At 46.2% G+C, this 122,130-nt stretch overlaps 1 protein-coding gene across 1 annotated transcript; it reads right to left on the bottom strand.

Moving 5' to 3' along the window:
- Positions 1 to 31,218: 31,218 nt before the first annotated feature.
- TNC (tenascin C) lies at positions 31,219 to 83,007 on the bottom strand. The gene is made up of 23 exons (XM_009907084.2): positions 82,418 to 83,007; positions 79,652 to 80,965; positions 77,306 to 77,569; positions 75,633 to 75,748; positions 75,236 to 75,392; positions 74,416 to 74,685; positions 72,531 to 72,716; positions 71,713 to 71,802; positions 70,546 to 70,809; positions 62,041 to 62,313; positions 59,780 to 60,052; positions 51,668 to 51,940; positions 45,209 to 45,331; positions 43,861 to 44,004; positions 42,401 to 42,520; positions 41,827 to 41,970; positions 40,487 to 40,617; positions 39,156 to 39,288; positions 36,317 to 36,468; positions 35,133 to 35,229; positions 33,944 to 34,105; positions 31,962 to 32,125; positions 31,219 to 31,353 (listed from the first exon to the last, which is right to left on the bottom strand). The coding sequence occupies exons 1-23, from the start codon at positions 82,878 to 82,880 to the stop codon at positions 31,243 to 31,245; spliced, it is 5,424 nt and encodes a 1,807-aa protein (XP_009905386.2). The 5' UTR covers positions 82,881 to 83,007; the 3' UTR covers positions 31,219 to 31,242.
- Positions 83,008 to 122,130: the final 39,123 nt, after the last annotated feature.

Genomic DNA, 122,130 nt, shown 5'->3' with positions numbered 1-122,130 from the left:
GAATGAATTGATGAGCAGCCATCGTCAAGCAGGGACAGCTCAGGGGCCGAGTGCATCTAGGGAAGAGCGGCAACAGGAGGATAAGGAAATGAGAGCATCACTGTGCCACACAACAGCCATGACTGCATGGTTGGTATGCAGGATCACCTCTGGAAACACTGACCATCAGCATCCCTGGAGCTGGTCCAAAAACATATTGCCATGGCACTTTGGGACATGGTTTAGTGGCCATGGTGGTGTTAGGTCCACAGTTGGCCTTGACGACCTTGCAAGCCTTTTCCAACTGGCATGATCCTATGATGCTATGGTTTACATAAGCCAGAGAAAATGTATAAGCCACAGGAGAATAAAAAGGCAAAATGACAATATTCAGCCTTGAGTGACAGTCCTTCTTGGGCCCTACAAAGGTAGTTGTCAGGCAAACCCCTGCAGCTGCCAGCATGGTCACTAGAAGTTATCCTAACAATACCCAAAGCTTTTATCTAGAATCATAGAATCAGTCAGGGTTGGAAGGGACCACAAGGATCATGTAGGGCAGGGACACCATGGATCCTGCTTTGTTTGCCCTCTGTGGAATTAAATTTGCTCTTTCTGTCTTTGATTCCAGCCATGGTGTGCAAAAGCTCTGTGCATTCCCACTGATATTCATATCACTTCTACTTCAGCTTCTCGTGAACCTTAACGATGTCAGTCTCAGTTTAGGTAGGCTTATGCTGACAACCTCAGTCTTGTCCATTCTTGAATTCCCTCACCCCCTCAATTTCCTTTGTTTTTTGTTTGATGCCTTTATGTAAATGTCTCAGTTACTTCCTTGGACATGAAACACACAGCAGACTTTGCTGGGCAAGGTTTTCACCTTGCCCAGAAGAGTTAGACACTGACATGCCCAAAGAACCCCTCAATAACCACTGTACCAAATAGAAAATCAGGGGAAATCAAACTGGGAGAGACCTCAAGGATCATCTGGTCCAAACTTTCTTGGCCAAAGAAAGGCTCTGCAGCTCATTCAGCTGGACCTTAACACTACCTAATGGTGGAGATTCCACCATTTTCCTGGGGCTATTTATCCTTGTTATGAACAAGTTTACTCTTGTGAGTGGTTTGGTTTGGTTTGTCTTGGTTTGGGTTTGGGTTGGGTTTTTTTGGCAATACTGCTTCTCCATAAATTTTCCCAAGGCTTTTCCACTCTGGAAACCTTCCTTTGGATTTCTAGCTGAGCAAAGCAGGAGGAAAGCCACGAGGAGAGGCTCAGCCATGCTTTCAGAGGTATTAGCTTGACAACACCAGCACTTGGGTATCCATGTATTCCTACAGCAGCTTTTCACTGAAAGGGTTCTCAAACATGGGAAAAGATTCCCCAGGGAGATGGTTGAGTTTCTACCACTGGAGGTGTTTAGCCTAGAGAAGAAGAGGCTCAGGGGAGACCTTATTGCTGTCTACAACTACCTGAATGGTGGTTGTAGCCAGGAGGGGGTTGGTCTCTTCTCCCAGGCACTCAGCACCAGCACACAGTCTCAAGCTGCACCAGTTTAGGCTGGAGGTGAGGAGAAAGTTCACTGAGAGAGTCGTTAACCATTGGAATGTGCTGCCGAGGGAGGTGGTGGAGTCACCGTCCCTGGAGGTGTTCAAGAGGGTATTGGACATGGCACTTGGTGCCATGGTTTAGTCATGGGGTCTGTGGTGACAGGTTGGACTTGCTGATCTTTGAGGTCTCTTCCAACCTTGGTGATTCTGTGATTCTGTGTTGAAAAGAAGCAGAGATATGGTGCTGAGGGATATGGTTTAGCACTAAATGTGGTAGCGTTAGGAAATGGTTGGACTCAATGGCCTTAAAGGTCTTTTCCAACCAAAATGAGTCTATGAGTCTGTGATTCCAGGACAATTCACAGGTAGCCAAAGAGTGGTGAGGTCCACCAGCCAGCAGCTGTGGTTCAGTGAGTCAGCAGCAAACATCACTCAGAGCATCGTGAAGTGGCGCTAAGCTCAGTCACCGAACCTGACCTGCGGTTTCATGCAAACCTTTTCGACTCTATAGGTTCATGCCCCCTGAATTTCACTCTCAGTTTCAGGTATCAATGAATTCAAAATCTTCAGGTAAAATGCAGCTAGGAAAAAAACCCCAAAAACAAAAAAAACCAAACAAACTACCAAGTTTGGCCTAGTTTCAGTACAAACCTGAGCAAAACCACAGAATTGCTCATGGTTTCCAGCCCACACCATGCATTTCACTCAGTTTTCAGGGCTTTCATTATGAAAGCTTCATGGGGTCTGAAAAAAAAAGAGAAAGGGAAAAAAACCAAACAACAACCCAACAAACCCATGAACTTTAAGCATTTTGAATTGCTGTCTACAGGCTTCTGTCTCCTGAGAAGAGAATGGTTGACAATGCAATCTGCTCTCAGACACCTGGCTGCAAAGTGACAGCTCTCTGCACTCTGTGAAACCCCATTTCAAGTGAAACCATACTGTTTTGTAAGCCCCTCTCAGCTCCTGAGCTTTCAGCTTGGGTTTGGCCCTTGTGGTGGTCCTCTTAGTATAGTTTCAGCCTTGAGTATATATATATCTGGAGGACAAAAATCAAGGATTCTCTTTGTCATGGTAGGAAATCTATGGATGGGGCAGGCAGGGCATAGACAACTGCAGGTGTTTAGGAAGAGACTGGATGGGGTGCTTGGTGCCATGGTTTAGTTGATCAGATGGTGTTGGGTGATAAGTTGAACTCAATGATCTCAAAGGTCTTTTCCAGCCTGGTTCTGTTCTATTCTATTCTATTCTATTCTATTCTATTCTATTCTATTCTATTCTATTCTATTCTATTCTATTCTATTCTATTCTATTCTATTCCTTTCCACTCCTATTCTATTCTATTCCATTCCGTTCCGTTCCATTCCACTCCTATTCTATTCTATTCCATTCCACTCCTATTCTATTCCATTCCATTCCATTCCATTCCATTCCATTCCATTCCATTCCATTCCATTCCATTCCATTCCACATATTTTTTATCTCAGGGTTTAAAGACACTGGGAAAACACTGACTCCAGGGTTGTTTTCTCTTGATGATTACCAGCAGCTCCTTCTAGTAGATGATAGAACTTGGATCATTTTAAGCCAAGTAGCTCATCAAGAACTAAGTAGCTCAGGCTGCTTTCATGCATGTGAGTGTGGGAGCAATGTCCATAAGAGAAGGCTTCAGCCTTGAATTCCTGACAATGTAATAACAGATACATGAAAATAGGAGTGAGGTGAAGGATGAGCAGTATTAGAGAGATATTCTGCTGCAGAAAAATTGTCTTGAAATATGGCAGTTCTTAGTGATCTGTAAGCAAATGTGTGTATGTTTGCTGGGTACATTTCCAAAGGCCACGTCTCACCTACTGAGCCAATTCTGTCATCCCAGATCCATCAGTGCCAATTCTCTTGCTGAATTCCTTAGAAATCTCCTTATTGAGCACAAATGAGCCAGGAAACTCAACTCAGCTGGAAGATTTCATTTGAAAAGGCAGCCAGCTTTCGTGTCAAAGACTTCAAGTCACGCCGGACCTGCCATTTCTGTCAAGGAGTCATGCCAGTGTTGAACTAACTTCAGTCCCATGCATTGGCTTCTATTTTCTGTTGGATTTACAGTCAGGCAGAATCACAGAATGGTAGGGGTTGGAAGGAGCTTCTGGAGATCATCCAGTCCAACCCCCCTCTGCCAGAGTAGGGTCACCCAGAGCAAGTTGCACCGGATGGTGTCCAGGCAGGTTTGGAATGACTCCAGAGATGGAGACTCCACCACCTCTCCAAACAGCCTGTTCCAATGCTCTACCACCCTCAAAGTAAAGAAGTTCTTCCCCATGTTTAAGATCACAGAATCACAGAATCACCAAGGTTGGAAGAGACCTCAAAGATCATGGAGTCCAACCTGTCACCACAGACCTCATGACTAAACCTTGGCACCAAGTGCCACGTCCTCTTGAACACCTCCAGGGATGGTGACTCCACCACCTCCTATGTTCAGGCTTGTCCTGTCACTGGGTACCACTTCATAAAAAGCCTGGCCCCATTCTCCTGACTGCCACCCTTTCAGTATTGATAAGCATAGGTAATATGCCCCACTCAGTCTTCTCCAGACTCAGAAGCCCCAAGTCCTTCAGCCTTTCTTCATAAGACAAATATTCCAGTCCCCTAATCATCTTTGTAGCCTTTTGCTGCTCTCAAGAAGTTCCCTGTCCTTCCTGAACTGGGGAGCCCAGAACTGGACCCAGTGCTCCAGAAGTGGCCTCACCAGGGCAGGATAGAGGGGCAGAGCAGAATGATAGGAAGGAGGAAAAGCCACCTGGGCTGTTTGGGGTTTGGGTGGGTTTTTTTGGCCTCATCTGTCATTAACTTTCATTTCCACTGATCAAAACTTTCCTTTTCTTCACATAAATTCACATGGACAAGGCACAAATCTCTCTCTTTCCTCAGTTTTCACAAATAAATAAACCAAATTGCTCAGATTTCATAGAACAGAATCATAGACTCAATAAGGTTAGGAAAGACCTCAAAGATCAACAAGTCCAACCTGTCACCCAAGACCTCAGGACTACAAGGGAGATGTAGTCCTTCTCTCAGAGGAGGTTTTGTTTTCCAAGACCCCAAATCCTGTGCTCACTCCTGCCACTTCAGCTGTGCAGCTGCTCAGCAGGGAAAATCTCTCACAGAGAATGTTTCTCAAAACAAGCAGGATGGGAAAGTGCAAACAGCAGCTTCAGAGAGTGAGAAAAAAAAACCCCAAACACACCAAATAATCAAGAGTCAGAGGCACCCACTCAGACACAAAAATACCCCAGGTCTCTGTGGCCACAGTTAAATGTAAGGAGGCAGTTTCAGGACATGTCTCAACAAGCTGCTTTGTTTTGGTTTGGTTTGGTTTGAGCTGTTTTCTGGAGAGGGTTGGGCTGTGAGTAAAACCCAAACTGAAAGGAAATCTTTCACATCTGGGCTCTGCCACAGCCGTCCCACCTGACCGATGCTGTGTCACCTGCTGTGTCCTACTTTCCCCAGTGGCTCTGCTGGGAGGCTGGGCAGCCTGGACATCTCTCAGCATCCCCTGAAAGTGGAGGATGATTTTAGAGAAGGAAGTATTGACTTTGACTGGAGTTTGTGAGGCCAAAAGGAAGAGAATGGAAGGGAAGTGAATTACTACATTGCCGGGAAAAGCCATCAGTGGATGCTCTGCACTTTGCTGCTTCTGTGACTGCTTTGGGAAGAGAAATACTTGAAGCCAGCTCTGAACAGAAGAGCCTGCTAATGTCTTTGGGTCTATTGCAATATACCTGACTCCAGCCTTTTCCACCCCAGAGCTCAAATCCTGTACAAGAAAGATCTTCCTGATTTCTGCCATTTTACAGATAAAAAAATAACTGAGGCCAGTGCTGCAGAACTGGCTGACAGAACAGAGGCATCCTGTGTCTTTGCTGGATGCATTGAACAAGTGAGGTCACAGAATCAGAGCATCCCAGCATGGTGGGGATTGGAAGTGACCTCTGGAGATCATCCAGTCCAACTCACCTGCTAAAGCAGGGCACCCACAGCAGCTTGCCCAGGAGCACAATGGCCTGGGGGCTTTGGAATCTCTCCAGAGAAGGAGATTCCACAACCTCTCTGGGCAACCTGCACAAGTGCTCCTGGCCTGCATCAAGAATAGTGTGGCCAGCAGGAGCAGGGAAGTCATTGTGCCCTGTGCTCAGCACTGGTTAGGCCACACCTTGAGTCCTGTGTCCAGTTCTGGGCCCCTCAGTTAAAGAAGGACATTGAGACACTTGAAGGTGTCCAGAGAAGGGCAACAAAGCTGGGGAGAGGCCTTGAGCACAAGCCCTATGAGGAGAGGCTGAGGGAGCTGGGGTTGCTTAGCCTGCAGAAGAGGAGGCTCAGGGGAGACCTTCTTGCTCTCTACAACTATCTGAAGGGAGGTTGTAGCCAGGAGGGGGTTGGTCTCTTCTCCCAGGCAACCAGCAGCAGAACAAGAGGACACAGTCTCAAGCTGTGCCAGGGGAAGTTTAGGCTTGAGGTGAGGAGGAAGTTCTTCACTGAGAGAGTTGTCAGCAATTGGGATGTGCTGCCCAGGGAGGTAGTAGAGTCACCATCCCTAGAGGTGTTCAAGAGGGGCTTGGACATGGCACTTGGTGCCATGGTTTAGTCATGAGGTCTGTGGTAGGTTGGACTTGATGACCTTTGAGGTCTCTTCCAACCTTTGTGATTCTGTGATTCTATGAAAAGCTCCACAGTCAGTTGTGACAACAGATTGCCCCTGCTGTCCTGGCTGAGACAGTATCACAGTATCACAAAGGTTGGAAGAGACCTCGAGGATCATCAAGTCCAACCTGTCACCACAGACCTCACGACTAGACCATGGCACCAAGTGCCACATCCACTCTCCTCTTGAACACCTCCAGGGATGGGGACTCCACCACCTCCCTGGGCAAACCAAGCAGTCTCTTCCCTTGCAGCCAGGCAAAGCAAGGAATGAGGGAAAGAGTTAGGTGAAGATAATGAGAAAGAGGAGGAGGTGGTGGTGTAGGTTGTGAGAGGAGCTGAAGCAGCTTTGAGACAAGCAAAAGAAACTTCACCTTTGGAATTTCAAAAGCCCGACTCAACATTTCTGCTGTAGCAGATAACCATCTATCTGTTTTATTACTGGGAATCATCATTTCTTTTTTTTCCTGTCTCTAAATAGAAAAGGCAGGTTACCTCATGCTATTTCCTCTGGGGTTTTTTGGGAGTAGATGTCTGTGGGTGGTAAACAGCTCGCAAAGAAGTTGTTATTATTAGTCAATAGGAAGAAGAGGAGGGCAGGGGCTGAGGATGTGATCTACCAGGTATGGGCTAACCACCAGCCAAATATAGGTCATTCACTCATCCCTTGGTGAAGGAGGGGCAGCACAGCACAGCTGCTGTGGCTGTGGTGGTTGTGGAGTTGGGATACAATCTATATCCCTATAAGCATGAGTCTGGTGGAACACTGGACCAGGCTGCCCACGGGGTGGTGAAGGTCCCATCCTTGGAGACATTCAAGGTAAAGCTTGATGGAGCTGTGAGCAACCTGATCTAGTTGGAGATGTCCCTGCTTACTACAGGAGGGTTAGACTAGAGGACCTTTAAAGGTCTCTTCCAATCCAGGGCATCCTATGATTCTATGATTTGATCTTGAGAAGAGGAGGCTCAGAGGAGACCTTATTGCTCTCTACAGCTGCCTGAAGGGAGGTTGTAGCCAAGTGGGGGTTGGGCTCTTCTCCCAGGCAACCAGCACCAGAACAAGAGGACACAGTCTCAAGCTGTGCCAGGGGAGGTTTAGACTGGATGTTAGGAAGAAGTTCTTCCCAGAAAGAGAGATTGCCCATTGGGATGTGCTGCCCAGGGAGGTGGTGGAGTCACCATCACTGGGGGTGTTTAGGAAGAGGCTGGATCGGGTGCTTGGTGCCATGGTTTAATTAATTTGATGGTGTTGGGTGATAGGTTGGACTCAATGATCTCTGAGGTCTTTTCCAACCTGGTCTATTCTATTCTATTTTCTATTCTATTCTATTCTATTCTATTCTATTCTATTCTATTCTATTCTATTCTATTCTATTCTATTCTATTCTATTCTATTCTATGATTTTTCTCACCAAAGACCAACTAAGGCAGAGACACCAAGACCTTAAAGTCTTAAAATTAGCAAGGAGATATGAAATCATTGATAAGCATCCAGACAGGGTTATCAGTGCACTTGTTGAAAGAGATATCTCAGTCTTGGCAAAGCCCTGTCTCGTGGCAAAGGAGCCATGGTGGTTGCTGTGCAAAGATATCACAAGGCAGTCTGTGAATTCAGAGTTTGAATAGGTGATGCATAGCGTGACAGGAAGCAAAAGCACATAGCAATGCACTTTTATCTGGTCTTCAAAGCTCTGTCTTCAGGCAGACATGCAAAAGCTGTGCTTGCTTTACTTGGAGAAGAGGAGGCTCAGGGAGACCTAATAGCAGCCTTCTGGTACCTGAAGGGGGCTACAAGAAGGATGGAGAGAGACTGTTTACAAAGGCCTTCAGTGACAGGATGAGGCTTCAAACTAGAATGGCTTCAAACTAGAGAAGAGTAGATTTAGATTGGATGTCAGGAACAGGTTCTTTACTATGAGGCTGGTGGGACACTGGAACGGGTTACCCAGGGAGATGGTTGGGGCCCCATCCCTGGAGACATTAAAAGGGAGGCTTAACAGGGCTCTGAGCAACCTCATCTTGTTGAGGATGCCCCTGCTGACTGCAGAGGGAGTGAATGAAGGATGGTCCTGCAGGTAGCAGGAGCTTTGGAGAGAGGGAAAGGAAGGACTGGCAGAAGCAGGAACTCTGGAGACAGGACTCCTGGGTCACCAGCAGGCATTTCTACATGCTCAGATGGGCTGCAGGCAGGGGGGAGAGTCTTAGCAAAGACAGCTTGTAGAGCTGGAGAGATGGCTGGAGAGCACCCAAACAGGGAGGGACCTGGGGGTGCTGATTGACAGCTGCCTAAACATGAGGCAGCAGTGTGCCCAAGTGGCCAAGAAGGCCAATGGCATCCTGGCCTGCATCGGGAATAGTGTGGCCAGCAGGAGCAGGGAGGTCATTGTGCCCTGTGCTCTGCATTGGTTAGGCTGCACCTTGAGTCCTGTGTCCAGTTCTGGGCTCCTCAGTTTAAGAAGGAGATTGAGACACTTGAATGTGTCCAGAGAAGGGCAACAAAGCTGGGGAGAGGCCTTGAGCACAGCCCTGTGAGGAGAGGCTGAGGGAGCTGGGATTGTTTAGCCTGGAGAAGAGGAGGCTCAGGGGAGACCTTCTTGCTCTCTCCAACTCCCTGCAGGGAGGTTGTAGCCAGGTGGGGGTTGGTGTCTTCTCCCAGGCAAGCAGCACCAGAACAAGAGGACACAGTCTCAAGCTGTGCCAGGGGAAGTTTAGGCTGGAGGTGAGGAGAAAGAGAGTTGTTCTTCACAGAGAGAGTTGTTAGTTGTTGGAATGTGCTGCTCAGGGAGGTGGTGGAGCCACCGTCCCTGGAGGTGTTCAGGAGGGGATTGGATGTGGCACTTGGTGCCATGGTTTATTTAGTCATGATGTGTTGGGTGACAGGTTGGACTTGATGATCTCTGAGGTCTTTTCCCACCTTATTGATTCTATGATTCTATGATTCCCACAGTTTTGCTTCAGGCCTGTGACAGATCTGTGACAGATCCCCCATCAGGGCTTTGGGGGATGGCTCTGACTCCAAAATGATGTGCAGCCAGTTGGAAATATTTCAGTGGATCCCCCTCTGCTCAGAAAGCAGCTTCCCTGTTTCAGAAAGGCAACCACGCTGATAACACTTCTCAGACAAGGAAAAAAAAAATCCCTTACCCTTTGATAAGCTCAAAAGACACCAGCTCAGCATTTTGGGAATGCAATGATTGCATTGTGCTATAAAAATGGCATTTTGTTTTGGAACACTTTGCCTGATACTGCTTTATTTATGAGCTGTATTTATTCAGCTTCAAACTACAAGAAAAATGAAGCCCTTTGATCTCCATTTGCTACAATTTCATGATGGGGAAAGGGACTTTTTCTCTGTGATACTATCCACGGATTTCTTCTTCTTCTTCTTCTGAATATAAAGTGTTCTTAAGTTTAAGTGCTTTGAACAGAAAGTGAAATACACAAGCTAGCTCCTGATGCAGAATTTGCATGGCCAGTGGCTCTCCAGGGATACCAAACCCTCTCAGAACTCTTATGCAGTAATTCAGGAAGCCTTCTCTTATTCCCAAAGAACTTTGTTCTCTCCCTGTACTCAGCACTGGTTAGGCCACACATTGAGTACTGTGTCTAATTCTGGGCCCCTCAGCTTAGGAAAGATGTTCAGTTGCTGGAAGGTGTCCAGAGCTGGGCAGCAAAGCTGGGGAGGGGTTTAGAGCACAGCCCTGTGAGGAGAGACTGAGGGAGCTGGGGTTGCTTAGCCTGCAGAAGAGGAGGCTCAGGGGAGACCTTCTTGCTCTCTCCAACTCCCTGAAGGGAGGTTGTAGCCAGGTGGGGATTGGTCTCTTCTCCCAGGCAAGCAGCACCAAAACAAGAGGACACAGTCTCAGGCTGTGCCAGGGGAGGTTTAGGCTGAGTGTTAGGAAGAAGTTCTTCACAGAAAGAGTGATTGGCCATTGGGATGTGCTGCCCAGGGAGGTAGTGGAGTCACCATCACTGGAGGTGTTTAGGATGAGACTTGATGGGGTGCTTGGTGCCATGGTTTAGTTGATCAGATGGTGTTGGTTGATGGATTGGACATGATGATCTCTAAGGTCTCTTCCAACCTGGTCTATTCTATTCTATTCTATTCTATTCTATTCTATTCTATTCTATTCTATTCTATTCTATTCTATTCTATTCTATTCTATAGTGCTTTGCAAAATGATTGGTTTGCTTTGCTTCCTCAAAAGACATCTCTCTGTGATAAGGTTCAGCTGACAGTGCACAAAGACATGGGGAGAAGGCTCAGGGACTAGCAGACAGGCAAGGTAGGTGGGAGTATAGGAAGAACTGGAGAAGGAGCTGTAGGAATAGGAGAGGAACTAGGTGGCTCAGAGATTGTGGCTCCACAGGATTGTGAAGGGTGTTGTTCAGGAAACTAAGTGTGCCGTGCCATGGCTTCAAGCCAGGGCTCTCTACTTCTGCCACCACTGCATCTCGCTTGGGAACATTGTGAAATGAATGGGAAAGTCAGTAGGGCCACCCTAGGGTCATGGCTGTTGACAATGCAGCCACACATCACAAACAAACCACAGCACTATCAGTGACAGGAAGGGTTGTCAGGCCAGTGTCCAGGCCAGCGTCCAGGCCAGTGTCCAGGGCAGTGGTGGAGTCTCCATCTCTGGAAGGGTTTAAAAGCTGTGTAGATGTGGTGCTGAGGGACATGGTTTAGTGGTGACCTGACAGTGCTGGGTTAATGGTTGGACTTAATGGTCTTAGAAGTCTCTTCCAACCAAAATGACTCTGTGATTCCATGAAAGCAGCAAGAGACTGGGCTGTTTTGCTAACAATGGAGAAGCTTCTGTCCTCCTTGATGCAGCACTTCAGAGTGGCAGAGGGCTGGAAGAAGGATCATAGGATACCCAGGATGAGCATCAAGGTAGGTGTGAGGGCAAATCAAGGATGAAGAGACTATGAATATAGTCCAGAACTGGGCAGGACATTCATATGTATATGGTTGTGTAACTAAAGAGGAAGAGAGACTAAGAGGTGACTGGGGATGAAGGCAGAGCAGCAGTGGCAGCAGAGGCTGAGCTGGTGCCAGGATGATGCAGAGGTGCTGGACGCTACAGCTGCTGGTGAGTCACTGTGTAGGCACAGGATGTGGTGCATGGCTTGGAGGAGCAGGGAAGATCCAACACCCCCCCACATCTGCTCACCCCTCTACCTCAGAGAAGAGTGAGCAGCAGCAGGAGGCACAGTCATGGCCAGGGCTGGGCCAGGCTTCATGGGACCCATCCTTGGAGATAGCTGCCCCCAGGGATGGAGACAGGCAGCATTTGGGCAGCTCCCCTGGTGAGTACCCCTGAAGATCAGCAAACAGACACTGGTGACTGTGCTTTATTTCACAGACTCATAGATTGCACCAGGTTGGAATAGACCCTCAAAGATCATCCTCCCCAACACCCCTGCACTGAGCAGGGACACTTCCAACTGGATCAGGCTGCCCAGGGCCACAGCAAGTCTGATCTTGTATGTCTTCAGGGATGGGGCCTCGATCACAGTTCTGGGCAACCTGTTCCAGTGTTTTTCCACTCTCATTGTAAAGAACTTCCTCCTGATGCCCAACCTAGATCTCCCCTGCTCAAGTTTCACTGCAGTTCATTGGGAAGTTGTTGGTTCAGAGACCATTTTTCTGATCAAAACCAGCATTTGAGGCAGTGGTACTCCATGAGAAGGGGAATTTTCTACAAGAGACCTTCAAGACTTTTCAAGTCTCTCTCTCTATCTCTCTCTTTTAAAGAGATATATATATAATATTCAAATCTAACCACTTAGCTTGGCTTACAGCTGAGTGTGCAGCACAAAGGAAGGGAAGCCAGCCGGGTGCAAAACGAAACGACAGAGGTCACGACGGACCTGCAAATCAAAGCACATCCCAATTGTTAGGAGGCTGCAAAATCTGATAAGTTTAGCCCTGGTAAATAGCTTGCTGAATGGGGTGTTGAATGGCAATAAATCTCTCAGATGAAGTGAAACAAGCTCGAGGAGGAGGTACCACAAGGGTTGAAGTCACCACAGAAAATAGCCCTATGCGATTGCACAGCCCACAGCCTGCGCTTTCAACACTCCTACGGTGGAATCGGTTCTGATAGTCATCTCTGAGCAAAGAGCTGCCTTCCATGAAATGCTGTGGCTCTACAGCTGGGAGAAAATGGTTCAATGAATCATCAATTCGTTGGAAAAGGCACTTTCAGGTTGGCTAAGCCGGTTCACAGGTTTGACTCAAATTTTTGCTGAATGGTTGAGGCAAAACCACAAATGCTGAAAACTATTGGAGCTGCTGAAAGGCTGGAAGCAGGAAAGAACGAGTGGTGGTTTAGGCAGATCCAGGATTAGTTGCATTTGGAGTCCTAAGGGGTTTGTTTCTTGTGAAAACCTGAGCTAGATGATGTATTGGTCCTCATCCATTGACTGGCATCATCAAGGTACCAACGCAGTCCAGAGCTGGATACAATCCCTCGCCGTGAGGAAGTCAGAACACAGATTTGAGCAACGTCCTCCCATCCTCAAGATCTCACTGTTAGCACACAGCCTGCACAAACCAGGATGTCATAAGCTGAATGAAAGGGCAGGAAACCACTGGAAAATAGTTTCCTTAAAACTTCAACTTAAAATCACCTCCTTGAAACTCACACTTACAGGATGAGCACCTGTTAGATAAGTCACAGAATCACAGAATCAACCAGGTTGGAAAAGACCTCAGAGATCATCAAGCCCAACCTATTACCTATCACCCAACACCTCATGACAACTAAACCATGGCTCCAAGTGCCATATCCAATCCTTTTTTGAACACCTCTAGGGACAGTGACTCCACCACCTCCCTGGGCAGCACATCCCAATGGCCAATTACTCTTTCTGGGAAGAACTTTCTCCTCACCTCCATCCTAAACTTCCCCTGGCACAGCTTGACACCGTGTCCTCTTGTTCTGGTGATGGTTGGCTGGGAGAAGAGACCAACCCCCACGTGGCTACAACCTCCTTTCAGGAAGCTGTAGATAGCAAGAAGGTCTCCCCTGAGCCTCCTCTTCTGCAGGCTAAGCAACCCCAGCTCCCTCAGCCTCTCCTCACAGGGTTGTGCTCCAGACCCCTCTCCAGCCTCGTTGCCTTTCTCTGGACACATTCAAGTATCAGGAGCCCAAAGCCTGTGAATTCAACCACTTATGACCTGCACCCTGCAGGAGGTTGGCAGCCCTTTCAACATTAGTTACAATCACAGAGTCATAGAATTGTTTCAGTTGGAAAAGTTCTCTAGGATCATTGAGTCCAACCATCAACCCAACACCCCCATAGCTGTTAAGCCATGCCCCAAAGTGCTGTGTTTATCCAAGTGCCAAAGGTTTATCCAAGAGCAGGAGATCCTAAGCTTGTCAAAATTATGAGAGACACTAGCCAGGATCATTAGATACTATTAGGGGTAATAGAGAAAATAAAATGGAACAATACTTCATCATGAAAAGAGCTGAGGCAGGATTTTGAGGTTTGTCTTTGTTTCAGCTGATGCCAGCTCAGATGTTTATAGAATAGAATCATAGAATATGTTGGGTTGGAAGAGACCTTTGAATGCCACCTAGTCCAATCCCCTGCACTGAGCAGGGACATCCTAAATTAGATCAGGTTGCTCAGAGCCCCATCAAGCCTGACACTGAATGTTTCCAGGTCCTCCAGCATCTCCCTGGGCAACATGTTCAACTCTTTCACCACCCTCTTAGTAAAGAACTTCTTCCTAATGTCCAATCTAAATCTGTGTTACTCTAGTTTAAATCCATTGCCTCTCATCCCATCACTCCCAGCCCTTGCAGAATGTCCCTCTCCAGCTTTTTTGTATCCCACTTTGGGTACTGGAAGGCTGCTCTAAGGTTTCCCTGGAGCCTTCTCCATGCTGAACAGCCCCAACTCTCTCAGTATGTCATCACAGGGGAGATGCTCCAGCCCTCTGATCACCTTTGTGGCCTCCTCTGGACCCTCTCCATCAGGAGCATCATTCTCCATCAGGAGCTTCATTCTCCATCCCTACAGAGGCTGTCACAGTGTAAACACACTTGAGCAGAGCTGGCAGGTTTCTGGTGTGGTTTTGTGTGGCTTCCTGAGAGCCGGGGGACGTTGCTTGGTTTGCAGTTTTACACAAACCCACAAGCACACCAAAGTGCTTTCAAGTCCTAATAAACAGCTTGGGGTGGAAGGCCAGTGAGGAGCAAGAACCTGCAGCCCCACCATGGCTGGCTTCTCTGGTGGCCCCGTGCAGCTTGGAGGTGCCTTGGAGCTGCAGCAGCCCCGCTGTCCCCTGGAACTGTGGCAAGCTGTGGTTCTGAGGCTGCAAGAAAAATGTGGTTAGCTTTACTAGCAGCTGTGGCAAGTTCCTCTCAGAGGTCCTCCCACCAGGCAGTGTGTCTTGTTCAGGATGATGCAGAAAGAGCAGGAGGAGGGAGCTGATTGTGTCATATGTTCCCCTGGGGCTTGCTGTTTAATTTGTGAAGTCAGAAGAAAGAAGAAAAAAAAAAAAAAAAAGGAAAAAAAGAAAGGTTTGAAACTAATTTATTTTTTTTCTTCATCTTCTTTCACAAAGGACATTCAGTGGAAACTCTTACAGCAGCATCATAGGAAGGAGCCACACAACCTCCAGCTGCATGCTGAGCTCATCCCGGTCCTGTGCCTCAAGGAGGAGAGAGCAGAGGACCAGAGAAGTCCTCGCACAGTCAGAGCAAAGGGGATGGCAGTGGAGGGAGGAAGGTGATGATGCTTTGGGCAGTGGTTTGCTGTGTGCATTGAACTGGGCATGTCTTGCCCCTCTGCTTGGGATTTGACATAGATAAAATATAAATCCCCAGGTGTGTTGAGGGGCTGCTGCCTCCTGGGGGGTTGGAGACGCTCCAGCAGAAAGGTTCCTCCATGGGAAGCAAAAAGGAACATAAGCAGCAGAAATCTCAGGAAAACATTTAAAGTACAGAGTGGCAGTGAGTGCCTCTTATTTAGCACTCCTCCCCATGCCCACGTGTCCCTGGGGAGCAGCTGTATCTGCCTTCTTCCAGCTACACAAGCATGGATGTAAAGAAAGCCTTCTTCCTAAGCAAGAAAGCTGCAGTCAATAGCACTGCGCGGCTGAGGAGCTCAACCATCTCTCTTTCCCTAACCACAGCACCACACGAGGGGCTTTCACTTTCTCCCAATGGCCTTGAAAACTTCCTCATTCTGAGGAGCAGGCTGCTTCAGGCTGGTGTTTCTGTACCTGGGTACTGGGGCTCTCAGAGGGAAGGACACTCCTGCATGCTTCATGGTATATCTCTTTCTGGCTGGAGGGGTAAGAAGCACTGAAACACTGTGATGTTTCCTGCACTAGAGCAGAGGAAGCATCCCTTGAAAGAACAATGACATGAAAAATAGCCTTGTGACACTTATGAGGACCAAGTATGTAGCCTACAACTTGGTAAATCACTGGTGCCATTTATTGCTGCACACCCAGCTAGAACCAATGTAAGCAGTGAAGAAAAAGAGAGCTGCCAGATGTGAAAAGTGGCTAAAAAAGATCACATATGACAATAGTTCAGGGTACAAATCCACTGCAGATCCATGGGTCTGGAGTACTGGATCTGGATCCAGTCCTGGGTTTCACAGTTCAAGAGGGGCATGGAACTACTGGAGACAGTCCAGTGGAGGCTGCAAAGATGCTGAGGGGCCTGGAGCAACTCTGTGACCAGAAGAGGCTGAGAGCCCTGGGGCAGTTGAGCCTGGAGAATAGGAGCCCCAGAGGGGTTCTGATCAATGCTCAGCAAGAGCTAAAGGGTGGAGGGCAAGAGAACAGCCCCTGACTCTTTTCAGTGATGGACAATGATAGGGTAAGGGGCAATGGGGACAAACTGGAACCCGGGAGGCTCCAACTGAACAGGAGGAGAAACAACTTTGGTGTGAGGGTGCTGGAGGCCTGGAGCAGGCTGCCCAGAGAGGTTGTGGAGTCTCCTTCCCTGGAGAGATTCCAACCCTCCCTGGCCATTGGGATCCTGGGCAAGCTGCTGTGGGTGCCCTGCTTTAAGCAGTGGGTTGGACTAAATGATCTCCAGAGGTCCCTTCCAATCCCCACCATGCTGGGCTTCTGTGATTCCCTTTTCTGCTTCTTGAAGTCCAACTTGATAAGCTTTATACTAATTTGCTGAGTACCTTCAACACCATTGGAAGTCAAAGAGAAGGTCCTGCAGCCAAACTGAAGAAAAAAGCCTTAAGCATCTCACATGGGCCAAGTGGGAATGAAGGCTTCCAAAGTCACAAGTGATTTCCAGAGTGGGCATGCTGGCTGAAGTGAGAGGCCTTTCTGCCCAGCTTGGAAATACCTTTTCAGGCTCAAGACTTAAAGCTGTTAACAGACTTAAACCACACAAAAACAACCAAAAAACCCCCACCCCAAAACAACACAAAACCCCCAAACCAACCAACCAACCAAACCAAACCAAACCAACCAACCAACCCAACCAACCAAACAAACCCAACCAGCCAACCAACCAACCAAACCAAACCAACCCAAACCAAACCACCAAACAAACCAAACCAACCAACCAAACCAAATCAAACCAACCCAACCCAACCAACCCACCAACCAAACCAACCCACCTACCAAACCAACTAAACAAAAAAAACCAACCAACCAACCCAACCAACCAAACCAACCCAACCCAACCAACCAACCCAACCCAAACAACCAAACCAAACCAACCAACCAACCAAACCAAATCAAAACAAAGCAACCCAACCCAACCAACCAACCCAACCAAACCAAACCAACCAACCAACCCAACCAACCAAACCAAACCAAACCAAACCAAACCAAACAAAAAAACCAAAGGAAAGAGTTCTCAAGAGGAGTCTAAGAGGCTGTTGTCAAGACTGCACTAAAAGCTGCATCTATGCCCACGTGGTTCAAAGGGACATCTGTTTGCAGATCTCCAGCAGAGTCAGCTGTGGTATTTGAGGGGAGGAATTTTCCTTTCCAATGGAGTCCATCTGCAGCTTACACAGCAGCGTCTTTGGTTCCAACTCACAGCACTGCTAAGGTGCAAGGCTTTTGTTGGAAACAGATTGGTGGGGGGTGGGGGAGGAATCTCTTTTGAAGAGTGTTTGCTTTCTGTGCTCTGTTGGCTGTTTGGTTTTTTTTTTTTCCAGGAAGAGATAGCTGAGTCTCAGAACTGGTGCACTCCAAGCTCTTAAATGCTGGCACTGCTTATTAGCTGCTTGCTCAGTGGAGAATATTCTTCCTTATATAGGCCTTTCAGAAACTAGGTCAGGGGATTAACACAAGTACTGGTTGGTGAAAATCCTCTCTGACAGTCTGCCTTCCTTTGTTATTTTCTCACTTTGCCCATTGCAGTCACCAATGCCTGCCAGCTTCTTGCTTGATTTCTCCTGGGCTGTGCTATGATGACCACAAATGATAGATCCACTCTTTGCCACCATGGCAGATTATGCAGGCATCTTCTGCTGGTTGGCCTGTGCAGTGTGTTTGACCCCTGACATCAGCTGTGTTCCCAGGAAGGAGAAGTTGTTTTGCAAAGCAAGGTGGCAGTGCCTCACCAGCTGAGGTGTTCTTTTGATTTGTCAGTGGAAAAACATCCACACAGCGATGCCCTGGTGTGCTAAGGGACAATGTGCTCAGGAGGAGCTGTCTTTATTTGCTAAAGGTCCTGTTCTGAGAAGATAGTGCCTGGGCTAACTGCCAGGCAGGCTGATAGATGCTTACTCAATGGTCCTCCCAAAAAGCTACATCTTCTCCATTGTGGTTTCTAGGAAGTGCTGCGCTGCAAACAGCAATAATAACAACTGAAGCCTTCTGTGAAATGTTTGTACTGAAAATCCCTGGAATATTCCTGCTTCTAGGCACTGTTGTTAAGTCTGAAGGATCACACACAATAGACTGCTGCTGATGGTTCTTCCCTTGCCAGGCTGTTTACAGGAGACAGGTAACATCTTTCAGTGATATACATACACACACATATTAAAAGTGCATAAACCCAGAGAATCACATATCCAGATCATCAATGAAAGGCTTAAAACCTATCATTATACACCCACTTGCCTGAAACAGCAGTGATTTCCTAGCAGGAAGAGCACACACTCTTATCATAGACTCACTTTAGAGCAGGATAGCAGGATAGCAGGATATCACAAAGTTGTTTTGGTTGGAAAAGACATCTAAGATCATTGAGCCCAACAGTAGACCACCAAGTCCAACTCTTAATCTGATTCCTAATCTGTATCCGCATGCAGAACCCTACCCCAGGGCTAAACTAACACACAAGAAAGTTCCCAGGCAGTTTCAGACTCTCCAGGTAGCCACTTAGCAAGGTGCTCTTAGTTACACAACTGCTGTGAGGAACAGCTTCCCAAAATCTGCTGTGCCTTCAGCACTTTGCCATCCTGACCACGTGGGAGAGAGCAAAGCCCTCGCAGCAGGTTCTGGTTTTGCAGCCTCCAACTGACAACCAAAGCAGCTGATGTTTCTATGGCCAGTAACACATGCAAAGCTCTGAGGCTTTTTTGCTACACAAACTTTAAACTCTCATCACGTGCTTTTTTTCTTTTACAGTTGAAATAAAGTTCTCTTGCCAACCAGGAGCATCCTTTCTGCTAATTCTTCTGCAGGGCTATGGTCTAACTAACTGTGCACACATTATCTACTTTCCATCAGGGCACTAAGTGTTCAGACAGCTGAGCATGCCCATGGTTTGCTTTCTTGCTGTGTTTCTGACAGCCTATTGATTGCAGCTGCCTTTGGGTTTGTGGTCTTTGTGATAGAGCCAAGGGGACAGCCTCATTTGTATTGCCTCCCATTCAGCCAAAGCCTTTGCCTCTTGTCTCAGAGGTGTTGTGTGTCTCCATTCCTGCTGTACTGCAAGTTCCCTGGGTATCCCCACAGGTAACACCATCAGCTGGTGTTTAGTCAGTGTTCAACTAACTCAAAGAAAACAGACCTACCTCCAGAACCCAGTGTGTTGCAAAGCCTCCCAGATCAGTGCTTTGCTCAGATGGGAAGCTTGATGAGAATTGCCAAACCATAGCAAGGAGAGAAGCTCAAAGGCCCAGATTGCTAAAATCCTTCCCTGGGTGAAGCAAAACTTCCCAGCTAGGAGCATTAAACAAAGGTAGAAGGACACAATTACAGTTCCTTTACTCTGATTATGTTCCTCACCTGCTTGGGCTTTAGGCATATGAAGCAAACTCTGATCTGGGATTAATCCCCCCAGGACAGAGGCACCTGTTTGGTTCTTCCTTTCTGATACTGTAATGTACTTTGAAGCACACACATCAGTGAGGGACATGGTTGCTACAGAGATCAGAGAGCTCCTACTCATAAACACACCAAACAAGAAAGACAAAAATGTGCTTTCATCACATGGAGGATGTGGAAGGGGTTATCCAGCCAAATGTTCTGAAGTGGTGGTGATTTCTCCTTGCGTGTGCTGTGGGGCTGGTGGGGCTCAGCTCACCAGAGTTGATGCTGAGATCCTGGAACCTGCTGCCACCTGAAACCTCAATGGTTTCTGCTCCCTTCCTGAGCTGCAAGAAATAGTAACATTCATGCTGAGCTGGCAGCATCTCATCAACTAAACCATGGCACCAAGTGCCTCATCCAGGCTCTTCCTAAACACCTCCAGGGATGGTGACTCCACTACCTCCCTGGGCAGCACATTCCAATGGCCAATCACTCTTTCTGTGAAGAACTTCTTCCTAACACTCAGCCTAAACCTCCCCTGGCACAGCCCGAGACTGTGTCCTCTTGTTTTGGTGCTGCTTGCCTGGGAGAAGAGACCAACCCCCACCTGGCTATAACCTCCTTCAGGTAGCTGTAGAGAGCAATAAGGTCTCTGAGCCTCCTCTTCTCCAGGCTAAGCAACCCCAGCTCCCTCAGCCTCTCCCCATAGGGCTTGTGCTCTATCTATATACAAATATGTATATACACACAGCTCATGCACATGTCTGTGTGTATGTGTGCACACTCCCCATGGTGTACTCTCTCCCTAGTGTACAACGAACACACCCTAGTACAGATGGACACCTGTGAGGAGACACACACAGCCCTGGACAGCTCTTCAGGTTTATGGGTATACACCTCCATGCATGCATCCATCCATGCATCCATCCATGCACGCATGCATGCATCCATCCATGCATGTGCCCACCCATTCCTCCATCCACCCATCCATATACCTGTTACCTGTTGAACTGCAGCTGGCTTGCTGAAGGGTGGAATCATTTGGCAGCTCACAGCAGTGCTTCCCTGCACTTCAGGCATCATTGAAGCTGCTGGAAGGAGGAAGGCTGGCAGGGTGCAGGATGTAAACCCAGCTCCAAAAGCTGCAGGGGGAAGCCTTTGCTCTGGCACAGACATAGCCTCAGGGCCTCTGCAAACCCACAGCAGCCCACACTAGCCTGTGCAAGGCAAACAGGAAAGAAAACAAGCTAAAGGGACTGCACTCTGCAGTGTGGGGAGGCGCAGAAGTGACCAGGGATGCGTCACGTACAGCACATGGGATTTCACCAGGGGAGTTTCCTGCCTGGACTCATCCCATGGCTTGATGGCAGCTGTGAGGCAGCCCAGCTAAAGGGCACGTTCACACACACTGACACATGCAGGGCAATCCCATTTGCCCTGGCAGCAGACAGAGGCTCTCTTGCTGTGGTGTGGGAGCAGCAGCTCAACAAAGAGCTGGCTTTCAGCTCAACAGCCAGGTGAGAGGACAAGGGTTTGGCATGAGTCAGATGGTTTGGGGTGAAGCAGAGCTTAGAATTTAGGTATTGCTCAGGGCCACTGACATTTTAGTAGCTGAGACCTTCACCCATTTCAGTGGGAAGAGTTCAGAGCAGTGGCTGGAGCTGCGAGTTCTTGTAAAGCCTCTTGGAAAGCAAAGATCAGGCTGGGCAGATGCAATCACAAAGGATAAGTCAGGGTACTCTTCCCTTTAAGCACCCCCAGACTTCTCTGTATCCAAGTATGACCAAGTATGTTCACACAGAGGGCTTCAGAGGAGACTCCTTTGGGCTGAGAGGAAACTGCCAGAATACTGAGCTCTTGCCTACACCAGCAGTCTTAATGAACTTAAAAAGTTAAAATTCATAGACTCATAGTATGCTAGGGGTTGGAAGGGACCTCTAGAGAACATCTGGTCCAACCCCCTGCCAAAGCAGGAGCACTCAGGGCAGGTCACACAGGAGTGCATCCAGGAGGGCTTTGAAAGTCTCCAGAGAAGGACTCCACAGCCTCTCTGGGCAGCCTGCTCCAGGGCTCCAGCACCCTCACAGCAAAGTTTCTCTTCATACTGAGGTGCAGCCTCCTGTGCTCCAGCTTGTACCTGTTTTTCCTTGTCCTATCACTGGGCACCACTGAAAGGAGCCTGGCACCTTCATCTTGACACACACCCCTCAGATGTTTATGAGCACTGATAAGAGCTCCTCTCAGCCTCCTCCAGGCTGAACAGCCCCAGGTCTCACAACCTTTCCCCACAGGAGAAATGTTCAAGTCCTTTAACTAAGCCTCTATTGGACTCTCTCCATCAGGTCTCTGTCTCTCTTGAACTGGGGAGCCCAAAACTAGACACAGGATTCCAGATAGGGACCCACCAGGGCAGTTCAGAGGGGGATGAGAGCCTCCCCAGACCTGCTGGACACACTTTTCCTGATGCACCGCAGGAAACCATTTGCCCTCTTGCCACTAAGGCACACTGCTGTCCCATGGATAACTTACTGTCTACTGGGACTCCAAGGTCTTTCTCCTTGGAGCTGCTTTCCCACAAGAGGATCCTTAGTACTGGACTGGACTGGAGCCTGGTATTATCTCTCCCCAGATGCAGGACTCTGCACTTGGCCTTACTGAGGTTCCCCTTCACCCAGCTCTCATTGGGTGGCAGCACAGCCTGATGGAGTATCAGCTACTCCTCTCAGCTTTGTATCATCAGCAAAATTAACAAGGCATCAGCAATTAATTGGTCTGCTGTGCCAGCACTGCAGCAGGCTGTTATTTCCAGGTAGGCTGACTGCAGGAAGGTGGAGGATGCACAAGACTTGTACTTAAAACATGTAGAAATTGGCATCTCAGGGGTCTAAGCTCATTCTTAACTGTTTATTTCCTAGGGAAAAGTCAAATGGTCCAGGGTATGTGAACATGCTCAGAATATGATGGCTTTGGGCTTTTTTTGCCCAGTTTACCTCAGTCAGTTACATTTCTTGGGTCTGTCATAAATGTCTCTGTGGGGCTACTTCAAAATCTCCCTTCAATGGAGGGCTATGAGGATGCTGAAGGGCCTGGAGGAGAGGCTGAGAGCCCTGGGGCTTTTTAGTCTGGAGAAGAGAAGACTGAGAGGGGATTTAATAAATGATTGTAAATATTCAGTATTTGAAGGGGGCCTACAAGAAGGCTGGGGAGGGACTGCTCAGGATCTCAGGTAGTGATAGGACTGGGGGGAATGGAATGAAGCTGGAGGGGGAGATTCAGGCTGGAGGTGAGGAGGAAGTTCTTCACCATGAGAGTGGTGAAGCCCTGGAATGGGTTGTCCAGGGAGGTGTTTGGGGCCCCATCCCTGGAGGTGTTTAAGCCCAGGCTGGATGAGGCTCTGGCCAGGCTGATCTAGTGTGGGGTGTCCCTGCCCAGGGCAGGGGGCTTGGAACTAGATGATCCTTGTGGTCCCTTCCAACCCTGACTGATTCTATGATTCTATGATACTTTGATTTTATCTGAGGGCTGGGGGTCAGGAGGGAAGGGACAGGCTCTGCTCAGTTGCACCCTGGGATAGGACAAGGGGCAAGGGATATAAACTCCAGCACAGAAGGTTCCACCTCAACATGAGGAGGAACTTCTGCACTGTGAGGGTCACAGAGCACTTGAACAGGCTGCCCAGAGAGGTTGTGGAAAGTTTCCAGACCCATCTGGATCCCAGGGAGGTGGTGGAGTCACCATCCCTGTAGGTGTTCAAGAGGGGATTGGATGTGGCACTTGGTGCCATGGTTTAGTCATGAGGTCTGTGGTGACAGGTTGGACTTGATGATCTTTGAAGGCTCTTCCAACCCTGGTGATTCTGTGACTCTGTGGTGTGTTCCTGTGTGACCTGTGGTGTGTTCCTGTGTGACCTGTGCCGGATTCTGTGGTCCTGCTCTGGCAGGGGGGCTGGACTCGATGATCTCTGGAGGTCCTTTCCAACCCCTAACATCCTGGGGTTCAAACCCTTTTCCTGCAAAGGAGAGCTTTAGTAGCTGTTTGTAGCTAAGTGCCCTCTCTGCAGGCAGCATGCTTTTTTTGCATGGAAATCTACATCAGCTTGCTAATAAAACAACAGCCCCAATTCTTCCTAGAGCTGAGACTTTCACAACTGCTTTGATGAAAAGGTAGAAATCATCGTTGAGAATAGGTCTGAACTCTGCTCTCTGGTGACGTAGGCAGGGAGTTTTTTTCCTTCCACTTGGACAAGAAAAAAGCCTCTTTCTTTTTTTCCACATCATTTCTCCTCTCTCTTTGCCAGCTACAGAAATAGAAGGGCAAGACACTAAGTAAAGTAAAAGTAAATAAGCAAGGGGAAGGGCGGGGAGGAAATGAGCATTTTCAGTTCTGAAAGGAGTTTCATTTTAAGCACCGGGACCAGAGGACAGGTTAGCTTTTGCTTTTAACCCTTTCTGCACAGCGCTGAAGGAGGAAGATGCCTTATGCACAGGGAGGCACAGAAGTGGCAATGAAAAGGATTATCTGTTCTGAAACCTTCTCTGTGTTTTGTTCCCCTCCCCTCCCCCAATCAAATCTGTCTTGGTCTCTTTCTCGCTTTCCTCTTTGCAGCATACTGTTTACAGTAAAAACACAGGAAGCCGAATGATTTCCTCGGAGGAAAGTACCTCACAAAGAGGTAAAGGAGTAAAATCATCAAGTCCTTTGACTTCGTCACTGCCCGGTGGTTGCAGGCAGAGCTGCTGCCTCGCAACGAGACGCCTTTGAAGTGGTTTTGCCGGTGCGTGGCAGGCAGGAGGTACCCGCGGCTTGGATTTTTCCCTCTGGCAATCCAAGCACAGAGCGTCCTGTGGGTAACAGCAGCTGGAGTTACCTTGCGTGTTGCCCACCTAAAAGCCTCTTAATCATTGCCACACCGTGGCTAGAGGTCATTCTGCACACAGTGCAGGGACTCTGAGGGCCCTTCTCTGGATGGGGCTGGACACAGCCTCAAGCTGCACCAGGGGAGGTTTAGGCTGGATGTTAGGAAGAAATTCTTCCCAGCAAGAGAGCTTGGCCATTGGAATGTGCTGCCCAGGGAGGTGGTGGAGTCCCCATCCCTGGAGGTGTTTAAAAAGAGAGTGGATGAGGCACTTAGTGCCATGGTTCAGTTAGTCATGAGGTGTTGGGTGATATGTTGGACTTGCTGATCTCTGAGGTCTTTTCCAACCTGGTTAATTCTGTATTCTGTAACAGGGCTGGTGAGGAGCAGCTGAGGGAGCTGGAGTTGTTTGGTCTGGAGAAAAGGAGGCTGAAGGGAGACCTGGTTGCTCTCTACACCTCCCTGAAAGGAGGCTGGAGTGGGGTGGGGGTTGGCCTCTTTTCCCAAGTAACAATCAATACAAGGAGAAGAGATGTCCTCAAGGTGCCCCAGGGGAGGTTTGCATTTGATAGGAGGAAAAGTTTCTTTCTTGCAAGAGTTGTCAGGCACTGGAACAGGCTGTCCAGGAAGGAGGTGGAGTGTTCTTCTCTGGAGAGACTCAAGACCTGTCTGGATGTGGTCCTGTGTGATGTGTTCCTGTGTGACCTGCCCTAAGTGGCCCTGCTCTGGCAGAGGTGTTGGACTTGATGATCTCTGGAAGCCCCTCCCAACCCCTACCACTCTATGATTCTATGAGTTCCCCATGCTATACAAGTGACTAAAACTCAGCTGGGTTTTTCAGTGTGCATGTCTCCATGTGGGAGTAGAAGGGATGAAAGTCAGAGGTTGTATACATGGGTAGAACATCAGCTTCTTTGTTGATCTGTAATGCAACAACTTCCTCTGCTTTCCTTTTCCAACTCCTACTACCTCCAGATAACCTGTCTTAAAGTTAGAGAGGTGTTGCAATGGTTACATGTGGTTGGCTCTTCCTGCTCTGTCCCACACTTGGGATGTCCTTTTGATGGCAAAATGAAATAGGACTGATTCATTTGACAGCAGGAACATGACTGATGCAAGCCCAGATGGAGACTCATTCTCAGCCTTGTGGAAATTCCTCACCAAGGTTGCTCATCAAGTGGAATCCTCTTCACTGTACAATCATCAGTGCTGTGTTGCTACTCCAAAACTTCCTGGGCTGGAGCCAGGAACAGCTTGTGAGCAGCTGAGGATGGCCTGGGAAAGCAGAGCTGTCCTTACACTTCTTACTGAACTGCCTTTCCCTCTCCCTTAAAGCAGCTGCTTCTTCACCTCAGAGGGGTCTTGTTATTCTGTAGATTGAAGGTCTGATTAAGATGTGGCTTTTCTGCCACATTTTCCAAGATCAAAAAACTTCTGTGCAGCTTTGGCTGGTATTTGCTTGCAGTCTTCAGGTGACAAACCACACCCTGTTTATCAAGACCAACACATGTTGGTCTGGCACCACAGGCTGAGATGTCTTTACCTGGGGAGGCTGCCTCACTACAACCTCCTTCCAGGAAGCTGAGTCCAAAGAAGAGAAGAAAGATAGTGGGAGGGGAGAAGAAAAAGTACTTCTGCAGAGTTTGACATCCCTCAGAGGTAATGTGGCAGCTGTAAGAAGGTTTTTCAAGGCTACAGTTTTGAATTCAGGCAGAGAAGACTGAGACCAAATGGTTAGCAAGGGCAGAATTAGTTCTGGTCTAGCTCACACCAGGACACCCTTACGTCCTAACTCCATAAATCCCACTCACATCCCCAAATAGCTCCTTCAGTGCCTCTGAGACCTTGGGTCTCGCTGCTGAAAGATTTTTGAAGCCTTTCCTGGCCCATTGAGGCTCCTAAACTGCTTTGTCACGTTAAGTATTAACAGCAGCGCTGAGGTGGTTTATGGTCCTTTAGGTTGACAAACCAACCAGACAGCAATTTGGTGCACCCTTGGCAGGGTTATAAATAGATTGCCAAGCCGAGGGTGATTTAAGCTGTTCTCACCAGTCACAACCAGGAAAGGAGGGAAAAAGAACAACCAGAAAGCAAATCTCCCTTACAATAGGCCATGGTAGAGCAGCTTGGTACCGAATCAAGCTTGTGTCAGCCCTGAAGGGTGTTTTGGCGCCTGCTCCTTCAAGGGTCTGCCAGTTCCTCTCTCACAGTAGTAATCATGAAAAACACCAAGCAGGCATCTGTCAGTGAGTAATTACAGGAAACATCATCTCTCTTCTGTGCAGTGTGTTTGCACCATTTCTGCAGCCAGGTACAAATCCGAGCCTGTCTCTGCGGATCTGCCAAGCTAAATGACATCACAGCCAGCTCGAGTCAGCTTTGTGATGTTACTAGAAAGGGGGAAATCGTTTCACAAATGGCAAATCTTCCTCTGGATGTCTGCAAACAGGCTGCAGGAGCTTTCAGTTACACCAGTGTGGTGCCATTTCCCAGGTACTTGCAAAGCATCTTGAGAGCGGAGTTTGTTTCTTCATTACTGGATTTGCTTTCTCTCACGCTGCCAATAAGCTGCTCTGACAAAGGCCAAAGAAGGGCTGCTAATTACAGAGAATTCATTAAATTTGGTGCTGCAGCTCAGCCCCTTGCCAGTGCTCTAGAAGGTCAGAGGAGACTTGTGCTGCCTGTGCAAAACCAACAATATTCACTGGCATAACTACAGCTTAGGGGGAGAAGGGAGAAGGTATTCAAAGCTCAGCTAATACTGTTCAGGAAGGAAGTTACTCCTCAACATCTGCTCTTGCTGTGACCTAACTCCTGCTCCTGCAAGCCCAAACTACCTTTTTCTTACAGCTGTCCTTGCAAAGTCCCTGCTGTGTGCCCATAGGACAATGCTTTGCCACATGTAGCTCCTAACAAAGACCAGGGTTGCTGAGACATCACCACAGTGAGGATGCTCAGAGTGCTGGGTGTCACCAGAGAAGGCAACAGTGAAGAATGGCAGCGTCTGGATGGACTCTGGATAGCCGCAGGATTTCCAAGCGCTGAGCAGCACTCCAAACAGAGCAGGACAGATGGACTCCTCATGCCATCTGCTGGCAGACCGGCTTAAAACGGTTGAGCAGCCTAAGCAGGGTTGCTCAGAGGTACTGGAAAAGAAACTGCATGAAGATCTCCAATGGTTTACTAATTCTTTTAGGATCTTCTCCTACCACTCCAGCCAGGCATTGCCCACTGATAAATCCTCTGCACCATCCCCATGTGCTCTCGTTGTGGTCCTGGAGGATGCCCAGAGATGAACAGCTGCCAACATGGGTTAGTTCTTGGGTGACACAATAGAATACCTACAGAAATCAGACACTTCTCAAATGCAGCTCCTGAGACTGACTATGAATAAAGCAGAGCACACAGCTTTGATGCCCCTGCTGTCCCAGGGCTCTCTCACAGTACTGCTGGTCCCAGTGCACACTCCAGCATGCAGGGTCCCCACCAGGCTCTCCCATCTAGGGTGATGCCAAAGTTTCAGTCAACACCACAAACAAGTTGGCCCTGGGACATAACTATTCCTGAGGGCTGATGATCAGCAAAAGCTGAGAAATGAAGGAATCAAAGGGTTGCAATTAAAAATAATAACAATGGGAAAAGAAAATGAATATGTAAGTTAGGAAGAGGGCACCAAAGGGTGATTTCCTCCCTCCTTTCCTTCCTCCCTCCAGATTTTTAAGGGTTTTTTTTTGGCTCTTTTTTCCCCTGAGCACACACTGAGCCATAGAACTGTTGAGGTTGGAAGAGACCTTTGAGATCATCATAGAATCATAGAATCAATAAGGCTGGAAAAGACCTCAGAGATCATCAAGTCTAACCTGTCACCCAACACCTCATGACTACTAACCATGGCACCAAGTGCCACGTCCAGTCCCCTCTTGAACACCTCAAGGGATGGGGACTCCACCACCTCCCTGGGCAGCACATTCCAATGGCTAACAACACTCTCTGGGAAGAACTTTCTCCTCACCTCAAGCCTAAACTCCCCCTGGCACAGCTTGAGGCTGTGTCCTCTTGTTCATGCTCAGCTGCTCACGACCCCAACAAAAAAACCCAACCACTGTGGACACCCAGTGTCAAATCAACAATATCTGACCTTACCTAATAGCTAGCACTTCACAGCAAGCCTTGAGATCTTAGCTGATCTGCTCTGAATGATTTAGAGTAGATATTAGGAAGAGATTTTAGAGAGTGGTGAGACACTGGAACAGGTTGCCTGGGATGGTTGAGGATGTCCCATCCCTGGAGGTGTTCAAGGCCAGGCTGGATGAGGCCTTGAGCAATCTGAGGTAGTGGGAGCAATCCCTGCCCATGGCAAGGGGTTGGAACTGGATGATCTGTAAGGTCCCATCCAAACCAACCCATTCTATGGGTTGAATTCACCTTCCAGTGACTGGCAAGAAGGAGGCAGAAACATTTGCTGTGTTTGAAAAGTGCAACCTCAAAGGAGGGCAGAGAGGCTGAGTTAAAACAATCAATCTTTTATTGTCTTCAGCTGAAGAGTGTGATACAGAGGAGCTACACACAAGTTTCATTCATGGCAAAAAAAGAGAGCCCTTTATTTACACACGTATTCAAGGATGCCAGTGGTACCCAACAACAACTCTGTACTTCCTTTGCAGTCTTTTGTTAGCTATTCCCACCTAGATGGAGCAAGCATTGGTCAGTAACACTTAGGAAACAACACAGAAAAAGCTTTTGGGCAGGAAGGAAATAAAAAGAAAGAAAGAAATATGTACTACAAGAACCCAAATCCTTCTGGGCATTTCCCTGTACCAAAGCCAGCAGAATACTTACAACCAGTCCCTGACAAAAAGAAAGGGTATGGGATAGGCTCAGCATAGAATCATAGAATCAATAAGGTTGGAAAAGACCTCAGAGAGCATCAAGTCCAACCTGTCACCTGAGACCTCCTGACTACTAAACCATGGCTCTAAGTGCCAGCTGAAGAGATGTTCAGTACTCCTGGAACTGACTGCCCCAGGGGTGGAAACACAGCCCCATTTGACATGGACTGATCCAGGCTGTACTGGAACAGCACGGAGCCTTGGAATGCTTTCAGTACCTTGATGACATCATCATGTGGGGTGACACAGCAAGAGAAGTGCAGGAGAAAGAAAAGAAAATGTGTTGAATGCTAAACCTGACTAAAGCTTTTTGTCTACAGGAGTCTTCAGAGGACATTTGCAAACAGAACTGCATCCATGGCTTTCCTGGACAGTGAATTGACAACAGACATGAGAGGTTTATAGAAAAGAAGGCCACCAGGAATCAGTTATCTGTAGGTCATTTTACACTCCACAGCTAGGAAAGCAGGAGGAATGAGAGAAGAAGACACAGTCTCAAGCTGTGCCAGGGGAGGTTTAGGCTGGATGTTAGGAAGAAATTCTTCATAGAGAGAGTGATTGCCCATTGGAATGTGTTGCCCAGGGAGGTGGTGGAGTCACCATCACTTGGAGGTGTTTAGGAAGAGACTGGATGGGGTGCTTGGTGCCATGGTTTAATTGATTAGATGGTGTTGGGTGATAGGTTGGACTTGATGATCTCAAAGGTCTCTTCCAACCTGGTCTATTCTATTCTATTCTATTCTATTCTATTCTATTCTATTCTATTCTATTCTATTCTATTCTATTCTATTCTATTCTATTCTATTCTAATCCAGGTCATTCTGAAGGCTGGGTTTGCTATAAAGTGGAGTAAGGTCAAGGGGCATGCATGAGAGATCCAGTGCCTAGGGATAAAATGGCAAGACAGGGATTGCCAGATTCCAGTGGGTGTCATTCCCAAGATTGCATCTACGTCTCCAGCCAGCAGTAAGAAGGAAACACAAGCCTTTCTGGGTGTCATGGGAGGATGCATATCCCAGACTACTGCCTTATTGGGAACCCTCTCTACCAAGTGACTCAGAAAAAAGAACAATTTTCAGTGGGGCCCCGAGCAGCCACAGGCCTTTGAACAAACCAGTCAGGAGGTTGTGCATGCAGTAGCATTCTCAGCTTTCCTGTTTCTTCCTCCCCACCCTCCATCTAAGGACACAGACCCTGGACATGCACAAACTGCAGATGTATGACCAAAAAAAAGTAGAAATTTATTTAAAAGTATTTGTGCTTTTATTTATTTATATATATATATATATATAAAACAAAAAATTTACAATCAGACACTGTCCTGCTGTGTTTCCAAAAGCATGGTTCTCTTACAAAGGACACAACCTTAGCTTTATTATTATTATTATTATTATTATCATCATCATTATTATTATTACTTTCTCATTATATTAATAATATTAATCTTATGCTTCAGTTTCAAACACACTGCTTTCCCCTTCCCCTCCCCTCCTTCTCTGTGGTACTTGATATATATATATATATATATATAACACACACCCAAAAAAAAAGAGACTTTCCAGCAACCAATGAATTTCAATTATAACTAATCATCATCACCATAATAATAATAATAATGATAATTAACCCCACACATCCCTGTGTGTAAAATATGGCTGGTTCTAAAACAAACTACCCAATGTACAAAGCTGTTCTCCCCTCCCCCTCCCCTGGGCCACCCGAGAGATAGCCAGCCCGTGGAAGAACTTTATCCCAGGGGCTTTCTGAGAAAACCAAACTGAATGACACCACAAAGAACCCTTGAGCTGGTTGTCTTTGGTGTGGAGGATGCTCCCGCTGGGCAGCTGCAGCTGCTCTGCTGGAAACGCTGCGACGCTTAAGGCTCGTTGTTTGGAATGCTGCAGAAGCCTCCGCTGGGCCAAGGGTCACTGGCGCTTTGGTTCGACTACCAGCTCCTCACATCCCACCACCCCAGTGATGCCAGAGGATCTCCCCACACCCCCACTCTCTATCCCTCCCCCCACCGCCCTGCCCGTGGCCCCTTCGCCACCTCCGGGGCCCTACGCTCGCTTTCGCCTTCCTTCCAGGTTCCGGAAGCTGGAGGGTCTCAGCTTCATCTCTGCAAACTGGATGGAGTACTCGTGGCCCTTCCAGTGGAACCAGTTCACACCCTGCAAAGGTAAAGATGAAGTGTGAGGTCACACATTGACTTCTCGCCCTGCTCTCAGCCTCCACTGCTCTCGTTTCACCGAGGCTGGTTTCCTTGGGCACAGAGGCACAGCAACGGACAGGGGGCTTGGGGAGCACAGAGCTCTGGCCACCGGTCAGCACAGCCTACAAAACCCCACACGCCGTCCCCCAGAGCTCTCACTCACTGCCTGGCTTCCACAGCAGGAAGGACATTTTGTTGCACATGTTGAAAAGCACAATTGCTCCCTGCACACTTGGCAAAGCCACACAAACCCATCAACGTTCCAGCAGCTGACTTTGAAGTCTGCTTTTGTGAGCAGAAGCCCTCCTCTTTCCCTAATGATCTCCAGAGTGGCCTTGGCCCTTGCTCTGATGTGTGGCTACCTGAACCCCCAGACTGATCCAAAATTGCAATTCTCTTTCTTTTAAAGCATCACAGAAGGCTTCCAAACACCACACTGTCCTGGAAGAGGCATTAACAGACGCCTCCCAACACCACACTGTCTTGGAAGAGGCATTAGCAGAAGCCTCACAACACCACACTGTCCTGGAAGAGGCATTAGCAGAAGCCTCCAAACACCACACTCACCTGGCTGTGGCTGTTGTCCCCATATCTGCCCATCAGATTGACTCGGTGGCAGTTCTTGTACCAGAATGCACCCTTGTATGACAGAGCACAGTTGGTGATGGCAGAGTCATTGTCCTTGTCAAATGTAGAGAAGGCCCTTCCATTATGATATGTCATGGAGTCACCTGGAGGGATGGGGAGACAAAAGGAAGAGCAAGGTGAGTGCTTTGCTCAGTTTGGATCACACAGCAGTGACTGTGCTGCAGAAAGTGGAAACTGTTTGGCCTGTGCCATGAACCATCTGTAAAGCCTGTCTGTGTCTAAGTTTGTGAAGGGACTTGTTTTAACTCAGAAGGAGGTACAAGAGTTTTGTGGCTGGAAGCAGGTCAACATATTTTTTGAGGTGGTCTCCTATCACCAGTTTGTTAAGTGGGTTTTATGCAGCTCAGTTTCTGCACTTCTTGCTAAGAGTGTTGCTGAAGGTTGGCCTTGTACAGAAGCCCAAAGAGGCTTTCTCAAGGTCTGAATCAAGATCAAGGGAGTCTCCATGCTGGTCCATGCTGGAAAGACAGACAGTGAGACATCCACCTACCACTGACTTCTAGCTCCCAGGTCTGGGTGCCCACTTGCAGATTGGTGAATAGGAGCAGCTTTCACTATATAACTGGAGCAGAGCTCACAGTCCTATCTTAGTGTCTGTCTTGCTCCATCCATTACTCTTGGACCTAAATGCTTAGTATGAGGAAGCAGTAGGATTGAATCCTACTAGCTGTAGCAGCTGCCACTGCTCTGCACCAGTGTGTTTGCCTTTATAGGTTTTATAAGAAGGACACTGAGACTCTTGAACATGTCCAGAGAAGGGCAACGAGGCTGGGGAGGGGTCTGGAGCATAGCCCTGTGAGGAGAGGCTGAGGGAGCTGGGGTTGCTTAGCCTGGAGAAGAGGAGGCTCATAGGAGACCTTATTGCTCTCTCCAACTCCCTGAAGGGAGGTTGTAGCCAGGTGGGGGGTTGGTCTTTTCTCCCAGGCAACTAGCACCAGAACAAGAGGACACAGTCTCAAGCTGGAGGTGAGGAGAAAGTTCTTCACTGAGAGAGTTGTCAGCCATTGGAATGTGCTGCCCAGGGAGGTGGTGGAGTCCCCATCCCTGGAGGTGTTCAAGATTGGACGTGGCACTTGGTGCCATGGTTTAGTGGTCATGAGGTGTTGGGTGACAGGTTGGACTTGATGATCTTTGAGGTCTTTTCCAACCTTATGGATTCTATGACAGACACAAACAGATGTGGTACTCAAGGACGTGGTGTAGTAGTGGTCTTGGTAGAGATAGATAATGGTTGGACCTGATGATCTCAAAGGTCTTTTCCTAGCACAGCGATTCTGTGTGTGTGATTCTGTGATCCAAACTGCTACTGCTGCAAATCCTTTGTATCTCTACAGCTTGTGCACAAAGGTCATACGATGGTCACAGGCAGAGTCCCTACATGCACATACTTGTGGTCTGGTTTAATGCACCTAGCAGCATGAAATTATCTCCTTTTAAGCCATCTTGTGGAGCTGGATTTATCTCTTAATCCTTTGAAGCCCTGAAGAGAGCTCAGTAAGGGCTGTGGGGTTGGAGCTGCTGTGATTACAAAAGGCAGATTATTTGTTCAGCAGAATAATAAATCATGTCGGAGCAGGACTATTCCACTGACAAGAGATGAGGCTGTGACAAGCTCATATTAGCTGCAGAAATGACAGTCAAGCAGCGGCCAAATGAGATCCATGGCTGTTTAATGGACTTGTTTATAGTCTATCATAAACATGCCATAAAATGTGGCACCAAAACCACCGGAGGACTTGAAAAGGGGAACATAAAAGTCTAGCGCCGTGTTCATCTTTTCAGACTCCTAACACAAAGGAGGTACCTGCTGTGATGCTGATGCACAGCATTAGCACAGTTACCTTGAGCCAACTGGGAGCAAACATCAAATCAGAAGGAAACCCAGGGGTGTTTCAGCTCACCTGCTGTGCCACTGTAGCCATCCACCCGCAGCCGGTAGCGGCTCTTGGCGTCTCCAACGCTGAACCTGTCGTAGACAGCGTAAGCTGTCTCATCCTTGTCCCTCAGATCCACACGCAGCTCATACTGGCCCTGAGAGGTGATTTTGTGGAGGTTCTCCAGACCTGTGGACATAAATGAACAATTCATTTGGCTCCCCATGCTTATTTCTCTCCCGTCAGGTTATCCCATAAAGGGAGTCGTGCTGACCTGTACAGATACACAGGGGCAGAAACGCTGAGGAACAGAGTGAGCTGCTTCAGCCCTGGGGTAATGTCAGCACAAAACAAACAGACAAAACCAGGCTGACTGAGGGCCCTCTTCCATTCAAACCACAGTAGGAATTTTTAGGACAAAGCTGGAAAAACAACTTTGGGGAAAGCAAAGAACTTCATGCTGTTATTCATAGAAGGCTTTGGGTTGGAAGGGACCCTAAAGATCATCCAGTTCCAACCTCCCTGCCCTGGGCAGGGACACCTCCCACTAGACCAGGCTGCTCAAGGTCTCATCCAACCTAGCCTTGAAGACTTCCAGGGAGGGGACATCCACAGCCTCCCTGAACAACCTGTTCCAGTGTCTCACCACCCTCCCTGGAAAGAATTTCTTCCTAATCTCCAGTCTCAAACTCCCCTCTTCCAGCTTCGATCCATTTGCCCTCATCCTATCACTACAAGCCCTTGTAAAAAGTCCCTCCCCAGGTCTGTTGTGGGCCCCTTTCAGGTACTGGGAGGCTGCTCTATGGTCTCCCTGGAGCCTTCTTTTCCTCATTGTCTTTCATTCACAAACAAATAAAACACAGCAAGGTCTTTGAATTTTTGGTTTTCACTTTTCTTTTCCTCACTTTGCTTGAGTCACCTGCTGGGAGTGTCCTAGAAGAAGGTTTGCTGCTTCTCAGGGCTACTTTCTAACTTCTTAGTGCACCAGGGAGAACTGTTTGGCAGGTTTGTGACCATGACATCTATGAACTGCAACTGGAGGGACTGGCTTGGACCTGGCAATTTCAGTCTCCATGCTGCTCTCAGCCTCCTCTGCTAGACCATGCTCCCTTTTACAAATAATTTTACCAACTAAATGGAGACTTCCAAGTGGCTCCTGGTCTTTTAGGCTGTGTTTGTGTTTTCTTTAAAAAGAAGACAAGTCCTTGCCACTTACCTATCCAGAATTCATCCTTAGGATCTCCAAACCCAGCCACATAAGTCTTCCAGTTCTTGTAGAAATCTTCCTTTCCATTTTGCCGCCTCAGGAACACCTGCAACCACCACAGGCCAGAGGTGTTATGGACAGACAGCCTTTGACAGAGCATGGCAAGGTGGCTTTTGCAAATGCAGAGCTTGGCATTGCTGATCCCTGGCCTTTACCACCCAAAGCAGCAGTGCTTTTGCTGCAGACACTGATTTGTGCCATTTGGAAGCCTCCTTGCTTGTTTTGTGTCTCTAATTTCATTGTTGGGTTCCCAGGCTCCCCTGTGTGATGTAGCCTTTCTCAGTTCTTGCTCTCTGTTTTTCCAGCAGCCCCTCACAGTTGTGTGTTTCTCAGCCAAGACTTTCTCCACATCCCCTAGTCTCCTAGGCATGCTTTTCTCCAGCTCCTTTCTCCTTTCTGTGGCCAGGGTCCCTCATGTTCAGATTTGAGGAGGTGCAGACATGGCACTTTAGGACATGCTTTAGTGGTCATGGTAGTGTTGGATATGCTTTAGTGGTCATGGAAGTGTTGGACTGACAGTTTGGACTTGATCACCTTAGAGGTCTTTTCCAACCTTAATGATTCTGTGATGCTATGATTGTGTGTCGCTACAGAGAGCTGGTATTTTTATGGCCATTCATTTGCTGTTCTGGTGAGATGTGTCCATTGTATAACAGCCTGGGAAGCCTGGCTGACCACCATACCATGAGGCTGCTGAACGAACACTTCCTTTGCCCTGAGCTTTAACCTCCTTTGCTGCCTCTGTCTCTCTCAGATAGAGTCAGCCCACCCTCCTCTCACCTAATTAGCATGTAGAAGTTAAGTATCTGATCTAAGATGTTCATTTCAGCACCTTGGGAGTGCTGAACCAGTGGACAGAGATTAGGGTTTGTCCCAAGTGCAGAAAGCACCGATGTGACCCATCCTTTGGAGACACCTCTCCTCCAGCTACAGAAAGGGCTGGTAACCTTGTTCTAAGCACCTAAGTGTCCTACCTGAGATAAAATACCCCACATTTATAGATAGTCAGCCCAACTCTTACAGTGGAGCATTATGAGGAATGCCATAGGTGAGCAGGGATGGGATCTGTTTCCCCTACTCTTACCACAGACAGATGCACATGAGGGTGGTGGGGACCCTCTTGTCTTACTCACAATCCATCCGCCCCCATCCTCGCCCATGTCACAGAAGACTTGCAGAGGCTGAGCCTTGTCCCCATTCAGGTAAATGGTGTAGAGCCCAGAGGTGCTTTCTCCATTCAGGAGAGCCTGGGAGCAGTCTTTAGGGTAAGGATAGAGAAGACCAGCTGCAATCACACACAAAACAAACGAAAAAAGAAGAAGAAAGAAGTCCTTAGAAAACATCGATTGCACAGAGCTTGATGAACACTGATGGAAATCTGTCATGGGTCAATGGCACAGCCAGGTACAGAGCCCAGGAGTGGGTGTGTAATTGCCATCCTGCACACAAAGGATTCCCAGTGAACAGCAGATGATGCAAATTTTGCTCCTGAATATGTTTTTGCACATCTGTCTCCACTTCTGGAAGTGCTGTGACTGCCAGCCAACCGCTCCCTGCTACGATGTGGGAGTGCATCCTCCAGCTAAATGGTGCAATGGCATCAGCTGTGTTTACAGCAGCTTGTGGGTAAACCCAAATCCATCCATCTCTCATTATGTGGCAGGAAAGGGTGAGGGAAACACACAGAGAGGATATAAAAATGAAATCATTTGGAATATTTTGCTAGCAAGTACAATATCAAAGATGTTCTAAAATCAGGCTTTTAAAAGCACAATGACAACAATGAGAGTTGAAACGCCAGGGAAAAGCCATTGAGCATTTCTCTCTGACAAGCTAATAGCATCCTTGCAGCCAGAACAATTTCTAACCCCCAGAAATCCTTTTTTCCCTATTATTATTGTTTCTTATTTTGAAATTCACTTAGGCCATTGTGGCAGCTTTAGTCTGTGCCTAGGAAATTTTCCACAGATTGAGTAGAAAAGTGGTAAAATAAAATTACCACTGGATGCAAAAGGAATATAATGGTAAGGACTAAATCATCCCATTGGGCTGTAAACTAACCCACCACAGCCACCAATCTTTTTTTCAGCCAGTGCTCTAATTAAGTGATGCTCAAGGTGTGTCCATAGGGGAGTTTTTAATGTGGCTGCTCACAGGGTGGCTTTTGCTCTCTTTCTGGTGAGTTGCACATCCCTGCCTGTGCCTCAGCTACAGAGAATGTGCAGCAGCTTTGGGATTTGGAGGAAAGCAGCTCTCTGCAGGGAGCTACTTCAGTGTGTCCCTCTCACTAATTAGCACACAAATGTATGTTCAGAGTTAAGGCCAGGCTGCCACTGAGCTGATATGGGTGAAGGCAACCCTTTCAGTCCCTGCCTATGGTCACTTTGCCAAATGTCACTTAAATACAGCCAGATTTCACTCCTTCTGTTGCTGGTGGAGGATTGTAGCCTGTTGGTGGATTTCATCCTGCTCTTCAAGCTGTGCCAGGGGAGGTTTAGGCTGGATGTTTGGAAGAAGTTCTTCATAGAAAGAGTTATTGGATATTGGGATGTGCTGCCCAGGGAGGTGGTGGAGTCACCATCACTGGAGGTGTTTAGGAAGAGACTGGATGGGGTGGTTGGTGACATGGTTTAGTTGGTCAGATGGTGTTGGGTGATAGGTTGGAGTCAATGATCTCAAAGGTCTCTCCCAACCTGGTCAATTCTATTCTGTTCTGTTCTGTTCTGTTCTGTTCTGTTCTATTCTATTCTATTCTATTCTATTCTACACAAACAGCAACTGTGAGCAGACCTGGGGCTGTGTAACTTTTAGTAGCACTTCTCTGAGTCCTTGGGCTGAAACTGGTACAAGGGGGAGAACGGACATGGCTGAAGGTGCTGCTGGGCCTGAAAGGCTGGAAACCATGAAAAGGGAGACAAATGACAGGCACTGTATCACAGCTAGTACTGAAGAACTTCTTTTTTGATGTCAGCTGTGAAGTGGCCTTCAGAGAATCTGATCATTCAGCTCACTGGAGAGCATTCCTGTTTAGTGCTGGAACAGAGATGCTGCATGGCTTTGTGAAAACTCATCTCCAAAAGAGAAGAAAAGGAGAAAAAAACTGCCCAGAAATTCATCTCCTCAGACCACTGAACTGATCTCTATGTGTGTGGTTTGCTTCACTGCACCTTAGAAAGCTGATTTGCTTGAACAGCTTGCTATGCATCACACAGGGGTAAAGCAGGGTGTCAGCTTGGATTTTAAAGAGTAACGTTCCTTTCATTTGTCATGGGATGGGCAGGTTGTTTCATCAGAGAAAGGACCATAGAGGTGACCTAGATGGATATAAGGATAAGGATTTCATCCTGCCAGTCTGGGGAAAGCAGGTGACACTACAGCTCAGGGACAACAGGGACTTTTGGGACTGGACCTTCTGTCTGAGGAGGAAAGGCTGAGGGACCTGGGGCTGGTTAGTCTGGAGAAGACAGGACTGAGAGGGGATCTTACTGATGTTTATAAATATCTGAAGGGTGGGTGTCAAGAAGAAGGGGCCAGGCTCTTTTCAATGGTGTCCTGTGATAGGACAAGGGGAAATGGATACAAACTGGAGCACAGGAAGTTCCACCTCAACATGAGGAAAAACTTGACTGTGAGGTGATGGAGCATCGGAGCAGGCTGCCCAGAGAGGTTGTGGAGTCTCCTTCTCAGAAGACTTTCAAGATACATCTGGATGCATTCTGGTGTGACCTGCCCTGGGTGACCCTGCTTTGGCAAGAGAGTTGGACTCAATGATCTCTGGAGGTCCCTTCCAATCCTCACCAGCCTATGATTCCATGATTTTGCACCACCACCACAAGCCAATGTAGTGTATGCTGACTACCAGATTAAAAACCTTCTGTGAGGTCTGTGTTTGCATATTGCAGAGCTCAGTGGTGACCTGAGAGGAGTAGCTCATGTGTTATTTCAGCTGTGCTTGTATTCTGAACTCCTTACTTGTGGTGAAAACAGTCTGGATTGTTTTGCTCTTCAGGGATCTGCTCAGAGCCTGGAGTTTTGCTGTGTACTGTGTAGATGGGCTCAGCTCTGCCAGGCTGTAGGAAGTTGTCTCAGGGTTTAGGATGACTTCCTGTGGGGAGGAGGAATGATACAGGGAAATCTCAGTGAGAAAAGGACAATGACTGGAACTGTTACATATTTTAGCTTGTCACATTATTTTCTGTGGCAACTGTTTATGCTATTTTTGAACCATCTCTACTGTTTAATACAAAGCTTGCACTCCTCTAAGATGTTTCTCAAGCTACTTGCTTTAGAAGCTCAAGAGAAGTTGCCTGGAAATGAATGTTTACCATCATCACACAGAAGCTGTGTGGTTTCAAAGCAAGTCAGTATAAACAATTATATCCCTTGAACATACACATTCTATAGATGTCTCTGTGAAACTCACATAAAGGTGAAAAGAATCCCCCTTACAGACAAGAAAGTAGCAAACTCCAGGCTTCAAGAGGTAACTTTCTGTAGCTTTACAAGACTGATTGTCAGCATGCTTAGAGATTTGCCTTCAGAGCCCTCTCTGATGTACCAGGCTGGGCATCCCAAATCATCTGTCATTTTTGCTGGGATTCATGTCAGCCACATTTAAGCACCTAGTGTGCTTAAATTTACTTCTGTAGGAACACAATAAAATCACTGGAGAGCACAAGGCACTTTCTAGGGCAACTTACCCTGCCTTAGACAACTCATTTGCACAGGGCTGGATTCTCCTGAGTTTAGAAAGGGGCATCCCATTGTTTGGGGTGAATGAGTTTGGTATGAGCATGAGTTTAGTCTCAAACTGCGCCAGGGGAAGTTTGAGACTGGAGGTGAGGAGAAAGTTCTTCACAGAGAGAGTTGTTGGCCATTGGAATGGGTTGCCCAGGGAGGTGGTGGAGTCACCATCCCTGGAGGTGTTCAAATGGGGATTGGACATGGCACTTGGTGCCATGGTTTAGTGGTCATGAAGTCTTGGGTGACAGGTTGGACTTGATGATCTTTGAGGTATTTTCCAACCCTATGGATTCTATGATTCTATGATGCAGGTTTGGAATGAGGGAAACAGGTTGCTTATGCTTTTTTCTGTATTAGGGAGAGCTGACTGTCAAAAGGTAGGCTGCAGTCGAGCTTCTGTTTCAGGACAGCAGGCAGGAAAGTACTGAAGCAGGTTTTAAATGCACTTGTGTTCAGTCTAGCACTGAAACAGGTACTTAGTAGTTTACTGGACACTCCAGAGCATCTCTGCTGCCCCATCTTGAGGCACAGCCCTTCCGGTTTAGTTGCAGGTGCTTTACCTTGACGCTGCCATCAATGGACTCATAGATCAGGAGATAACCAGTGACAGGAGCACGGGGGGGCCTCCAGGTTAGCACAGCTGTTTCTGACTGAACTTCAGTGGCACTTAAATCCCTTGGAGCATCCAATCCTGAAGGAGACAAGAGATCAGTTACAATCATATCTATGTGGTGCATAGCACACAGGCTAGCTTATGGGCAGTGTATTCAAACAGGAAGTTTCTTCTCTGCAGAAATCTGAAATGCAAGAACATTTCAGCCTGAATGGTGTGACTAAGAAGGTAATTTTCCCATTGGAAGTTTTCAAATACAGATGTTTCTTTTCTCTTAGTTAAAACACTGACTTGTTTCAGGCACTTTGGTTTATAAGCAGGTGCGTGGAAACATCTTTTCAAACACAATTGTGCCTTTTGTTATTTCACACAAGGCAAGTTGGTATCTACATATTGCCAGGAAGAAGAACTTTGGTTCCAATGATGTCTTTTTTTGAATAGGAAAACCTTTCATTCTTGGTCTGGCTACACCTTCCCATCCCCACTCTAATTTTACACTAATAGCCTGGAGAAGAGGAGGCTCAGGGGAGACCTTATTGCTCTCTACAACTACCTGAAAGGAGGTTGTAGGCAGGTGGGGGTTGGGCTCTTCTCTCAGGCAACCAGCACCAGAACAATAGGACACAGTCTCAAGCTGTGCCAGGGGAAGTTTAGGCTCAACATGAAGAGAAAGTTCTTCCCAGAAAGAGAGATTGGCCATTGGGATGTGCTGCCCAGGGAGGTGGTGGAGTCCCCATCCCTGGAGGTGCTCAAAAAGGGATTGGATGTGGCACTTGAAGCCATGGTTTAGTTAGCCATGAGGTGTTGGGTGATAGGTTGGACTTGATGATCTCTGAGGTTTTTTCCAACCTTATTGATTCTATGAGTCTATGAACAGTGAACTTGAACAGTTCAGCTCTTGGTGCTGTAGTTAATATCCCAACACAAGCCAAGTAACAGCCTGGAAAATGAGAAATGTCCACTGATGCAAACCACAAGTATGAAACCAGCTTCAAAACTGGTATTCCAGCACCAGCCCCCAAAGAAGAGGTCCTGCTCCTGCTTTGTGTGAGCATCTGTAGAATTGGTGACATAAAGCCACCCTCTGGGTCCACCACACCAACTTTCCATCAGAGAAAGTTTGGTGCAAATACTACCAGAGTTCAGGTTTATAGTAAAACATCTGAATTCAGGCTTCCAGTGAAAAAAACACCATGTGCTGGATGACTTTATGGTACTGGAGAAATATAAACCAGGTGGGAGTAGAAGAGCTGGCAGCTCTCCTCACAGGGAGGTGGGACAGAGTACCTGTAGTAAACTGGGTGGAGAGGGTCTCGCTCCTCTGCGCATCCTTCAGTGCGTGGACACTCAGGGTGTACTCAGTTGCAGGCTGCAGGCCCTTCAGGTCATACTCCACAGTGTTTCCTGATACCATCTGAGTAACTTCTGGTTCTAAGAAAACACAGAAGAGAAGAGGTCCCAGCATCATTCAGACACATCATGACGTGCTCAGCTCCATGCTCCACTCAGTGATATTTTTTTAACTATCTGGAATCAATCACAAAGTAGTAAAAGCCCAGAGCTCATCTCTGCTCGCACCTGTGCTGATGCTGAGCCCTTTGTCTAGGCCTGAGCACTCTCTAGCGTTCATGTGAGTTATAGCAGCATCTCTTCAAGGATCTCATCTCTGCTCGTGTCACATTTCACAGAATCACATTTGGGAATGCTTAGCTAAAATGATCATTTTAAAAGGCCTCCAGTGAGGCATCTCCATCAGATAACAGCCCCCCCTCCCCGGAGCCACACTGCTGCACCCATTTCTGAGCATCTCTTGAGAGCTGTAACACTGTCAGCTCCCTGACCCATCACTAATTCTCCTTACCATCCTCAGAAGCATAGGAGACAACATAATTGTCCACAGCAGCAATTGCTGGCTGCCAGGTTGCCAGAGCCTCAGAATCTGTGATGTTCACCACTACCAGGCCTGACGGGCTGTCCAGAGCTGGAAGAAAAGAGGAGAAGAGGTTGAAGAGACCTGACAAACATCCTGGGCTCTCTGCAATGCTCTGGGGTAAATATGTGGTATACAATGTGCAAACACCACTGCCTGATGCAGATTTATGATCCCCTTTGGAAGAGTGGAACGCTGCGGGACAGACGTCAGTGCCTATAAAGAGACATCAGATGTTGCCACGGGAAGGGAGGTCAATGCCTGAGCAGACACAACTGTGTACTCACAGCAGTCTTGATACCATCAATCCCAACAGCTCTGTCAGAGCTGACATATTTCTCTCAACACCCTCAAATCTGGGCTGCTTTTGGGAACAAACTCAGGAGACAGAGCTGGGAAAAACAACAAATGTGACGGCACCTAATAGCCACCATGCCCTGCCACCAACCCACCCTGCATCTTCAAAAATAAACCAAACAGCCACCCAGCCACCCAGAATCCCCACACACCCTGCCTTGCATCCTCGTGGGACTCTCTTGTGTACAGAGTTTTGTGCTCTCCCTGAGCTGGGACAGATGAATGTCTCCAGTACATCTGGAATGGGCTATAAATTCCATACTGTTATCCAGTGTTCATAAATTTGGTTCTAGCCCAGTTCTCTGAGTATTTGTGAGCCCCTCCAAAAAAGGAGGCTACAAACTTGTACATAAGAAGTTCCACTTAAACATGAGGAGAAATTTATTTTGAGGGTGGTGAAGCACTGAAACAGGCTGCCCACAGAGGTGGTGGAGTCTCCATCACTGATGTAGTTCAAAACCTGCCTGGATGCCATCCTCTGCAACCTACTCCAGGTGACCCTGCTCTGGCAAGGGGGCCTGGACTAGATGCTCTCCAGAGGTTCCTTCTAACCCCTACCCTGCAGTGATTCTGTGAGGGCATGAATGTGACTGCAGGAACACAGTAGAACCTCATTTCCTGCATAGGTATTTAAGCCTGTACTGAAATAAAACCAGGAGGAAGAATGTTTTTCTGCTTAGAACAAAGTCTGGGAGATGTGGAGTTTGAATCCCCAACAGCAGCTGGTCTGAACTGCTCAGCTGAGCTGGCTCTGTACTCCCTTATGTGTAAAAAGATATTAATTAAACTTCTGGGTTTTGCTGATGTAAATAAGGCTGTAAACACATGAATTGTCTCACTCCAGGTTGGTTTACATTTCCAAATGGGAGCCTGATCAAACTTACAAGTTCTAGAGTCGTCTGAAATACAGAGACACAAAGAAAGAGTGGGCAGAAGCTTCCTAGAGTTTGTGTGGACAGCAAAAGTGGGTTTGCAGCTCCAGTTCCTGAGTCTCTCCTACAGCACAGACAACTTGCTGTTTCCTCATTAATTACCTGTTTTCAGGGTGCCAGAGATGGGCTCACTCTCTTCAAAGCCTTTCACAGAGATGATGCTAACATTGTAGTCTACACCAGGGACTAACTTCACCAACTTGGTCCTTGTCTTGCTTCCATCAACTGTGACAACGTTTGGAGTGCCTAGGATGAAGCCAAATATCAAGGGATTAGTGACATAATAATCCAGTAAACACTCGAAGGATTCCAGTTAAAGACATGTTGGTACAGGAGGAGGTGGATTTGCCCCAGTTAATTACAATCACCAAAGGGCAGCCTCAGGAAAGAATATTGCTGCTGTGATACCTAGATCTGAGACAGTGGATTATATTCATCCCTGGGGGTGAGCCAACAGTAGGACAAAATGAGTGGTGCTGTGCAGAAAAAAACAACAACTTTACAACTGAGACATAAGGTGTAAACACATGGAAGTTCATGTGGAGTTCATGTACACCTGCAAGGCCAGGACCTGCAGTTTAGGTCTGCTTTGTTTCTGCTAAGGGCTGGAAGTTTCACCTTCACCCATCTCATTTTGAATAAAGATATGGCAGATGATATTTTAAGAGGTCCTGTATGTGTGGGTGAGGACTCAGAACATATTTGCTTCAAATTCTGGGTTTATTCCAGGAAAGCACTTAGATAAGTGCTTAACTTTCTGTGCTGTAGATTGCTCCTTTTCTTCTTTGGGATCAGTGCCTATTTAAAGCTGCACGTGTGCTCACACACTGCATTGTCTAAAGGCCTGCATCTTTACTTCTTTTAATCAATGGCACATCTTTTATGGTCCTGATGTCTGCAGTCTTTGCTGTTTAGCTCTTTCCTTGCAGAGATGTCCCCAGGTTATGCTGGAAATCTGTTTAAATTTAGAAAGGTTTCTTTAAGCTGAGCACTAAACCAGAGATAACAATGGATGGAATAAAAGAGCACTGGGGAGCACTAAGAAAAATCACTGCCTTGGAAAGCTACCCCAAGCATGCCTTATGATGATTGTTTCCAAGAGTTAGTTTTTCAGTGTTCTCAGCTTATAAAGTGCCTACAAAATAAGGAGAGAGTTTGAAAGAAATCCTTACTTAGGAGGCTCATGTGGAAGAGAGGTTTTTGTGAGCATGGCCCTATTAGGGGTACAACTGTTCAAGTATCTAGCTCTGAGCTCCCTCACAAGGCTTGTCCATGGCATGTGGGACACTATGCTCAGACAGAGTTGAAGCACACCCACATTCCTGGTCAGCAGTTTGAAGAAAGAAAGATGATCTGCGTTAAGGTCATCTGGGAGATGCCCTGAGTGATGGATATCAGCATGACAAAGCCTCTCCACTCATCCTTGACCATCTCCCTCCCAGTTACCCACCTCCTGTGACAGGGACGTAGGAGATCCGATAGCTCTCCACGCGGGTGCGAGGGGGTGTCCAGCTGACTGTAGCTGTGTTCTCCGTGATGTCAGAGAAAGAAATTCCCTTGGGAGATCCCACAACTGTGAGTGGAGAAGAGAGAACAAACACACCACGTAGAAAGAAGAGGTAAATCATTTGCTTTATCAATCCTCAGTGCCGGAATGCTGCTTTGTCTCATCTCTCTATCCCAAGAGCTGCTGCTGTCAACGTTCTGTCCTAAACATCACTAATTCAGGGAGCACCAGCAGTTACTGGTTTCATTACCTACTGACAGCAACAATCTCTTTGGTTTAAAGTTTCCTTTTTCAGTAACATTGCAGTAGTGCATAGGTTAAAAACACTCCAGACATGTATCTGCATATCATGTGCATAGAGATAACAGAGATTTCAGTGTTACAGAACAGTATGGAGGAACAGTTACAGCAATGCCATTCTATTGCCCTCGAATTTGCATTTTTTCTTCTACCCCAGTTTCACTTGGATGACTTTTTTAATTGAATTTCCAGTGAGCATCAGAGCCCTGTCTGTGACACACAGCAATGTTAGCCCCCAGCAGTGGAGAGATCTCTCTTCCTGAGCAGGAAGTTTCTACTACAGGATGTCTAAAAAAGACCTGAACTCAGGTCTGTGAGCTCATCAAGGGTCCCTCTGCTCAAGCATTGACTACCTTTAACTTTTGTTGGCTTCAAACTAGAAGTGACAGATTTTCTTCTCAGAATCTCTATCTGTGACTGTGATTTTTCTTAGGTACTAGCTGAGCACATCTGTGCACCACCATCACGAGGAAGGGAGGCACAAATAGAATAGAATAGAATAGGATAGGATAGGATAGGATAGGATAGGATAAACCAGGTTGGAAGAGACCTTCAAGATCATCGTGTCCAACCTATCATCCAACACCACCTAATTAACTAAACCATGCAACCAAGCACCCTATCAAGTCTCCTCCTGAACACCTGCAATGATGATGACTCCACCACTTCCCCAGGCAGCATATTCCAATGGGCAATCTCTCTGTGTAGAATCTCTTCCTAACATCCAGTCTGAACCTCCCCTGGTGCAGCCTGAGACTGTGTCCTCTCGTTATAGTTCCACTTCAGCTCTTTGTCATACAACCTGTGATACTGTGATACTGTGAAACCAGCCTTTCCCTCAAAAAACCTCAACACTACATTTGCCCTTTTAGACCAAGTAAGTTGAGCAAACAAAAGCCATGGTTTGCCAGAATGATCCAGTCTTAAGATGCAAACCAACAGCTACCTGAAACATTCCAGTTTAAGGCTTAATTAAGCTACTGCAAAACAAACACGGAAAGGGCTTCTGGAAGGCCATGTTAAAGAGAGCACTTCAAAGTTTACATTGAGCATCTCACTTCCAATTTCCTTTCTTGACTGCAACCAAAACAACCCTGACATGTGGTGAAGAAATAAACAGCCCACACAGAGCAGACCATTAGCACAAAGAGGAAAGATATCAAACAGCCACACTAAGAGTGCTGGAGACAGGCTAAGGGCAGGGGGTGGGGGGGAAAGGGAGGGGAAAAAAAAGTGACTGTGCTTGAAATAGGTTGGAAAGAAAGTGTCTGCAGGAAAGAAGTCAGAGGGCTCCTTGTTCCATTTGTCCCCAAAGCTCTAGCAGCAATGCACTAAATCAACTGAAAAGGAAAGCAAAGAAAAACAACTGAGCTCTCAAGAGAAACATAAATTACTTCTCTGGAGCTCACTAGACATGTTGTGTTTGTGGGGTTTGCTCACATGGAAAAGCCAAAGAAAGAAAAAAGAAGAATTAAAGACAACAAGGAAAGCCAGGTGGCGTTAGTAAAGCCACATGGCACATGAAGGTGCTACTGATTCAGGTACAGGCTGAAGGAAAGAGAAGAGAACAAAGACAACCTGGTCAAGAAGGAGAAGTGCAAATCACATTGATTTTGTTTCACATTGTGACTGGTGAAAAGTGCTGGTTCTGGAGACCAAACAGATGGACCAGCACTTGGTTTTCATATAGAATCATAGAATCAACAAGGTTGGAAAAGACCTCAGAGATCATCAAGTCCAACCTGTCACCCAAGACCTCATGACTACTAGACCATGGCACCAAGTGCCACATCCAATCCCCTCTTGAACACCTCCAGTGATGGAGACTCCACCACCTCCCTGGGCAGCACATTCCAATGGCAAATCACTCTTTCTATGAAGAATTTCATCCTAACGTCCAGTCTAAACCTCCCCTGGTGCACTTTGAGACTGTGTCCTCTTGTTCTGGTGCTGGTTGCCTGGGAGAAGAGACCAACCCCTGGCTATATACATGGGCAATTCCAGTCTTTCCCAGAAAACAATGTGCCCAATCCACCCCACTAGGACTCTGCTGTGCACAGTTCCATAGGCTTCATGCTCAGTTGTTTGTACCATGTGAAGTGCATAACAAAGAGCAGTAAGAAGAGCCTTGACCTGAGTTTCATATCCCCAAGCCTCCCAACTGTGGCTACTTTCCTGAGAGCAAACCTGGCAAAAAATAAAAGAAAATACAGTAATGGAGCACCAGAGCAAGCATCAGTCCTGGAATGAATCCCAGAGATGTGAGTGAGTGGGTACCTTTGAGCACAGGGAAATTGAAAAAGCAGCAAACAAAACCATCTCCTTGAGCTTCCTGAAAGCCAGAATTAAGCAGGCATGAAAAAGGTGCAGCATGCTCTGTTGTGTCACTCCTAGAAGCCCTCAAGTGTTCTGTTGGGCAGATACAGGTAACTAACAGTATCCTCCAGTGTCATTCCCCATTAGCTCTCTGTGGAGAGCTTCCTGTGAGTTGAGCTACCTGAGTAGCTGCTGTTCTTTGGGGACTTTTTTGGCTAAAACCTTGTCTTTCAGAACAACTGTTCTTTGGAGATATTAGAGGAGCATGTTCACAGGAAGCATCAGTCTGCATTTATCTGGGATAAAGAGCATGTGGAGTGTTTTGTGATCCTCTCAGATGAAAAGTGCTGTCAGAGTATGGCAAAACACCATTAGAAGCAGCAGCAGCATGAGAACCACACTTCCTACCAAGGACACTAAGTGGCATACAGCCATGTGTGGTCCCCTGGTGAGGGCTGAATTGCACCTTGACAGGCATTCTACAGGTGAATTTCCAAGAGAGAGCAGCCATGAGCAAATTCCCTTGTGCCAGCTTGGATAGACTGCAGATCTGTGTGATGCTGTCCTGCACTGCGATGAGTTTAGAGGATGTTTTCTATCACAGCAGAACTGCTGAGGGTAAAGTGACAGACAGCTGCAGAGGGTAGGGAGAGTAGGATACCAGTAACAAAGAGAACAATCAGCAGCAGTTCTGGGGGGAAATTACTGCTGTGCATTTGTACGTAGCAGTAGCAATGGAGGAAGAACCACTTGTGATGGGTGTTTTGGAAGATAGACTAGAATAGAATAGGGTAGAATAGGGTAGGGTAGGGTAGGGTAGAATAGAATAGAATAGAATAGAATAGAATAGAATAGAATAGAATAGAATAGAATAGAATAGAATAGAATAGAATAGAATAGAATAGAATAGAATAGAATAGAATAGAATAGAATAGAAAGAATAGAATAAGCCAGGTTGGAAAAGACCTTTGAGATCATCAAGTCCAACCTATCATCCAACACTATCTGGTCAACTAAACCATGGCACCAGGTGCCTCATCCAGTCTCTTCCTAAACACCTCCAAGGATGGTGACTCCACCACCTCCCTGGGCAGCATACTCCAATGGCCAATCATTCTTTCTATGAAGAACTTCTTCCTAACACCCAGCCTAAACCTCCCCTGGCAGAGCTTGAGACTGTGTGCTCTTGTTCTGGTGATGGTTGCCTGGGAGAAGAGCCCAACCCCCACTTGGCTACAACCTCCCTTCAGGGAGTTGTAGACAGCAGTAAGGTCTCCTCTGAGCCTCCTCTTCTCCAGGCTAAAGATATGGCTTTATTGTCAACTCCCATGCTCAGCAGTTTCACAGCACTCTCCTGGTGTAATGGAACCAAGAGAGATGACTTCAGTCTCTAGCCAAGTTATCAGCTGTGAGACCAGCACAATGTGGAGGAAATGGCACATAGCAGTCCTGCCCTGCTCATCCTTTCCACATCCTAAGCCCACAGCTGTCACTAGATCAACTGCCTTGCTGATGACTTCTTAGAAAAGAAGGAAAGGAAACCACAGAGGAGGACAAGGCAGCGAAAGCTGCACAGGGCAAAATCTTTCACTTCCCTCTTTCCTTCTGGTGGGTGGAATGCTGTACAGACCCCTCAGAGAGGATTGTTGGGCAATGCTCACACCAAGCTACTTCAACTGCTCCAATTACACCAGTTGAGGACCTCACCTCTGAAGACTGCATTTGTGTATAGGTGGGTACATGGCCTGGTAGGGAGGAAGGAGGAAGCTGTGAGCACAGAGAAGGCTTTCCAGCCTAGATTGTTTTTCTGTTTTCATTTCCATGGCAGTGTTTGGTTTAGGCTTGCTGCTCTGTTTCCCAGCTTTGTTCCAACTGTTATTTTAGCATCCCAGCTACTAAAGCTAAAGACTTTCTAGCTAATTTATTCCTTGCTCACTTGCAACTTGCACACAGGCCAGAATAAGCCTGTCTGAGCTACCCCCTTCAGGGACAGAAATATTTCTTTGCAAGCAGGCTGGGAATGCTATAAATATCCATATGTTTGTGTAATAATCAGCTCCTAAAAAAGACATTAGATGGATGCCTTGGTGGCCTTGCTCCCCAGCGTGGTGCAACCTGCAGTCCAAATCAGTTAGCTGGATTTTTGTGGCTCCAGCTCCATTATCAATTATCCATGGGCTATTTACATCTGACAAACATCTCCTGGGTTATTTGCTTCAGTAGGTGACATGTGCTAAATCTCCCTGAAAGGACTGAATAAGAATGTGGTCAGGGGGAAAATGATAACTCTTGGTTGGTTTACCATAAATATCCTGGAAGGCAGTGAAAATGGGGACACACTGCTAACAAGTGCAGTTGACTTTAAACATCCCTCTCCATTAGGAGTCAACCCACATGAGCCTGGGGATCGGTGGCTTGTGATGGATGCATGTTCTGCTTCATGTAAATGTCTGGCTGAGTGTATATATATGCCCTTGCTGTTTATGCAGTCAGTGCAGCTGTGCCCTTCCATGCTAACAAGTGGCACCACAGCCATCAAGGTGAATCATGAGGCCAAGCTATTTCAGGAGAAGCTCTTCAACAGTGAGTTATCGTTGTCCCTTTTCCTGTGCATTGTCTAGAGTACACTGCTACAGCTGAGCAAATGATTCCTCCATTTCTGCTGGCCTCCTCACACTGAATTTGTGTCTCAGTCCCCTTCTCATTCCCCTTCTCCAGGAATTAGATGGATTTGACATGTTTTTACTTACAGACATTTTCTTACTTACAGAAATTTTCTTTCTTATAGAAGCTTTCTTATTTATAGACATTTTCTTATTTAGAGAAGTTTTCTGATTTAGAGAAATGTTCTTATCAGCAAGCTCCACGTTTTTAGAAGAGAGACTTTAGGTCACAGGGCTCCTCAATTTAAGAAGGACATTGAGGTACTTGAATGTGTCCAGAGAAGGGCAATGAGGCTGGGGAGAGGCCTCGAGCATAAGCCCTATGAGGAGAGGCTGAGGGAGCTGGGGTTGTTCAGCCTGGAGAAGAGGAGGCTCAGGGGAGACCTTATTGCTGTCTACAACTACCTGAAGGGAGGTTGTAGCCAGGAGGGGGTTGGTCTCTTCTCCCAGGCAACCAGCACCAGAACAAGAGGACAGAGTCTCAAGCTGCACCAGGGGAAGTTTAGGCTGGAGGTGAGGAGAAAGTTCTTCACAGAGACAGTTGTTAGTCATTGGAATGTGCTGCCCAGGATGTGGTGGAGTCACCATCCCTGGAGGTGTTCAAAAAGGGATTGGATGTGGCACTTGGTGCCATGCTCTAGTAGTCATGAGGTCTTGGGTGACAGCTTGGACTTGATGATCTTTGAGGTCTTTTCCAACCTTGGTGATTCTATGATTCTATGACATTGCTTCATTTGCTTTTGACTCTGCTGCCTAACTCCATGAAAGTAATTAAATTAAACCATATGAAACAGAGAGTGATGAAGCTAAGGAATCTGAGATGATTGATCTTAGAATCATAGAATGGTCCAGGCTGGAAAGGACCTCCAAAGGTCATTCAGTCAACCTGCAGTCAGCAGAGACATCCCCAACTAGATCAGGGCGTCCAGGGCCTCATTGAGCCTCACCTTGAATATCTCCAGGGAAGGGGCCTCAACCACTACACCTCACTGAACCAGTAACTTGGATGAGGAATGTGCAAGAGGCAGTTCAAACACCTCAGTAACAGTCCAAGCTGGCTAAGAGAAGGAGAGATGCTGAGAGGAAGAGGCAGGAACATCTTTTCTGCTTGCAAAGACAATACCTGTGGTGGCTACTGCATTTACGGGCTGGGAACGCCGTCCACTGCTAACTCCATAGAGCTCAATCTCATATTCTGTACCCTCCTTCAGCCCTGTTATATCCTGGGTGCGCTCATGGCCTGGCACTATGAGTTCCAGTGGGTCAGATTTCCTTTTGGTGTCCCTGATTTTTAGAACAAAACTGTCGAAAACCCCATCATCTGCAGTCCAGGACAGACGGAAGCCGTCTGGAGTAGCATCTGAAACCAGAAGGTTGTCGACCTCGGGTTCTGCTTCTAAAAAAAAAAGGAGAAGATAGCAGCAAGGAAAAGAAATCATTTCATTAGTTCATCAGAGAACCTGCCCGAGGTCTGGGTACAGCATGCTGCAAGAATCCAACCACACTTCAAAGAAAGGGAAACAATCTGCCAGCTATTGAGAGAGAGGGGGGAAAAAAAATTAATGAAAAGAGAAAACCAGATTATTAGCATTATCCACATACTGAGGAAGGTACATGTGAGTGTGTGCAGGCCCATGGCACTCTTCAACAGCAAATCCACTGCACGGGCATTCACCAATTGCCTCGGGCATGCAAAGTTACACATGCTAATAGGAAGTTGGATGTGCATTTCTCCCTTGCTACCTGTGTGAAACCTTTATGTATGAGAAGAACAAGCTCTTGTTATAGAACCCCAGGCATGCCTGTAATACTGTCAGGTCCCTCTCTGTCAGGAGAACGACATAGAAGCCACTTGAAAGAGTCTTTTCCTTCATGCAAAACCCTTATTTCATGCACTTTCTGGTATCTGTGATTCTTCAGATCAGATGAATCCTTTACTTCGCTGCTGAAGCAGCAAAGGGGAGTCACGAAAGTTCACATTCCTACAACAGCACACTTAAATCCAAACACAAGGCCCTACTGTCTTTAGAGAGAGAATCCAGTCAAGAGGATCCCAGGAGCTGCAAGTTATTCATTACTTGCACAACATCTTTAGCACAGTATGGTCAGGCTTCATTACCTAGAGAAATGCTGCTGGAGCAGTTACTGTCTTACAGCATCTCCAGCGCACTTCCTCCTGCCACGCAGACATTGCTATTTATTTTCTCATGATTCTCCAGTCCCCCATCTTTACTGCTGCATAATCAGCAACATGCAGCTGAGACTTGATGGTTATAGGGCTAGAGAACCAGTCAGCACAAGAAAGCCCCATTGCTGCTGGAAAACAGCAGCTGTGATGAGGCTGAAAACATGAGCAAAGGCTTTCTGGAGAGAGATGCCAACTTTAAGGGTGGCAATGACAGCACTCGATGGTCTGTGGGTGGAACCCACTCAGGGAATGAAAGAAAGAAGCCCATGGGCAAGAAATTCAGTATGACCAAGTATGAAATCCTGAAGATCCTGACAGCTGGCAAGTTGGGGGATGCTGATGTGCCCAGCAGCTGTTAACAAGATGAGCTCCAACATGCAGCTGTTTTCTCTAAAGGCTTTGGTTAGAAGGACCTGCATGACCATACCAGAAACTTTCACCCCTCAACCCATGTCATGCGCTTCTACAGTATCCCTCAACATGACAACAGGGAACCATCAAGCTAGAAGGAAGAGGATTTCACTGGTGAACCTGGCAATCATGAGGAGTTACATGTAGCCACGATGCAGGAAGGGATGCAAAAGCCAAGGTTTGCTCTGCAAATGGACTGCATGAGACATCTTCCATGTGAGAAGACAAGCAAGAAAGGAAGGGTGGAAGAGAACAGTTTGTTCACATTGAAATACCTGTAACAGCCACAGTGCTCAGGGGCTTTGTTTGGTGCCCCTTGGCCAAACCATAAAGCATAACCTCATAGCCAATGCCAGTAATGAGGCCTTTAAGCTTCAGGTGGCGCTGGGCTCCCGTAAGGAGGAACTCCTGCGGGTCCAGCAGCTTGCCAGAATCCACCACGACTACTAGAAAGTTGTCAAAAGCATCCTCTGATGCCATCCACGACACCGTGAACCCATAAGGGTTAATATCAGAGACAGTTAGGTTTTCCAGAGGGGGCATGGCCTCTAAAGAAGGGAAGGTGCAAAAACACACACACACACACAAAAAGAAGTGAAAAAAAATTGACAGTTAGAAAGTGTCACAGATTCCACCAGGCAAACATCACATTTCCCCCCCAAATGTGGATCTAACAGGAGTGCACAGCCAGGACCACAAGACTAGGATTTTTCAGTGGAGCTTCCAGAGGTGAAATGATCAATATTGATCAAGGGTGTCTCAGCACCTTGTGTCACAAGCTCCACTGAAATCCCTCCCAAGCTCACAGTGCAAGCATATTTCTGTTACACATGCACTGCCAGACAGAACCCAAACTGCTTTGGAAATGCTGCGCATGAAGCTTGCAGTTCCTTCCACTTCGTGTCCACTATCAGTGCTTTATGGACTAGCCTCAGCCTTGGCAGTCATGACTCCTGCATTTTGCTTCTTTACCTCTCTACTTCACATGAATATCTCCAGCTTTCCTTTTCAGTGGTGGAGGGGTCCCAGATGTGAGGGCTGCCAGGAGCAGGACACTGACCAGGTAGGGTCATAGCCAGGGCAAGCATTAAATACGAGGAAGGTTGTTTTTCACAGGGGATAGGAGAGAAGCCAGAAATTGCACTGGCTAAGGGCAGAGGCTAATGGCTGCAGATCAGACCAATAATCTGTCCAAAGAGCTTTCCCAGGCAGCTGCTAGTGTGGTATGGGGACAACTTAAAGAAATTCCACTGAGGGATCTTTGTTTTTCCCTTTTTTTTTTTTTTCACACCAGCATGACGTCTGTCAAAGTTTGGACACTGTGGATCATGAGCTCAGAACTTTCCCACCAAAGTTTGTGAAGACAAAAAAAGCCACATTTTCACAAGATGAGTTTCTCAATGGGTTTTGCTCACTTAAAATCTCACCAGTCAAATAGGAAGATCATCTGGCTCTGCTAAGCCCTGGCTTTGATCCTGGATCCCATTCTCTACATTCTCTCACCTTGCTTTGTTGGCTTAGGAGCTAACTCATCTGATCTTCCAGTCACTCACATTCCACTCACTTAAGAAAATACCAACTGGTTAGAGACAGAACTTTCTCTGCTGAATTTGATGTTCTGTTAATACTTGGCATGAAAATTCCCTCCTAAAGTTTTATGATTTGGAAGCCCTTATGTTTTGATGTTTACATGATTTGGGCACCAGAGATTCAGCTTGAATTTCCTCAATTTGGTGACATTCATGCAGCTCACTTCCTTCTAATCAAGCAACCTCAAAGGCTCACAATTTGGTGTGGTCCCTGGGAGGGTGGGTAAACAAATTAAGAGCCCAAGATGCTGGAATTATTTTCCTGGAATAAGTGTTGAGTGACACCAGCACTCTAAAGCCAGCAGGTTTATGTGAACTGCTGGCACATCCTTCTGCACCTAGCTGTGGGAAGCTTCCTCTCAAACACCAATACCCATGGTTTATTTTCAAAGGGAAGCATTTGTGCTCTGGTGGAGCAAAGAGCAGGAGGTTTAGAAGCAGAGTTTCTCCCTTCTGCCTGTGTGACCGAATGTCACCGGGGGCAAATCAGAGTTGGTGCAAAATGCAAATGTCTTAAGGAAAATGATCATGGACATTGTTCAGATGCTGTAGGGAATGCTGCTGCTGCAGCTGATGTCCCTCTGAATGTTAATGAAGAAAAGTGGGCAAGCGAAAAGCATCAGTTTCTTCACTAATTCTATTTAGAGTGTCCTGTGTGACAAGCCCTAACTGCACATACTGGCCACAGAATGCACAGAAGATGAACCCTGCACCATTTATTTGATCATTTAAAAGGCATGAGATGTACAATAGAGCCCAAGAAAATCCTGGTCAAAGTTTTCAGACACAGGGGATGTGTTGGGAGGACATCACAGGACAGGGGATGTTCTGAAGTCCTCTCTGAATCTTTCAGCCACAACTGCTTGAGTAAGAGGCAAATTTCCCTTTCAAACTTCAGGAGTTAAAAGAGACCTGGGAGAAAGACTCCAGAGGGCTCTTATCTCACTTTAACCACTGCTCCTGCTAGAAATTATTAAGGTCAACACAACTGGTCTGACCCCCCCTTGCACTAAATACAACCATTGCTGCTGGACAAGATATTCAGTGCTGTAGAGAGTCTTTTTTGTTTCTTTCCTTTTTTCATCCCTACTGGAATATATATTTTTCATAAGCCAATAAATAGATTCCAAACCTTTAGGCAGGTACCTGTCATGACAAAAGCAGTGAGGGGCTCTGTGTGAACACCTGCACTGGTAGTCCCCTTAATGTTAATGTCATAGGCAGTGTGATCTAGCAGGCCTGAGATGTGAGCGCTGCGAGCGCCTCCCGACACCGTAAGCTCCTGGGGCTCATGTGCTGCATAGGAATCTCTAATGTGTATAACAAAGTTGGCAAAAGGCCCATCACTTGTGGTCCAGGAGAGGTTGAAGCTGTCAGGAGTAACATTTGTGAGTGTGAGCGTGCCCAGCTGTGGCTCAGCCTCTGAAGGAGAAAGGAACACAGGGGAAGAGAGAGCGTTACTCTGTGTCATGTGGGGGTGGCAGCGGTGGAGGTTTACAGAGGCTCAAAGACAAGGCTGAAGGTTTTAGCCTTGGTTTGTAGTGGTTGAAGAAAACAAAAGGGAGCATTGCAAGAGCTATTTTGTAAGGTTTTGGAAAGAAGCCACTGAAATTAGTGCTGACTTTTAACTTCTTGTTTCATTCAATCTTCTTACATAAACTCAATTTTCCTAATGAAGTGTGCCCTGGTTTACACAAGCACTGAGAGCTTCCTTACCCACAGTCCTGAAGGTAAAACCACAGGAACTGCAGGAACTCCATGCTGGGAGTTTGATGAGAATACAAACCCCCAGCAATTCCAAAGCAGGTAAAGTAGGATTCAGGCAGGAATTATGTGAGTCCAAACCAGACATCCCTAAACCCCCCAGTTCAGCATCTGGTTAGTGTTTCTGTTGCCTGGAGTCGTGGATATTTTTCTTTTTGGACTCTGAAGTTAATGAGGGGGGTTCAACCCTAACAGTGATTGTCTCAGCACTAATCTCAAGCCAAAACCTCCCTGGACTCCACAGATAAGGTGTTCCTCATCCTCTGATTAGGCACAATCAGAGAAAATCTAACAGAGTGAATGAAAAAAGCCACAACACTGCTATTGCTCTCCTTTCTGAATGTTTAGTGGTCAGGGAACTTCCTTTAGAGCAAAGACTTTCTGCTACAAGAAATTCAAAATCGCTTCTCTCCCTGGCCAGGGGAGAATTTTGGCCTTCAGGCTGCAGGAAGGGGAGAGCTCCTTACCCATCCTGTTTTAAAGCTATTCCATTTAGCATGAAATCAAAGATTCGTTCCAGCACAGAGAAAGCACAAACGTGACCCTGCAGCCAGGTGGTCAGAGAATCCTGTGTCTGCTCTCAGGGCTGATTTTCTGTTTATTCTCTTGCCAATTGTGTGTGAATCAAGAACACCTTGGGAAATGCAGCCAGTGAGATACAGGAAAATAACCATGTACATGATTCATGCTGGGAGAGAAGCAGGAGAGATGTATCTCACTGACAAAGAGAACAGTGAAAGAATGAAATCTTTTTCTTAACTCAGAGATGAACTGCTGCAAGATGTTCCAACTTTTACTTCCATCCTTATTGCAAGACTTCTAAATGATAGTCCACCTTCTCTGGAATTGTCTAGGAACAGGTGAGTCCAAGTGGCCCCAGTTAAGGACACATGCTGTTGCCATGCTGTCAACCAGTGACCGTCAATGCCTTCATGGCTGACAGTGAAGATGTCACCATGCAAGCATGGTAATTCCAGAGACAGAGGAAGAGATGAGAAAATACCCACAAAGCAATCAGGCTTGGGTGAAGAACCCAGTGAAACTGAGCATGGAGCCATCAGCCCCGCATGCAGGTCAGAGGGCACAAACCAGGCCTTTCCAGTTCCATCCTGAACCGGGCACATTCCTTCAACATGCCAGTTGCATCCAGTCAGGCACGTTCTCATCATGACACCCAGACTCCAAAGAACACCACATGCAAAGTAAGTTGAAGTTCCCTCCTCAGGCAAGTCTCAGTGGTCTCCCACCATCCTGGAATCACCACCACAGGAGAAGCTCTGACATCCAATGAACTGAGACAGGTCTTAAGAGACTCAAAGGCAGTAATACAAGTGAGAGAGTGATGGGCTGACCATCAAGAAAGGGTGAACTCACTTTCTGAGCCCTGCTCTCTGCTGGGAACACAAAAAATCCTAGGCAGAGAAGAACATCAGGACCAGCAAAAGGCAGCCAGAGCACTCCATGCAGATTTGGTTGGTCATTTAGCATGCTGCCTGAAACTCCTACGAGAGATGCAAATGTCCTGGAAGACATATGGTTTGAAGAACAAAGAACCAAAGTGGCATGCAGGTGCCTCTCCAAGCTGATAAAGACATGAAGGCTTCCCACCCACAGCAAAGCAAGTGGGGATGGGATAAACAAGAACTTTTTTCTAGATCAAGAGCAAAGATCCTGTGTGGAGCAAGTCAGTTATATATACACAGAACTTGCAGACAAGTGTATATATAAGGAAACCAACCATGGTTTCCCACTGGCTCCCTTAATGCTGGGGGCACTTTGTCAGCCTTTTCCCATCTCAGATCTCTCTTTTTTTTTTTTTCCAAGTGCTCTCAAGCCCAGAACATTTCAGCCTCCAAACATGGCGATCTCCCTATAATTTACCAAAGGAAGGATGATGAGTTGGAGCCATGTTTTCAAGCAGTTCAATGGACAGCAGAAGGAAGGAAACAAGCAAACCTGCAAGGTGAAACAGTGAAATACCTGTGGTTGTCAGTGCTGTCAAGGTCTGACCACCTTGCCCATCAATTACACCATGGAGTTGAACAGTGTAATTAGTGGCAGCTTTGAGGTTGGTGACTACATAGCGCCGGGAGGCTCCTGGCACCGTGTGCACCAGGGAGTCCAAAGGGAAGTCAGAGTTTCTGACTTCTAGAATAAAATGGTCAAAGGCATTGTCCTGTGCTTCCCAGGTGAGTGACATGCTGTCTGAGGTAGCATTTGATACAGTGAGTTGGCTAAGGAGAGGTTCCTCTACTACAGGAAGAAACACAAACGGAAATGTATTGCAGTTATTAAACCCCATAACGATAAAATGAAACAGTCCAGAAGTTTGAAGTCACATGAGCCACAGCTCATCAAGATCATTTAGCCTGGTGTCTCCCAATGGGTTTCACACCACCATCCCTTCACACACCACCCTGCCCAGGCTACCTATGATTCAATCAGGATATTCACAATCTGCTGATGCTAGGAACTGCAACTCTGTATTATCTGATCACTGAAATCTGACATTCTGCTTAATGTCACTGACCACATTAATCTATTGCTATGACAAATTGCTTTGACAGCTTTTCCTAAGATCATGACAGCAGCAAAATTCAGCAGAGATATCAAAGGATGACATTATCTGTCTAGTATGAGAATGCACCTTCTGCTTCTCCAGTCTAGCCCAGTCCTTGCCTGGTTTTCCTGTTAAAACTGTCAACTGTAAACCTGTGAGACGTGCAACATGCCCACAACTAAATGCCTACCTATTTCATGGCCTCTTTCAATCTCTTACCCATTGCAAACTGAACTCTGAAACTGAATTCAAGCAATGCATCTGCCTTGCAAGGAGTCTGCTGTCACAGACCAAAAGATATCTGAAATCTCTTTGGAGAATCAGAGTTAAAACTGCATCTAGAAGTGAGTTTATCTGAGAGAAAGAGTATCAGCTCTGTGCCAGATGCAGACACATGTTGCAAGGCTAACATAAGGCCTCATCTCCCACTTGGTTCTTGGGAAATCTGGTTTGCTGCTCATCTTAGTCAGAGGTTCCCCCAACCTTAGTGTGTGTGAATGAAACTTCTTGTGTGAATGAAATCACAGCAGGCTGTGATGACTGCCTTTGCTGGATGGGATGCTGGCTTAACATTCACAGCTCAAAATGTCTCCGGCAGGTCTTCCTTAGAAGCAATGAGGTAGAGGATTTGGTAATGGGGTAGCTGTGGGCAGGGAAGGGGGCACAACCTGTAAAGAAGAGTTAGAAGAAAGGAGAGTTAGTATTGAGGTAGGTTTTCTGTACCTGTGGTAGCTGCAGCACTTATTGCCTGTGTGCGGAAACCATGAGAGATCCCATAGAGGTAGACAATAAAATCAGTGCTGGGAGAAAGCCCTGAGATATGAGCAGTTCTTGAATTGCCTGAGATGTTGAACTCCATGGGCTCCAGCAACCTGTTAGAATCAATAATTTCAATAGTAAAGACGTCGAAGTCCTCACTGGTGCTCGTCCAGGAAAGGTTGAAGCTTTCGGGAGTAATGTCGGAAACGGTTAGCTCACCAACTTCTGGGGGCACCCCTGAGGAGGGAAACAACACTGGTCAGAAGGGGACAGCCCTGCACCTCCTCCTGCTCAGAGATGCTGTGCTTCTCTCTGCTCATGCTGGCAGCCCTTGGGGAAAAGGCTTTGAGTAAAAGCTCGCTATGAGCAGACAGGTAGTAAGGGGGAGAAACCAAGTGAAAGCATCTCAAAATGTGAAATGAGGCAGAAAAGACAATTAAAAGAACAGGAAAAAAAGCTTTAAAGCCATGGCTATTTCCCTGTACCTCCAGGGGCAGCCATGTGCCTTTGATGTCTGAGCATGAAAGCAGATGCTAAGGAACTTTTCTGAATGCTGCTGGACCATTTGAAAAAGCCAGAGTCCAGTTTTAGGAGAAACTAAAACTGGAGCTATTGCTTCACTCAAAGGAAAAGGTTGGGTTTTGTGTGCTCTTCTGCTTTCCCTTTCAGCTTAAGCCTATGAAAGCTGGCATGTCATTTTGGAGCTGGAGCCAAAATGCAAAGCAGAAATAGCTGCCTTGGGGTTTCTTCCTCCCTGCAGACATCTCTGATGCGTTACAGGAAGGCTCAGAAAATTCTGACAATTGCAAGGCCCCAGAAGGGAAAAGTTTGAAAAGCCGGGTGCTGAGCATGACCCAGAAAGGGAAGGGAAAGCCTCAGCAGGGCATCTTCTGCTGTTTTCATTAAGTTAATAAAAAGAGAGCACATTGCATATTTAGGCAGGACACCCATGATGGCTGTTTTCTTGTTTGTCCCTGTACAGCCTCCTTTGTCTGGCCACATTTGTCTGGTTTCAATGGGCAACCTGCTACCAGCTCACACTCAGGGCTCTCAAAGCACGGGACTTCTAGCCTGAAGTGGGACGCAGCCCAAGGCCACTGCCTTGTGCCAGACACATTTCTACCCAAGCCAGGCTGCTTAAAGCATTATTGAAACAAGCAGGTTCTACTGCCTTCCACCTTTCAGTTCTGTTTAGTTCTTATCCCCTTCTGTGCTGGATAACATGTGCTTGGGGAAATCAAACACGAGCAAGCTCTGGCTGTCTGACAACCGCAGCAGATTGCAAAGGTCTCTAGGAAAGCCCAGAGGCAGCAAATATTGTCCGCAAGAAATTAGCTGAAGGAATAGCCACTGGTGCCTCTTTATTGCTCATTAATTCATAACCTCTTCATTACCACTGGTCATAGGACCTGGAAGAATCAGTGAGCCCACAAGACAGACACAGGTATATTTTTGCCTCTCAGAGCTGAAGCTCATGATAAACTCTCAGTTAAACCTGCCATCTTGCACAGCTGGGAACTTGCTTTTGTGGCTCTTGGTTAGTTCCATGCCACCTTCTGACTTTCCTTCTTCCAGGTCAATGTTCTGCTGAATTTGGTCTTTTTGCATTAAATCTTTTTTTCAGACCAGACTTCTTAACAACTTTGTGTGGCTTAATAGGTGATCCTACTCTTGATGGGAATTTGTTTGTGTTCTTTTCTCTATGAGAATATACAGAAGGTGTCTGTCATTGCCCTTGAGTCAGATGCATAAACCATACCCCTGAGTTTGCATTTACATAGAAGCTAGTGTATCATTTCAGAAGTAGCTTCTGAAGGGTAAAACCTTAACATACTCTGGGGCATTGATTATCTGGGCTTTGGAGAATGGGTTTCTGTAATTTGATAAGGGAACCTAAGCCTTCCCAAGCATGTGCAACAGCCAGTTGGGGTCTGCTGTTAGTGTCAGCCAGCAGAAAAGTGAGTATAGGAAGTAAAAGAAGCCATTCTGTGCTGAGGGGGGGAAGAAGCATTTCTGAAAGCAAAGAGCTCCATGGGGGTATTGAGGCTATTGTTGGAAAGTCTGATCATGAGACATTTCCATGCCAGAGACATTCATCCAAGCTTTAATGAGTTCAGAGCTGACCAAGCGAACAAGCTTTGCTGAGCAGCTGCAATAGCTCTGGCTCACACCCCTGTCTGCCAGGAAAGGGAGCCATGGACTGGGGGAGTGACTTGAAAAGATACCTGTCATGGTTTCAACAGAAAGGGGTATGGTCCTGTAGCCTTGAATCACACCCTGAAGTGTGATGTTATAAGGTGTGTTGGCCTTGAGGCCAGTAACATTCACAGAGCGCAGTCTGCCCGGGACTGTGACATTCCGGGTTTCTTCTGGATGCTCAGTGTCCTGCACCTGAATGATAAAGTTCTCATAGGCCCCGTTGGCTGCTGTCCAGGTGAGCTGGAACCCATCCCAGCCAGTCTCTGACACTGACAAATTTCCAAGCTCGGGTTCCTCCTCTGAATAAGGACAGAGAGTCAATCGGTTACTCAGATTGCAGGCTGCTGGTGATGAAATGGTATCTAATGACATTCTCTGTTAATGAATTTCACTTGTACCCTGTGACATGGAGATGCACCCCCCCAACACATTCACCTTCTCAGCTGCCCCACATAACTTGTAAAGTCTCTTCAGAGACATAGCAAAACAGAACAGTAAGAAAAGAATTGTAACAATAAATAATAACTACATTGATGCTGAAAGACTGCTTACAAAAAGCAGCTTATAGAGCATCCTACAGCTGCAGCTGCTTTGTCAACATTGCTTACAACTCCCTGTCAGGCAAGTGTTGCTACAGCCACCTCACTGCACTCTAAACAACTTGGTGTTTCCATCATGAAGTGACTGTGAACGCTGCAATAATGCCTGATGGAAAGGCAGGAAGGCATTGAGTTTAGAGTAGCTGGGATTCAGATGTTTGTGCTTTTACTTGTGTCCACAAAAAGCTAACTCTCTGATGATACTGTGTCCAGTTCTGGGCCCCTCAGTTTAGGAAGGACGTTGACTTGCTGGAACGTGTCCAGAGAAGGGCAACAAAGTTGGGGAGGGGTTTGGAACACAAGCCCTATGAGGAGAGACTGAGGGAGCTGGGGTTGCTGAGCCTGGAGGAGGCTCAGGGGTGACCTTATTGCTCTATACAACTACCTTATGGGAGGTTGTAGACAGGCGGAGGTTGGTCTTTTCTCCCAGGCAGCCAGCACCAGAACAAGAGGACACAGTCTCAAGCTGTGCCAGGGGAGGTTTAGGCTGGATATTAGGAAGAAGTTCTACACAGAGAGAGTGATTGCCCATTGGAATGGGCTGCCTGGGGAGCTGGTGGAGTCACCATCATCATCATTAGTTGATAGGTTGGACACGATGACCTTGAAGGCCTCTTCCAACCTGGTCTATTCTATTCTATTCTATTCTATTCTAAATGTGAAAGTTTAGGTCATTTTCTCAGCAAGAACAGAAAATCCTCTATTACAAAGGAGATAGATTTGATGCCTAAAAATTAGCAGCCATATGGGAAAATGACAGAGTAAGACCTGCTTTTTTCCACATGGGAACTCTTGCTGGATGATTTATCATCAGCCTGTGGGCTGTGATGGCTTTCTATCACTTTTCTGATTCAATTGCTTTCTCAGCATATAAGCATCCTAAAAGGAACAGAGTTCTGCCTGAATAATCCCAACCTGCATGACTGAGAAATTCATAAGAGACTGACAACTGGTCAGTTGTAAACTTCAACTTAAAGCATTATAAGGCAGAAGATAAAGAAGCCCTGGAATAAATAAAAATGAAGCTCAGCACCATTGCTTATATCCATTTTCCCCCCTGTAAAAACAGAGTGCTTATTACATGACTGTTGCACAGCCTTGTGTAGGTAGCTGGGGTTGGATTTTCAGAGGCTGAGCACTCCTAGATCACAGACAGTAACCTCCAGTGAGATTCACTACTGCTACTCAGGAACACAAAAGTTTTGGTGAGTTTTCCCCATCCTGTTAGAAAGGAAGAGATTGTTTATGAAATAATACAATGGCTTTCACCACCACCAACAACAAAAATGCATGAATCCAGAGCCGGTTTATTCTGCTTCATCAGGAACAGAAAGGAGACTCATTGAGGCAAAATGTGGATCCTGTCAAAGTAGAACTGTTTAGCTGAAAAAGAGAAAGCAGGGCAGGAGAGGAACTGTTTGTGTCAGAAATAACTACACAGAAACAAATAAAACAAACACACATCCTTCAAATGAAAATGCCACTAAACCAAGAGTTACAGGGAGGTAAAATCTTTTAAGGACAAGACTGCTTGTAATAAACAATGCAGAGATCACCACAGCTTAAAGCAATTCAGATTTCTCTGGAGTGCTTGCTGTCATTCACCTCCAAGATGCAAGGCCCTTTTGCTCCCATTCAGTCCTCATGCATGTCTGAGCTGGAAGCACTCACAGCCCCATCATGCTCATACCAAATCATGCACCAGTTTGGACTGCTGGAGACCTCCAAAAAACTCATCCATAAAGAATCCAACATGACAAAGCAATGACAATGCCATGGCAAATGATATCAAGGGATGATGTTTCTTACTTTTTTTTTTTTCTTTTAATTAAAAAAAAAAAAAAAGAGAGAGAACAAACCATTGAGAGGTGAGGCTGCTCTAGTCTTGTAGTGGGTGTGAAATCATCTGGGTGTTTCCCTGCATATATTTCATCACTTGTTATGAATTTGGGTTTGGGTGATGGCTAATCATGAGTAGAATAGAATAGAATAGAATAGAATAGAATAGAATAGAATAGAATAGAATAGAATTAACCAGGTTGGAAAAGATCTTTGAGATGTTTAAGAGGGGATTGGATGTTGCACCTGGTGCCATGGTTTAGTCATGAAGTCCGTGATGACAGGTTGGACTGATGATCTTTAAGGTCTCTTCCAACCTTCTGTGATCATCGAGTCCAACCTATCACCCAGCACCATCTGATCAACTAAACCATGGCACCAAGCACCCTATCCACTCTCTTCCTAAACACCTCCAGGGATGGTGATTCCACCACCTCCCTGGGCAGCACATTCCAATGGCCAAACTCTCTTTCTATGAAGAACTTCTTCCTAACATCCAGCCTAAACCTCCCCTGGCACAGCTTGAGAGTGTGTCCTCTTGTTCTGGTGCTGGTTGCCTGAGAGAAGAGACCCACACCCACCTGGCTCCAACCTCCCTTCAGGGAGTTGGAGAGAGCAAGAAGGTCTCCCCTGAGCCTCCTCTTCTCCAGGCTAAGCAACCCCAGCTCCCTCAGCCTCTCCTCACAGGGCTGTGCTCCAAACCCCTCCCCTGCTTTGTTGCCCTTCTCTGGGCACGTTCCAGCAACTCAACATCTTTCCTATATTAATCTTCAGGTATAAACTTACACACTGGTACATTGATCATTACTGACCTGAACCCTGTGGCTCCAGGCCTGTTTCCTCATGCAATTCATGTCACAGGGTTAAGAGGTAGAAGCTTTCAGGAAGGAATACTCCCAATGAGTTACAGTTTTCTTGTTTCTCTCTGACATCACCACATCCATGCCAATGCTGCAAACTGCAACCTCCTTGCAATCTTGCTTGTGTTTGGACCACAAGCCAGCAACATCTTGCTATTTCCACATCTTGTAAATAGCAGATGCATCAACTGTCTCTCTTTGCATGCAGTTTGAAAAGAGACAATTGATGCCACATCACCTTGAGAGCTACATGGAGCATTGTCCATGCTGCACTAGAGCTTTGTCTCGTGCAAAAGGAAGAAAGGAAAAAGGGCCAAACAACTAAGAAATGCTTCACTCACAAAGCCTTGCATTTCTGCAGGAGAATGGAAATGAAGTTCTGTGCTTGAAAACAGAAAAGAAACAAATGGCTAATGCATCCAGAGAAAATACCTGTAGCAGCTAGGGCTTCCAGGGACCAAGAGAGCTGACCTTGAGGGCTTCCATGGAGATTAGTCTGGTACTGTGTGCTAGCTGAGAGACTGGGTATCTCTGTTTCTTGATGGTTTCCCAGCAAAAAGATTTCCTGTGTTCTGTTTAAACTGGACAGGTCTTTCAGAGTGATAAAGAACTGAGCAAATACCTCATCCTGTGCTGCCCAGGTCAGTGTGAAACTACTGAAAGTCCTGTGTGTTATAGTAAGGTTATGAAGAGCCTCAGTGACTCCTGAGATGGGAAGGTCAGTGGGCACCAAAAGCAGAGCATGAGAATTGGTGCTAGGGTTTGTTAAATAACTCAGCTCTGCAGGGGCAGGACTGGTAGGATCAAGTGATGTTTCACTGATCAATTCTCCAGCTGTTGTGACTAGATGTGCTAAACAGAGATAAATTACAAGTTAATATGTCCTAATAATAAACCCACAAATAAGACAGCTAACAACTGCTACCTAGCAGTTTGTGAACTTTGCATCAAGGAGCTCTAAGAGCAGAGAAAACAGATGGGGACTTTTGTTTTGGAGATTGAATCCAGGCCACAAGCAAAGGCAGCAGTGCCAAGCACAAGATGGTTCTCACAAAACCACATTAACCAGCAACCCCAGGGCAACAGCCATCAAACATAGAGATGAGCTTAAATACTTCCAGCAGAGAAATGGGCCCATCCTCAGTTGATGTAAATCACCTCCAAAGGTGATTTACCTTCAAAGGTCATTGCTCTAATTTACATCAGTGAGGATCTGAACCCTAAGTCTCTCCAACTTCCCTTTTGTCTCTACTGCAGCATGCTTTGGATACAAACCAGAAGTGGAGCATGCCAAATATTGCAACCACATCCCAAGCCTGAAATCAGCCACGGCAGAAGCATGCTAAGCCTCATCCTCTCCAATCAAAAGCAGGCTTGGAGGAGTTATCCATATGGATACATGCAGAACTTGCTAAAAAAAAAAGGCAGAGAGGGAGCACAAATCCTTACCTAAAAACTAGGACAGAAAGAAGCTGAGCAATCTTTAAGGAGATCCAAAGGAAAGGAAAGGGAAAAGTCTTTGCCTTCAGCATGCTGAGTGTTCTGTGAGTACATCCTGTAGCACAGTCAGATTCTGAAAATCTGAGAGCTGTGGAGCTCACAGGGAATGGGTCTCTGAGCACAGCTGGAAGGCAACAGGCAGGTGATGCTTCTGACATGCAGAATTATCTCCTCGTTAGTGGGAAACCACATCATTTCCCACCTCAGTGGCTTCCCTGCTTTCATGCTTCACTTGCATTCAATTAACAGAGAGCAAGTCACCTGCCACCATCAATCAAATCAGCACAAATACACATTCAGGATTCAGTGCCTCTCTCCAAATTCACACATGCATCAGAAAATGAAAAAAAGAAAGAAGTTTTCAGAGGAGGTAAATCAATTTTAAAAGTTTCCAAATCAGTGCAAAAATGCCATAATGAAATTATGCTCTCAGGACAAAAGTGGGTGTAAAATCAATGCCTTCTGCTCACCTCCAGGAAGGAGAGAAGCCTGTTAGGCAAACCGTGATTCATATTTGCATATGTTGCTGGGGTCGGAGTGGCTGAGAGCTGCCAAATGGAGAGGGACCTGGGGGTACTGATTGACAGCTGGCTGAACAGGAGCCAGCAGTGCACCCAGGTGGCCAAGAGGGCCAATGGTACCCTGGCCTGCATCAAGAATAGCGTGGCCAGCGGGAGCAGGGAAGTCATTCTGCCCCTGTACTCAGCACTGGTGAGGCCACACCTTGAGTCCTGTGTCCAGTTCAATTTAAGAAGGACATTGAGAGACTTGAAGGTGTCCAGAGAAGGGCAACAAAGCTGGGGAGGGGTCTGGAGCACAGCCCTGTGAGGAGACGCTGAGGGAGCTGGGGTTGGTTAGCTTAGAGAAGAGAAGGCTCAGGGGAGACCTTCTTGCTGTCTACAACTACCTGAAGGGAGGGTGTAGCCAGGTGGGGGTTGGTCTCTTCTCCCAGGCAACTAGCACCAGAACAAGAGGTCACAGTCTCAAGCTGTGCCAGGGGAAGTTTAGGCTGGAGGTGAGGAGAAAGTTTCTCATGGAGAGAGTTGTTAGCCTTTGGAATGTGCTGCCCAGGGAGCTGTTGGAGTCCCCATCCCTGAAGATGTTCAAGAGGGGATTGGATGTGGCATTTGGTGCCATGGTTTAGTAGTCATGAGGTCTTGAGTGACAGGTTGGACTTGATGATCCAATGATGATTCTATGATATTATTGATATTCTTGACTTAGGTAAGGAGCTTTCCTTCAATTACCTCAGCACAAGGGCTGACTCAAGGCCCTACATGAGCTGCAGTCTGAAGACTTCCCCCAGGAAGTTTTCACACATAGAAGAGGAATATGTGGTTTGATGTCCAAAGGTTGAAAAATGAAAAGGAGCTGAATACATGGAAAAGACTCTGATACCACAGAAGGGATCAGTGTTCATTGCCTAGCAGACAGAACATTGAAAGAGATAACAGAAAGTTTGGGAAGCAGCCAGCTGCAGGGGGACAAGAGCAATGGAGTTCAAACACTTGACTTAGCAGCTAGAGGAATAGATGGAGAGAAGAAAAAGAGAGCTGGAGGAGCCCAAGGTGGGTGGATGACAGCCAGACAGAATGATTCATGGTGGCAAGATGAATGACCAATAGATGCCAAAGAGCTGAAAGCTCTGTCGAAGGGAAACTGGAGGCACAACAAACACACACTCTTTCTCAGAATGGAATACTTCTCAGTACCATTCTCTTAGTGAAATCTTCAAGTTGAATATGGCCTAAATACGTCCATCTGCTGTTGCTAGCCTTTTGAGGAATTCCATTGTAATGCTTCATTGGCAGTTCTACTAAAAAGAACATTAATGTCCTGCCAGGCCATTTCCCCACTCCCTTGGGATGGAGCAAAGAAGCATTCTGCATTATTTCTTGCTTCTGGCTCTTCGATTTTGTATCACTTGCCAACAAGGGCTATCAGCCAGTTTCACTGCAGAGTCTGTCACCAGCTGAAGCAGCCCGTAAGACATGATGGCCTAACCGAGGTGTTTGCACTCTTTTCAGTCCCCTTTGGCTAAAAGGCTTTGCCCTCTCTTGACTAGCTGGTTAAACTGGGCTCCCAGTGATGAGTACCTCTGAACTTCATGCAGAAAGCCTTGCAGTGTATCATGAGCCAGAAATGCTACAGCAGCTACCACTAAAAGTCCATATGTTGGAGTCAGGTTCCAGCTACTCTCAGCAGCTGCAGAAGTGGACGACCTCTACTGGGAAATTTACTTTCCCAGTGCTCAGCAGTACAGTTTCCCACTGAACTGGCTCATGTAATCATTCTTCCTAATGTTTCCTTGCGTTTGCATCAAAGAGGGTGGTGCAATCTAAGAGCAGTGGAAGCTAGGAAAGGAAGAGAGAGTGACACAGCACAGACAGGGGTCTGTGGTAAACAGCATAAATCTTCTTGAAAACATTCAGCAGAATGGAGAAGTTACTTCCCCAAGCCATGCTCCTATGTGCAACTCACTTCCAGAGGAAAGACAGTATTACATCCACTATTCATCAATAGCTGCTGCACAATCTGGGTTCCTGAGCAGAGGATTTTGAGGTTGGCACTTGGTTTCTCTAATATCCACTCATTTATCTCCACAGGCCTCTCATGCCTGATATATTACCATCTGTCCTTCTCCAGGACCCACACTGTGCTATTCAGGCAGGGTTCCAGAACCAGAGAAAGGAAGAACAAAGCTGCAGCCTTGACTGCTCAGCTTCCTCAGAACTGGGTTACATGCTCACCATATGGATGAGTTGTTAATCTGATGTAAGGTTCTCAAGACATGCTGCCAGAAGAGTCCTTCCAACTAGTACAATGGCTCATTTCCTTGGATTTATTAAGTGGTTCTAAACCAAAACATGTGTACACCTCCTAGATGGTCTTTGGGAAGAAAAAGATAAGCACCTCAGTATCTGCTCAGGACAATAGTTGTAGCCCAGCTGATTCTGATTTTCTCTGTCTCTGTTACTTATAGCACTTGAGGCTTTGCCTCATAGGACCTAACCTGAAGGCATGGAAAGATTCAGCACTTATTTGTGTTCTCCACCCTGCCTAATGAGCTTTGGATTAAAGTGTTCCACAAAGAATAACACCTTGGTCATTAAGCAGTCCAGTGACACTGGTTAATTGGGATGGAGATGGCAGAAGGGGACCCCTTCTTTGCAGACAAATGTCACAGCCATGGTATCCAGTGGAAACAGTGACTGTGACCAGACTTCTAGCCTTTCTTGCTTTTGGATGAGAGAACTGGAAAAGGGCAACATCATTGACCCTGCTGCAGCATGATGGGTGAGGCATGCTGTGAAGAGAATTCATTAGGCAGGAACAAGCAATGTTAAATACGTTCTGGTTGGTTTTCCTGTTAGTTTGTGGCTGTAGAAAACAAAACAAGTTGTAAGACATAACACACAAAGAAAGCAACTTCATTGGAAACTAAGGATGGGGTCTGCATTTCCTGCAGGACAAAACACTGTGTCCTTTGTGAGCCTTCTCAAAGGACAAGCAAGAAATCACTGAGGATGTGGAGCTAAACACAGCAGGTAGGGAAATACACAGCACCCTCAGGTAAGTCTATCATGCTAGACAGAGCTAAGTCTCTTCTGCAGGCAACTGATGTTTTTAAGCAGATCCCTGGGCATGGCTTGCAAAATTAGATGAAGTTGTACTTGGGCTACTCACTGCCCACTGACCTGGTGCATGGCTCTCATCAAAAGCTGTTACTCACCAGTTGAACCCTTGACAGTAGTGGGTTTGCTCTTGTGTCTGCCTTTCTCTGCCACCAGACTGATGGTGTATTCTGTCCCTGCATCCAATCCTCGCAGGATAAAGGTGGTGCTGTCCACAGGGATCTCCACTTCATTCTTCCTTCCAGAGGGACTAACATAACTGAGGCGGTAACGGTCAAACTTGGCCACCGGCCTCCTCCAGCGAAGGGATAAGGTGGTTTCAGTGGGGTCACTGACTTCCAAGTCCTTTGGGTTATCAAGATCTACAAGTGAAAAAAGCAAAGTTGAAATGTCTCTGAACTCCCCTGACACAATTTTTCTGGTGTCTGTAGACAGAGTAGTGTCTCTACAGGGTGTCCAGCAACAGCTCAGATCCTTATCCATCTTCTGGAGCTTTTGAGGCTCTGTTGTTTGATATAGGTAGAGGATGATCATAGAACCATGGAATTGTTCGGGTTGGAAGAGATCATAAAGATCATCTATTTCCAGCCCCACTGCCCCACTGTCAGGACACCTCCTATTAAACCAGTCTGATCAAGGCCCCATCCAGCCTAGTTTTGAACACTTGGAGCCTCTGCAAGTTCTCTGGGCAACCTGTTCCAGTGACTCACCACCTTCACGGGGAAGAATCTATCTTTTAAAGACAAACCACACCCCCACTACACTCCACTTCAGTAGGCAATGCAGAGAGGAGAGGCAGAATTTAAGCCTTCAGAGAATTTATGTGGGGCAAGGAGGATATTGTGAGAAAAATCCTGGATTCAAAGAGCATTCAGGACTGTCACAACCACTGAGGCTGTGCTCCCTGTCAGATCAGCTTTTTGGCCATAACTACCATTCCTACCAGAAACCTTCACAATTAGAGGATGGATCAGAGTAATCAGTGTTTAATGGCACCATCACCATTAAGGAGCTCACCTGGAGATGAAATTCCCTGAACACTAAGAGCTCCTTGTACAGGAGAAGGAAGCCAAATTCAGAGGTCAGCAGATCTGGGGGAATGTTTTTTCTTTCCCTTGAGTGGAAATGTCTCACTGGTAGCAAAATGAAACCAAGCACTTGGTAAAATATTTCCTACAGCATTATTTGGAAATGAATGAGCCACAGAAGGGCTCCACCTGACTTGCTGCTTCCTCCAGAGCATAAAAGGCAATCAAGCTACTCACCAGTGCCAGCATTAATGGTTGCAGGAGCGCTTTCCCTGTCCTCTCTCACTGCTGTCACTCCAATGCCATATTCAGTTCCAGGCCTCAAACCTAAGAGATGAGGAGTAGAAGTATGCATTCTTGTCCATGAAATATGGTCACAAGGTTTAAATAACAAAGCCTGAATGCACACAAGTTAATATCTATGCTTTCCTGTGCATGCAGAGAATTGAGGTTTCAGTTGACCTTCCAGCTGACCTGATGTCAAATATTTCTTTTTCCATGCGCATGCCAAAGGATAAAGATTGTGGCTGAAGGAGATTGCCTTTTGGTCATTGTGCAAATGAATACTCAGACAGCTCCTGCTTTCAACACCTTGCAGTACAGGTACTTCTGCCACAAAAAAGCAGGCAGACATCCATGTGCCATGGAGAAAGTGTCATTATTAGCCTTCCAGGCTGGTGGGCAACCAGCAGGTACATAGAAAAGCAGCAGCTTGGCACCAGTAAATGCCATCCCTAGCACACGCAAAAGTCTTGTGAACTCAGGGATGTGAAGCCATCTCCACACAGACATGTAGCTACTTAGAACTCAGGGAGCTGACTAGTAGGATTCAGGGATGCACAAGAGAGTGAAATGGCTACACACCTTCTGCTGGCAATTATCCATCTGCAAGCAAGTCAAGATACCTCACACAGCTTTTCATTTCATTACTTGTACTTAAAACGTGCAACCTCTGCTTGTGGCCCTTGTCTAGTGGCCAATCTTTTCACTACCCTGCTGTGCCGTAAGGTGATAGCAGTGGCCTGACACTGGTGACAATCTCTCCCTTCCTTTACCTGTGAGTGTAGCTCTGGTTGTTGCTTGGCTGCCCTTTGGCACTGTGAGCTCAGCATGGTCTCCACCAGAGATGGGAGCAAACTTAATGCGATAGTTGTCAATATTTGCGTGGCTGTTCTTCCACTCCAGAGTGATGCTATTGTCTGTCTGTGACACCCTCTTCAGGTTTCTTGGAGCATCCAAATCTGTGATCAACCAACCAATCAATGAATCAATCAACAGAAATAATAGAATAAACAAGTTTGGAAAAGACCTCAAGGATCATCAAGTCCAACCTGTCACCCAACACCTCATGCCTACTAGACCATGGCACCAAGTGCCACATCCAAGCCCCTCTTGAACACCTCCAGAGAGGGCAACTCCACCACTTCCCTGGGCAGCACATTCCAATGGCCAACAACTCTCTCTGGGAAGAAATTTCTCCTTACCATGAGCCTAAACTTCCCCTGGTGTAGCTTGGGACTGTGTCCTCTTGTTCTGGTGCTGGTTGTCTGGGAGAAGAGACCAAACCCCACCTGGCTACACCCTCCCTTCAGGTAGTTGTAGACAGCAAGAAGGTCTCCCCTGAGCCTCCTCTTCTCCAGGCTAAACAACCCCAGCTCCCTCAGCTTCTCCTCATAGGGCTTGTGCTCGAGGCCTCCTACCAGCCTCGTTGCCCTTCTCTGGACACATTCAAGTGTCTCAATGTTCTTCTTGAATTGAGGGGCCCAGAACTGGGAACAGAACTCAAGGTGTGGCCTAACCAGTGCTGAGTACAGGGGCAGAATGATTTCCCTGCTCCTGCTGGCCACACTTTTCTTGATGCAGGCTAGGATGCCATTGCTCTCTTACAAAAGCAATCTCTTAGAGCAGTATGTTTTAGAAGGTGGAACAATCCATAAAGTCAAAGTTAAGTTTCCACTCACACAGTACTACAATTCTCTTAACTACAGCAAGAAGATTTCTTTCAGCCTGAAGCTGAGAGTTCACCAGCTTTGGGGAAAACAGCAGTGGAAGAACATAAACTTTTATCTCCTAAGATAAAACCAATGTTTTCAATTTTACTAATTAGTTTTTTACACAGTAGGCATGTGGGGAAAATCTATTTGGATGAAAGTACTGTTTTTCCTTTAGAAATAGCTCAGCTTTCAGAAGGATAAAGGTCATTAAGGAAAAAAAAAGATTGATCATCTCTAGAATTTAGGTTCAGTAAATATTCATGGCTGAAAGGAATTCTGAGCCTCCAAACAGAAGGTGAATATCATGTAGAAACTCAATGGGCTCTGACTGTTCACATCTATAGCAAACTCAAACCCTGCCCTGATTGAACAACAGCATTTTAGGATGAAAAGGGAGGTAATTCTCTATGTTCCATTTACTCAGCTCCCTTAATGCCTCAAACCTTGATGACATGCTAAAAGACCCACACTTATATACAGCATTCCCAGGATCACTAAAGAGCACAGTGAATTTCTAAAAGCATGACAGAAAACATCTGCAGAGCTGAAGAAGGAAGAAAAGCAGTTCTCTGCTAAAGTGTTATGCCTTTAGACAGGCAGAAATACGGTCTGAGGTGGAATAAGAACTGTGGCAGATATTCAGCTGTGCAGACAGACAAATAATCCAGGGGAATTTGTTTCCTGAAGCAGAGATTTTTGAGAGTGATGAGCAAAAGCTTCTAAGAGTCTTCATATAATAATTTCCATTTTCAAAATACATGGGGGGAGGGTCTAACTATTTTATTGAACCAGGAAGATAAAGCACAGCAAAAACATTGTCCACTGTCACATTCCCCTAGAATTGTTCTGATCCTTTTTTGTTGCAGTAACTATCAAACAGCAAAGGAATACTGATGGTGGCTGCTTTGCCTTCCCAGAAGTTTGGATGGGCAGCCAAGCCTCTTACCTGTGGTAAAGACTTCTTTTATGGGGTCGCTTTCCATGTCTCCTCGACGAGAGATGAGTGTCACTTCATACTCTGTGTGTGGCCTCAGGTTTCCAATAGAATATTGGTTTTCATCTTCAGAGAGATCGATGGTTGTCCTGTCCCCTGGAGTGTCTTTGGGGCCATAAGTGAGCTCTATGCCTTCAATTTTAGCCAAGGGCTTGGACCATGTGATAAGAGCTGTGGTGTCTGTGACATCTTTTGCCTCGATCTGGCTAGGAGCATCAAGTTCTGTCACCAAAACAGTAAAAGGTGGTTTCTAAGGAAATCTTGCCAGAAAAGTCATACACATTTTTGAGCTTTTAATTGCCACTTCTGAGCAAAATTAAAATGAGTGGCTTCTACCAACTGAAGCTTATTTCATTCACTTCCTTTACTCTCCATAAGTGTAGAGGAAAGTGCCAAATGGAGTCAATTCCTCAGGAGGAAATTAATCAAGATTTCTTAACATCAGAAACTGCCAAAGGAAGGAAAAGCAGCAACACTAAGAACCTCTGCACAATAGAAACTTTATGCAAATATCACCAGGATGATAGAAATTTAATTCCTGTTAATGCATCTTTTTTTCTACCTTCCAGCTAAATATAAAATGCCTTTCCACTTCAAACAGGTAATCTGGAAAGGAATTAATTTCTCCTCATATATTCTTCAGCAGCAGCCTCACTACTTCCTTTTTTGCCACTGTGAATTCACAGTACAGAGCTTGGCTTTCCCATTATTTGCTACAGCAAAACCCAGTTGTGTTCTCGGTGGCATTACATCAAATACAGGTTGTGCTTACTTGTGGTTATCACTTTGGATAGTCCTGGTCCTCTGGTATTGTTTTTCACTATGTGAAGGGACACATTATATTGTTGCCCTGGGGCCAAACCTGGCTGCATGTAAGATGTCTCTGGCCTTTTCAAGCTGCTGGTTATATCTCCATTATCATCTGTTTTCTGCAACATATGGAACAATCAGTTAGTATAAACATAAGAAATCCAGGAGCTTTCACTTTTCCCTGGAGTTGTTCAAGGCCAGGTTGGATGAAGCCTTAAGCAACTTGGTCTAGTGGAAGGTGTCCCTGCCCATGGCAGGGCATTGGAACTGGATGATCTTTAAGGTCCCTTCCAACCCAAACCATTCTATGAGTTATGACTCTCTATGTGGCTTCTATAGAAGAATCACTGCTGCCTTACCATATTACGGAAGACCAGCTCCCAGCCATCAAAAGAAAAGTTCAGAGGATCCCACTCCACCTGGACAGAGGTTTCTCTAACAGATTTGAATTTCAGACCTTCTGGAGCAGGCAGATCTGTGATAGAAAATAAAAGTATATCATCACTTGAGCAACATATTCCCACAAATAATGCACTGGAGTGAGACATCTTTCCACCACCATAAATATCTGCAGTGTAGATATCTGCTTCTGGGATGTTTAAATCCTCCTCACAGACAGTTCTTCTGTCTTTGCAGAGACATTGCTCTGACCTGTCTTAGGTGCTACCTTAGAGTGAAATGAATTTTGCCCTAGAAGGCTCTTTTTTTTTTGGCCCTCTTAGAAGAAGCCAAGTGTGGACATTCAAAGTTAGGTGAGATGAATCCTGCCCCAGGTCCCTTTGACAGATGGCAAAGAGCATCTTTTGAGGCTGAGACGTTTTGCTACGACTGTGGTGTGCACAGTCCAAAAAGGAATATGAACAACAGATGAACAAATGGGCAGACAGAAAGTAAGTAGTGGTAAAACACACTGAGGATGCAAAGCAAATATAACCTCCACTGTAGTCAAAACCAGTTTGGGTCTAAGTGATTTCATATTGCTCTTTTATATGCTGCTACAGTGCTTTATTTTTCAGGAAGGTACATTTTATTGTGGAAATACACTATATTAGTTTTAAAATGCACCTTAGGAAGAGGCCAATGCTCTCAATCTACAAAGAACCATGATATCCTTTGGGAGGCACAGCAGAGAGCAGAAGAGCTGTGAAATGCTTTTAACACAGTAATAAGCAAACAGAAAATGACAGTGCAGAAGGTTGCCTCTGACCAGAACAGAAGATTAAGTGAAATTAGAAAACAAAACAAACAAGCAAACAAAAAAACCCCGCCCTACCAAAAAAAACCAAAAGAAAATAAAAAAGGAAAAGAAAAGAAAGGAAAGGAAAAGAAAAGAAAGGAAAGGAAAGGAAAAGAAAGGAAAGGAAAGGAAAAGAAAGGAAAAGAAAAAAGAAGATAAAAGAAGAGAAAGGAAGGGGGAAGGGGGAAGGGGGAAGGGGGAAGGGGGAAGGGGGAAGGGGGAGGAAGGGGGGGGAAGGGGGAGGAAGGGGGGGGAAGGGGGGGGAAGGGGGGGAAGGGGGGGAAGGGGGGGGAAGGGAAGGGAAGGGAAGGGAAGGGAAGGGAAGGGAAGGGAAGGGAAGGGAAGGGAAGGGAAGGGAAGGGAAGGGAAGGGAAGGGACGGGAAGGGAAGGGAAGGGAAGGGAAGGGAAGGGAAGGGAAGGGAAGGGAAGGGAAGGGAAGGGAAGGGAAGGGAAGGGAAGGGAAGGGAAGGGAAGGGAAGGGAAGGGAAGGGAAGGGAAGGGAAGGGAAGGGAAGGGAAGGGAAGGGAAGGGAAGGGAAGGGAAGGGAAGGGAATTTATTTCTGCACTGAAAGGACTTTCAAACATTTGAATGGTCCACCCAGTGGTGGAGTCACTATCCCTGAAGGTGTTTAAATGGTGCATGGATCTGGTACTTAGGGATATAGTTTAGTGTTCCCCTTGCTGTGCTGGGTCAAAAGTTGGACTGGATGATCTTGGAGGTCTCTTCCCACCAAATATATTCTGTGATTCTGTGAAATAGGCAAAAGCATGCACACAGAGAATGCCAAACTCACATGTTGCTACCCTGGCACTGACTGGAATACTCTTCTTGTTCTTGAGGATTGCAAAGACACGGATGAAGTATTCAACACCTGGCTCCAGTTCATGAATAGTGGCAGCTGTCTGGTTTCCTGGCACGGTGAACTGCATATCTAAGCCACCACTGCTGGTAGGGACGTAGGTGATGAGGTACTCATTGACAAGGTTCTCATGCTTCCATTCCAGATTTACAGTTTTATCTGTTACGTTTGTCACAGTCAGCTCAGTTGGAGGAGACACTAGGAAGGGGAGAAAGCAAAGCAAACTTGTAAGTTTTCAAGGCTCAGAAAATGATGACTTACCCAGGTTCACATTTTCCCAGGAGCAGTTTACAAGCATCATCTAACAAAGAGGGGCTGAGGAAGCCACGTCACACAAATTAGCTGCTTGAGGAAAGGAACATTCAGAAGATGAAGGCTACAGACGCCTCCGAAAGTCCCAGGCCAGTGCTACTCTCACAACTTCCACACAACCTATGTCTGACTTTGTTCCAGATGCTCCTCTCATGGCTCCTGTACAGACCTACTATAGCTGGGTCTCTAGGGATTCAGGCATTTAATTCAACTGCCAGCAACACATGGGTTTATAGCTGGAAGCCCTGGGGTTTGCACAGATTTTCCAAAGTGAAATAAAACATGATTACTTTTGTAAATACTTCCAATTGACTGCTCCACATGTGCACATGCAAGAGCACAAAATATGCCTCAGGAGCCTCCCAGAAGGAAGGGGTGAAAAAAATATGAAGTTCTTTTCAAGGGTATTCATTGTCTTTTATAATGCTCCCAACCCCAAAGTACTCTTTGATTGTTCCACAAAGGTCTCAGTTCTGAAATTTGTCTCCTGGGATCTACAAAAGGAAACTGCCCCCATTTGCAATGCCTGTCTTTACCTAGCTGCCAACATTTTCTATCAACTTCCACAGAGTCAGTGGTACTGGGAAACTAAGCATGTGGCTTTGTAGTTAACTTTCCACTCCAGCTGATCCCATGGTGTTACTCTAAGCTTTCAACAGATCTAACATACACACACACATATATATTCACTTTATATGTGGGTGTGTGTGTGTGTGTATATATATATATATATGTATATATGTATATTTTAAATCAGGTTTTACTTTAGTTAGAAAAATCTATCTGGCCAATTGAGAGATAGCCAGGGCCACTGCAGTAATCCTGAAAGCTTGCACTGCAGTATTTGCAACATCTGGCAACTCCATCATTGGTTGTCTCATACAGATCACTCAGATGGGACAACATTCTTTTCTGTGTGTGCCTTGCCTCCACTACACCCTCTGCCTCCTTCAGGTAACCAGCTCAGAGATCTGAGAGATTTGATCAGTCTGTTCTCCCTAGTAGGATGAGATGAAATAGCCTCAAGTGGCACCAAGGATATTTAGCTTGGATATTAGGAGAAACCTCTTCACTGAAAAGGTTCTCAAATGCTGGAAGAGGTTCCCCAGAGAGCTGGTTGAATCCCCATCCCTGAAGGAGTTGAAAAGAGGCAGAGCTGTGGTGCTGAGGGACATGGTTTAGCACCAGACTTAAACAATGGCTGGACTCAATGATCTTGAAGGTCTTTTCCAACCAAAATGGTATGGTTCTATGATCTACTTTGAAAGCAAAGTCCTTGGGGTCTGGCAGTGTACATTGTCAGTGCTGTGTGTTTCTTTTTCAGCTCCTACAGTAGTGGTATCTTTGTAAATGCAACCCCCTTTCTTACCCATCCAGTAGGAGAGAGGGACCCCGAACCTGGCTGTAAGCAATGATAGATAGCCAGGCTCTTTATTCACTCACATTCATTACTCACATCATTCCTGCAAAGCCTTATTCTTTAGGGAAAACTTAGTTCATATTCTTTTGACTAATCCTGCTGAATATTTAGTACAAGGACTCTGAAGACATCTCCCTCTTCTCCATATCTAGAACAGTTTCTTTCAGATGCCTTTTTTTTTTTAGCATCAAGAGGCACTATGAGAAACTGAAAGGTCTTTGTCACTAATCCCAGCCAGTGCTGGGTCCAGTGACATTGGGGTGTGAGCAAACCTGAAGAAAACAAATGGGCTGCATCACTATCATCAGCCTGCTGGCTTGCTGGCTACCAAAGTCATCAGCAACCACTACATAATACAGGTCTGAAAATTGAGGCCAAGGCTTGCTACTGGTGATTTTACTTCTCAAGCTGAGCTCTTGTGACCATGGTAAAGACGAGAGGTGACAAGGCCCAGCTAGATGGGAAAGGTGCACAGAGGCTCTGAGGCTCATGGATAGACAGAGGGGATTTACCCAGGGAATTGATTCAAAAGGCACATCACAACTTACCGTCGGAGCAGTCCTCTCCCATGTAACCCTCCTCACAGATGCACCGCCCGTCGATGCAGCGGCCTGCATTGTTGCAGTTGTTGGGGCAGGACCGATCCCGGCAGTCCTCGCCCATGAAGCCCTCGTGGCACACACAGCGCCCATCGACACAGCGCCCGCGCTGGTGGCAGTCGTTGGGGCAGGACAGCTCACCACAGTCCTCGCCCGTGAAGCCATTGTCACACTCGCAGCGTCCCTCCACGCAGCGCCCACGGTTGTGGCAGTCTTCGGGGCAGCGCAGCTCCCCACAGTCCTCTCCTGTGTACCCCTCATCGCACACACACTGCCCATTGACACAGAGCCCACGGTTGTTGCAGTCGTTGGGGCACCGCAGCTCCCCGCAGTCATGCCCTGTGTACCCCTCGTGGCACACGCACTGCCCGTTGACGCAGCGCCCACGGTTGCTGCAGTCGTTGGGGCACCGCAGCTCCCCGCAGTCCTCACCAATGAATCCCTCGTGGCACACGCACTGCCCGTTGACGCAGCGCCCGCGGTTGTGACAGTCATTGGGGCACCGCAGCTCCCCGCAATCCTCGCCTAGGTAGCCCTCGTGGCAGATGCACTGCCCATTGAGGCAGCGCCCACGGCTGTGGCAGTCATTGGGGCACCTCCTCTCGCTGCAGTCGTCCCCCAGAAAGCCTTCGTGGCAGACGCAGAGGCCGTTCTCGCAGCGCCCATTGCCGTTGCAGTTGTTGGGGCAGGTCAGCTCCCCGCAGTCCTCCCCGGTGAAGCCTTCCTCACAGAAGCAGGTCCCGTTGAGGCAGCGCCCGCGGTCGAAGCAGTCATTGGGGCAGATGAGCTCCCCGCAGTCCTCGCCGGTGTAGCCCTCGTCGCACACACACTCACTGTCCACACAGCGCCCACGGCCATGGCAGTTACTAGGACAGAGGGGCTCGCTGCAGTCCTCGCCGGTGAAGCCTTCGTGGCACAGACACCGCCCGTTGACACAGCGCCCGTGCACGCTACAGCCCTGGGCACAGAGCTCCTGGCTGCAGTCCGTGCCCGTGTAGCCCTCGAAGCACAGGCACACGCCCTCCACGCACTTGCCTTGGTCGTTGCAGTCGGACGGGCAGGCGGCCTGGCTGCAGTCCTCGCCGGTGAAGCCTTCGTGGCAGACACACTTACCCTGGAGGCAGAGGCCCCTGTTGAAGCAGCTGTGGGGACAGTCTGGTTCAGAGCAGTTGGGGCCCTTCCAGCCTGGCTCACAGACGCAGCCGCAGATCTCAAAGCTGTAGTTGCCGTGACCGCTGCAGTAGGGTGTTGTGTCCAGGCGACCTGCACCAACAAGCCACAGACCCCATTAATCCCCTTGGCTCTACCATGCTTTAAGCCAGTGTTGCACAGAAAAAGATCTACTGGAGGGCTACAAGGATGACTGGGGGCCTTGAACATCTCTCCTATGAAGAAAGACTGAGAGACTTGGGTCTGTTTAGTCTTAAGAAGTGAAGGCTGAGAGGAGATCATATCAGTATCAATAAATACCTGACGGGTGAGTGTCAAGATGAGGGTGCTAGGCTCTTTTCAGTGGTGTCCAGTTATAGGACAAGGAACAACTGGGAAGAGGTGGAACATAGGAGGTTCCACCTCAACAGGAGGAGAAAATTCTTTACTTGAGGGTGATGGAGCCCTGGAGCAGGCTGTCCCTTTTGTGGAGTCTCCTTCTCTGAAGACTTTCAAAACCAGCATGAATGTGTTCCTGTGTGACCTGCCCTGGGTGCTCCTGCTTTGGCAGGGGGGTTGGACTCGGTGATCTCTAGAGGACCCTTCCAGCCACTACCATTTGTGCTTCTATGATTCCTTATCTCCCTACAGCACAAAATTTCCAGAATCACCAAGGCTTTTAGATGAAACTATCTCCTCCTTTCTCCAGAGAGATTTAATATACCAGGAATGTTTTAATTCAACTAGCACCAGTGAAGAGCCCATGCCAACTACTTGGTCAATGAGCATGCTGGATGCCTCTGTCCTCCTCCAAATGCCTCTTCTACTGACAGAGCAACTTTCCTGACTGCTTCATTAGGCATTATTCACCATGAGGCATTATTCACCAGTTCTCTCCAGAACACAAAAAGACAGGCAGCATGTTCTAACATCCGCTGTGAGACCAGAGCCACAGATCACTGCTGAGCAAACCTGTGTTTTCTCTCTTGTGTGACCAATCTCTCACCTCAGTTTAACAAACAGCCAAGGGGGATCCCTTTTTTCCCCCTTCTCTAACTATTTGTGCTTGTCTATTGCCTTATGTCCTGCTGTATTTTTATTGGTCTCCATTAAAGAAAACTTGGAAATGAAAACGGTTACTTTGGCAGCGCACTCAAAGGGACAAAATGCAGAGCCAAGAGCTTGGACTGTGTGAGCTTTAATCTTAACTCCAACAGATTGTCACCATGCCCAAGTGCCATACATGCTGAATGCCACAGCTACAAAGCTTCTCAGGCAGACTCCTGACCCACAGATTCATAAAGCCTCAAACCTGTGAATGAATGTTCCTTGCAAGCTGGCCAAGTACTGTCCCAGCTTTGATTGTGTTTCAAATTTAACAAGTTGACTTTTGCTGGTTCTTGAAGCAGATTTGAGTATCTATTCTAAGCAAGGAGTATCTATTCTAAACAAGGAGTATCTATTCTAAGCAAGGAGTATCTATTCTAAACAAGGAGTATCTATTCTAAACAAGGTCTGGAGCCAGCATAAGGATTTCCCCGAGAGCGGCTCCCCAGTCTGTCTTACCTTCCACTGCCTGGGAATTAGGACAGCATCCAGCCCCGCTGGCACACTGCTCCCTTAGGGAGGATACCAGCCCCTCCAGTTCCTCCAGTCTGCTCAGCAGATCCTTAATGTCTGGGGCAGCTGCACAGCCACAGGCTCGGCGGGGAATGTTAATTCGGTGTGTGAAGACGATCTGGTTCCCTTCGTTCACCGTGTGCTCCTCGTAATTCTTGACAGGCTCAATTTCTGCCTTCAGGTCTGAGTCACCACTTGCTGAGTCCAGGTCCACAGAGCACAGGGAGCCAACGGGCAACTTAATGTTGTAGACGTGGTTAAAAACCACAGGCTGATTGTCCTCTGGCAAGGTCACGTTTAGCCCGGTCTCCCGCTTCTGCCGGATAATTCGCTTGATGAGTCCCCCGCTGACATGCTGGTGCAGCAAAGCTAAGATTGCACAGGCCAAAACCTGGGTGGGGAGTCCCATGGTGGAATTCAGTTCCTTTTCAAAGCTGATGCAGCCTTAGATATGTTTGGCCTTTGTAGTCTGGAGCAGAAATTGGAGAGCCAGTTCAAACCAAGTTGAATATCCTTTCCTTTCCTTTCCTGCACACTTGTTCCCTAGAAGAAGAAGGAGCACTGTAAGGGATGAACCAAAGCTACACCACACAACAGAGGGTCTGTCACACTGAGGACATGCTGACATCCTTAGAGAAGATGGCTGGGGTGCAGCTCAGCGTGGGAACTCACTGCACCCAGGCTGCTGAGCTTGCTCTTATATATAATAGCAGTGCAAGAACCTCAGTGTGCCTGTGATCAAAGACAAACCCTGAAGGAAGCTGCTATTACTTCCAATTAAGAGCAAGTACAGTGCAGTATGGAAGGTTACTGCCTGAAGCAGAGGACCACGGCAAAGAAGCTTGCTGAGTCTCATCTCAGCTGGAAACACTATTTTCAGGCAGAAGTAAGCAAATAAATAAAAGATCTGTTGTGATTCACCTAATGCTAAAAATCTGTGTGCCCTTCTCTCATTAGGCCACTGCTTGAAGGCTGGATCATGTAAGAAATCTGAGATGTTAGCCAAAGGTATACCAACACCACTAAGTTCATTGCAGCCCTTTCCCAGATGCTTTAAATTACTCCAGTTTCTTGGGAATCTGAACTCTGGGGGTTTGTAGCCCAACAGTTAAGTTTTACTATACCAATGATTTGTCTACAGCATGAAGATGAATGGAGCTCCCTGGAGAGCACTGTAAGCTGGAGGCTCCAGCCTCAATGCTTGGATCATAGCTAGCCATATTTTAGTGTAGAAATAGTGAGACACAACAAAGAGGTGACTCCAAAAGGGAGACACTGTGAAAAACAGTGACAGAAATTCATGTGTGTGCACACAAGAAAAAGGGAGAGGAAGAGAAGGAAAAGAAATCCTTAGACCATCTGAGTCCTTCAAGAAAGTGAGAAGGTTTTACATCAATACAGGTATAAAAATGTCTTTTTAGCAACCACATGATCCACTGTCTGATCTTCCATCAGCTATAAAGCAATAGCTTGCCTATGGCTACATGCACCTGGATGGGCTGTACAAGCTCTGCCTGAAACTTATTCTTTTCAATTGGCTTCAGTATTTCTTCCTCCTCAGTCTGTACCTGTTCCCTTCAAATTATATGGGCCAAGAGAACTGAAAGACATCTATTAACTCCCATGCAGAATCAACCCTTCAGCATGTAGAGTGAGAAGTAAAAGCAGCTAATGGAGTGACTAAACAAGCACATCTAATGTCATCTCAGAATTTGTTTTCCTTTCTATTCCCTGAGAAGCTTGGTTAAGTGGTTGGCTCAGTGACTGCACTTTCACTGGTTGTAAGCTAGTGAAATGCCAGAAATGGAGGAAGGAGCAATTTGTTCTCTAAACACCCTTGTTTTTATGGCATTTGTCAGATGAGAGACTAGCTTCTTCCACCCCTGTGCTTCCCCCAAAGTGCAGAAATCACTTTTCCCCCTGCCATCCCAGTTGCTTTTCTGAAAGAATGACAATAATGCATCAGGCATTTTGCTGAAGTTGAGCTCACAAAGAGTGAACTTCCCCCCTCTTTACTGGGGAATAAATCAGAAGCAAACAAGCAGCAGTGGAGGCTTTTTCCTTGTCAAGGAGAAGCATTCAGCTTTAAGCCATTTCTGATGCTTACTCCATTTGTTCAAACATGTTTGCAACCCCTCTCTGCACCAGAAGACATCAGAAGGTAGCTAATGAAGAATAACAGAGACTGGCATGGTCCAGGTCTCCTTTGTGACTCAGGCCAATCCCTAAATTGGGTTGCCAGTTCATGAAACATGCTCAGGATTTTATTCATGCATTCCCACTTGGCAGTCTGCAAATCACTTTCCATGCAATGATATTCCCTGTGCTCCATGCTTTTTGCCCTGAGACAAGGTCATACAGCTGGTACCTAATCCTCAAGTAGTTATCTAAGGGACAGGCTGCTTGACAGATGCATCACTGATGGGAAAAGGAACAAAGTGGAAGCAGCTCTGCATCTAATTATCACTGAATTTTAGTGAAAGTTGAGCATCAATTTCCTTATGGCTTTTGTAAATCCTGACCTAGAAAATTATGGGCCTTGCCCAAAGCCAGAACACTGCCTGTAGCTTTCTGCTGACGTGAGCTTGCAGAGCCTTTTATGGTGGGGCAAACTGTGATGTTTCTTTAATATGCCTGGAAAATGAGAAACCTGTTTCTGACAAGAGTCACTGTCACCCTCACTGGTGATGAAAGCCACATGAACACCATTAGTTGTACTGGATACTCGTTGCATTAGAGTCAGCCAAACCTCTCAGCCTACAGATGACACTGGAAGGCTTAATGCATCTCGGCTGACATCCTTTTGAAGTTTATGGAGAAGTGTAGTGCTGTAGAAGCATTCCTCAGTGTCTGCTCTGTGACCTCTGTGTTTTGAACACCTAGTGTGCTATCTGAGCTAACTCAGATCAGGTGTTTCTCATCTGATCTGTCAAGGACCCAGCATGATTAGTTGAGATGCACCCTTAGATCTGTGATCTACAAAACTAGACACCTTCATGCAATTATTTATACATCAGACATATTTTTGGCTGGAAGAACAAAGATGACATCCTTCTCTCCAACTCCCATTCTTCAAACATATCTAAACAGCAGTTCAGACCACGATGGACCACCCAGGAGCAAGCTGTTCTACAGAGAAATGGAACCCACAGGCTTCTTTGGCCTATTAAAATAAAGCCAGAGATTATGAATTGAGAGCTAATCATGGTATCTCTATAGTGCCAGAATGAGATTCAGGAAAAGAAATTTTCCTTATCTTGTAAAGAAATTTTCCTTATCTTGTATAGAATAATAGGAGTTGGAAAAGAATAGAACAGAACAGAACAGAGCAGAATAGAATAGAATAGAATAGAATAGAATAGAATAGAATAGAATAAAACAGGTTGGAAGAGACCTTTAAGATCATCGAGCCCAGCCCATCATCCAACACCATCTAATCAACCAAGCAACCTATCAAGTCTCCTCCTAGACACCTCCAACGATGGCAACTCCACCACCTGCTGGGCAGACCATTCCAATGGACAATCACTCTCTCTATGAGGAATTTCTTCCTAACATCCAGTCTAAACCTCCCCTGGTGCAGCTTGAGACTGTGTCTTCTTGTTCTGGTGCTGGTTGCCTGAGAGAAGAGATCAGCCCCCACCAGTCTATAACCACCCTTCATGTAATTGTAGAGAGCAAGAAGGTCTCCCCTCAGCCTCCTCTTCTCCAGGCTAAGCAACCCCAGCTCCCTCAGCCTCTCCTCACAGGGCTGTGCTCCAGACCCCTCACCAACTTTGATGCCCTTCTCTGGACACATTCCAGGAAAGACCTCTAAGATCAAGTCCAGCTGTCAACCCAACACCATCATGCCCACTAAACCAGAAGTGCCACTTCTCTCTGTTTTTTTAACACCTCCAGGGATGGTGACTGCACCACACTCCTGGACAGCCTGTTCCAATGCTTGACCACTCTTTCAGTAAAGAAATTTATCCTAATATTCAACCTAAACCTCCCCTGGTGCCACCCAAGGCCCTTTCTTCTTGTTCTATTGCTAGCTTCTTGAGAGAAGGGACCAACCCCCACCTCACTCCAACCTCCTTTCAGGGAGTCATAGAGAGCAATGAGGTCTCCCTTGAGCCTTCTCTTCTCCAGACTAAACAACCTCAGTTCCCTCAGTCACTCCTCAACAGCCCTGTTCTCCAGATGCCTTCACCAGTTTTGCTGCTCTTCTCTGGACACACTCCAGCACTTCAATGCGTCTCTTACGCTGCAGCACCCAAAACTGGACACAGTACTTGAGGGGTGCGCAGTGCAGGGGCACAATCCCTTCCCTACTCCTTCTGGCCACGTTATCCAGGTCAAGTCAGGATACTGGTGGCCTTCTTGGCTGGCTGGCTCAAAGACTAACTGTACAAAGGAATTGTTATCCAAAGAGAGAAAAAGAGAACACTGCTAGAAAAACCACTCCTTAAAGACCCAGTGACTAGCTAGGACTTAGTAACACAGAGCTAATGCTCTTAATAATACGTGGTGGCCCTAAGAGGGACTGTCAACAGCACAAAGGAAAGGAATGATTTTCATTTCTACTGCAGCCCTTTCATCTGAGGATCTGAAAGCACAACAGAGTGTGGCTGTCAAAGGCTGAAAAAAAAAATGTCAGGGTTATTTTTTTCGTTGAGACATCCTCCCCCTCCCAGGCCCCCTCCTGGCATCAGAACATTTTCAGGACCTTTCCATTTAATTAGAAATTTGTTTCTTAATAGGAAATGTTCAATCAATCTCGAAAAAAACCCTGGGAACCAGGGTTCCCCGGGAATAATATGCCAAGGTAATGTATGAATATTTTCTTTCCCCAAAGCCATGTTGGCTGGAAACCAGCAGGTGTGAGAAACTAAATTAACGTTTTGCATCAAGTTCTAGTGTACCCACTCAGGCTCTCTTTCAAATTCAGGAGTGGCAGAGTTGTGAGAGGATTTGTGGAGGGATGAAGAGTGATAAATATGCAAATGAGAACCCTGTGTGATTTTAATCAAAACAGATTGCGGCAATGAAGAAGTGGAGGTGTTAAAAAGTATCTCAGCTGTCCTTAAAGCAGGCAGAAGGCTGATTAGAACTGCTCAGACACACTCTACATGTCATGACTTGGAAATTAGACTTGAAAAAGGCAGGAGAAAAAAAAAAAAAAAGAGAGGGGAAAAAAAAGAAACAATTCCTCTCTAAACAGCTATTTCCCCCATGACAGCAGGAGGGAATTAAATATTGTCAGCATACATTGGATTCAAGCACATCTTGTTAAAATCTGCCTAAAAGTAGCAATGGGCTGGATCCTGACAGAAAGGAAGGCTCAGTTGGAGAAGAGCCACAGCCCTCTCCAGAAAACACAAGATGGTGCATTTTGAGGGTTGTTCATTGCTAACCCCAAAATAGTTTCCTGTGATCTGTTAACAAACTTCGTGTTTCAAGAATTTCCTCCAAGGCCTGATCTGCCCATCTGCTCCCTCAAGACTGGGGTACCCAGCAGTGCACATGTGCAGGCACTGGCACCATGATATCATGGTCCTCTTCTCTCCATCCATTGCCATACAGACAAGAAAGCCACCTTAGGAAGGCACTGGTTAGGCCACAGTTTGAGTCCTGTGTCCAGTTCTGGGCCCCTCAGGTTAGGAAAGATGTTGGGATGCTGGAAGGTGTCCAGAGAAGGGCAATAAAGCTGGGGAGGGGTCTGGAGCACAGCCCTGGGAGGAGAGGCTGAGGGAGCTGGGGTTGCTTAGCCTGGAGAAGAGAAGGCTCAGGGGAGACCTTCTTGCTCTCGGCAACTCCCTGAAGGGAGGTTGTAGCCAGGTGGGGGTTGGTCTCTTCTCCCAGGCACCCAGCACCAGAACAAGAGGACACAGTCTCAAGCTGTGCCAGGGGAGGTTTAGGCTGGATATTAGGAAGAAAATCTTCACCGAGAGAGTGATTAGCCATTGGAATGTGCTGCCCAGGGAGGTGGTGGAGTCACCATCACTGGAAGTGCTTAAGAAGAGACTGCATGAGGCACTTGGTGCTATGGTTTAGTTGATTAGATGGTGTTGGTTGATAGGGTGGACTCAATGATCTTGAAAGTCTTTTCCAACCTGGTTAATTCTATTCTATTCTGATCTGACCTGGGATACTCCCTAGGTGCAGACACAGGGAACTGGTGCATTCTCTACAAAGCACACAAGCTGTGCTATTGCAGAGGAACAATCAGCTGTCTGCCAGGGAGAATTTTCATAAGACAGAGCTTCAAAAGGTGCAACCTGTTCACAACAAAGTGCTCATGGAGCTTTGCCAGAAGCCTGTGACTCTTGAGGCTCCAGGCACCTTCTCAAACACAACTGGATTAAGGCTGAAATGTGCCCAAAGAAACTGGGGCAGGGAGGCTGCAAATTTTGACATGTCAGGCCAAAACATGAAGACTTCTGACTTCATCATCTTTTACTGCTGTTTCCACACATTCATAGCTACCACAAAGCATTTCCTTTCCATTCTCAGTCCCAACAGTACAACATAGTAAGAAGAGATATTTGGTGTAGGTCAGTCTTTGTCAGCCTGCCTGGCATTTTGTGATCTGCTCTGTCCCTCCTGAAGCTGAGGTAGACAGTGTGGCCTCTGCTCCAGAAGGAGGGCTGGCAGCAGGACTTCTTCCTCTTGCTTTTCCTCAGCCTGGAGCAGGGCTGGTGTCTGCAGGTTGGGTCACTGGGTCCCAGAAGAGGAGGAGGTGGTAGGGGATTATGTTTTGTGCTAGTCTGAGAGGTTCAAGGAGCCTGTTTGACTGCTTCAAGACACATTTCGCTGGAGATTTCCCCTTCCCTGCCTATAGTGGAAGCAGAAGGTTGCTACTCAAAGGCTTACCTTTCTGTCTGTGTCTCTTCTGGGGCAAGGAGTTGTGTGAGTCCATGTAGAGGTGTTCAAGGCCTTGAGCAACCTGGTCTAGTGGAAGGTTTCCCTGCCAATGGCAGGGGAGTTGGAATTCTGTGATCTTCAGGGTCCCTTCCAACCCAAACCATTCTATGAATCTATGAGTCTATTTTGAGGGCTTTGCCAATGCCTGCAGAATTACTAACAGAGCAGATCTGAGATTATCAGACATGAAGAAAATAGTAGATACTGGTCATCACTGTGATCAGATTTATGCCTCAGACTGTACCAAAGACCAGCAATTAAACCAACCACAGAGATATTTTTGCTCTGTTCAGCCCCTGTAGTCCTGCAGTAAACACCACTCAGCTGAGCCTGAACTCTTCACTCTAGTTAATTTTTCATCTTTGGCTCCTAGATAACATTTCTACTTTGGGGGAACCATAGAGCTTCTGGTTCACAGTTGCTACTGTAGATCATCCTTAAGTAAAGCCATTTGGATCCATTTTGCCCATTCTACCTTGGCTGAAAAGCAACATAGAGAAACAACTTTACCGAGGCTGTTTTGGAAGGAATCTTAATCAAGGGCTTTGTGTACCATTTAGAATTAGAATTTAGCAATGGCTCATATTTCAAAGCCATCAGCATGACAGTGCCACAAAAGGGGAAGGAAAAATAACCCACTGAAGCCAACATCCATAAAAATGTGAAAGAGCTATGGTAAATTCTGAATGATAAGCATAAAAGGAGCCCCATGAGAGACTAAACCTTCTGTCGCACAGTGACTATTTTGAGTTAAATTAGCATGATTATTCCATTAGAAACCACTTTGTTTCAAAAGTTTTGTACTCCTAGCCATGGAAAATCTCTCTTGGTCTATCCTTGCTCAGGATCTCAGGGAGAGAACAGACCTCTCCAAGCCAAACAAAGAGCTTGGCTGGCTGTCAAAGCAGGACAAAAGTTCAGAGATCAGAGGAGGTCTATCTTCCACTATCAGTAACACCTTTGATCAATAAAGTATTTAATATAATGAACAAATCTGATGAATTGAATGCAAAATTAAATCAGCTGGCAGAGATACAGCTGGGAGACAATGAGTGCTGAACACATGCAGCAATGAGAAGTGAAAACCAGATTACGTGATGAGGTGCCGGCAATAACAGGATATTGAATTCAACGACCAAGAAGTGCCTTCCAGTTTCATAGTCCTGAAGAATGTTTGATTTATGTTTCTTAGGAATTACCTGGCTGATGATGAGAAAAGCAAAGAAATTCTGCTGAATATACCACTGCTGCTATTGCTGTTCCATCAAGAGCAAAGAAGCAAGAGCTCAGAGGAGAGCCAGGCGCGTGGAAACCGCAGTGTGCTGGGACCTGTGAGATCTGAGATCATTCCTCATTTCTGGCACAAATTTAAGCAAGTCAATTATCATCCAGATTTCTAATAAGTCTCTGGGAGATTTGCACTCTAAACTAAGTGCAAATAAAAAGAATTAAGTAATTTAGTTAGTTATGTTTCCAACTGTTCCTGTAGAGGACACGAGTCCCAGCAGAGTTGTGTCTCCCCTTTTGCCAGCAGCTTTAGGGACATTATTGTCCTCTTGCGCACTGGTGAGGCCACACCTCCAGGACCGTGTTCACTTTTGGGTCCCTCACTCCAAGAAGGGCATTGAGTTGCTGGAGCATGTCCAAAGATAGTCAGCTAAGCTGGTGAAGGGCTTTGAACAAAGGTCCTGTGAGGAACAGCTGAGGGATCTGGGATCGTTTAGTCTTCAGAAGAGGAGGCTGAGGAGAGACCTCATCACCCTCTACAATTACCTCAAAGGAGGTTGGAGTGACATGGGGGTTAGTCTCTTCTCACACGCAACAAATGACAGAACAAGAGGAAACTGCCTCAGATTGTGCCAAGAGAGGTTCAGATTGGATAGTAGTGGGGGGAAAAAATCACAGAAAGGGTTGTTGGACACTTGGAATGGCTGCCCAGGGAGGTGGTGGAGTCACCATCCCTGGAGGTATTTGAAAGACACATGGATGTGGTGCTGTGGGACATGGTTAAGTGGCAGAGCCTCAGCAGTAGTGGTGGGACTGCAAGCTCTTGGTGGGTGGTTGGACTTGATCTCAAAGGTCTCTTTCAACCTCAGCAGCTCTGTGGTTCTGTGGTAGAAAGATTCTTCCTTTTGGCCCCTATGAAAAGACTTTCCTTGCTTTCATTTTTTCTGCCTATGGTCTGCATGCTAGAAGTTGACTTTGAATGCTTTTATACAACACCTATGTTAGAGAAAGCCCCAAGTGTGTTCAACAAAATTAGCCACGTGGCTACAGTTCTTAAGTGTTTATTAAAGTCAGCTTCTAATGAGGCCACAGACAGACAGTAGATGAGACTGATGGTGAAAAGGGCAAATGGGATGGCTCTGGAAATGATATAGTCTGACTAGAGCAGAGCTGCTCAAACAACTGCCCTGTTGTTTCAGGCTGTTGGGTATGAGATACTCCTGCTAAGGCCATGCCTACACAATTATTTACAGAATCAACTCAAGGCTTCCTTTGGAGCTGTTCCAGAGGCCAGCCCCCCCTTGGAGGAAATTAAATAACAAACCTGTGGTTAATGTTATTAAAAGAAGATTAGTCTTATGGAAATGCTTTGTGTTCCCCTAAGGGGATTTCCATTTCAAGCATGTTGGGGGGGTGCAGTGACAGCCCCTGCACAGTCAGCAGTGCCTGGCAGCAGACAGTGTGGCAGAACCCACAGACCTTCTGCTCTGCTGACTGCAGCACAGTGAGGGACTGCTACCTCTGAACGCTGCCTCCTGAAGATAACTTCAAAGCTGTATGTTTGGGCTGTTGTGCAGAAGAGCAGCCTGCTGTCCCTTAAAGAAACCTAAAGGCACAGCATGTATTGTAATGTGCTGCTCTCATAATGGCTTGAACCTTCCCCACAAGTCAGATAATGGTTGGACTTGAGTATCTTAGAATCATAGAGTAGTTTCAATTGGAAGAGACCTTTAAGATCATCAAATCACCACCATAGCCATTAAACCATATCCTGAAGTGCCATGTCCACATGTTTCTTGAACATCTCCAGGGACAATGCTGCACCATCTCTCTGAGTAACCTGTTCTGATGCCTGAAAATCTTACAGGTCTTCTCCAAGCAAAACAATTCCATCATATGTGATAGGATGAAAGGGAATGGATTGAAGGTTGAGGAGGAGAGATTTAGACTGGAGATTAGGAGGAAATTCTTTACAGTGAGGGTGGTGAGACACTGGAACAGGTTGCCAGAGAGGTTGGGGATGTCCCCTCCCTCGAGGTGTTCAAGGCCAGACTGCACAGGGCCTTGAGCAACCTGGTCTAGTGGAAGGTGTCCATGCCCATGGCAGGGGTTTGGAACTAGATGACTTTTAAAGTCCCTTCCAATCCAAACCATTGTATGAATCTATGATTCTATGGTTAATCAAAATAACCATGAATATCCACTGGAAATCCTCAAGAGCAAGGGTAGGCAACATCTGTCATCAGATGCAGAATTTACAGGATCAGACCCTAAGGAAATGGCATCTGCTGAATCCTAGAATATCCCAGTTTCTCTTGGCTATATTTTGTATGAAGAGCATCCAACATGGCATTATGTAATAGTTATACACAGCCAACCAGACTCAGGAAGAGACCCCTACTGAACACAGGGGTCCAAACCTCTTAATAACTCATTTTTGGTACCACCAGAATGAACAAAATTCTCTGGATTCAAAATGAATGAAGACCATTGGCAAGTGGCTTAGATGAGCAATGCAGAATTCATCAGACCATGCTCAGAACATGGTGTTTAATGTCTCATGTAATGTACTGTTAAATGTGCATAACTAAAAACAAATAAATGCTATATCTCAGCCTGAGTTATAGATGTGCTGCCTTACAGCACATTTATGGGCTCTTGACTACAGAGAATGTGGCTTATACCCAATATGCCTCCAGGTTGTGACTTGGCAGGATCTTGCAAGTTTTGTTAATTTTACTCCAATAACTGCAGAAGCCTTCCCTGCCTGTTCTTGGACTGGTCTCTGGGGCTGCTATGCCTTTTCCAGGAAAAGCATGCCAGGATGGGAGACTGCATTGCTCTCCGTGTCCCACTGCTCACTCACAGGGCAGTACAAGCTCCGTCTTTACACCCAGACTGAGGTTTCACAGCACCTGGTTTGAAAGCCACATACTTCCTGAGAAGTGTCTACCAAAGAGAACAAAAAGATGTCTTAAAGATATGGATGTTAGGTGCTAGAGACCCTGAGAGCATCAAGGCAATGCAGTGGTGTCACATCTTACATACTAGGGAAGGATTTGTGGCACCTTCTGGCACAGTGCTACTTCTGGGAGCTCTGCGTGTGACCCCCCAGACATTCCCAGAGCGAGCTCCTGGCTGCCAAGGCTCTGAGCACCCAACAAAACCAAGACAGACAATGGGAGCTGCGAGTGAAAACCAGACTTGCTCCACGACTGCAAACCCATGCCAGAACTCACTGGTTCCAGGAAGGCACTGGCCCAACGGCAGGGTCCAGCCAGCAGCTTTGGAGCGCGGGACAGGCTATTCGTGACCAGGAAAATCTGCCTCGTGTCCTGAATTTCCATCCATGTTTAATCCCAGCGACTGAGAAAGGCACTGGCAGAGCATTTGCCCCGCTGAACAGAGGTGAATAAAGCCCTGTGCTGCACACGGAGCCCAAGGTTTATTTTGGGTGTGCGCTGGAGTCTGAATTCATGTGATGGAGTAATCCTGGCGATGAGGTCATGTGCTCCTCTGAAGGGGCTTCTTTGTACCCCGGGTTAGTTAGCAACGCTCTTTCTGTTATCAAGCATCTGATTAAATTCACAAAAGCAGGGTCCTTAAAAAAAAAAAAAAACAGCTTCAAGCAGACTTGAGAAGTGAACAAATAAATTGGGGCTTTTGGTGGGGCTTTTTTCCCTTTCCGTTTTATCCGACAGGAAAAGGAGAGAGAACTGAGATGGGAAAGGGGCACAAGAAAGGGAGTCATTGTCCTCAGGTGGCAGAACAAAGGTCTTAATCGATTTTCAAGTTTTCTACAGAGCCCAGCCCCATGGCAGATAGCAGTTACACACATCCATGTGACAGATTTCACCTTGAAGGATCACAGTGCACGATCCAAACAGCACAAACTGTCTAGAATCCATCCTATGCCCCTCCTGGTGTGCCATAGCACTAGAATCACAGAAACAGAGAACTCTCAGGCTTGGAACGGACCTCAAAGATCATCCAGTTCCAACCCCCTGCCCTGGGCAGGGACACCTCACACTACAGCAGGTTGCTCAGGTCTGGGTCCCTTGGATGAGAGAATTTTTTGTCCTGCAGATCAGGCAAAGTTTGTAATAGAATAGAATAGATTTAACCAGGTTGGAAGAGACCTTTGAGATCATCGTGTCCAACCTATCATCCAACACCATCTAATCAACTAAACCATGCAACCAAGCACCCTATCAAGTCTCCTCCTAAACACCTCCAATGATGGTGACTCCACCACCTCCCCAAGCAGCCCATTCCAATGGGCAACCACTCTCTCTATGAAGAATATCTTCCTAACATCCAGCCTAAACCTCCCCTGGTGCACTTTGAGACTGTGTCCTCTTGTTCTGGTGCTGCTTGCCTGGGAGAAGAGACCAACCCCCTCCTGTCTACAACCTCCCTTAAGGTAGTTGTAGACAGCAAAATGCTCTGGAGTACCCCTTAACATGTGGCATGAACAGCAGCTCTGCTCTGACAGCTGGGGAAGAGCAAGTTGCAACTAAATCATTACTAATTTCCCTGGCAGGATGCTTACAAATGATAAGATATCTGTTATATAAATAATCTTATAAGATTATGCATATATATGCATATATATGCATTTGTAAGCATTTATAAGCTTACCTCTATATAAAAGCTTATAAATGCTTATATATGTTTATATGTATAAAAGCTTGCAAATGCTTATCAATGTTTATAAGTGGTAAGCTATCTGCTGTTAAATATCTGTGCTTGTGTGGGAGTGTGAAGGTTTAATCCTCCCACCACATAAAGCACAGCTAACTCAGTTGGAGAAGCGAATGTAAAGCTGTGTTTTACAAGCAGAATGAAATGCAATGAATATATACAAAATATACAGTAGTTACACTATATACAAAAATACACAGGAAAGAACATAACACAGAAAGACCCTCCTGAAGGGGTTTCACCTCGGGTTCCCCCCAAAACCCTTCTCTTCTCCCAGCTATCTAAATGAAAAAAAGGAGAAAAGAAAGAAAATAGAATTAGAAACTTAGCAAATAGAATAAACCAGGTTGGAAGAGCCCTTCAAGATCATCGAGTCCAAGCTATCATCCAACACCACCTAATCAACTAAACCATGCAATCAAGCACCCCATCCAGTCTTCTCCTAAACACCTCTAATGATGGTGACTCCACCACTTCCATGGGCAGCCCATTCCAATGGGCAACCACTCTCTCTGTGTAGAATTTCCTCCTCACCTCCAGCCTAAACTTCCCCTGGTGCAGCTTGAGACTGTGTCCTCTTGTTCTGGTGCTGGTTGCTTGGAAGAAGAGACCAGCCCCTACCTTTCTACAACTTCCTTTCAGGTAGTTGGAGAGAGCAAGAAGGTCTCCCCTGAGCCTCCTCTTCTGCAGGCTAAGCAACCCCAGCTCCCTCAGCCTCTCCACACAGAGCTGTGCTCCAGACCCCTTCCCAGCTTTCTTGCCCTTCTCTGGACACCTTCCAGCATCTCAACATCTGCAGGCTCATGTTCAGCCTACCATCAACCAGTACCCCCAGGTCCCTCTCTGCCTGGCTGCTCTCAGCCACTCTGACCCCAGCCTGTAGCACTGCCTAGGGTTGCTGTGGCCAATGTGCAGAACCTGGCACTTGGATGTGTTCAATCTCATATCACTGGATTAGAGAAAAAGATAAAGAAAAGGCTATTAAGGGTATTGATTACTTCAAAGCAGTTGTTAGTTAGCCTCTTATCTTTTGCAGCCCAGGGTCAGCAGAACCAAATAACTAATCTAAAATAATGTTATTCTAACAAGCTGTGAGAGTTTTAGGCAGTGACATCAATTATCCCCTACAACAGAGGGGGATAAAAACAAGAATGCATTTTCTCTCAGTGTGGATTTTTTCATCCAGTATTTCCCTGTCCTCTCCGTTGGATGCCTGAGCAACCAACCAGGCACAGAAAAGTTGGCTCTATATAAAGAGCCCCATAAAAGGGCTGTGAACAAGTGGTGACAAAGTAACAGGTACAACTGGTTGGAAGTTTCTCTCAACACATACTTTTTCCTCTGAATGATGCCATTTTTCATTCAATTCTGAGAACTCAGCAAGAAGAAAAGTGAAATGCAGTCAGCAGCATTTCAGGAATTGGCTTCCCCCCCCCCGCCAATCCTACCCTGAAAAACCTTTCTGAGGAAATCTTCTTTGAAAGCAGTAATTTTATTGCCATGGCTTGTTTTGAACAAAATGGCCTTTTGACAGAATAAGCAGCTCAGTTCAGCCTCTGCTTTCCAATAAAGCACACAGCAGCCTGGATTTCAATTGCTACCTGAAAAGTGTCAGGGAAGTGAAACTACAGCGCTCATCTCTCCTTCATCTCAGGACAGGGGGAAAAGCCATGGAGGGCGACAAGGATGATTAAGGGACTGGAGCACTGCCTTATGAGGAAAGGCTGGGAGACCTGGGGCTTTTCAGTCTGGAGATGAGGAGACTGAGAAGGGATTTAATAAATGCCTATAAATATCTGCAGGCTGGGTGTCAGGAAGGGAGGGACAGCCTTTTCTCATGCCCTGTGATAGGACAAGGGGCAATGGATGTAAACTACAGCACAGGAAGTTCCACCTCAACATGAGGAAGAATTTCTTTACTGTAAGGGTCCCAGAGAGGTTGTGGAGTCTCCTTCTCTGGAGACTTTCAAGCCCTGTCTGGATGTGTTCCTGTGCAGCCTGCGGTGGATTCTATGGTCCTGCTCTTGCAGGGGGCTGGACTTGATCTCCAGAGGTCCCTTCCAATCCCTAGCATCCTATGATCCTGTGATCAGAGATGTGGAGAGAGGTGTGATCAGAGAGGTGCAGAGATGTGCCTGTGGGGAAGGAAAACATGCCAGTGCTTTTTAAAACATCTTTAGACATCAAACTGAACTTTCAGGTAATAAAACCCTTCCAAAATAGTGGTCCAAGAGTCAAAGAGCTTTTGACTGATGATTACTTCTTACCATCTTTGAGAGCACTGATTCTTCTGTTTGCAGAGCAAGTTCTGCTTATTATACAGAAAAGCATAGTAATTATGGATAAATAACACTCCACACACACACCCCCCAGCATGTTTGGCTGGAAACCATTTTGGCTCAAAACATGGAGCAAACAGCTTGAAAGCCTGTGGAAAGAGAAGAAAGAAGAGCTGGGGAGGGAGTAGGGAGGGACTGCAAAGGAGAGAGAGACTAAGATTTCTCAGTTGTGTCATTTGCTTGTGCTGTTCTGGTGCATCAGCTAACTCCACGTTCTCTTTTCCTACAAAATATGTCAGACCAGCTGGTGAATCTGACCCATGGGACTCCAGGGATTCACAGCAGCTAAAAATATCTCTCTGTATTACTTTTTTTAAAATACCATTTTCCTTTGAGGCAAAATAAGGATAAGATCACTTTAAAAGGGTGTTGCTGAATGAGTTAAAGGGAATGAAGCAGGAATAATGCAGTAGGTTGACTGAAGAAATGTTCTCACAGGGTTTACCTTGCTACCTCTTCCTGCCTTGGAGGTGCACAGCCCAGGAAATTCAAACACTGCCTCTTTAAAAGGCAATAAACTTAAGTTCAGAAGCTTCACCTAATTTTACAAATTAGGGTTGTTCCCTTTATGATAGAAAGAGGTAAAACTCTGGCTGCTGAGCTGCAGAAGACAACCAAATGTTCACGTGGCGCAATTAACTTTTGACAAACCATATTTCAGTTGACACAACAATGCCTTGTACATTGGTGTGGTTTGGGTCCTGCTACTCAGGCAGCATAAGGAAAGGAGCAAGTATCTTGTTGATTTGTCCTGTAGGGACATGTGGAAGAAGATGGCAGGACAAAGGAGCATGCAGCTCAATTCCGCTCTGCTGCAGAACCTTGGCTTGAGATCATAGAATCATAGAATCAATAAGGTTGGAAAAGACCTCAGAGATCATCAAGTCCAACCTGTCACCCAAGACCTCATGACTACTAAACCATGGCACCAAGTGCCACATCCAATCCCTTCTTGAACACCTCCAGGGATGGTGACTCCACCACCTCCCTGGGCAGCTCATCCCAATAGCTAACAACTCTCTCTGGGAAGAACTTTCTCCTCACCTCAAGCCTAAACTTCCCCTGGCACAGCTTGAGACTGTGTCCTCTTGTTCTGGTGCTGCTTGCCTGGGAGAAGAGACCAACCCCCCTCCTGGCTACAATCTCCCTTCAGGTAGTTGTAGAGAGCAATAAGGTCTCCCCTGAGCCTCCTCTTCTCCAGGCTAAACAACCCCAGCTCCCTCAGCCTCCCCTCGTAGGGCTTGTGCTCAAGGCCTCTTCCCAGCTTTGTTGCCCTTCTCTGGACACGTTCAAGTGTCTCATTGTCCTGAAATTCAGGAGCCCAGAACTGGACACAGTACTCAAGGTGTGGCCTAACCAGTTCTGAGTACAGGGGCACAATGACTTCCCTGCTCCTGCTGGCTGTGATGCTGTGAGGATGGATCTTTCTGGGGAGTAGAGACTCTCCTTCAAGAAAACTGCCAGAGGGACTTACTAGGGAGCCTGCTGCTGACTGATGGGAAAATCAAAATGGAAATAGAGTTTGAGATGAACAGGGCAGCCAAGGAGTGTGTGCACCTGGGAGTTACAGTTCAATGGAATGGTGAGGCATAGACTGTTACCTTGCAGTATCATTGCAAAGTGAGAAATGAGCAAGTCTCCCACTGAATGGAATCTCCAGGCATGGAAAAAACTACATCTCAACTGCAGCCCCTTGAGACAAAAGCTTCCCAGCCAAGAGCTTGCCAGCTCTGAGTCCTCTGAACCATAACAAGAGAAACAAAGCTAAGTGGAGCTGGCTTTTCAGGGCTGGATGTGAGGAGTTCCTACAGAACCATGACCTCTCATCACAGAAAGTGCTCACAACCTTGGGATTAATAGTGTGGTCTTGTGGTTAGAACTGAGGACTGAAACTCAAGCATCCTGCACAGAAATTGTTTCATAAACCACCTTGTGTGTCTCAGTTCATCCACTGATAAAACCTCACAGGGGGAATGTATGTCTCAGTGAATTAAGTATTCCAAGGACTTCACAGGAAAGGTTTTGTCAAATCCTCATTTCCATAATTAAACATCTGCCTGAAGAGTGCTATAAAACTGCCAGAAAATGCATAAGTAAAAAGGAAAGAATGGGAGTGTTATCCCCTGCAATGTGAGAGAGAAAAAGGGTCCCAGACAGGGAAGTGTATTTTGCCCTGAAGAAGAAATTCTGACCAGAGATGTGAAGCAAATCTATAGATAGAGATATGGCAACTTGAAATTCTAGGGTAACAATAGAAAAAGGCATTCTGAAGCCCACACGTAGGATGTGCCAAGCCAGTTACCAGAATAAGAAAATGAATCCATGGAAATAAATTATAAGGTGAACAAAACCCACAGAGAAAGCCACCAGAGAATTTGAGAAGCCTCTGCAGCTGACAGAATACATAGGTCCAGCTAATTATCTTCTATCTGCAGAATGGCCTTTCCTCTATAGTAGTCTCCAGATGATTTAGGCAATCAGAGGAAACATTCACACACACCCCTAGCACACAAATCTGCCCCCAGGATGAGCTGCATCCACTACTGTGTGGTAACCTCTTCTGCTGTTGCACAGCTGAAGTGATTCATGCCTCCAGACAGGAAGCACAGAAGAATACTATATCCAGCTCAAACCACAGGAGGAGTTTTATACAAGTCACTAGAAACTACTTATTTTGTAGGGCAACTGATTCAAATGTGTTACACACAAACTAAAATAGAGAAACAGACTTAGAAGAGGTTAACTATGGGAGAACTAGCACCAAGTCACAGAATCACAGAATCATCAAGGTTGGAAGAGACCTCAAAGATCATCAAGTCCAACCTGTCACCACAGACCTCGTGACTAAACCATGGCACCAAGTCCATGTGGTCTAGCTTCCAGTGACTGAGATGAGGCAGAACTGAACAGGGGATTCAGTCTGTCCTTGGAGCTTTTTGTTGTGGGCTCAGACACTTGAGCATCAATTTCTGGAAATGGGAACTCAGAAATGAGGAACAAAACAAGCAGGTCAGTGGGGTGCTTTTGAGCTGCATTCAGGCTCATGGCAGGGTGCACAGCCAGCAGCCAAGTAGAGCAATTTGCTACAGACTAGAGAGAGAGAGGGGGGAAAAAAAGATTATGAATCTGCTAAATATTTTTTTTTTACCTCCCATTTGCAAGGCAATCTCTGTATTTATTGTAGCTTTCAGCACTGGAAGAAAAAAGTCTCTAGTAAATACATTCCAGAGAAAAACTGGATTAGAAACAGCAGGACATACATCAGTGATGTGAACTGCAACAAAGACAATGGATTCAGAAAAAACCCCAAACCTGTCACTGTTCTAAAACCAGAAGCAGAGTTCTAGAAATGGGTCATCTCAGAAGCACTCCATGGAAAGCAGAAGGGACATGTTTGCACCTTCCTTTTGCTTAGTTTCCCACTGAAACTGCATTTGCAGCACAGAAATAAGTTTTACCCATCGGTCTCTGAAGAGACATGTAAAACCCTGGACTGCTAAATGTGGAACAGAAGCAGGTCCACAGCAGAGCTGTCACAGACACTGAAGGCTAGAGCAGTGCCTTTTCCAACAGAGAAAAAAAATAATTCCTTTCACAGCCAAAGCAACTTCTGTGCATAACCTGACAGCAGAAATCACTCGTGCCTCCTAAGGACGCTCTGTACCTTTTAATAAACCTTTCCTAATAGCAAAAGCATTTGCTCAGTCTTTTGGTTTTTCCCTCCTCATAGCAAAGATGCAGAGCTGGAAAAGATCTATGGGTTTCTAAACTTGTCTTTGGAAAGTTTCTTTGCCAAGTTACACTTTGTCAGGAGCTCATTATTTTCTGGGTAGACACTAGAGGCCTTGCTTTGAATTATTCTGAGGGCTTTGCTGATGCAGTCTCAAGCTATGAGGTTTGTGTGCTTTCTCGCATGAATCACAGCAACTCACGTTCACTCCACACACAAAGCTCTGCTTCATTTCCAGACCCTTCTGCACAGTGTTGCTTCCAAAACCACCTATAGGTTTTCCAGAGCCCATTTCACAAAGTTCTAGATGGTTTTCTGGTGAGATAGGAAAAGCAAAGAGTCAGGAGTGCTGAATTTTCTTCCCACTCCTTGCATTCTAAGCAAGAGTTTCAGAACAAAGCAGCAGCCAGTTCTGGAGGCAGGAGCCTGGACAGTCTCCTTTGTCTCAAAAATTCCCAACTGAGATCTCACACATCAGTTTTTCAACAGACAGTGAGAGGTAGGAAATGAATTGCCAAAATCCTCAATAAATATGACATGAAAGGTTGAACAAATAGGTGATCTGCTGCAGAGCACTGATGCCAGATTAATACATGTGCTAAAACTACTGGGGGAAGCTATGCAGTGGAAAACAGAATCTTTGCACCTACAAGAACCTCAAGCCCCTGACACATTAAACAAATACTCCCATGGTGTAGAAGTGAACAGGCTAAGCGCTCTGAGACACCATTGCTTAATACAGCATCTCTGGTGAAGCTGCTTTTTAAGTTTCTCCTGAAGGTTAGACAGAAGAGGTTAAGCAAACTTCTCCTCCATAGAGCCTACATCACATTTCTCCATATTCAAAGTGACTCTAGCTGTAGGACTGTCACGTGCAGAGGCAGGTAATGTGAATTTTTTTTTGCTGGTTTAATGACTTTGCTGTAACTAAGAACACAAATGATTTACATTTATATTGGTCTGGAGTAACACCAAGTGTACGAGCGGTATGAATTGCCATAGATTACATCGGTCAGCAGGCAGCGACATGCTGTCAGAATTCATTGTGGTTATCTGCATGCAGTTTGTAATTTCCCTCTTATTTAACCAGCACTGGAAAATGACATCTCTACAAACATCTCAGAACTCAGCCTGCTCTACCCTGTCAATCAGAAATATTATTACTTGGGTTTGTAACAACTTTGGCTGTCGTCTGAAAAGAAGCAGGGAACATCCACGGGTAGCCCTTCCCCTGTTTTCAAACCGACTGTGAGTTCACTTGGGCAGCTTTTCCTCCCCGCCGGAGCTCCTCTGTCCTTGGTACTAGCATCTGAAATGTGCAGCAGTGTGCACATTTTTCTAACTCACAAGCACCGCAGAAATCGTTCCTTGAAATCTGACTTCCAGTAATAGCCTCCAGGCTAGATATCTGCTTGGCCTAGTTCTGTCAGATGTGGTAGCATCAAGAATTTGCATCTTTGGCAGCCCAGGGTAGGGCAGCAAACTCTTGGTAGAAGAAAATATGTAATGAAGAGAGAAGATGGAGAGAAATCAACTATGGCTTGGCAAGAAAAAAAAAAGAAGGGGAAAAAATGACAAAATCTGAAGCAAACCAAATGCAAGGCGTTTGGAAAAAGAGAGGCGATGGCTTCGAAGAAGTCCAGGCTGAGGATGTTTTCTCCCTGCTCTGATGTAAAGCAGAAGCATTTCTGTAGTGTAATGGAAAATACAGCCTTCTACACAGCCCTGGGCAAGTGATTAGTGGCAATGGTGACTGAACTCAGACAAAAAACTGCACTGCTGCTTCAGATGTCAACAAATTGGGCACTGTTACACTAATGGGAGACTTGAGAGACCTCCACCAACAACGCGCTGACCTCGTTCTCTTAACCCACAGTGACTTGAGACTTGTCTGTGCTAAAGTCTTAGCTGACAGTAATTTGAAGCCATGGGATAAAAGAAGGGATGTGGGGCTCAATTATCCAGCAACAGATCTCCAGTGAAATCAATGCAATTGTGTCACATGAGAATTTGGCTGGCAGCCTCCGAGCTCTGCATAGGGGAAAACCATCCCCTCAGAAATGCAAACTGAAGTGAAGCAGGCGAGGAATAATGCAGACAATGAAGCGCCACTCTGGGCATGGAAAATGCTGGGTGGAGTCTAATTTCCTCTCTGTCAGCCTGGTTTGATCCCCACATGTTACTCCACGAGCAGCACTCCTGACCTATATGAACACAAACCAAATCAGATCAGGCCACAGCATCTCCCTGCAAAAAAAAGAACATTTCACTACTATCCAGTTAAGACAGAGTCAGGCAGCTACACTGTGTGCATACTGAAGACCCCACATCACAGACACATCATAATTGCTCAGGTTAGCAGAAAAAGCTCTCCTCTGGTGAAATCACTGAAGTTAGACACTCTGGACTCAAATTGTTGTGGTTTCATTTTTTTGTTTGTCAGTGTAGCATTGCATATTAATAGGGATATTAGGATACAGGACTGCAGGACGTAGAGTAATTGCACCTTTCTTCCAGCAAGTCTGAGTTTCATGTATATACACAGAAGCAGCTGAGGGGATCCTGCACAGACTGTGAGCGACATAAACAGTACCAAAGAGAGTCAGGCCACAACCTGAAGAGCAGAGTATTCATTCAGGGTTGGCTCCTTTCTCTTACACCTGAGAGTTCACCCATTTGAATAGTGCCAGTGGGACCACGAGTAGTGTGGAAATGTATGGCACAGATCTAGAGGAATCTCAAGCAAATCGAAGCACATGAACTCTGTGTCCAAAACAGTTTCTCGGCACCAACGTGGCATTACATTACAGGGGGATTTTGAGAAGCCAGATGGAACAGTGACTGAGTTTTCAGAGATCCAAAGCCTAAGCACCATGCCCAGTGATGGGGACACTGGCACACATGGCAGTAAAGCGTATTTCCTTGCTTCTTCCAGCAGCCCTGCCAAACCCCAGTCTGCTACTGCTAAGGAAAATAAACAGTATATGAAATAACGACCTGAGAATGACAAATAAAGCACAAATACTGTTAATGCATTCAACAACAGTGCTTTCTCTAGGCCCTGTGTTCTTTCCATCAAAGCTGGAACTGCAGCACTGGCAGTGCTGGCTGGCTGTGACTGACTTGCTAACCTGTGAAGTGCCTAAGTCTTCATTCTAATTAACACTTGGCAGTGGCAACACAAACTCCCTGGCTTGTAGATGGTATATCCTCTTATAAACACTGCACTTGGCCACCAAACTGGAAAAATAGATAGGACATTCATAAGGAGTGCTCAGCATGGGAAATGCCAGCATATTTTTTTCCTGGAAACTATTTACATTGCCAAAATACTTCAATAAGAAAAATTATCTGAGACCCTTTCCCTTAATACGCATCCTGTTCTCATTTGCCTTGTAGGCCACAGAGTGCAGCATTCATTCTGAGTCAGACTTGAATTACTGTAGTACAAGCAATGCAGAAGGGAAGTACAAGCCACAAGTAAAGGAAAAATATGCATTACACTGTGTCTCACTAAGAGGAATGGATTGCCCACACATCACAAGCTACCTTTATATCTTTCTTGGCATAGACCTTTGTCACACAGCACAGAGGAACTATTTAGGAGGATTCAGCAGATCGAGAAAGAGACTGGCTTTCCAAAAGAACCAGTGAGAACAAAGAACCAGTGCAAAGTGGACACTGAGCTCCTTTTGAAAGCCTAACAAATGGACTTCTGACTAAATGAGACCGTGTTGGGCCAAGAAGGAAGATAACCACTAAGGTCTTGTCCTGAAGTATACAATACATACCAAAAGCAAACCCTTCCTGTCCAAATAAAGGGTTGTCATCAAACCACAGAGGCAGACAACCACAGTCATGAGAGTGTTCAGCTCACAGTTGGTTCTCTCACCTGCTAGCCCTGCATACTGTCTTTGAGACAAGCCCAAAATTGACTGACAAAAATCTGTTTGTTATCTTTTCAGCCAGCTCTGATGGGCACACAGGGAAGCAACCTCACAATTTTCTTGAACGCTCCAAAAATATCTGCACCTCTTTTTAGCTTTGTGCCACCAGAATGGTGTGAAAGAGCCTAAATTTAGAGAAGAATCAAGCCAATTCAGATGAACATTATGGTGACTATCTTAATCCCATAAGAAAATTAGTGTGAGTAATTTTAGGTTTATCATATTCTGGGGCAAATTGTGATGAGGATAATGCTGAAGCACTTAGCTGAAGCAAAATCATTACAGGGGAATTTCCCCAGGCACCCAAATTAAGACTCCTCTGGAGGGTGGTTGTAGCCAGGAGGGGGTTGGTCTCTTCTCCCAGGCAACCAGCACCAGAACAAGAGGACACAGTCTCAAGCTGCACCAGGGGAAGCTAATGCTTGAGGTGAGGAGAAAGTTCTTCACTGAGAGAGTCATTAGCCATTGGAATGTGCTGCCCAGGGAGGTGGTGGAGTCACCATCCCTGGAGGTATTAAAAAAGGGATTGGACGTGGCACTTGGTGCCATGGTTTAGTCATGAGGTTTGTGGTGACAGGTTGGACTTGATGATCTTTGAGGTCTCTTCCAACCTTGGTGATTCTCTGGTTCTGTGTGTGTGATTTTGGGCAGTGTTTGCCACATACAGTCAATGCTACAGCCTGGCACAGGGAAGGGGCAGACTACTACAATAGACCTTTGTTGTATCAGTGATTCAAGCAATTGTTTTTAAAAGCTGCCTTAAAGATTTCTGTTCTACCACCCTGTAACTTTCTACTCAATTACTAAAAAGAATATGTTTTCTGAGCATGAAACAATATCATTTTTGTCAGGAGTCTGGAAATGGAGCACTTCTATGAATCGAAGAAAGCTCCCTTTCTCTTCCCAGAGTGGTTCTGGTTATGGGGAAAGAGCTTTCTGTGTGAGTAATCTTTCTAAGTAGGAAGCAGAGCTCCCCTATTGCTAGGGAAGAATGGACCTCCAGTAGGCTAATATGTGATGGATGACTGAATGCAAACTTGGCAACGTTGTTCTCCGCTACCCAAAGAATACAAAATGCCACAGGCTTTTCGTACACAGGGACTCTCTAGTTGGAAGTGCTGAACACTTGGCAACATCCCACCTCACTTTAATTAAAACTACAGTGGCAAGACAATTAAGCATGTGAATTTAGGGAAAATTCTTGCAACAAGATCAACTGAGGATGAATTTATCTTTGATGACTGACTCATGCATAAGCCATAAAAAACCCACCCCACCACCACATAAAAGGAGAGTTATTCTCATTGACTCCACAGCCTGAGCAGAAAAGCCTCACACTTGAGTTTTTTTGAGGATGTGATGTATATTAACTAGTATTCTTTAAAGCCTACATCCAGATATACTCACTGAAGCCACAGGGTTTCTTTGTTGTTTTGTCAGCAACAGGATTTGCAGTACATAGGAGAGAGAGAAATGATCCTACAGAAATCCAGTAAAATACTACATTAAGGCCATGTGTACTTACAGAGGCACAAGACACCATTCCAGCCAATGTGAAAAACAGACACAAAGTTATGAAAATGTTGTTCTTTCAGCAACAGAATCCCTATTATATTCCTTCCTTCAATGCTTGAATGCTTTCTGATGGATCAAGAGACATCTCTTGTCAGGCAGAATCCCATGCTGACTCCTCCTCCCCAGTCTGCCCATTCCACACGGTTTGGTTACATCATGCATTGAAAGATTTCACTAGCTGGAGGCATGCCCAGTTTTTAACTTTTCCCACATGTGGAAGGCTTTTAACTCCAGCTCAGAATGGACAGAAGGTCAAATGCACGAGTGGACAGTAAGCACTGAGTTAGGAGAAGTTTCACACTTGTGTAAACCCCAGAGGATCAGAGGAAACTGAGACAACTCAAGACTGTCTCTCAGGGTTGCTCACCTTCCTTCTTTCCAGCACTCCTGTTTCTCAAAGAACTGCCTTCTTCCTTCTTTTTTTCCTCTTCACTACACAAAGAACTTTTCTGAACAGCTAATAATAGCAATTGTAAGTTCTTTGTGTCCCAGAGCATCAATTATTATGTCTATTCACTCTTTCTAATACAATGAGGACCTCAAATGCTGTAGCAACAGTAACAACATGATCAACTTCTGCTCAGCTCCTACACAAAATCAATAGAAGCTATGGACAGCAAGTCCACTTTGATAGCAGGTTGGTTAATGAATTAAACTACACCTTATAAACTCAGAAGTGGGCTGTACCCATCCCTTATTGTTCAGCTCTTGACCTCAGGTTATGATGTTTCCTATCAAGAACTCGCCAGTTCCTAGTCCTCCAATTACTTGCAGTAGCTTTGCCTATTTCTAAGCCTGGGTAATGATGAAATATTTACACAATTTAATTCACTCTGATTGTGATCTTCCTTAGTCTCCTTCTTCAGTAACAATATTTTTTTCCTGCAATATTGCACCAGCAGCTTCTTTTAAACTACTAAAGGTAGCTGCTACATTTCACAGTACTCTCAGACTTCTGCAGTTTAGGACCGTGGGTCTTGGTAACAGAGACAAGCTTGAGAAGGGTGTGCTAAAGTCACACCAGAAACCGAGTCTAAGAAGGTGCATGTTGGTAAATCAGAGGACAATCAAAGTCTCCAACTGCCACAGTTCAAAACAAATGGCCTTTATATTCTTGGAAGGCTGAGGTTTCTAACTTTCCAGTGCTGTAAATCATCTATTCCTAAGGCTACAGCTTTAAGAGACACCGGACTTTGAAGCTGTCAATGGCTCTTCAGCTTAGCAGACTGTGATGGCACGGGTCCAAGAACAAATATATCAAGTGACAGGCTTCAAATTAGAGCAATTTTTAACCACTCTGAATTTCTCATGTTTCAATGTATGCCACAAAGCTAGGACAGGTAGATGTGTAGCTGAAAATGAAGCAGACACCACCCTCTGCATTTACACTTACTGCCAAAGGTAATATTCAACCTAGACAGACAGCGGGGTTCACTAATGGAAACAGCCCACTGAACACTTTCTCCCTTACAGATTTGCCAGGACAGGACATCCAGTTACACCAGACAACTCTTACACAATCCAGTCTACTGCGTGGCCACTTAGCACCACTCGAAGCTCTGAGGAGCCAGGTGAGCAGATGTACAGTTATGGTGTACAAGGAAAATGGCAGAGAACCACACAAACAGGTCTAGGATTTCAAATGGTTTTACCAGAAGGGCAGAAAGGGTTAAAGCTCTGGCTCCCAAGCAACATCACTGTCTCAAATCACACTTGCTTCTCAGTTCTGCCTCACTCTTGAAAAGGATAAAAAAGTCCCCAGAAGCAGAGACTCTGCCATCTGAGCTCATTTTCTTATCAAAAAGTGAAACAATGCTCAAGATCAAACTTTGACAGTCTCTTTACAGCAAGTCAGAACATCTTCATTTGTGAATAGTCTTTGGCTTTTTAAAGGTATTTTATTAAAAGCAGTAATATGACAAATAAGTCACCTGATCTGCATTTCAAACACCTTCAGAAATACTGCTCTAACAACATGATAGTTAAGTCACTACTAAGGAGAAATGATCCAGGCTTAAAGGGCTGGGCTCAACCATTAAATGAAGACTACATTTCCATTAACAAAAAAAATCTCCAGCTGAGACAGTCACTCAGAACTTTGTGGAGCACTTCAGCCCGAGTTCAGGGATATTCCCTGTCAGTCCTAGCCTGATTAAACATCATTATTTCAACAGGAGGATTGGAGCTGCTTGTTTCTCATCGCCACAATGTACCTGGATGAGATTTCTTTAGCAGAATACCAGACTCCTCTCCAAATGAGACATGCCATTCCGATCTGCAGGCTGCATGCTTTTCAGCAGAACCTTTGGCTCTTCTACAGCTTTGGAAACACTGATAAAGTAAAACTGCAGGTATAGGATTAAGGACTGGAACTTGCAAAGAATTTCCCCCTGGGCTGAAAGGAGCAAAAACTATGGGAGACAACTAGCAATTTGCTGAGGATAGTGACAGTGATAGGGTCAGTGACAATGGGGACGAGCAGTGCCCTGTACAGCATCCCTCTCTCTGCCCCTTGTCAGCTACTAATGGCCTTTGCTCAGTTCAGAGACACATCCTCTCCTAAGTGGTTGTGCAGAAGTGGAGCAGCTGCAAGGGGAATGTGCTGGGAACACCCTGAGAACTCTTCTAAATACTTCTAAAAGTCACTGCCAGGGAAGGTGGACTTCAGACAGACTGATTCTCCTGGCTAAACACTTTCTTTTGACCAAACATGTGCTCCTGAGTTCCCAGTAGCAGCAAGAACAAAAAAATTCCCCCAACCCCAAAAGGCATTGTAACACTTTCCTGTCAGTCCTCCTGGGATTTAAAGGACTGTTGCTAGCCCCCACTGTCCACCTCATTCCTGGACTGCAGCACCCAGGTTTAAAAGGCAAATGCACAACCCCAGCATAATAAAACAAAACCCACACACAATGTTAATCAGGAAGTGTGCCAAATTAATTCCCACTATTTAATGAACTGGGAGAGAAAACCAAACACACCAGCACGACAATAAGGCTTTACCCAGGGCATAGAATCACATGCACCCATTGGTTTCTAGTTTTCTCATGAAGGAAAATGTGGTAAATATCTTTTAATGGGCGAGTGGGCTCCACCATCATTCCAAACTTACTCCTGCATAGTATGGCAGAGAGTTTTTCAAAAGTTAGAATAACAGCCAAAAACTCTCTCTCCTGGTAGCCAGAGAACAAATCAGGCAGGGAGAACTCTGCAAAGGTGATGTAGCCCAGAGTTTTGAGTCAGTGGGCTTTACTCCTAAATGAGGCTAAGCGTGATCACCTTCTCACACTTGGCTTCTGTATTTTAAGCCAATTTGAGCCTCACTGGTAAGCGCAGACACAGTCATGCAGAAAATCTCAGTGCACAAGGCAGCAAGTAGTTAAGACTCAACATAAAGCAAGGCTCTCCATTTTTCCATGCTGAAGAATTTCAACCTCCCGCTCCCCAGAATCCACCCGGTGAAGTACCGGTAATAGGATACCAGCTGAATCTTCCTTTGTGTTTTTGCTCCCCACTGCAGACTAATGTTACCATACTCCTAAAAGAAACTGGAGCCTAGTGGGGGCAGGGAGGGAGGTGACAGAGGCTTCGGTGCAAATAAAGTGTGCAGACAGCAAATTAAAAAGGGAAAGGGCCTGATTCTCTCCAAGTCCAACACAATAGCACAGGAAGAGGAGTTACCTGGGAGGTGGAAGAGCTGGAAGTGGATTTAGTCTGGTATACCAGGTAAGGATGGGGAAAACATTCAGTACCCCATAAGAAATCTCAAATCTGCTTTTCCACTCTTCCTGTCAATTCAGATTCTACCTGCGGTTCTGTAGGTGTCCAGCATTCAGCTAACTCATCCTTCATTCATTCATTGGATCAGGTTGGTGTCACTGAGATATTTCTTACACTATTATCACACCTGACAGTAAAGGCAGACTAAAGACAGGCATGCTCCCATTCAAAGACATTCCCTCACCTGATCCCTGGCTATTCAGGCTGATAGTCATAACTAGGAGGGTCACGACAGAGCAACTGTTCCATCGCAAACTTGTGTGGGAGAAGAGCTCCAGAGTTTTGAATTCAGGCAAGCAGCAGACTTACCTTGCAGAGTGACAGAGATTAGATCCTGCTGTGAGCAGCCTCCATGAAATAAATAGGATGTTCCAGTCAGCTAGCAGCGTCTGACTTCGTTGCCGTCCTGTCAAAACTCGGAGAAGTTGCGAGGTCCAATTTTGTGCGCGGAAGGCAGGAACGTTTGACAGTAAGGCAAACTGGTCAGATCAGCCAGATTCTGCTGGGTTTATATAGCTGAGCTGCAAATCCTGATCCTTGGCTCATTCCACTGTAATAGGACGCCTGAAGGCATTTTTTTTTTCAGTTTTGCTTTAAAGGAACAGCCTCTCTCTGGCTTCGCTTCTGAAAGACACACAGGCACACTCACACACACACACACACTGTCATACACAGGCACACACACACACACAAAGAATTTGCATGCAATTTATGGCTAAAGAAGGAAACCCCTGAACCATTAAAAAAGAAGAAAGTCAGCTCAGGGCAAATGACTCAGAAAGGAGAATATTTTCCTGACAGCATCAGCAGGGTACGGTATCGGGAGATTTAATCCCCTCATCCCCATTATTTTAACGTTGCCAAAGAGTAGCAAAGTCAAATAAAATCAGAGGGACCACAAGCATGATTTCAGTTCCAGAAACTCCTACAGAACATCGTGGGGCTGATGTGTAGTTAGTGTAAATCGGCTCCCCTCCCCTGGAATCGACTGAAAGCACTGAGATTCACACCAACGGGGAGCCTGGCAATTCCCTGGCATTTCAAGCTGTGATCTCCTGTGAGTACTTTTACACTCCTGCTCTCTCTAGAGCCACAGGGAGAAATCAGGAGACAAATCCAGTGAGCAGAGTCCTGGCCTGATTCTTTGTACAAAGATACCCCAGAAACAACAAAGAGGAGAGAAAAGCCCGAGGAGGATGATTCAGGAGGGATTCCCTTTCTTCTCAGATCTGATAAAGAGCGATTACGTGGCTGTGTGGGTAAAGATAATCCAGCCACTTTTGTGAGGCTTGTGGTTGCTCAGTCATTCAGCTCTCTCTGCTTCCCATCTCAGAGCTATCAGTTACACATAGAGTGTCCATCTGGGACCTCTTCAGAGGCGTTTGTTATCTCTAACTGCCCTTGGACCTCGGGTCTGTGACAAAAAAGTAAAGATCACAGTTAAAGGAGTCTCATGAACACTGATCTCGAGCCTACCTGATGCTAACACCCTTCCTCTCCCTTGCCTACACCCCAGCCCGCTGTGGGGCTGGTTTTGACTTGTTTAGGGTGTTTTTGTTGTTGGAGGGGACTCGGGGTGGTGACACAGGGGGAGAAAGGAAGCTCAACATTTAACTTTGGGTGAATCTTCAAGGATTAAGGATGCAGCCACTCTTCTGTTTGGTGATTTGTAAAGCAAGACTCATCCAAACACCTCTGAAGACAATGAAAGCATAGAACACTACTCACCAGTTTTAAGGGACAACACAGTAAGAAAGTAATGGGCTCCTACACAGGAGCAAGAATGCCCCCAAAAGGTTAAAAACTGATTGCCTGTGCCTCTCTGATCATCTTTCTTTATGATCATATCTCCTCCCAACTGGCCTTTCCCAGGCTCCATGGACTCACACATCACTTTCAGGGTTTTTTCCTCTTTTGCTGTCTCACAAGCACAACACTACCAGGAAGATTTTGCCCATCCTACAACATTTAGGAATGAATGGGAGAATTCCTGACTCTGAAATTCAGAATGACCATTTTAGCATCATCATTTTTGGAGATCATAAAGAGTTGAGCTCTTGTACTCACTGAACTACTTCAGTTTTCTTCGCTGTGGCTTTCATACATAACACTGACCTCATGTGTGTATTCTTTTGTGCCTAATAATACCACTGACCTCCTGCCAAGCTCCCTGCCACAGCACAAGGCACAAATTTCAGTCATTGCCAAAGAGATGCTGATGAAAAATCAAGTAAAACAAAACCAACCAACCAACCAAAAACCTTGGGGAAGTTTTTGCAAATGATTTTCCCAACAGTTACAGAGGTGTTCAAAAACCACTGAGATCTCAAGTTTCAGTAGGCAGTGATGAGTCTATAGCAGCCTTTTACAAGCACCCATTTCCAACTGCTGAGTTCATTTTCGGTGTGCTGGGTTTCACAGCGGCCATTCCCTAAGAAAAGAAACAAGACTTTGTTGGAGAAAGGGTCAGAAATGTTGACTAATCCCTGGGAAAGGCACTGTATCCTCTGTGATTCATAGAATCATTGAATGGTAGGGGTTGGAAGGGACCTCCAGAGATCAAGCAACACCCCCTGCCAAAGCAGGGTCACGCAGGAACACATCCTGATGGGTCTTGAAAGCCTCTAAAGAAGACTCCATAACATCACTGGACAGCCTGGTCCAGTGCTCCATCACACCCAAACCAAAGAATTTTTTCCTCAGGTTGAAGAGGAACTTCCTGGCTTCCAGTTTGTGTCCATTGCCCCTTGTTCTATCACAGATCACAACTAAAAAGAGACTGGCACCATCTTCTTGCCACCCACCCTTCAGATATCTATAAACATTAATAAGATCTCCTCTCAGTCTTCTCTTTTCCAGACTAAATGGCCCCAGGTCTCTCAGCCAATTGGTTGCTGATTTCAGAGAAGCAAATCATGGTCTCATGATCTTCACTCTCAAGGAAAAGTCAGTTCTCATGATGGTCCTGGTACCAGCCTATGTTAGCTCCCTTACAACTATGTAATCCTGTGAAATTCAATTAAAACCTGTACTCAGGGCCAAAGTCTGAATGTGAGATGTAGAACAATTTTCCCAATAAAACCTGCTGGGAACTCAGAGAGGTTAAAAAACTCCAAAACTAAACAAACTAACTCTTTGTTGCCCCATACATCAGTTGTCCTTGCATATAGACAGGTCCTGCATGTGGGTCACAACAAGTCCATGAACACTTGCAGGCTTGGGGTAGAGTGGCTGGTAACCGCCTGGCAGAGATACTCCTAGGGGTGTTTGTCAACAGCTGGCTGAGGATGAGCTAGTGTGTGCCCAGGTGGCCAAGAAGGCCAGCAGCATCCTGGCCTGAACCAGCAGTAGTGGGGCCAGCAAGGGGCAGGGAAGTGATCACACCTCTGCACTCACCGCTGGTGAGGTCACACCTCAGGTAGTGTGTCAAGTTTCAGATGCAGCAGAATAAGAGAGACATTGAGGTGCTGCAGTGTGTCCAGAGAAGGACAACAAGGCTGGTGAAGGGTCTGGAGAACAGGGCTGGTGAGGAGCAGCTGAAGGAGCTGGAGTTGTTTAGTCTGGAGAAGAAGACGCAAGGAGGACACCTTATAGCTCTCTACAAGTCCCTGAAAGGAGGCTGCAGCCAGCAGGGAGTCAGTCTCTTCTCCCTGGTATCAAGTAATAGGACGAGGGGAAATGGCCTGAAATTTCACCAGGGGAAGCTTAGTTTGGATATCAGAAAAATTTCCTTCCTGAAAGAGTGGTCAGGCATTGGAGCAGGCTGCTCAGGGAGGTGGTGGAGTCACAAACCCTGAAGGTGTTTAAATAGTGGATAGACATGGCACTTGGAGGCACGGTTTAATGACCACAGTGGTGTTGGGCTGAGGGTTTGACTTGATGATCTTAGAGGGCTTTTCCAAGGGAAACGATTCTGTGATTCTATACAGTTTCAACACACTTCATGTACTGACCACACCCAGGGGTCTAAACAAGCTGAGGTTTGTGTGCAAAGTGTGGAAAGCGACTTGCAGGATTTGGTTTTGGAACGTTTGCTAAGGGCAGCTGTTCTGCCAGCAGCTGCTGAATCAAAATTGAAACCCAGTTTCTCACCAGTAATTCTCCACCCACTTCCCTGACTCCAAAAAAAGTGAGCTAAGTTCCAGGTAAGAGTTCAGACCTGTTCTTGTTTTATCTTTTGGGGCTCAGCCATCCTTAATCATACTCTGTTGTGAACACTGAGCGATACACTGAGTCAGAAGCAGATGATAACAGGAAAAAACAGGGAAAATGTATTCTCATTAGGAAGATAGCTTTAGGCTGTGATCTGCAACCAGCAGGACTAAATCTGAATTCTGTGCCCTGTGGTGTCCTCTTTCATTACACAGATGTTGAGAGCAATTGATCATTTTTTTTTTAGTTAATGGAAGGGACAGGGAGAAATGAAATGAACATTGAGCTTCCTACTCTTGACTGTGTTGAATAGAATCACAGAATCAATAAGGTTGGAAAAGACCTCAAAGATGATCAAGTCCAACCTGTCACCACAGACCTCATGACTACTAAACCATGGCTTCCAGTGCCACGTCCAATCCCTTTTTGAACACCTCCAGGGACAGTGACTCCACCACCTCCCTGGGCAGCACATTCCAATGGCTAACAACTCTGGGAAGAACTTTCTCCTCACCTCAAGCCTAAACTTCCCCTGGTGCAGTTTGAGACTGTGTCTAGAATAGAATAGAATTAACCAGGTTGGAAAAGACCTTTGAGATCATCAAGTCCAACCTATCACCCAACACCATCTGATCAACTGAACCATGGCACTATCTCATCCAGTCTCTTTTTAAACACTTCCAGTGATGGTAACTCCACCACCTCCTTGGGCAGCACATTCCAATGGGCAATCTCTCTTTCTATGAAGAACTTCCTAACATCAAGCCTAAACCTCCCATGGAGCAGCTTGAGACTGTGTCCTCTTGTTCTGGTGCTGGTTGCCTGGGAGAAGAGATCAACCCCCACCTGGCTATGACCTCCCTTCAGGTAGTCCTGCTGTGGGTTTATGCACTTACAAGATCATAGCAGAGATGAAATTCAAGCATAAGGGATAGACAGATCCAGGAATATCCTGATATTTATGAACATTGCTATTATTATTACTATTAATATTAGTGTCTTGCAAAAAATATGCTCATTATTACCTCAGGGAAAACATATTACAACAGAGGCCAGTTAGACTTAGTTCCAATTTAATACCTGTGTTGATTCACCCAGTCCTAGAAATGATCTGCTTTGTAGTAGCATATTAGAGAGTGAAGACATGGACATGGACACAGGGGGAATGAACACTGATGATGGCACAGCCCAACTGTTTTGCCATGTGCATAGTGCAGCCAACGTCAGTAAGACAGGAGTGCAGTGAGCTACTGGAATGAAACAAAAGTGGGCAGAAGATACTGCTCTGGGGCAGGGAAACATGTACTTGATTTGAACTATTTTACTGAGCCAGGAGAAATATTCAGTGGCTGTGGCTGGAAGGAAGTGTATTCCTTATAGAAAACTTAGAGTAGGACAAGGCTCAAAAATAGCACCAAGAGCACATAGCCAAGGCAGCCAGCTTGAGAAACAGTACCAGTGCAATGTGTCCTGCTGGAGACAGCTTAGCTCATTTAATGTTACAAGGAAGATGAAAAATTGAGATTTAAAGAGAGACTGTAAGATGATTCATTCCTCCAACTTTTAGGTCAAGTAATTTCCAGAGACATTTTGATACTTCTTCATTTAATCTGCTTTGCCTACATTTTCTGTCCTTTGAGACCCTATTCATGAGATTTCTGGTACAGAACCTAGTTCACAGTACTCCTGTCTTTATGTTTGCATTACACTGATCCCTTTACAACTGCAGACACATACAAGTCAGTTAATCCCAGAATCCCAGTTCACATTCACTACTATTCCTGCAGTCACAGAATAACACAGAATCACAGAATCACCAAGGTTGGAAGAGACCTCAAAGACCATCAAGTCCAACCTGTCACCACAGACCTCATGACTAAACCATGGCACCAAGTGCCACATCCAATCCCCTCTTGAACACCTTCACCTTATCTGCTGCTTTTCAGTTGATTTCCCACTAATTATGCAGCACACCATTGTCCCTCTGCATTCATTGCTGATTACTTGACAATCATTTGCAAACAGATTTGATTTCAATGAGAGCATTTGTTCTTTAGAACCACTCAACACTGTCATAAAAGAAAACACTTCCACTTACTTCCCCAGAAAATCTCTAGCAACTATTGCTTTCAATATCTGCTGCTTGCAGAAATCCATGTTCTACACTAATATTCTCCCTCCCCTGATGTGATTACTCTCAAACAGAATAAAGGCTTTCAAGCTCTGCACTTGTCCAGTGCTTATATTTAGATGAGAACACTAATTTATACAGTTATACACAGACCATTCTTTCCCAAACATTATGGTCACTGGTGTGTGACCACATACAGCCATGCAGAAGACAACATTGCTTTGAGGCAGAATTGATCCTGGCAATTGCAACCCTTGATAAAAGGCAGCAAAATGCCCAATCTTTTGAATAGAATAGAATAGAATAGAATAGAATAGAATAGAATAGAATAGAATAGAATAGAATAGAATAGAATAGAATAGAATAGAATTAACCAGGTTGGAAGAGACCTTTGAGATCATCGAGTCCAACCTACCATCCAACACCATCTAATCAACTAAACCATGCAACCAACACCCCATCCAGTCTCTTCCTAAACACCGCCAGGGATGGGGACTCCACCACCTCCCTGGGCAGCACATTCCAATGGCCAATCTCTCTTTCTATGAAGAATTTCTTCCTCACCTCCAGCCTAAACCTCCCCTGGCACAGCTTGAGACTGTGTCCTCTTGTTCTGGTGCTGGTTGCCTGGGAGAAGAGACCAACCCCAATTTGGGCATCCAACAATGCAGAAACTCACTCTGGCCTAAATGTATGAATGAAGGAACTGAAGGTACAAGCAGGTGCTGCAGGGACCAGCACCACTGTGAATTTCAGAGGAATCAACTGCACTCATAAAGGCAGTGAAGTTGAGATCTCACTGAAAGGAGAAAAGACAAGACTAAAAAGGCCTGTGGTGACAGGACAGGGAGCTATGGTTTTAAAGCACAGAAGAGTAGATTTGGATGGTAGGAACAAGCTCGTTATCATGAGTGTGGTGGAACACTGGAACAGGTTGCCCAGGGAGGTAGTTGGGGAGCCATGCCTGGAATTCTGTGATCTAGATATTACATCATGCATATTGTCACTGGCATTCCTGTGAGTCAAGGTAAATAAACATATAGACAAATCAGTATTTATTAAGTGTCACAATCAATGTTGTATCATCCATCCATCCATCTGGCATCCATAAAAGATCCACTTCAGAGTAAGCAGACTCATTGTGTCCACTCTTTGCTTGGCTTTTCTCAAGACAGGCCTGATCCACTGACATAAAACTGGGTGTGTGTGGGGTTGCTTCTATCTGAAGGTCCCCAATAAGAGAGGAAGAGATCAATTTGAAATACAATATATTAAAACAAAATTCCCCAAACCCTGGAGGAGAGTTGTGTGTCCAAGTAGTAGAAATCTCAAGCTGCGGTTGAAAAGAGAGGAAATGACTCAAAACAACTAAAATCTACCTGGCTGTGTTGGTTCTAGACACCAATGTTTAGTCTTCAAGGCATATCCTAAAATTGCTTGTAACTAAAAAGTCATGCTCACAGATGAGCAAATAAGGATATTTAAACTCTCCATCCAGCTTTATGGGGATGAGCAGCAGATAAAGTCATTAGAGCAAGTCAGGAATCTGGCTGATGGAGAACCCATCATTTGCTTTGTAATTCTTGGCCTCTGCAGTCAGCTGAAGAGGTGAAAGGTTCAGTGAAACAGCAGAGCTGTAAGGCAGACAGCAGAGCTGTGTGACCTGCACAATGTTTGGACAGATCAGCCAAGTGTTTTAGTGTGAGAGCTGGAACTGATCTTTTCATTTTCAAGGAAGAACTACCCTGGATGCTGAACCTCAGCTTCAAGAGCAATATCCCAGGAGCAGAGAGGATGGGGACTGGTAGGTGCAACAGACACAAATCCTTGAACTCTAATTCTGGCTTCCTCAAGCACAAACAAAAATGTTTTCATAGCTATGTTTGCCTAATTATTACCTCACTTCTTGATAACCTAACAAGAACCATGGTGAAGGAAAAGCAGACTTGTGAGAATTTCCACTTGACTCCCCAGCTCCAAGCCTGCTGATGTTTAGTAAAAATTGGTGCTGATTAGCCTCTCCTTCTCCATCTCAGAATTGCTCCTGGCCAGCTGGGATGTCAGAGTCAAGTCGTCTGAGGCTGTTGAGGAACAGCTGCATGATTAATCCCATGTCACTCACAAGAGTCCTGCCTGATGTAGCTGCTCATCTCCAGGCTGCACCCAGGCATAAAGAGGCAGGATCAGAGTCCCACCAGGCCAGCTTCTGGCACTGTTGATTTTACCCAAATTATCTATGGACACAACAAAGCACTGGGAAAGAGAGAGGTGATGCTGGCTCTTCACAGAGCTCTGAGCCCATTTCTGTGGCAGTGAGGTGGAACACAAGCTCTTTCTGCTCTCTCCTTGTGTATTGCTCCACACACTGCGCTGTGTCACTGGTGAGGTCACATCATAAAAGCAGACCAAAGGAGCAGAGGGAGGCCTTTGTTCCCTGCCTTCTTCCCAGCATTTCCGATAGGAGCCCATACACCTCTCCTCATATCCTGCATTTGGCCTCTTCTGGGACCAAAGGGAAACCTCAAAGCAGATGGGATTTAGCTTACTTACATTCTCTATAGCTAGCTCAGCTTTTATTAAACACAGCTGTAATCCCAGACTGCTTCACATGGGTTAGCTCACTTCTTACGTTGCTTCTGTATCTAGAGAAATCCAGGCTTAGCAAGGCTTCAGAGCCAGACAAGGACAAAAAGAAAAAGACAAGACAGAGTGAACTTGTCAGGAGCATCCAAGTCATGAATTTAACAAAAGAAAAATGCAAGTTTGCAATTGAGCCTGACCAATCCTTTCTAATTTCCCAGTTCCTCACATCTCTAATGGCAGTACAGTACACCCAAGTCTGAGACTAGAGTGCATCAGATAACTCAGCAGAAGCAAAATGAATGCTAGAGTAAAACAGGATGACTGACACCAAATGCCTGCCCTTCATTCTCTGCAACCCAGAAGCATTTTGTCACCTCCCCCTTAAGCTTGGAGCTCTTAACATTGACATCAGAAGAGCAAATTCAGTTTAAATCTTCTCTCAAGCTTGTAACCATCTTTCTTGAGTCCTGTGTCCAGTTCTGGGCCCCTCATTTTAAGGACATTGAGACACTTGAAGGTGTCCAGAGAAGGGAAACAAGGCTGGGGAGAGGCCTTAAGCACAGCCCTGTGAGGAGAGGCTGAGGGAGCTGGGATTGTTTAGCCTAGAGAAGAGGCAGCTCAGGGGAGACCTTCTAGCTCTCTACTACTCCCTGCAGGGAGGTTGTAGCCAGGTGGGAATTGGTCTCTTCTCCCAGGCAAGTGGCACCAGAACAAGAGGACACAGTCTCAAGCTGCAACAGGGGAAGTTTAGCCTGAAGGTGAGGAGAAAGTTCTTCCCAGAGAGAGTTGTTAGCCATTGGAATGTGCTGCCCAGGGAGGTGGTGGAGTCACCATCCCTGGAGGTGTTCAAGAGGGTATTGGATGTGGCATTTGGTGCCATGGTTTAGTCATGAGGTCTGTTTTGACAGGTTGGACTTGAAGATCTTTGAGGTCTCTTCCAACATTGGTTCAATTCCCAAAGGAACAGACACTTCAGTTTCTTGGTTGCAGTTTCATGAATTCCATACCTTTTGTTTGCAAAACCATCAAGACAGAGCAAGAAAAGTCCTGCTGCTGTCTATAAGAATAAATTCAGCTTTTAGATTATCCCAAATGGCAGTCACTGTCTATACTAAGGAATGCACAGCAGCACACAACTAAATTGAGGCTCTAAATTGAGGCTCTGCTGTAGATCTCTGCTTTAATCAGCCCTGAGTTTTGTTAGAGTGTAGTTAAGTTTCTCTCATCTAAAGCAATTTTTGGAGCAAACATTTGCATTGTAGAGAGCCTTCTCAAATGTTGCTGTTTTAAACTTGCATTCATTTTGGCCAAAGCAGTGCCTACCCCAAGGCTGAATGCTGAAAGTGACGCCTTGAGAACAGAGAGAGAGTTGGGAACCTCTGCAGCTATCAAATTCCAAATATTTTATTTCATCTTTAAAAGCTTTTTCACAGACACCACTATGCAATGAGGATTGGAAGCACTCATGTAACAGCCAATGCTTTAGTATCCCCAAATGGTCATACTTGAGATAGCTCATTACAGTTAGGAAGTGATTCCATTTTGTAGAGCCAACAAAGGACTCCACGTCAGGAATTCCAGTCAATTATAGCCAAATTCAGCCCACGGCCTTCTACTTCAGTTTTCCACAACCTCAACATGGTAACTGCAACACAGGAAAGTTTGTATCTCCCTACCTGTTGCTAAATACAAATAAAACTATAAAAGAGAGCAGCGTGGTGGGAAACTCAGAGCTTCACACATCAAAGCATCTTGGATTTCACCTTGGCACCTGGCCATGGCACAGGAGCACTTATGGGCTTTCCACATATTTCTCTGATAGTGTTATGACTCCTCTTTTCCTTTTCTTTCCCTTCCCTCCTCTCCTCTCCTCTCCTCTCCTCTCCTCTCCTCTCCTCTCCTCTCCTCTCCTCTCCTCTCCTCTCCTCTCCTCTCCTCTCCTCTCCTCTCCTCTCCTCTCCTCTCCTCTCCTCACCCCTCCCCTCCCCTCCCCTCCCCTCCCCTCTCCTCCCCTCCCCTCCCCTCCCCTCCTCTTTCCCCCTTCTGCCTACATTACCAGTGTCTGTTCCCAATTTGCTGTGTAATGAAGTGACACAGGGCTCGGGAACGTCGCTCGGCGCAGAGTGCCAACCCCCACCGCTTACTGCAGCGGAGAGACTCGTGGCTCTGACTTCATGGCACCCAGAGCTACTGCAGCAGCCCTGGCAAGAATCACAAAGCAACCAGACTCTATAGGTCTGCCCAGTGCTGAGGGGAAGTGAGTGAGGACACATTTTCCATTCTATAGCCAGAGGCCCATCTTACGGGAAATTTCAGTCAGTAAAAAAAGCAAAATGTTACTGGCACGCTGCCGTCCCGAGCTTGCATGGAATTTTTTATTGTTGTTATTAAATTTGGAGAAACAGGTGTGAAAAATCCATCTCTTGCCCCCCGGGGCTTGTTCAGATGTTGCAGATTGTGTGGAGCCTGTGAGATGCAAAAGGGCTTCTGTCTGGCACTGCTACCTGCAGACAGATTCCTGTTTCTAATTAGCTGCGGGGGTTCTCCCCCCTGCCCACCCCAAGGCGAGCCAGGAGGAAAGC

The sequence above is a fragment of the Dryobates pubescens genome, chromosome 29 (assembly GCF_014839835.1).
Source record: "Dryobates pubescens isolate bDryPub1 chromosome 29, bDryPub1.pri, whole genome shotgun sequence".
Classification (NCBI taxonomy): domain Eukaryota; kingdom Metazoa; phylum Chordata; class Aves; order Piciformes; family Picidae; genus Dryobates; species Dryobates pubescens.
The sequence above is the reverse complement of the archived record's forward strand: the minus strand, read 5'-3'. Positions and strand labels throughout refer to the sequence as shown.

What these genes read in the sequence shown, in the direction of transcription:
- TNC (XM_009907084.2), bottom strand. Translation starts at nt 82,880, where the DNA reads ATGGGACTCCCCACCCAGGTTTTGGCCTGTGCAATCTTAGCTTTGCTG. An exon ending in AACCAGAGCTACACTCACAG is followed by an intron (nt 71,803 to 72,530) that starts GTAAAGGAAGGG and finishes CTCATCTCTTAG; the next exon opens with GTTTGAGGCCTGGAACTGAA. An exon ending in TAAGGATGAATTCTGGATAG is followed by an intron (nt 34,106 to 35,132) that starts GTAAGTGGCAAG and finishes TTATGTCCACAG; the next exon opens with GTCTGGAGAACCTCCACAAA.